This window comes from Harpia harpyja, chromosome 12, assembly GCF_026419915.1.
Source record: "Harpia harpyja isolate bHarHar1 chromosome 12, bHarHar1 primary haplotype, whole genome shotgun sequence".
NCBI lineage: Eukaryota > Metazoa > Chordata > Aves > Accipitriformes > Accipitridae > Harpia > Harpia harpyja.
The window spans coordinates 21,423,328-21,567,506 of NC_068951.1; the positions used below are offsets into that span (position 1 = coordinate 21,423,328).

Consider the following 144,179-nt stretch of genomic DNA (forward strand, 5'->3'; position numbering starts at 1 on the left):
GTGAGGAAATCACATTGCCTATCTCAAGTACTTTTATAACCTGCATTAAAGCACATCACATCCAAAAAAATCTCACAACATAAACCATCTTTACTCTGTGCGATATCCCAGTGGTAATTGAGGGAAGGTGTTTCTGTATCTGGAGGCCAATGCTACTTCCGCCATTTTTGCAGAAGGGAATCTACAGCACAGACTTGAATGACTTGTTCAAAGTCTCACAAGAAGTCTGGGGTGGAACATGGAACTGACTTGCCTGTTTAGCTACAGATATAAAGACGCCGTCATGCTCCCTCCTACCACATACCTTGCACACCAGTCCCCAGCAGCCAAGGTGAACTTGCCAACTTTATCTCGAGTTCTGGGAGAGGTTATGTCTCCCTCAACAAGACGACATACCAGAGGTGTTTGAGTACTCTGTCTCAGTGAAAAATGTAACATGTCCAGGAATGCTTACTTCTGCAAATTTTTTATGCTGTGAATCAGCTGAGGATGAAATTACTTTTTTCAGAGTTGTCACCTGCAAAGTAGTTTCTTTTTACCCTTCCTCTCATCTGCTTTAAAAATTAAAAAAAACTTAAAAAGAGGGACATAGCACACTTTAAATGCTACTACATTATAAATAAAAACCAAACCAAACCAAAAAAACCCCACAACAAACAGAGAAACCCCAAACCACAAACCATTTGTTACTTTTACAATATTCTAGAAGTAGAGGTCTTTTCAGACAGATTAGCCTGAAGGGTGAGGACAAGAGAATCAAACCACTACATAAAATGCTACGTGGCTCCAGATAGGTTTTTGACCTTTAAAAGAAACAACAAAACCCCAAAACAACAACAAAAAATAATAAATCACTCTCAACAAAGTAAAACCACCTTTAATTAAATTCCTACATAAAACAACATCTCTATGCAAAACAACTGTTTAGTCAAAAAGTAAATATATATGTTTAATTCTCTTTCAAATGTCAACAAGAATTGAGAGCTACCAGTGTTCCTTGGAGAACAAGCAGTAGTTAAAGTCTATCTTGCTGATGTTCAGAAACAGTATGTTACATCTTTTAACCAGCAGTTCCCTATTGCACGTAACAAATTTGCTCTCCATTTAAGCACCTAAAAGCCTGGTACCTCGCTAAATAAATTAAAACAAATCCAGTTTGTTCAAGCAACCATCTTCAACATATAAATCTTGGTAAAGCAACGTTACTGCAAGCTTTTAATAAATACAGAAAGAAAAGATTAATGACTTCTCACTGGTGTTTTATGGAATGATCTTTTCCCATAAACACTTGCTTTTCCAAACATTTGGGGTTTTTTGGTATGTGTGCTCTAAAAATCACTATGTGCAGTATATTTCATGAAAATTTTCCATACATAAGTCAGTACATTTGCATGGCACAACTAATCTGAGATACAAGTTTCAATGTAAGGCTGTAAGAAGCTTCTTGCTGAACCTGAAATAAATGTGCCTCTCTAAGAGTTGAAAACAAAGCCCCAGCGGCCGAATGGGAGACCATTACCCACCAGGGATTCTCAGACATGTTTGGAATTGGCCTAACTTTCCTCTTACTGAAGGGCTTCTGTTTTGAGTGTGTTATGTCAGAGGAACAAAATTGTGCAACTCTGAACATCGGGATGCTGCATGATTTTTAAAGGTCAGCCCACCCCCCACCCACCCCCAATATGTACTCTTCTTTCGGCAGCAGTACGAGACATTAAGCAGCTCCCTGTAGTACAATGATACTGTGGTTGCTATTTACAGTAGAAGTAATGCATCTGTGCCAGGAGGGCAGAGTTCATATGAAAAATATACACAATATGGTCATTTTTTGCCAGATTAGGATATAAAAAAAAAAAAATTACTCTTCAAGTCCCAACTTTAAACAGAGAACAGTTCTGTCAGAGGTCTTCAAACCTCCTATGTTAGAGCACATTACCCTAACGTATAAAAACAAATATTTACACCTCCATAAAGTACCAAAGAATTTTTAAAAATGCCTAGTAGCTCTCAGCGTGCAAAGTCAGCAGGAACTGATTATCCAGGATGTTCAATATTTGTAGAGACAGGCTTGGAATGAAGCATTCAGAAGCAGAGTGCAAAAGACTCAGGAATTTTTTCAGCCCATTTCTTTTTGTTGTTGTTTTCTTTCTTACTTAAAAGAAGTTTTGTTGGTCCATACTACAGATCCCCTTTAAAAACACTTATCAAGGTAACATTCAGCTTAGTGCAAATGCAAAACTTTTCTAGGATCTGTAATCTTTTCGAACAGTGTGAGCCATCCAGTTCACTTTGGTAGTCCAACTTTCCCGGAGTGCTTCATCAAACTTTTGCTTAAATTGTTTTAGTGCTTCTTCCTCACTCTTCCCTAAGGCAAGAGAGTCCTAAGATGATAGGAAAACAAGTACTGTTAGGAATTTTAAAAAACACAGTTAAGGCCTCTTCCACCTTTCAACACAAACCACATTCTGTTTTTTTCTGTTTTGACACTTTTTCACCTATTATTCATCGAGCAACACATCAGTGTTTTTTTCTGGGTTTAAAGATAAAACTAAAGATGAATTAAGCAAATAACTTTCACCTTTACAAGTCTATGCTTGTGCATGAGCCAAGATGTAAAACACCCCTGAAATGACTACATTTAAGATGCAGGGATGCTGAACTCACTATAGAATGGTTGAGAGGAATGTATATTCATAGTTTCCTTTGACTGCTAGGACTGACTAAGGACCTTGTTTTACAGAGCTGAAAAGGAAAGCTTTGAGAACTACGTGGAAATCTTGAGCGAAATGAAAAACCATTAAAATGTGTTCATCTTAGAATGAAAATTCACATACTGGCAAAATGCTAAGTCCTGCTGAGCTGTAAATCTCACTTTACCTTGAGATACTGGATGTCCTTGACAGAGGTTAGCTCTGGAAGCCCTGCAGTTAACATCAGTGCAAAGAGTGTAATAAATAGGTTTCCATGTTTTCGCAGAATCAAGTATGCTTCTTCACAACACTGGCGGAACCTTCATGTTCAACCACAAAGCACATGCAATGAAGACAATACACAAGAACTTACACAGTTGACAAATACATGCAATGATTTCCAAAACTTGTTATCTGGTCTAACACATATATCATAGGAACACAGTAACAGAAAAGACAGAGTTGTCTACAGAACCTGTGATGCATTCCCACAAAAATATCCCATGCCTCTCCAACAAGCCCTTAAAACATAGGTACAAAAGACCAAAAGCTTTAAAAAAAAAAACCACCGTTCTTCAGAAAGAGCTAAAAATGCCAGAGGTAATGCCAGTGTCCCATCTCCCTGAGAATTTGTTAGGTGAAACGCCCTGATGATCCTGTATAGCGGACCTACAGTGGAAAAAAAAAAAAGCTCTACAGCAGTCCCTACCAATCCAGCCCATCTCTGTAAGGTAATTCCTTCCTGAAAACCTGGTCAAAATTGAACCGACTGCCAGATCTGGCATAAAGACCCATCACGCAGACACTTGAGAACTTGCTCAATGTCCCTAAATGTGCACTGTCCAGTGTCTAACCTGTAAATTTCCACAGGAAGTGGGAAGAACCCTTCAGACTAAGATGACAAGTTATACTTCAAAGAAGAAATTCTCTTCTGAGGCATTTTTCAAGTGGAACTCTACTGCCATTTAAAGTACTCCATATTCCACAGCTCTGGCAACAGCACAGTCACCTAATAGCCTTTACTTCACGGTTTTAAAAATAGAGCTACAGGCTGATTTCTTTACTCTCCAGGAGAGACATGGGTCACTGGCAGTTGTTTTCCATTCTTCCTGGACACACCATTACAAATATATGTATAGCTTCTTCTACAAGACGTAGCTGTAAGATTTATCAAGCCATACCTAAGTACTTAATTTTGTATCCCTGTCAATTAATTCTTCCTGTGAAAACTGACAGCAAAGTGAGAGGAAAACATTCAGAATGCCCCTCCCGTCAATTGGTGAGAATGACACAGAAGGGAAAAGGAAAACTCTGACGCAACAGATAGGGTCACAGAGGGTAATTTTCACTTGTCACGTGCTTTCATATTCCATTGTAGCTCTCTAACCCAAGATGGGAAGGGGCATGCAAAAATGTTGGATTAAGAGCACATAGCTCTATATGCCTAAGCATCTAAGTAAGGCCAGGATTGATTAGTACACTGAATGTGCACTGATGGACAGAAAAGGCAGAAGGGAGCCTGTTCCTAAGTCCAGTGCTTCATCTCACTTCAACAATAGTCTGTGGAATCCCTCCCTAGTGCCCAGTGCTGCTGAAGGTAAAAAAAAAAAAAAAAAAAAAAAAAAATGGTGAGCCCAGAAGAATCTGCCATCTCCTGCTAGACGAGATAAAAAGAACTGTATCTTTCCACTGCAGAGCTGCAGTTTCTGATGTATTAAGTAATTTGTATATAGATTCTAGTTCAGGTAGAGAGGTAGATAATATTGTAAATGCATATTAGCACACTTCTGCACAAGTACAAATGAGCAAACCAAACCCAGATAGGTTCCTGGTGTGCTGGAAATTATCACCAGAGTTCATCTCAGTTACAAAAGTTAGAGAACACAATAATACTCACCGACCAAATTTTTCAGTGTTCCCTGTTTTTCCTTGTTGAATAACATGAATGAAATCATAGGTGAGTATGAAAGGTACCCGTTCCCTTTTAATTCCAAACTTGGACTTGAAGTTTCCAAGAATATGCCCAAAATCTATATGAAAGAGCTAAAAAAACAGAAGTGAAAATTAATTTCTCCAGTGAAATATTTCACTTTACTGGTATCTCTGCAGGATGCTGGTATCAAGAACAGTTAACTTATAATGCTACTCCCCACAGCCCATGGTTTCAACCCTTTGGGAGTATTTAAACATTTCAAGATTTACTTAAAGTCAGTGATAACATCCACACTCTTACGAGTGACCACTACTACAAATCAGTGTGCAAAAGATTATCTCAGGTTTAAGCTTCTGATGTCTGCCAATAGACATGTTGTTGGTAATATCAGATAGAAAAATGAGACTGATGGAGCCCATGAGGCTCAGCATCATCGTATCCAAGGGCTTCCTACATAAAGTCGGAAGCAAACCTAGTAGAACTTAAGTTAACCTCAAGGAACTTGTGACAGTTCTCTCATTTTAGAATCAAAGGTAAGGGCATTTCAGCTTTCTTCTAGTAGGTAAAAACTTAAAAGAATACTGCAAAAGTCTATAAAACTCTCACTTTTAGAACCCTTGCTAGTTTTATAGGCAGAATAATTTAAATAAATTCAGAGAAGTTAGAGTAGAAAGTAACAAATGGAAAAATAAGTTTCTAAGAGTTTACCTAGGTTCTAGGTTTTGAGACTTACAGTCACAGCATTATGCTGGTACTGAGTTCCATATTGAAAACTTCTGCAGAGGTGGGCTGTGGAGACTAACGTCAGGAAGACTACACTGCTCAAAACCGCAATTCATGTATTTTTAAGGATGGTCTTTTGCAAGATACTCTAAGGCTACTTTTATTCAATGAATCTGAACCATTAACAGGCCTTTTGGATGTTCTGAAAAAGTTCTATAGAACAGCCTCACTTCAATATAGAATTGCTTACTAAACAGGCATTGGTCAGTCCTTCCACTAGTCTTGCATTTCCTCTCTTTGAAGCTCTCTTCAATTCTCAGTAAACAAAGGTATCAGTCCTAATAATGTGTGGATTTAATTTTACTGAGACACTAAAGAAATTAAAAGTTCTCAAGATAATTCTTGCACAGAGATACTGTAGTTATTCTGCCTACAGAAGAGATTTTTACCTGACCATTTTTTCTGACCATGATATTGTCACTGTGTCTGTCACCAATCCCCAATACGTAAGTAGCTACACAGTAGCCAGCACAAGACAGAGTAAATTCTTCAATGGCTCGATCCAAGTCATCTCTGTAACCACAAAGACAAACAGTATTAGTGCATACTACTAGTAATTCACATCATGCCTTGACCTCAAAAAGGATTTTTGCTTGTTTAAACCAGAAGCCCACCAGGACTAACTAGACTTATTTGAGAGAAAATGCTGTAAAAAGTAACTATGAAGAATAGGAGAAAGGCAAATATTATGAAAGGCAACAGCATCAAGACTTGAGACCCATGTAGTTTTCTTGGGTTTGTTTGTTTTGCCAGATCCCGTATAACTTAACAACATGCAGTCAAAATGCTGCAAATGCCAGAATTCCAGCTGGATCGTTGTTTGAATTCTAAGGGCACCATGAATCTAAGTCAGAATTTGACATACTAGAAAACTAAGTAGTAACAAACTTGCCAGAAGAGCCACACATTCCTCAGTATTGAAATAGAAACTTACAGGAATTTTGTAGCTTACACTACAGATGAGAAAATAACTGTAGAAATTACCCTAAATTGTATTCCTTCAGCCAGTTTAAGAGAGCATCTTTGTTGAATGCAGCAGCAGCAGCAACATTGCTACTATTTAACTGAATGTCAGCAATGGTTTCTGAACTAGAAACAGCCTCTATAAGGCCAGAGTGATCTCCAGTTGCTAAACAGCCATATGGCAATATCCTGAAACAAAGCACAGATTCATGTTAAAGATAAAAATAGCAAGAATGTTTCTTTAGTGTATCAATATTGGGCTGAATACTCATGCTAACTTGAACATTAAACTCTCGGGAGGTTCACATACACATGCTGCTTGCAAAGTTAAAATACTAGCAATACATTTCAACCATTAATTTTTCCTATTACATGCATATATGTAAAAAAAGAAATTATAAGCAACCCTATTTTTTTCCTTTACTAGGGAACACAGTTACTTGTAATTTTATAGGAGAAACCACAGAGGGAGCCCTTTGTTTTCATTTGTTAATCTACTGGTTAAACAGACCGTAACTTACACTCATGTTCATTCTAGACTAAATTATTTGTGTAAATAGAAAGAAGGATCTTATCCTTTTCCCCCATTCTTCCTATTTCAACTTCAAATGCTATAAATCCTTTTAAATATAAACATAATATAATGTTTTCCAACTCTTACTAATTTTAAGCATAGAAACCTAATGAGAAAGAGGAATACAGCTTTTAACCCGCCTGATATATAAGAATATTCCTGTGCATTCATATACTATGCCTAGTAAAAATATCTACAACAATATAATTGCATTAAAATAAGACACAGTTACAGGTTTGAATCAAGGGGAGATATGTCTAAATAATAAGTGTATTTTTCCAAAACGTTTCCTCAGTCCAGATGCTTAAAACGGAATGGCAACTTAGATGGGAGCTCAATGTATGCAATGGAAACTGAAAGCGAACTCTTCAAAGGCATTGCATCACAAATTGAGGTGTCTACTCTCATGCTAGGCATCTCAGGTCAAGAATATTATCTCAATTCTTGTCGTGGATCCACATATAGAAGAATGGATGCCCATGCGAAGCTAACTGTAGTATACAAGCTATAGACTAGCACTCACTAACTTACAAAGCTGTATAAAAAATTGCAGGACATATTAAAATATTTGTGTCTGTGTATATATATATATATGCACACATATAAAGAAAAAGCACTGCTGGTGGAGTTGTCATCAGTACTTACATATAAAGCAGATATTAAGTCTGACTGCTACAAAGCAGAACCGCATCTCTTACCTGACAGAGCCTATTATCCCAATCCATAGAAGAAAGATAAATACAATTCCAGATGAAATTAATCAGAACTTTTTAGCATAATAGCTATTAGATAACTGAACAGTTCCTCTACCTGAGCGATAATACACAACTGAAGCAGCACAAGGAGTAATAACTATATAGTTGGGGATCCTTCTCTACTGGGAACAAAGCAAACTGAAAACCAGATTCAACAGTGTATTTAGAGAACACTCAACTTCAAAACAAAAAAAGAAGTGGTGCAGATTTGGAACCTTCTTCCCCTTTCTATTCTAATCCGTTTCCCAATTAAAAACCCCAAGTCTCTAGACCAGAAGGTTCTCATGATACAGAAAGGTATCTGTAATTACTGAACACCAGCATTCATGATACAAGGAAGCACTGCCCATCCTTATCATGACATGACAAATCTAAGCCAAATATTGCCAGGTTAAAGTGCATGCTGGCCTTCTTCCATTGCATTTCAACCCACCCCGCTCGCAGCTTAACTGGGCACATGTCCAACAACTTCCCCTTCAAAAGCAAGCAATGATGAAAGCCTTCAGCCCCTTGAGGACTGCGTGCTTACAACTGGAGGAAAAAACATCCTTGTCAGAGAGACAGTTTGACAGGAGTCAAGTTAGGGACAAATCCTCTGGGCCCTTTCCATCTCATCCTGGTCTTTCTGACTTCAACATCTGTCAGCAGGATATGCTCCCTGCTTTTTAATGCCAGTAAGGACCACAGACAGATCAATACAGCAATCCTGGGCAGGACAGAAAATTTTCTTCTTCACTCTATTTAATACTGTTCTTTATTTCAAGAGTTTAATTCTCCACAGCAGAATCTTTCCAAATACAATACCAAGTTCTGATAATTTATCAATACATTCTCTGTAACTTCAGGTCCAATGGTTTGAAAATAATGACATTCGTTAGACTTGTAACAAACACATTTTTCAATGTGTTTGTGAACTCTGATTTCATTCATACACATCCGCTTAACATCAGGCTTCACACGTGTTAAGGGAGATGAAAATGAAAACTCACTACAAATAGGCAGTGAAATGAAAAAGTAGTTTGGAGAACTCCCTCCATCTGTCCAAAAAGTAACCAAGTACTAAATACCTTTATGACCACTGACCACAACAAAGGTCACTCAACACAGATCAAACTCCTCAAACTTAGGATTTTCTGTTGCTCGGTTACTTTAACAATTTCTCCCTTAACACAATTTCAATGCTGTAATGTAGGTAAAGCAGCAGAAATACTTTTTGATGCAAGGATTATTCTCCTAAGAGATGCAACACTGCAGACCCCACAGCATGCCTGGGAAGACAGATGTTTTGCTCCTTTGCTGTGACATGTATTTGTAATATTTAAGCAGTCCTCATAGAAATAATAGAAAGTTATGTAATCTACTATGAATATGCCCACACACATGACTTCAGATGTAGAATTTTTTAAAGCAAAGTAACTTGAAGAGTTGTAACCCTTCAGGGGGTTGAACCTCTGAAAGTCTCATTTTGTCACTCTGCAGATGCAATCTCAATATAAATATTGTTTAGCTTAGCAAGTTTGTTCCATAATTGCCCATATTTAAAGTACAAGAAACAACTAGAGATAAACTACTAGAAGAACTGAGGAAGTTTGGCTGCACATACTTACTAATGTCCTAGGCCAACTATTTCCTGCTCAATTTTCAGGTAATAGTTTGTCTTAGAAATGAATAGGTTATGGGGATTAATTAAAGAATATGCTTTTTTGGTTTCCTCATTTCTCTCTGGTACTTGACTGACTGACGTCTAAAGGTAAACTGACTCTGAGCCAGACTCCTCTAAATGACAGAGCACCATTCTGATGGTCTTTGCTGTCTAATGTTTGGACTGTACTGAGAAGCAGATGCAATTCACATCTGAATTTGCATTCAGTTCTGCACTCTACAGTCCATCCAGTGGTAGTCCAGGATGAAGGACCTACTGGGGTACACTGTTGCATCCTCCTGCATATACATATTTCCTTTTCCGATACAAACCCATCTTGTTCTGGTATTTAGTTAGAACACACACACGGGAACCTAGAAAACAAAACACACCATGTGTGAAAGAGATTAGAAGAGAGAGGCAAACAGTGAGTGCTTCTGCTCTTACAGTGGTGAGACAAGTGAGAAGCCCTGCTTTTACTTGGAGTTATCAAACTTTCTGTAGTAGAAAAAAGTTGAAAAGTGCAAAATCCATTATGCATCCACAAAAGGAAAAAGGGAAGCAACAGCTTCAGGGAAACTAAAGCCTCAAAGGACAATACAGGGCAAGAAGAAAAGACTCCACCGATTGGTACGGATGTAGGAAGTTGTATTGTTCAGGAAAGCAGATCTATTTGATGCTTTTTTGCCTGACACCTTGCCTCTTACGCAAGCAAAAAGAAGCAAGCCAAGTCCCAACTCACGAACAAGGCAAGAGAACTCATTACCACTGGTGCTCATGCATAGATTTTGGAGTTGCCTCTTCTTGAAAGGCATGTAGACTGTAAACATGAAGATCACAAAGTCTTACCCTCTTAGCTGCATCCTCATGCTCTAGGCATTCAGAGTGCCGTTTTGTCCAATTCTCTTTTCAATTCAGGCCATTTCAGTGCCTTTTGTCAACTGCCTGGTTAATCTCTCTTTGATAGACATAGAATTGTAACCTTGCCTCAACCCCAGAATTTTATTTTATAATCATAACTATGAGAGGATGAATGGAAGGAAGATGCTCCCAGTTAAGTAAATAAATGGAACAGGCCAATTATAGAACTTCAATTCTCACTAGGAACTTCCCCTTTCTACTTTTTTTCTTCCGAGAGTTTTAAGTAAAATCTAAGACATCAGAGGCACTTTTTGGTCTTCCTTTGTTGAGTTTAAAAAAATGCCTTAGTCAGGAAAAGCATATTTGATGACTCCTAATCACTATTCCTGTTTGCTAGGCATGGTGTGTGGCCTAGGCTGCAGTGTGTGGCCTAGGCTGGAACCACAAACTAAGCTTCTGGGAAGGCAGCAACCGAAGAATGCCTCATCTGGGATTCCACAGCTGCCAGAGGTTGTCCTTGCCCCTAAATGCTGGATCAGCCTCCTCACAGTCTATTTATTATGACATAAATTATCTAAAGCTTCCTCAAATCGGTGTTCAACTTAACACACACTCAGCCACCTCACCGCAAACTTATACTTCCAGAAACAATTTATTATTCACAGTCCTACCTTATCCCATACTTCACTCAAAGGAACCTTTCCGTAAGCAGCATAAGTAACAAGTTTATGCAGGCTGATGTTATGTGCCTTATGAAGCTCCCACTATTTTGGTTGAACCACAAAAAATTTGAAATGAGCTTAAAGAATCTAAATGAAATATTTCAAGTAGTATTTAAATAAGTACTTCTAGGCTTTTAAACAACACTTTAGAATTAAACAAAAAGGATTATAGCTCTTTCACAGGCATACAAAATTGAATTTATGGCCTCCAATTGGTTTATAATAATGTGACACCCAGTATCTTCTTTAGAACTATTTTTCTAAAAAGAAATTAGAATTTGAGAATTATATTGGCTAAAACTGGTGCATAGATCTGACTGGAAAAGTTGCCCATGTACTAGAGGGCTGTATGACAACATTGAACAATGCCTGATACTGTTTCTCTCTGGAATACTCTAGTATTCCTACAAAGAAGTCATGCTTATCTTAGCAAGCATATGAAGGTAAGAAAGCTGCTTTGCAAGAGACTTTGGGATACAAAGATATTTCTGGTCTGAAAAATGTTTTCTGACATCCAAATAGTGTTCTATCAAGAAAAGAATGCAAAGTGGGACTTCAGAACGTACACTGAAGGTGTTCACAATGATTGTAAGTCTCAGTGTAAACAGTGATAAGAGGACTGCTCACAGCAGGAAGAAAAAGTGGCTACTACAAAAAATAGTTGAGTCCATTGCTACTTATACAACCAATTAAAAAGTGACTAGCTTACACAGAAGGAGGTATCGCCCTAGAGACTTGACTAATGAGCTAATAAATAAATGAAAACCCCACAACCCTCCTCATCATTCTGAAACAAGTTTTCCAAATGCTGGAAACTCCTGTACTCATGATACCTTGGAAAGGTTTATTACTTCATTTTGAGAGAAGTGGCTTTGCAGGAGCAGCAGAGCAAATGAGAAGATTCTTCTCAAACAGAGTATTTCTGCCCTAACAGAACACTGAAATTATGAGTTCTCATTTCTACTGTAAGTTTACAACCTCACAACAACTGCCCAAAGGAAGCAGAAATAGAAGCACTAGCATGAAATACAGGTGAGTTCAATACCATAAAAACCTCTTTAGTACTTTAGTACAAATGCACTAGGACATTATGCTTTTTCTCCACTGACTTTGTAATGGCTGAGTTAGAACTACTTCATTGAAATGGCATTGAAAAGTGAAATTTTAAGGAAGCTGCAACATTTTTTTTCCCCGATATAGTAGCGGTTCTAAACATATCACCTTTCCTGTCAACCTCATCATACTACAGAATCTTGTCTTACTCTTGAATGACTATCCACTATTTATCATGATTCAAAAATACAACTGAAAACGTGCAGTAACTGAGATTAGCAGGTGGTAAGCATAAAACAGATGGAAGTGCTTTTTCTTGCCTACATATTTAAATAATAAAAGTCTTTCACTGCAGGATACTGACATGGCTAAGAATATAAAAATTCCCATATAGAATATGGGAATCCCATAATCCACTTGTCATCAACCTCCAGGCAGATTATGTAGTTGTCCACCATCCAGAGTGTAACATCCTAACTCAAGAGGCAAGAATATTACGGGAGTCAGACTCAAAAGCCTTGCTAAAGTCAAGGTAAGGACATCCACTACTCTTTGTTTCCCTCAAAGACGACAATTGGATTAGTCAAGCATGGTTTACCCTTGGTAAATCTATAGTGACTGTTCCCAATCATCATCATTTTCTTTGTGCAGCAGCACTCCTAGAAGAGAAGGACAAGCAGCTAACTTCTCTCCCAAGACCCTCATCTTCATGAAGCCTGTTATGCAATTAATACAAGACAGACATTCCTCTGTTAAATTTTGTAGGAAATAGATTGCAAGTATAAATTTATTTGGACAGTAATACATTCATTTGTGGCCACTGCAGCACAAACCATACATGTCCTTAAATAAGACCAAGAGAAATAAGAAAATGTTAAAAAGAAGAGCCCGTATTTGTGCATTCCATAATTCTGGTAATTCTCAACCAGATAGTGAAATTCTATTACAAAGTATCTCAAGCCTCCTATTTCCCCTCCCCAAATTACCAGTATTTAAAGCTAACTAATTTCTAGAGAGTGTTTTGCCTATTAGTTCTACCTATTAGAGAATCTCGATAGTGTATTCCAGATGCAATCCTCAACAGCTAACTTTTGGCCAGCAGATCTGTGTTCTATGTTTGTACCTCACTTGCACATGTGTATTAGAACTTAAGAGTTGCAATTCCTATAATCACTAAGCCCCCATTTTTGCATATGCCTGGAAAATCAGTGGCCATTAAAAAGTAAGTCTGTTACATGAAGAGTTTATGTAACACCTCTGTTTGGAAAGGTCACAGACACAAACAAACAAAAAAAGGCACAAAACCTGCTTGCAGGACCCTTAACTCAAGGATTGTTTCCTGACCTCATACAATGCTTTTTATCGAGATGATTTTAAAGGATGAAAACAGTAAACTATATAAGAGAACAGCGGAATTTATCAGTATGGCAACTTAGATAAAGGACAAGAGATGCAGTGCACCAGGGAAAATATGCTGTTTGATAATTAAAAAAAAAAAATTAAAAAACCCCCAAAGTTTCACTTCTTCCATTATTTCTTTTCATGGCTAAATTCTTTTGTAATGTGGGCCATCTAGGGAGTGAAATGCAAAGAGAAGCCATCTAACTAATTAAGGCAACTGCTTTCTAGAGCCTGTTCATCTTGGCTGTGACAGTTGAAACCTTTGGGCATTGATATAGATATTTAGAAAGGGGACAGTAGGGAAGGTATTTAAAAAACAGGAAAGCTTTACTGCTAAAAGTGGACTCTCCATCCAAATAAAATAGCCCTCGAGAGATCCTTACCGGAGATCCAGACCAGCTTCTTTCCAAAGTATGTCCATCAAACGCAAAATCTGGAGCGTCAACATGTCCTGTCGGAGATCTATAACAAAATGTTCAAACTGCTCCTTCAATTTCTCAGTGTGTTGTAGACAAATTTTCTAATGTTTATAAGGCCTTCAGAAAAAGGCATCTAAAAATACTAAAATACTAAAAACACTAAAATCATCAAGCCTAAAGGTTAAAGTGGGACTAAACATAATTATATCATCATGACTGATAATGCCTATACTTTGAAACCCAGTCAGAAGAAGATGCTTGATTTCTTGACCGATGTTAGAGTAAACCATGTTTATATGATGGCAATATACAGCAACACAGCTTAAGTGCAAGTGTGGGAATGAAGAAGGAAAAATTTAAAATTTTTAGCATTGCTTACCATCACCATTTTTAAAGATGATCCCTACAAGATCTCCTCCAAACATTTTATTGTTGTATACTATCCATAGAGGCTTCATTTTAGAATCCATATATCTACACTTCTCAACACTAGAAGAAAATACAACAAAAGATTTAGTAAATAAGAGTAATTCAGACGAAAAGGTCTAAACATTGTTCAAAACACAACGGAACACACAGACTTCCAGTTTGGAAGTACTCAAATGTTCTCTGCTTTCATTCTGCTACTATGCTATGAGTGTTTACCAAGTTATGAACATATCTGTTATAGATGGAATGTATTAGATACTGTGATTGGCATACACAGATCTAATGCTTAAACACCTGCATTTTCAGAGAAAGTAGTTTTCTTTAAATCCTTTCCCATCAATTTTTAGACTTTATATTTAAGTGCTGTTAAAAGTTTTAATGGCTTTTGTGTTTATAGTTATAAACAGAAGCCAAGAATGCAGTCTAATTTGCTTTTAGGCTTATATTTAAATATATTTAGCTATGGTAATGCACTAACTAAAAGAGTATTAAGTTTCATGCTGGATCACAAAAGTCTTCTAACTTAACTGATACCTTAACCTTAGGAAGATTCCCAACAGACCTTCTCTCACTATAGAACATGTTCCCTATGACAGCATACCTCCTGAAAAATACAGCCAAAGGAAGTTAAAAGCACATATGCGTTTCTGCTTCACTGTTTCCATGCAAAAGCTACATTTTATTCACTCATTCTTAACTTACTGTAGTTCTGAAAGTATAACAGAAGGATTCAGAGGAGACTGGAGGTCAGAAAGTGCTTCTCTGTAAGCATTTTGTTTCAAGCATGTATGCATTGCATCTTTTCCTTTTGCTTTGCTTTGCTTCATGGCATTCAGCTTAATTAGACTATTTAAAGTCTTCATTTTATTAAGGGCTTCCACCTGAAAGAGATATTTTATCTTTAAAAGTTATTGCTCTGATTTTACACATAATACAATGCAAAAAACCATTTCAAAATGAAGTATTAAATAATTCTGTAACTTTTTAAAAATGGAAAGAATAGATGGCAATTAAGGTGGCATTCCTGAAAAAACATGAGAACAGCCTTTCCTAAGTCACTTGTGTCCCAGAAATCCCATTTTAGTAAATAACAAAGACACTGATGGGATGAAAGCTCCTAAGCTTCAAGTCACTTTTTAAAGCATGACTTAACATTTCCAAAAAAATGAATGAAGTATTTTAACATATGATATGTTTACACAAATTCCTTCTTCAAAATACAATTTTCGTCCACTAATTCAACAAAGCACATAACATAGATGCCTCTATCCATACTGAAGTCAACATAAATACTGAGTGCTTCATACCTCTAACAAAATCAACTATTACTTGAGATGAGCTATGGATACAGATACTTCACTGTATGCATTCAGTTATTTGCACACAATACGATATGGCCACATGACTACTTGCAGACAATTTTCACATACATAACTACACATACTTAACTTTTATAGAATAGAGTCTTAAGTGTTTGTTCATTAAAATTCTGCTGAAGTTAGGCATAAGGCAAATGCTCTAATCAGTTAAGGTGGTCCGAATCATAATATCTCATCTAAGCAATATTATTACCTTAAAAATGTGTAAAAATGCAAGGCAATTATTTGCAATCAATACAGGTGAGTTTAACCCTTTTTTCCCCTTCTTCTGCTTTGGAAAGTTTTCTACTGCTACGTAATTTCTAAGAAAACAAGTAAACTAGTGATGTAAATGTACATAACACTAACAGAGAAAAGCCCTTCAGTAACAAACCTAGATAGCACATACAACAAAGATAATTTCTACACTGCATCTACATCTAAGCAACTTGTTAGCCGAATATAAAATAGTCACTACAACAATCAGCTGTATTTGCACTAGCCACAGTCAACATGCTCGGTAATACACATATTCTCTAGCAAACAGCATCAATTTAATAACTACAAAAGTTGATTTCCATACAAGGAAGCTTCAGTCGAACTTACAAGGTGCTGAGTCAAAACTTACCACACTTCTACAGACAGACTGAACGCTGTCAGGCAGGATGCTGTGGAAATTGTATGCAGTTTGATTATAAAACTGAGGCAATGGAGACCTGCCAGGTCAGCCATCTGTCAAAACCAAAAGCGCTCTGCTTTTCCACTATTCTAGGAGCTGTACAAACATCAGTGACAAGGGAACAAAACAGAACCTGTGTTGTACAAACAGGAACTTTTTAAAGTATTTCTACTTTGAATTTCTTCCGTGTTTGCACAGTTGGGAATTTTTTTGCCCCTTCTTTGATTGCACTGACATTTGTTTCCTGTGAAGTGCACAAAAACTTTACTGACCTTAGGTCTATTGCTTAAAGCATTTCACCACCTAATGTTTTTATGATTTTGACAATACTAACAAGCACACATGTGTAAGAGATGGTCTTTTCAATGTCCTGTGAACTGCAGTAATAAAGAGCACAACAGTACATTCCTGTTCCATATGCCTCTCAAAGCATTGTTTCAATGTAGACAGTATCAAAACTGTCAGAAATAACACTCATCAGACAGGTATCTACGGAGTAAGTCTTCGTGGCCTGATACAGCAAACACATTAATTCCAGAGAGAGATGATTTTTCAAAGATTTTTATGGTCGCAATTTAAATTAACTTGCTAAAACTGCATTAGAGACTTCAAACATGATTTGTGAGTGTCTCTTAATAATCTGCTGACACACTTATTAGCGTATTTAAAAGCAAACCTCTCACACTTATTAGGGTATTTAAAAGCAAACATCTCTCCTTTTTTTTTTAAATCATACATCTATATTAACACTAAAATGAGTATTTGGTTTACTTCAACACCTCTATTTCCAGGAAATACTACATTATACTACAACTTCAGGGGGTTTTGCATCACCTTTTAACAAAAGCCAAAGCTGCAGGAAGTAGTCCTGGAGTCACCTAAAGTTTAGATAGAAAGGTAATAGTTTCTATTGAACAAGCTACCCTTACTGGGGAAAAAAGGTCACAGGTTTCAAGTGCACAGAAACCCTTCCTCACTTAATAATCCAGACAGCCTACTGTTCTATCCAGAACATATGCATACCGCTGAAAGTATCTCACCCATGTCAGAAGACTGTAAAAACAGCTCCTGACCTCTGAGTCCCCAGAGCACTAACTGCTTTCTGTGCCAGGGAGGTCTGCTCCATCATCCATCTATTTAGCCCTTTTATTTCTCTGTTTCATCCATGCTTCCTTCTCTTCCCTGCTCCCCAACAGATGGGCTTTGTCAAGGTAACCAATATGCCCCATAGGAGCAATGGAACAAGTATCTGAGTTACAAGCTAGGATAAGTCATGATTTAAAGGAGAAGGGAAGCCTATACCTGTTTAGCAAGCACTTTCATATGAGCAACACTTCCTCGGCAGTAAGCTTCAAGTATCAAACCGAACTGTACTGAAACGGCAGGTATGTGAACCTCTGACCTATAAGAAGAAAAGCTTCTCATCAGACCACAGCATTTACAGATTAGCATTCTTGAAGTCATTAAATGAAACAAAAAAACCAAACACCAAAACACCTCATGGTCATGTAGATAAAACAAAAAGCCAGATTTCTTAAGAAATAACAGAACACTTATGTGCTGAAGACTATGAGGACTGGCTGGTTTCAATGCATGCCACTTGTTTCAAGGTCTAGGACTGTTCTGGAGGCAGTAATGCCAAGAGGCAGCGATTGGATATTTGTTTTCAGGAACCCCTTTTATTCAAGAAAGTAGTACTGCTAAGTCATAGAAGACAATATTGACAATCAGGGCTGACGTTAAACCACGTGTTCTCAAACGTTTGTAAGGGAAAAGCCAAAATTTGCCTGAGGGGGAACACTTGGGAACAAACCACTGAACCTTATGCCAGAGCCAATTATCCTCCAAAACATTCTCATGCAGTACTTGCTCTTTTTATTTAGAAATATTAAAATAAACTGTACTTTGAAGACAGAATCAACCTATAACCCATTCTGCAAGGTTTCTGCCATTCACAGAACTGATCATCTAAAGTAGCAACGACTCATAGAACTGCTTTTATTTTCTGTTACTCTCAACAATAATATAAATTTTTCCCAACTGTGAGGTATAAATATTGTACTTTTACTGCACGCACAGCCAAAACAAACACTAAAGTTATATACAAACTTAACTTATCAGACAGAGCTGAATGCATTTTGGAATACTTTCGCCAAACAATAGATTACAAACCACTGTAATATATTTTTAATTACAGGCTTGCTCTGATCTATAAATGCCAAAGGTAAAGAAACATAAAAAGGACTTGTACGGGACTACAATAATGGCTCATTTAGAAAAATCCTCAAGAAATCATATTTGAAATTGCAATCAGGCTCAACAGTTTCAGAAAGACGCAAGGGAAAATCTCCTACCTTAGATGCCAAAACAACATCTGTCCTATTCTCCTATTAGCGAGTGCTCTCTCTAACAGAAATCTGGACAGCGCACAATCAAGAAAAGGTTCATATTTCAGGACTTGCACAAGTTGAAGAAGATACTGAGAGAGCTCTTCGTCACTAGAATGAGGTACATAAAAGCAGTTAGTAACAGAGTAACTAGATTAATGATATTCCAGAAATTCAGATGCATATGAGAAATCCTGCGATGACAGATTTGTTTCAATAGCAAGAGTGTCCCCCAATTTTTCAGTCACATGGAGAAGGACAACGATACACAGCTTAGTGCAACTGCCAGACCGATCAATTCATCAGTAAGTTATACCTTTAGCAGAACCTTAAGGCCCTCAACGTTGTAAGTAAAAAGCTGGTGCCCTGTCATGGGCTTTTACAAGATCAAGATCTCAGCCTCAGTGCTAGGTTAAGCATCTGGGACATTAGCTATTTCAAATTATTTCAGACTGGACATTGGCTCCCTCTGACCACTCAACCTCTGACTGAGGAGCTGGACCTTTGGAACCACATAAAGAACCACTGTAACCTAGCAGTTAGATGCAGTGGGCACAGACAAGAACTGAGAGTAATTGCGTATACCTATCAAAGTCACTCAGCTTACAAGGAAGGGGGAGGACAGTACTCATTCCACTGAAAGAAATTCAACTAACATGTCTTTAAAAGTTACTGTCAGTTCATAGGTGTTAGTTTATTAAGTTACACCTACAAAGTGATCCATTTAGCCAAAATGTTTGGGGTTTTGTTTGTTTGTTTGTTTTTAAATCATACCAACAACATGAAAGTTTCTAGAGGATAATTAAAAGTACATCATCTTTGAGAAACCAAACAGTGCCCAAATTACTCCTACTTCATAAGTACAAATTTAAGTATTTAGCCACAGTTCATAAACATACCTTTGAAAAGCCTCTATGTTAATTAACTACTGCAAGTAATATTCTGACATAATAAAAATAATTCCAATAATTTTCTGTAAAATCCTGTATTCCCCTCCCCCCAAAAACCCTCTCACACTTGACAATTATGTTAGTCTAGAACAAATGTGAACATTCCTTGACTTTTTACATTTGAGTTTCTTTTCTCTTACAAAGGCCCTGCAAAAGATATAAGGAAAAGAGTAGAAATTCTTCTGTCCATCACCTGAAGACTTCAGAGATGCAAATACTGAATTCTTTCATTCTCTCCATCTTACTCTGAAAAACTTCACTAACTTGGTAAAAACTTTCAATTATGCTGTGTTGTATTTATTTTCACCTTTAGGTTACAGTTTTTACCAGCTACCTTCATCAGACTTTTTAAAGAAGTTGAAAATGGATTTCTGACACTCAGCTGAACACGATCTTGCTTCAGAGCCAGAACTAAGAATACTGGAAATAATTCCAGATGTAACAATTCAGTATTATTAGTATAGCCCAGCAGCTAGATTGCTTGTTTGCATTTGAAAGAAGTCAAAACATTCTTTTTTTTTCTTACCCCAAAAGTCTAGCCTTGACCATTAAAAAATTAATCATTAAACCATTCACCACAGAGAATTTAGAATTCAAGGACAGGAAATATGCAGTAATGCTGCAAATGATAATGTTATACAAATCTTGCCCTAGGTTACAGTGAAGAGCAAAATTATATGCGATAAAGGAAGAACTGCAGGTATCAAAAGCTACTGTGAAGAACAAACCAACCAGTAATTCTCTGGGTTTTTATTATGTGCTGCAGCTTACATTTCTATTAAATGATACAGCGAATACCTAACACAGAGTGTGAGGTGGCTAGATGGCAGTTTTTATAGTATTCGACTATTGTAATATTTTGTCCCTTGTTATTAAAAAGTTCTCGCACTATCTTGCTTCCCCTTTGTCCAAGAAAGGGGTGAATACACAACTCTCTGGGACAAAGGTACATTGGTGTTCTCTTAGCAACATGGAAAATGATAGTCATGGAATACAAGATGTCAGAATAAGACGGTTTTATTTGGCTGCCAACGTGCTTATCTAGAAATTAGACCACTTAATTTAGCCATCTATTCATTGCAGGCAGTGTGTTTAAATCTTTCCTCTTTGGGTTCTTTTTTTCCTATAAACAAACAGAATACAGCTTTTCACCCCAGAAATCCTTGCATGCTGAAATAATACAATATACTCACCTCATTTGTTTTAAACAACCCACTGCATATTCTCTGACATACTGGTCTGGATAATTGAAATCCAACAATTCTAATGCTTCTCTAGGCAGCAGCTTGGGCCATATCTGAAGGAGAGCCTGAAGCTGTTTTAAAAAGAAGACTATTAGGTTACAGGTAAAGTAACTATTTTAAGAAAACAGATGGGTATAACTGCCTATAAAAGCATTCACACTAACAGAAGGAGCTTACAGGCTGCAGTGGGGGGGGGGGCAGGAAAGGAGAGAAATAATTCTGGGAAAATGGGCCCACTTCTGGTTAAGTTTCTTATCCTTTAAAATTATCTATATTATTTTTTTGGCAGCAGGTCTCATTTACACTTAGTCTGAAAAATCTGTTTCTTCACACATAGACACAATGCACAGTTGTTGTGGTTTAACCCCAGCCAGCAACTAAGCACCACGCAGCCGCTCACTCACTTCCCCCCACACCCAGTGGGATGGGGGAGAAAATTGGGGAAAAAAAAAGTAAAACTCATGGGTTGAAATATGAACACTTTAAAAGAACAGAAAAGAAGAAACTAATAATGATAGTAACACTAATAAAATTACAATAGTAACAATAAAAGGACTGGAATATGCAAGTGATGCACAATGCAATTGCTCACCACCTGCCAATCGATGACCAGTTAGTCCCCGAGCAGCAATCCCCCCGCCCCCACTCCCCCCAGTTTATATACCAGGCATGACATCACATGGTATGGAATATTCCTTTGGCCAGTTTGGGTCAGCTGCCCTGGCTGTGTCCCCTCCCAACTTCTTGTGCCCCTCCAGCCTTCTTGGTGGCTGGGCATGAGAAGCTGAAAAATCCTTGACTTCAGACTAAACGTTACTTAACAACTGAAAACACCAGTGTTACCAACATTCTTCTCATACCAAACTCAAAAACATAGCACTGTACCAGCTACTAGGAAGAAAATTTACTCTATCCCAGCTGAAACCAGGACAACAGTAAACAAAAATTAGGTAACCTCAGATTTGTAAGTTTTAGAAACAGTTTCAATAAAATTTAGATAATGTTTTGTAAATGCTTTCATAAATATAAACATTTTGGTAATGGTAAAGATTTTCCATTAAAAAAAAATTAAAGAAGGTTTTTGTTGATAGAGATCTTTACCAAAAATATTTATCCAGCTCAACTGATGGAGCCTTTTCCCACATGCACTGTGAACAGTAATGAGCTTAAATTGCAAAAAGGATGATTCAGGTTAGGTATTTTTAAAAATGCCCAATACTGAAGACAATGATGTGCTGGAAAAAATTACAGAAAACACTAGTGTATCATTTTGGACTACCAAGAACAACATCATCTAGAAGTCTCCTAAAATAAACTGGTTTATTGCATTTTAATGAAGCTACCCGCTGAGAGTATATTTTTAATAATATGTATATAGTTGTATGACTGTAACAGTACACTATTACTCAAAATAAATAAGGTTGAATGTGTAAATGCAGTGTATCAACAGCACAAGATTTTTCTTCTCCATATGAATGAGTCATAACTCATGATAAAAACACCCTTTCCTACAAATTAGATAATACAGGTATTTCATATTTAAATAGCAACTTATAAAATCTGAATTATTACGAAGATGTTATTTTCCTCCTGATTTAGTAATCCTTTTACACCAACAGTGAAAAAAATCTCTATTCCTACTATATGTCATAGTTCAACTAAACGCTTCCAGTTCAAGTATGACAAACACGTATAAGTTCATAGTCTCAGCCTGCATTTAACAGGCATGCTCATAACACTATTTAAACACCTACAGGGCCAGATTCTGAACTGGTTCATCCATGCAGTTTTGTGAAATTCGCAAGGCAAGAAATGGGGACAGATCAATCACAATGCAAAGCCAGTGGCCATGCTACAATTCCAAAAGTGGAAGAAAGAATCAATTAAACTATTTTCATGGGCAAATACTGGTATGAAACATGCAAGGTTCATAATGATATGAAGTAAAATTAAAGATGTGTTTAAATATAGATGTCAGTCCCACAGAAATAAACATGCAAAAATCTATTCAATCCACAGCCCAGTAAGGGTCAACGACACCAGTCCTTACGTCAAGAACTACAGCCATCAACACTTGCATATCATGGAATACTTGTATTGAAATTCTGAGACAAATACTAACACTGAGCAGATACTTACTACCATAAAACAGATGTTCAAAGTGCAAGCAGCAGCTATGCTTGTCAGACACACAGTAAGAAACTTCAGAACAAATGTATCAGAACTTCTAGACAACCTACTTTAGATCAGGTGCAGAACCAACAAAAATATAGAAACATTTTGTTAATAATGAATGATCAAAATGAATGGAGAACCTGAAATACAGTCTGAAAAGATGAGTCAAAGTGGCCTTACATGCCTCACATATCAGGCCATGAATTTTGAAAGTCATAGTCTACAGCATGTACATTAACCGAGAAGTTTATTTGAAGATACAGACCTCCTCAATTTGACTGCTGAAATTATTTCAGAGGTTATTACAATGAGAAAATGTTAAGTGATATGAGATTAGAGGAAGAAAGATCTAAATGACCTATGAAACAGCCAAGAAAATTCCCCAAACACCTACTGCTCTGTTCATGTTCTGCCTTGGAACTTCTATGAAGAGAGAAGTGCCATCCAACTAGCTCCACATCCAGGTACGTTGCACGCTTCTCAAAAGTGCAGGTGAAAGGATATCAGAAATACTTGTTGCATGTGGGCAAAAGAAACTTGCACCAAGAAATGCCCTCATCTGGTTTGGCAAGAGGGAGGTAACTCTGAAGAAGCTCCAAGTACATCTCATTTGTAAAGAAATTTTACATTTCAAAATATGTGTTTCAAGGTCTTAAAATTTCTCTGCAATATCAAACATGTTAAAATGCTGCACGCATGAAATACTGCATACTTCTCTCACATGGTTTAACAGCTCCTGACAAGTTGTGAAAAAACAAGGAGCTTTGTTGTTGAGGAATTCTCAACAATCTAAAGGTTTAGAGAAAACTCAAACATGGCCTTTATATATCAATATTTTTTCTATAAAGAAATAACCACAATTTCTTTCCTAACAAGACAAGTTTACTATAAGAGACAATACAATTAAGCACAGGCCAGTATTTTTATTCTGGTTATTTTGAGTATTTAATAAATTATCTGTCCTTTCCCTAGTTCTCATTAATGATGGTGTCACTTCACTGGAAGCGGGTGGATTTTTTTTTTTTTTCCTTAATAATGGCTAAATTTTGCTTCGAGAATAAATACTGCCTGTGAATTCTGCTAACAAGTTCTGCCACCCTACTATGCTGAGTAAGGAGGTTATGGCAACAGTGAGGGCAAACACTTTCAGAATTCCTTCAGTGCAACTGTTCTACTAAAATATTGCAATACAAGAGCTTGGGTGAAGTTTATATGGTAAGTAATACAAGAAAGTTGCAAAAATCCGTTGTATATAACTTTATGGACCACTGAACTAATAGATTAAAGATGGTCTACAATCAAGTATAATACTCCATTTCTGAAAAACCTTACTACTTATGAGCTGCATTAATAGCAAGAAGAATATATTTATTTAGTTCATTTTTCTTATAACAGCTGGTGTTTGGTTGTTTTGGGGGGGTTGGTTATTTTTTTTGGTTTTGTGTTTGTTTGGGTTTTTTAAACTTTTTACCTTAAGTGTTTACTGAAATACTTACAGCTAAAAATAGGCATTTAAAAAACTTCTAGTACCACAGCATGCATGTTGTAGCAGCACAAATATTGCAACATACAGCTAGTACTATATATATATATTTAATTTTAATGAGAGGTAAATTATAAGTCCTGCTAATTTTGGAACTCATAAAATTCATGAGGCTGTCTTGCCTTACCTGAAAAGGTAAGTCATTGGGAATACTTATATGTCTATGTATTACAGAAATACTTGGCATGTTTAAGGATAAGATATCATTTTGCAGATATAATATTGGTTTTGGCAGCAAGAATAGTCTAATATAAACCACACTATTGTCTATCCATAAGCAAACATAAATACTACATTCCTTCCAGAAAGTACACAGTAACAAGCAAGATGACTTGTATTTTCAGCCATCTGTTTAAATAAAATGCTTTATACATATTTTTTAATATTTCCAAATTTAAAGGACTTTGAGCTGTCAGCCAATATCCATACTCCAAATAGCAGAATTTTGAAAAGTTACCAAAGGCTGTATTTCAAAGGCCCGAGCAAGCAGTAAGAACACCTTTTCCTTCATATATTTTAACGAGTAAACAAATACCTGCTTATATTTGATAGAATCATAGAATGGTTTGGGTTGGAAGGGACCTTAAAAATCATCTAGTTCCAAGCCCCCTGTCATGGGCAGGGACACCTTCCACTAGACCAGGTGTCTCAAAGCCCCATCCAACCTGGCCTTGGACACTTCCAGGGATGGGGCATCCACAACCTCTCTGGGCAACCTGTTCCAGTGTCTCATCACCCTCACAGGGAAGAACTTCTTCCTTACATCTAATCTAAATCCACCCTCTTTCAGTTTAAAGCTATTACCCCTTGTCCTATCACTACATGCCCTTGTAAAAAGTCCATCTCCGGCTTTCTTGTAGGCCCCCTTTAAGTACTGGAAGGCTGCTATAATGTCTCCCCGGCGCCTTCTCTTCTCCAGGCTGAACAACCCCAACTCTCTCAGCCTATCCTCATAGTGGAGGTGCTCCAGCCCCCTGATCATCTCTGTGGCCCTCCTCTGGACTCGCTCCCACAGGTCCATGTCCTTCTTATGTTGGGGACCCTAGACCTGAACACAGTACTCCACGCGGGGTCTCAAGAGCAGAGTAGAGGTGGAGAATCACCTCCCTCAACCTGCTGGTCACACCACTTTTGATGCAGCCCAGGACATGGTTGGCTTTCTGGGCTGCAAGGGCACATTGCCAGGTTGAGCTCATCAACCAACACCCCCAAGTCCTTCCCCTCAGGGCTGCTCTCAATCCACTCATCACCCAGCCTGTATTTGTGCTTGGGATTGCCCCAGCCCATGTGCAAGACCTTGCAGTTGGCCTTGCTGAACTTCATGAGGTTCGCACAGGCTCACCTCTCAAACTTGTCAAGGTTGCTCTGGATGGCATCCCTTCTTTCCAGCATATCGACCGCACCACACAGCTTGGTGTTGTCAGCAAACTTGCCGAGGGTGCACTCAATCCCACTGTCCACGTCGCCAACAAAGACGTTAAACAGTGCCAGTCCCAATACTGATCCCTGAGGAACTCCACTCGTCATTGGTCTCAGACATCGAGCTGTTGACTGCAACTCTGAGTGCAGCCATCCAGCCAATTCCTTATCCACCCAGTGGTCCATCCATCAAATCCATGTCTCTGAATTTAGAGACAAGGAAGTTGTGCGGGACAGTGTCAAATGCTTTGCACAAGTCCAGGTAGATGACATCCGTTGCTCCTCCCTTACCCACCAACACCATAACCCTGTCGTAGAAGGCCACCAAATTTGTCAGGCATGATTTGCCCTTAGTGAAGCCATGTTGGCTGGCACCAATCACCTCCTCATTTTCCATGTACCCTAGCATAGTTTCCAGGGGGATCTGCTCCATGATCTTGCCGGGCACAGAGGTGAGGCTGACTGGCCTGTAGTTCCTGGGTCTTCCTTTTTTCCCTTTTTAAAAATGGGGCTTATGTTTCACCTTTTCCAGTCAGTAGGAACTTCCCCGGGCTGCCATGACTTCTCAAATATGATGGATAGTGGCTTAGCCACTTCATCCGCCAGTTCCCTCAGGACCCACAGATGCATCTCATCAGGTCCCATGGACTTGTGCACCTTCAGGTTCCTTAGATGGTCTCAAACCTGATCTTCTCCTACAGCGGGTGGTTCTTCATTCTCCCAGTCCCTGCCTTTGCCTTCTGTGACTTGGGCAGTGTGTGGCTGGAGTACTTGCCGGTGAAGACTGAGGTAAAAAACTTGAGTACCTCAGCCTTCTCCATGCCCTGGGTAATCAGGACTCGTTTCCTTCTGGAGAGGGCCTACATTTTCCCTCATCTTCCTTTTATCACCGATGTACCTATAGAAGCTTTTCTTGTTGCCCTTGACGTTCCTGGCCAGAATTAATTCTATCAGGGCTTTGGCTTTCCTAACCTGATCCCTGGCTGCTCAGACAATTTCTCTGTATTCCTCTCAGGCTACCTGTCCTTGCTTCTACCCTCTGTAGGCTTCCTTTTTGTGTCTGAGTTTGTCCAGGAGCTTCTTGTTCATCCACACAGGCCTCCTGGCATTTTTGCCTAACTTCCTCTTTGTTGGGATGCATCATTCCTGAGCTTGGAAGAGGTGATCCTTGACTATTAACCAGCTTTCTTGGGCCCCTCTTCCCTCCAGGGCTGTATCCCATGGTACTCTACCAATACAGTTTGTATTTCCAGATAACTTTTAATAATGAAAAATAAATTCAGAAGCACATAACAGAATTACTTAGGAACAAAGGATTCTTGCACATGAAAGAACACCAGTGAGCAAGGAATGTGCGGGTGCTACACTTTGTTAGTGTAGTGTTAATGGCACAAACAATGAGCTAGGATGAAATTCCATTTATTTTTATAAGTTCACAGAACATATACATCTAGCTGGTAGGAAGGATACAATAGAAAATAAACTCTATGCTGGAGGCGAACTAAGATTCTGACTGACTGGATAATCACAAAAATCACATGATGAATAGATAGAAGTTGAGTTTTCATGCAGTGGTTTCCTTTTCTTCCGAGAACACCTAGCTTGTAACAGGCAAAGGTCAGAATACTGAGCTAGAATAGAAATTTATACTATCAATCATAATCCTTCACAGCAAACGCTTTTTAGCTTAAAGTTTTTTAAAAATAAAACCAAAAATTTTAATTTAAAATTTAAAAAATGAGACTCGTGGAAAGACATATATATATTATCTCAGTGTAACAGTCTGCATGAAGTTGAGCATCATTTAAATGTGCAATTCCATCAGGATAAGCAGATGAACAAAACCTCTGGGTTTACCCCTTAGAGTGAGTACTGTGCTTGTTAACACTGGCCAGATTTTTATGGTTTTGCCCAACTTGCCCTGTACACACACAGACTAAAAAGTTTCAATACAAATCCAGGAATCTGTTATTTTATTACTTTTAAGTCAGTCTATCAAGCAGGAATGGTGCCACTATAAACTCAGATAATTTTTCCTATATCAAAGTTCCACCTATTCCCAAAAAGCATCACAGGAGTTAGATTCTGTTTTGGTAAATACAGAAAAAGGCAGGTACACCAACTTCTTTACAGTATAGTGGAATAACCTTGCACATCTATACAGCAAACAAATGATACAGTTTTACTGAAAATGTAATCTTGTAGCACAGCAGCAGTCTTCAAGTTCTGAATTACTTACAGTTACTTTAAAAGAGACCCTATTTGGTCAAACAGTCAAGATGATGAGAATGAAGTATTTTGTACCACTAGTGGGTATCATATCTCTTCAAACAATCATGTGTCTGCCTCAATGAAGTTTAATTACCCAGTCTGAGATGTGGATTTTTATAGTCTTTGAGCAGTTTAACAATTTTTATAAGAAGCTTTATTTCATATCTTGATTTACAAACTTAAAACTTCTTTAAGTTTAAAATGTATAAATAAATAATTGCTGTACTCTTCTCATCATTCAGAGGCCCTCTGAAATGCATTCTGGGTGGTTTTTTAAGATAATAAGTTCTTCCTTATGCGTCCAGGCCACAGAAGGTAAACAATGAACTTTGGTTTATACAATAGTACCATTTCAAAATGACTATACTTGGGAAAGAAAGCCTATTTACTCATGATTTGGCTCCAGGATTTTTCCCCACCATCATTGTCTTTTCCCTTACCTGAGCAACGTCTTCAAGTTTGTTCCATTTTAAAGAGAGCAGCAGTTTAGGCAATGATTGTGGAAAATTTTCACGACAGTCATATCGCAAAGTCCAAATAAGATCCATTTCATTTTCACAGAGTTGAGATAAAGGATCTCTTTCCATTATTTCTTTTAGCACAATATAAAACTTCTTACCACCTCGACCCTAGAAAATGAGAAATGTATAATGTTTTGATATATTCAGCAAGATTTTTATATTTTAGCTCAAATACTAGATACCCTACACCAAGAAGAACGTAAGATAAAACTCATGAAACACAGGAGAATGACTCCTATGACTTTCTTTCAGATTTCAGATTTCTTGAGCTATAAGAACTGTAAATAATAGATTAAAAATGCAGTGTACAAAAGTTTCTGAAAAAGTAACTAAACTTTAGAGCTAATGACACTAGATGGCAATATTTCTATTTTCCAACTCTAACATGGAGAACTTTCATTTAGGATGCATATACTTTCTCCTTTTGTTTTTCAAGTGAGCAAATTTAATAGAAATACGGGGGGGGGCTGTTAATTAAAAGCCAAAAAATACTTTTCCAACAATAAACAAAGGGAAGTACATTTGCCAAGTATACAAACACATTTTTTTGGCTTCTAATCCAGACATTTTCCTCCATTTTATATCTCTGAAACATTAACATTAGTACTGAATCTGTAAATCAGTTTGTATGAGTGAGTCTTCACACTGGCTCAGTTAATACCTTCTGTCCCAGCCATGCCCTTATGTAAACTACAAGGGCAGAAATTAAAGCAATGATACCAGCAACAATAGCATTCCAGAAATTAATGGGAGACAAAAGAAACTGCTGCTTCTGGATAAGGAGGTAGTAGTTGAAGGGGATAAATTAGTTTCAATACATATTTTGAAAAACAATATGGCAAGCTTTAAATACCAAAGTCAACTTTATCTTCACAAAGCTGAAGAAGTTTCTACATAATTTTAAGAGGCAGGCAAGATCTTTACATTAATAATAAAAAAAAACAATGAAAAGTTCAGAGGAAATGGTAGGCAAAATCAATTAGAATTCGTAGCAAAAATAAACAGCTCTCACCAAATAACATTCTGCACAGGTGGGGGGGGTGGTGGCGGGAGAAGAAGTATCTGCTGCACACAGAATTTAAGTTTAGCTCCTTCTAGAAATAAGTGCCTGAGCCTTGTATTGTGCTGAAATGTTTTAAGTAAACATTTGCATGTAAAAATACCACCTAAGCATAAATTCTTTAGGAGTGAATAGACTTTAAAAAGCTAGTTGAATTGCAATGCTTGTTTAGTAAAACTAAGTACATACTCTGTTTCTGTATCAAAATAAGGAAACAGTCTTGACAATATGGTGATTCTTGTATCTGAAAGTGTTAATCTTTCAAATTAAAAGTCACAATAATGCCAAGTTGGCATGCTGCTATTTAAGATTTCTAATTATTTGTACATTAAGTTGTTTGCACCCAAAGTTGCAGTGAGTTTTTACTCTTCCTGAGCACTTCAGGTACTTGGTATTGTAACTGACACATTTTTCAATTAACTGCTTTATTCTTATATAAAATGCAGTTGTAATTACTGTTGATCTGACTGTGCTTTCACCATCTTAAATTGCTATCTTCTGTATTTTTGTATATAATACAAAGAAAGTGCCTTCAGATTTTGGTGATCTTTTCAAAATTTGTCAAGTTAGAACTATCCAATTCCTCAAGAAGAGCATATATTCATTAAGAAACATCTTACAGATCAATGACCATTTTTGAGGGAGCTTATCTGGAAACATCTGACAATCAAGCAAATCATCAATACTTGATAAAACTGAGCAATTTTCTAGCAGTATTTTATGCAGCCTAGGAATGTTTTCCAGATCTACTGTAAATCTTAGCTGTGTTCCAAATCCACAGAGTGTGTAAAGCAATTGTGCTTTTTGACAAAAAACAGCCAAGAAGTCCAAAACATACTGGAAAAAGTAGATACATACCTGAATTTTAAGGCAGTTCAAAGTGAATTACATAAGAAAACAGAGCCAGCAGAACTGTTGTTACTTGAGCTGTTGACTTCGTTATTTCTACATTGATGTAGAAGTTAAAAACCAAAAACCCCAGAAAAATATTTTTAAAATAGTCTTTAGCAGATGCTTACCGCCATTGCAGCATTGTCACTGCTTCTTGCAATCTCAGCTGCCTTTTCAAGTATCTACAAAAAGATGTTTTTAAATACATTAGATTTAAAAACAAATCTGACTGCATTGAAAGAACAAATACTATAGAAATAAAGCAGATAAGGAAACACTGCTATCTTTTAGATAATTACAACACTATTATTTTATATGTGCAGTGGTATAACATGGACTTCTATGCTGTGTCCCTTTTCTAATCTGCAGCACTATGGAGATCAGGAATAGGAGTGTTTATGATTACCTCCATTTTCTTCTTCTTCACCACTCCTGGGCTAAATAGTCATCCCTATCACATCTTGTTTTCTGTTTCCATTTGCATTTCCTACTTATTTTTCAGTACAGCAAGCCAACTCAACTCTACATTATCCTTTTTTTTCTCATCTACTTCTGCTGTTTGAGGGTGCTTCTCCCATGAGTCATACCTGCTACCCACAGATCCACACTTCTAGCCCTCTATTTCAGTGTGAATCCACAAACTTAGTCCTTTCACCACCCTCTCAGATCGCCCATATGATCTCAATTAGCATTTCCAGTTACTTCTCTAAACCTAGGATCTTCTCTTCTGTAACGTCATGAACAACCAGCTTCCAACAAGAACTCTTTTAATGATAAAGTGAATATTCCACCAACAAGCTCTCAGCACCAGATACAGCAACCCTCAGGAAAAAGGACTGCTACTTCTGTTAACGGCAAGGGAACATTTCCCCAGCAGCTCAGCTCTGAGTTACTCTTGCTCTTTTTTTTTTTTGGCCTTCTGAACATTTTACTTAGTTTTTGAAGTTCATGTAATAAATCGTGATGGGTAGTTAAGTGTAGATGTAAATACAGTTCTTCAAACTATATTCTGCACACTACTGCAACCAAGATGTGTTAAAATGGTGACTGCCTAAGCTAATTAGACCGGCTGAACTGGTCAGGTGGGTATATCTACAGCTGTTCCTCAAAGCAGCAGCATCTGACAATTCATAAAATGAAGTATCAATTAAGAAAGAAGTCTAAGGAGCTAGACCATCTCCTTTTCCTCAGAGGTCTGCCTCTACCATCACCCAGGAATATAATACCACCCCCAGACACAGATTCAGCAAGACTTGTATTGTCTTTACTCAGGCAATATGCAAAACAAAAAAGACTACAATAATCAGAGCATAAATACTCAGCAGCTAAAATCCTTAAAAATGTATACTAACTCATTTTTTTTCTTTCTCTGTATGAAATGCTTATCAATATGATGTATTACACCTGCTACTTGGCTACAAAGCTTGTTTACGTACTATGCATGAAAACATGCATTAACAAAACTGCAGTGTCCTAATCCTATGCTTAATGCTTGCCTCCTTGTGCTTTTTAGAGTTACTGTTTGCAAATAAACTTTGAAAGTTTCTGCAAGTCCAGCTTTGTTCAACTGAACTATGAGCCCCTCAGTGTGCCAGCAGCACTGATCATTAACCAGCCCAATATATGGCTCCTGCATTAGACAACAATTTTCTTATCAATTGTCAAGGCACTTAGCTCACTCAGCCCCAAACAGCTGTTCACTGCAAGTAGACTGACACTATGATCGAAAAGATTCATCTATTTTTGCACATTATGTTTCTTAAAATAAAGATTTGGCATCCGATTCTCCATCTTCTTGGCAGAAACAAGCAACGACATGGGGAAAATGAGAATCAGCCATGTACCAAGCAAGTCTCATGTAGACAACAGATTCTCAGCTGATATAATTCACGCAGCTACAACATTACTCCTGATTCAACAGGACCTTTACCAAGGGAATCTTTCAGAGACTGGGTATCTTACTCTCTTTTCCAAGGGAGAAATTTCAATATACCCACAGAAATTGAATGAATTATCAAAGAGTTTAGAGCTCCATTTTCCCAGTGATACTGCAAAAATGTTTCTTAACTCTAGGGAACGGCAAAAGTTACTGGAAAAAAAAAAAAAAGAACTGCTAAAAAAAAAAAAAAAAAAGCAAGCACATTTTGTAGCATTTCCTCAAAGTTGAATGCTTTCAATGAATGTTTCATTACCAGCTCTGCAATCACTTTATAAAGACGCTCTGAGATTTTCCTCTATATGACACACAGGATTTCTCAGGTGCAGTTCAAGGGAGCAAAGCCACAAGATAAAAAAAGCCAGCAGCCAAACAAAAGTTACAAGGGATGGTGAAGACCATCAGACACTACCTTAATGGCAATACATCATGTGACTTAGTAAAATCTTTTGTCTGTATTCATCCCAGCATTTTAACATACTGAAAACTTGGTATTGCAGGTACAAATAAAAGGAACAGTAGAGCTAGAAAATACGCTATTACTTAAGAAACATACTTTTATGTAACATGTCTGTAATATGCAAATAAAAGCAGCTCTTTCTTTAGAAATTAAATACATATAGTGTAATGAGCAAAAAGTTAAAGCATTACATATAAAATAACAAAAAACATAAATATAAACAACAAAACTGAATAAAACATGTCCAGTATGAAGAGTAAACTGGTCAACCATCATTAAGAAGGCAATTAGTACTGTTTTAGCTCTTAAGGCATTTCCAATGCTGTTTTAATACAAGAATTAGTACTGCGCCGATGAGGGGGGAAAAAACCCAACCAACTAAACACCCCCCTTCCCCCCCAAACCAAAACAAAAACCCCTATCTTGTTATTTGATTTCATTTTGATGAACCTTAAACCCAAAATCTCTCTTTGGTCAAGCTGATAAAGCTTGGTGGTTTCTGTCTTTTTGTTCGTGCCCATCAAAGATGCAAAACCCTCAAAAAAAAAAAAAATGTTTTTTTTCTCTAAGTGGTTATTAACTTTCCCCGAAACAAAATTCAGACTAATTTATGTATGAGTTAAACCTTTGTTTTTTCAAGGCATCATTAGCTCTCTGTTTTAACCCTTATTTTATTACTTGTTTCCTGGTCTTAGCTTTATTTGCTCATTTGTGAACAACTCGCTACCTAGCATTCACACTACAGACATTACCACGTCTATTCCAAATATACATTTCCTTTCTAGACAGACATTCTTATTCATATCTGTAGAAAACTGCAGGGCAACTTAAGTGGATTTAGTTCAAGAGCAGATCTTGAGAAATCCCTTTTCATACAGTATTAAGAGTCTACTTATCCTTAAAAGGATTTAAGCTCATAGAAGAAATAAGTCTCCCAAAGAGTAGGTAACATACATTTGTACAAAGAAATAACAGATCTTTATAGATCACAGGCAAGCACAGTTTGATGGTTTCCAGAATGGCAGATAAGTTTAGCTTTCTATAAGATCATTGATATGGGAAACTGATTATGCTTCTGACCCTCCAGAGACGATGTACAGAGTATTTTTAAAAGTATACATCTTCAAAATACTATCTGAAGACCCTGAAGTCAGAGCACTAGCACCCTCATGCAGTGCAAGTTTAAAAAACCACAGTATGTTAACTAAAAGGCAGGAAGTGGGGAATTCAGTGGAAAAGGCAGTGTTGAAAGGAAAGAAGAAAAAGCTACTTACACATAAGCATTAATGACTGCTCTTTATGTCATACCTTACCTTATCAAAGGGAGGGTAATTAATAGGCTGTTTTGAATATTCTTGAAATTTAACGTGCAAAGCTGTTGCATTTTCAGTGTAAGGGTTAGTCTGGACGGTTCCCATTGGATTCAACATTTCTTCAAGTTCATCTGAAACATTAGACAGAGCAATTAATATTATAGGCCAGGCATGCATTAAAAGAAAAAAATCTGAAAGGGAAAGATGCAATAAGAAATTGCTTACTGTATACAATAGACAGAAGTATGTTTTGCTGCACAGCACTTTTACTACAATGCACTGCATTTCCAGCATAAACTACCCATACCCCCTACATTCACAAAAGTTGGATTACCACCCAATGAGAAACTGGTTTTCTCTTTCCAAAATAAACATAGCAGTCAAGGGAAGCTGAGATATCCCTATACTGAACCAAATCCCAGTAAGATCTGCAGCTTCTGTAAATCAGTATACACACTGCCTCTGTATCAAACAGTACAAAAAAAAAGAAGAGAGTTTTAAGCCAGATATCTTTCAGTACTACAGCCAAGTCGATACAGGGTTTCTTAGGATGGAATGAAGAGTGACATGGAGATTTCAGACACACTTACTAATCAATCTGAATGTCAGAAAAGGGAAACTTAAAATACTAATTCACATTTTTTGCTGATGCAAATATCGTCACATACAATATAGCTTATCTATTTAGTTTAGGATGCATAGCACAGGGAACCAAATGAAACCTAAACTGCATCTTAAAACCAGGTAAAACTAGATATAAACATGCATGTGTTTTTATGTGGTTTTCCTTCCATAACAGATAAAACTTTTAGAATACTATTTCCAAGCAGACTCTTGCCCTTCCTCTTTCCCGATACACAATACTTTCAGGAAAGGGATTAAGACAGTATATGTTTATCCACATAAAAAAATACAAGTAGTAAAGAGATTATGACAGGAGAATTGGACACACATACAGTAAATATTCTTCTATTTGATACTACTCTTCGTTAGTCTTATAAGTATTTAAAGTCCAAATTTTAAAAGTTAAACTTTACCAGGAAATGATGACCAGCTGTGCAGTACCAGTTCTCCATTCTTCAACTGTCCTTTATAATCAAATACCATGGTATTTACCCAGGCTACAGGATAATGCTGTAAAAGGAAAGAATTTTTACACGGAAACTAAGATGCCAGTGAACATTACTATGCAGCAAGGACTACAGTATAACTGAAATTGAGAGGGTGGTTTGTTTGGTTTTTTTTAAATGGTGATAACTTTCAGAAAAGCAATTAAACATATGCATAGTTTTCAGTATGAACTCCAGTACCACTGAGGACAATAAGACTTAATTTTAAGCATGCCACTCTGCCAGTGTAAAAATACATATTTCCCTGAATGTGAGCCCAGATGCTAATTTTTTCATCTTTTCCCAGTCACAACTCATCTAGAGTTCAGAAGAAAACTGACCTTTTAAAATATGATTCTTTAAACAGCCATTTGCCAACTGACTTACAACTAAAATTTTCATGCATTTTTCAGTGCCTGTGAAGTATGAAAAGGTTTTTTTGTACCAATATGTGCAATTCTTAATACATATGACCCTTTTAATTTTTTTTTTTTTTCATTTTGCATTCTTGAACACTAAAGTGAGGACAATGAAAGATTTCTGAATACTCATTTCAATATAATTCAGAAGAATTCAAGAAAAAGAAATTAAATAATTACCACTTTTCCTGCTTTCCTAATGGTTTGGTATTTGGAAGGATTCATTGCCTTGGTTGACTTCTTAGTTTTCATCTTATCCATCACAGCATAAACTGCAAAGCAGAGCCTTGCCATTCTTGGTAGATCACAGACATTTATTTCAAACTCTAGTACTTCATTCCAAATGTGGTCACTTCTCCCAGATATTTCTGTGCTTACAATAGTTTTACAAAGGAGCTCTGTACCATGGAAAAGACCAGCCCTAACATGAACCTGCAATAAAGAAATGAGAAATTTTAAGCTTGCCATAGAACCTACAGAATTCTGCATAGAACATTATACAGAACATACATATATGCATTTCATCAATATTTCTATCTTAAAAGAAACACTAATTTTGAGGTTTTAAAATGAACCAAACAATTCTTGAGAACAAATTCTTTTTACTTTGCTATTCATGTTCCTGGCCAAATCAAAATATATTTGTTTAAATAATGTTGGCTACCAATTTTGTTTAAATAATGTCGGCTACCAATTTTTTCAGTACTGAATTACTTATATTACCACATATAACTAATAATAACAAAAACTCATCTATACTAACAAATACAATATATGGATATACAAATGCTTCTAAGTTAACATACCTAACACAGAAGGAAATCGTAGGAAACAAACAACTAAGCAGAATGAAAAAGGTAAGTCTAGTTTTCTGAATACAGACTCAAATCTCCAGGTAGAACCAATTTGTGCCTCTAACTGAAAAAAGTTCTGGGTTTTTTCAGCTTAAGAAAAAATTCATTTTTTACTTAAACTGTTTATAAAAATGTACAGACGGAACACTGCTGACCCTGACATCAGAAATCACCTGTAATAGTAATAATAACAACATACATAATTCCCAGGAATTCTGTTTTGTCTTTAGCACCCAGAAACCAACAAAACTAGCTAGCCTGAACAATAAAAATAATAAACAGGAAAGGAGAAGGGCAAGAAGAGAAAGAAGCTGGAGGTACTGGCACTGAAATTAAACAAATTACAGGTCAATGCTAAGATGTGGCTCATTTCCGCATTTCTGTTCAGTAACGTGTGTACACAGAAAACACAGAAATGTTTCCAAGTATCCATAGTCTTGGACAGTTTCAACGAGAGTGACAAGGAGGTCTTTATTTTTGTTGTCTAAGCAAACAACAGAAAAAGAAATATGTCAACTTCTTTCAGGTGACCTTCTAAAACATCATTTTTAAAAAAAAAAAAATAGGAGGAGGGGGGAAAGCAGAGAAAGAGAGAACTACAAATGTAATCCTTCGGTCAACACTAAAAAGAAGTTCTCAGTGTTACGGTTAAATAAGTAAATGGTTAACTGATGTTTCAGGTTCCCTATGCTCGTCAATCTTCCCAACATTCCCTTTAAGCTATTATATTATTTCTGAGCACTGTAAGGGAAAGGCAGAGATGTTTAAAATTTTCTACAGGTTTTGGATAAAAAAGTAATTCACCTTTGAATTCCCAACTGACATAAATAAGATCTGTTCTGGGAGAGAGCCTATCTTCCCCTCCTTCAAAGAAACAACAGTGTGATCAACAGTGAAGCAGTCCCAATCTCGATATATCTTTTTTGGCTACACCAACTGCTGCTCGGTACCAAGTTCTCCATTCGTAAGCTAGCTCAGATAAACTAGTCATTAGCAAACTGTAATACAGTTTAAATGAAGTCATGCTGGAGAGCAAGTCCATCCTCAGCCCAGGATAATCCATGGAGAAGGCATTAGTAGCACCAACAGATGGTCGCCATTCTGATCATTCTGGACTTCTCCGAACAATTGCTACCACTGATCAAGAGACTGCTGTGACGGCATAGGCATTGGCAGAGGTGTTAGGTCCTGGAGAACACACTGTTATGGGTTGCACTCCTTCTTGACACAGGTGCCACAGGGACATCCATTATTAAACTGACTCGTTGACTTACATATCTACAATCCCAATTTCATTTCCAAGCTTACAATCAACCAGTGAAAGAAAAAGTTCAGTTTAGAAAACTACATTCACTTAAGTCCCAGTGATACTCATAAAAACCATTATTACCTATTTTTGGCATGCACAGCTTCACCACTGTGGACAACTGAGTTAAGAACAGCAACGTGAACAGCCATGAAATAGATCACATGAAAGTAATCTTACTTCAGGAAATCCAAATGTATACAGACTACATGTGTGTGTACACACCTATATGTAACAATATATGTATATACACACTTATACAATCAAAATTCTTGTTGATTACATTTACAGGGTTTTTTTTATTTCTCTGTAATTAAAGATACTCTTACATTCTTCAGAAAGGAAATACTGTGGCTGAAGTCAGAGAACTGATTAAAATCAGTTGGTTCATAACCTTCTTGAAACAATTCACCAGACAGTCCTTTATTAATTCATTTGGAGATTCACCGTACATTCAACTGAATTTATAATCAAGTTCCTTTGCTGATTTAAAGATATCTTATGGAAATATGGTTACATCTAGTGTATTATCTGCTTGTGCTTTAACACCAGCAACAGTAAATAATCTGCCTGTTTTGTTTGGTTTTTTTTAAACTAGGGGTTTAAATTCACATTTGTATAATTTTGAATATTGTTCTTTGACTTGCTGTCATCTGATATTATAACTTTATATACCATTACACTTCCCTGACTTTTCTTTTACTTTATTAATATAAAAAGCATAAGTGATCAAGTAAAATTTGATAGTAACAAAGCATTGTACTGTTGGAACACATTGCTATTTTGCTTGCCTTTTGGCTAGTTCTAATTCTATGATTTCCAAACCTGTTAACGTAAGGGATTGGATCCTGATTTTATTCTTTTCACTCTGATGCTCCCATTTTACTAATGAAACAGTATGTACTGATGGTGCAGCCAAGGAGCAAGACAAAAAGAAAAGCAATTTCAAATGTCATGTATTTGGAAAATTGGGTGTTATAGACAGCTGAATTAAGTCACTTGTGCTCTAGGTGAAAATACTCAATCCAGCTCACATTAGTGGAGTGCTATCCATCTGACAAATGTTTTGTTTCCCACTACAAACACTGCATTTATGAACCCTGTTGGTGGTTTCAGCAAAAATAGGTGAATATTGGCTTAATCCAAAGCACAATGAAACTAAAAGAACAATGTTAATGAATTAAACAGCCTTAGAATCAGGACTAGGAAACAAATACGTTCTTAACAGTGACAATTCCATAACAGTGTAGACATACAATGCAGGGAAACACGCACAAGCTTGCAAGGTTACTACATGCATTCTTGTTCTTGGGTAACTACAGGGCTTTAAAGTTTTCAAGACTGAAAAGCATTCAAAATACTAAATAATATTTAGATAGTGTCCACAGGCACCAATACCAAAGAACTGTCAATTTTTCCTGTTCTCTTCGAGCTTACAATCAACATGATTTTTTTCCTCTAAAACCAACTGAAATTAACCAAAACTCACTTTTTTTAAGTACGAAGAAAAAAAAAAAACCCACAAAAAACCAACTTAATAGCTATGTTGCTTCCGGAATCCACATTCTCTTTTCCCTTCCCCTTTCTTTTAAAAACTTTAAGAGTCTACAGTATGTAGAGTTAAGAAGATATTACAACTAGCTAAATAATAGTTTAGACAAAGAAAAGGGAAACATCTGTTTTTGCAGACATCCATTTCCACAGTCACAGTGTCTCAGGTAGTAAAACTGAAACTATGGCTCATTTAGCTATGTGGTAAAATGTAGTATTGCTAATATACAAGGAGGTTGTTAACAATAGTTTTGAAAGAAAAAAATTGCACTGAATATCCTGAATAAAGCATCAGAACAGCAAACTTCAATGGCTAATTGAATTTCTTCCTAATCTACACGACTGGCTATATAATTTATTGATTGCCAAACAAAATAAAGGAAATGAATGTTGTTCTACGTCACAGGCAAGTGTCTTGTAAGGTCTTAAAGTAGTTGTGCAATAAATTCCCATGTGTTAACAACTTGTGGTCTGTAAAACAGTCAGTAGCCCAGTCATGTACATTTTTATAGGAAGTGATACTACAGCTTTTTTTTGTGTTCAGCATGTTTATAAAATAAAAGACAGATTGTAGAGAGGCATGCAGTCCACACTTAGACACACATAGAATATATTCTGGACTACAAAAATACCTTACGTTCCGTTGAAAAATGTTTAATATTTAATCTACTTCTGTTTGTCAGACGTTTACGACAGTTTAGTTTGAATAAGCTTATTTCACACCAATATCAGTACTTTAGATACCACCTTAAAAAAGTCAAGTACCATATGAACATTTGTATCATACTGTCCATGGTTATTGATAATGTTCTAATGCATATATCCAACTTCAGACAATAAAGCGATACTTTAGCAATAAAGCAAGATTTTAATCAATAGTATCAATATAACTGGGAATAACTAAAAATGCTTACACTTTTGCTGAATTGAAATCTGTATGATTCTGAGTTCACTAAACATTGAAAAAAATCACTAAAATGATGACAGAATGTCTTCTGATACTGGGCTTAGTTACTTACTTTGGCATTTTCTTCTGTATTTAGTTTATTACCCTTTAACAGAATTATCTTGAAAGGGTTGGAAATATCCCACACACTCTGAGAAGGGAAACAAAGATAGAAGTTCACTCTTAATCAGTGTAACATATTGAGATCTATTTTATAAGCTAAGCATTTTAAGCAAGTCATAAATACAAACTAAAAAATATGCATTTTAAAAAATATAAATTTGAAATCTTAAAAAAATGAATTGCTAATCATAACTACAAAAGCATACAAGATACCCCAAAGGGAAAAAAAGTTAGAAAAAACACTCAGCTGAAAGGGGAGTGGGGGTGAGAAAATACATTGAAGTACTACTTGCTGACAATTCAGAATAACTGTTCAAATTTATTGTTCATTCTGAATATATAAAGAGTGGGGAATAGAGGAAAGTCTGTCCACATTTCTTAGAATGACAGTACATAAATTGTAACTGTGCTGTAAGGCCATAAGTTTAGCAATAAAGGAAGCACCATATTAAAAGTTAGACGTATATTATGGCAAAAGTTGCCATCATTGAATTTGCAACACCTTGCAAGATATCTGGGCTAATACAACTACTGCCCAAGCTAGTCGAGCCTACACCTTGCATTGAAGCTGGAGAATCCAGGTTCTCTGCAATAACTTCTCCAGTTGCTGGTAACAGATTATTACCCGCTCTTCTGGGCTGCAATTAAAAGTAGAATCAATAGCAATGGAAAGGAGACGGTGGGAGAAGGAGGATGGATGAGGTGAGGGAAGGTAAGAAGTTTCCAAAGAGCCTCAGAGTCTGCTATTTCTGACGTAAACCTTCTCACAAGCAACAGGAGGCTCCAAGTAGACCCAGGTGACCTACACTGGAAAACAGTAGTAGTAGCACAAATCCCAGGCATTGTAATTTATATGCCACAAGTCACTGTTCCTTTTGGGTATTAGATATTTTCCGTAACAACTTACAGTTGTTGTTCTTGTTTTTTTTGGTGGCAGAGGAAGAGGAAGGTTGGACGATTTTCGGTTTATAGCAGCTTCTATGGCAATCATCTCCTGCTCACACATTTTCTTTATGGTGCAACACTCAACTAGAGTCAGCTGAGGAAGAGTCCTGTTCATCACACAGTTGCGTATATACTAAAAGACCCCAGAAAACAGTTGTTATCAGCTAGCAGACTATTCTATGGCAACTTTCAAATTAAAGAAACAAATAATATATTACAAAGATACAAAGAAAATGGTGCACATGTATTTTACAGTTGGAGAGGGCTACAGACATGAGGAGAAAGTGTATTACTGTACTGCATAGCTGACCATCCAACGGCACGGGAAGCAAGGTCAAATTTTGGCCAAGGCACCAGAGAACTGCTACCGTATGTTCCAAAGAGCTTTATGTACCTGAAACTGAATTAATGGGTGATCACCAAAAACATATTCTAGCCTTCCACTAACTTGCAGCACATAGTCAGCAGGATCAACTTCCTCATCTTCTTTTCCATGGATAGTCAAACGTTTTCGGATTGCCAGCTCATTCAGCTTGATGGGATTCATGTTAGGAGACACCTGAAAACTAAATACGTCCTAACAAAACACAGAAAGGAATACTGAATGTCAGACTCATCAGTCAGATGTACAAGGCTTAAACTGTAACATACATAATAAAATAGATAGAAATACTTAACTGTTAAAACCAGTCTATTTTAACACAGTTAATGTCTACATCTTTAGTGCAATCAGAGCAACAGTCACCCTAAAAGCTGCAAAATGGTCAATTCCCAAACTTTTATAGTATCAGAAGCACTTTTAAGAATGCCAAACTTCATCTAATTGATTCAGCAGTGATTTAAAGACTTCTAGATCAGGATACTGATCTAGAAGCTTGTATTTTAGAATGTGAATGAGGGAGACAATAAATCATGCATACATTTCAAAGGTATTTAGCAGTACTAGATGTGTTAATTTTTCTTCTTTCTGACCACTAGCAAGTTATCCTCTTTCTAGGTACCACTGTACACAGAAGAAAAAGAAAGCTTCAAGTAATAAAGCAGAAGAAACTGTTAATGTGGTTTATGTACAAAACCACCACCTTATTTGGAGGAGTGCAGAAAAGATGGGTAGCAGCCCATAGCTGTAGCATTCTGAATACAACATGGAAGGACTCTGCATTTTAAAAGAAAATTTTTAATCAAACCTTTAGAGGCTATCTACATATTTCCAAAGTATCTCTAATTTTGATGTGTTCTAAAAAGGTAAATGTAAGAAGTTACTTTCTTTTTTAAATTTTAATGAAAGGTTTAAATTCATTTGAAGTTCGTAATGTAAAAGGTCTGCTGTGGAATCTTTCATCTCCCGTAATCTACCACATTATGCTCTGCGCAGGCTTTTTTGCAAAGGTTAATTCAGTAAGTTCTGGTTTTTTGTTTTGATTTTTTTTTTATTTACACCCACACACACACTCCTGAAGATGTAAGCACTCCAAAAGCAGTTATTTACAGATGAGAAGTGTTGTCTGGCTTACATTCTTTTGATTTGTGCTTTATTTGTATAGAAGTTTACTGGTAAGAAGCCAAGCTGCCCTAATGGAAAAAATCTAACTCTGTAAAGTCAGGCAAAATTAATTCTCTATTTTCTCAGTTTCTGCATGGTTCACAACAGCTTCCCCCTTTCAGAAAGCTGCCAAACTGTGAAGGCTTTCTTCTCGTGTCATAACTGGTAGTGGGTAGACAAGGAATGACACTTTTTCTTCCCAGGAAGCTGGCACTCTATGACGACTGCCTTACTTCCAAATTGTAGGTCTTTACACGTGTCACAGAAATGGGGATAAGTCTCTTGCTCCAGAGACAATTAGGTAGCTTTTACAGCTCGCCCACGCATTCTAGGCAAAAAGTATTTTAATATTCCTTTCTCTCAATCTTGCAGCGTTCCTACTGAAAGAACACAACAGTTCCCATACCTTCCTATGTAATTCTCCTGAGATGATTCTAGTACTCAGTGCAAGTAGTAAAGTCTGGAACAGAGTTTACTGCTCTAAAAAGCAGCTCACATTTGAACTGTTAATAGCTTTGAAGGTCAGAACTGGCAGCAGAAGCATTCAAAACATTTGAAATGTCAGCAAGCTAAGCTATTACAGTGGCAGGCAAATACATTCTGTACCAGTGTGAACTTCTGCATTGCTTTTGTAGTGTTATCGTATGTGTATATATATAATACTTTAATCAAATGCTGACAAACACACAGATATTCTCACTCCTGGACAACTACAAGTCCTCTACTAAGCCAAAGAGGAAAAAGGTTTTGTCATAAAAACACCAATGCATCCAACATCAGCTAGTGTTACTGGTGACCAAATTTAGTATTCACCCCTGCATTTTGTTTCCAGAGTCAGATATGATTTTACCATTTTGGATTTTTTTTATTTTTTAAGTTAAAAAAGATAGCATCAGAAATAATATAGGTTTGTAGATAAAATCAGCTGAATCGTTAGAAAATCAGTACCTAGGACCTGGGTCAAAATGGACACCAAATATAGCCCGATATATTTACACAGCTGTGAGATTTTATGGTTTCCAATGCTGATCCCTCACTGTTATCCAAAAGAACACAATGCAAAAATGAATAATTGGAATGCTGGACTCTAGTAGTATCACAGCAACTTGAACATCAAAAAACTGAGACTAAATTGTTTTAGGTGGAAACTAAACGGGTTTTTATTTTAAAAATAAGCTATGGATTTGTTAGCTGAAACAAAAAAGTAACTCTAAGTCTCAGCTAGTGTTTTGTTTGTCTATATGCATGTCTAGTGTAGGGAATACTAATTAGTCTTTTTTTTTTTTTTTAATGTATTGCTCAACCTAATTAGCAGATCAAGCCCAAAAATGTTCAACAACGAATCACACACAGAAGTGTGTTGAACATGGTACCTCCCAATTTACCAGCACCCTCAGCCTAAAATTGAACGCTAGTGAAGGAACACAGCAACAGTTGGCCAAAAAAAGTCCTGACAACATTGAATTATGTTTTACGTTTAAATGAACGTGAAATAATATAGAATATACAAGTTGTACATTTTGACTTTAGAAGTAGAACTGTAATTTGACTTTAGAAGTTCAGTTCACAACTGTAGGTTCTCATCCTCACATACTTTCAAGAGTCAAGGATCCTGGTGAAAGAATTTGCATTTTAAAGCAAACACCATAATGTTAGTATTCTACTTCATTTATATCCTTGATCAGTCACATGCTAATTCAGATCAGGATCAAGAACAGTACATGAAATGTGATGAACAGCCATTCCTACCTGGCAGTTATCAAAATGAACAGCCACTACAAGATTTCCACTATAGAGTTTATCTTGGAAGCTCTCTGGGATAACAGGTTCCTGTTCTGGTGGGTAAGTGTGCTTTAACCAGTCCATCCAGGAGAGACCCACAAGCGACTGAATCTTTTCCTCACTGATTCTCCGCATTTTAGCCCGGAAGTCATTCACTTCAGGATCTTGTAAGGCATCAAACTCATGGAGACCTGAAAGAATTCAAACAAGCTAAAGGATACATACCTGTACAAATACTGCCCATCTATTTACCATCCCACTCAAACCTTTGTTATCTTCAAGTTAATGTTACATAAGTAGTTTTCTTCAGACATCCCATCCAAAATGGGTGCTCAAAAGTGAGTTGGGTTCTACGTTGTCCTGTACATCAGTGGGCTTCCAAAGTTACTTGCACAATTCCCATGTAACCTTGCATGAAAGTTTAAACAGCAAGAACCAATGCCTCTTTTAGGTACTATTAAATGGAAAAGCCAATCTGACCCTGAGTTCAAGATAGTTTGGAAAGTTCCAACTCTCTCCTCACAAGAGCAAATGCAAAGAAAGCACAGCAAATACATCATAAAGACCCCAGAGGGGAAGAAGTGTCTGCAAACTATTTTTTTAATCCCACAGAAAAATAACAATCTTTTTTATTTTGTTTAAAAGTCAAAAAAGAAGGATAGTGGGACTGTAAATAGATAAATTTTTTCTTGAATTTTCCTTGTGATTAAAATCTTCTACTCCAGTCCAAATGACAGGACTGAAATTTCAACCAAACCTAGACCAGTAAAGTTCTTTTTCCAAAATATGTAGAGAAAATACACAGTGGAGAGTCCACACAGCTGTGATTCTTCGGTACTTCAGGAAGTACAGGGCCTGCAAGTGTGTGTTTCTTTCTCTTCTCCTGAACTTTGAAGGACATTGTCCAAATTACACAAAGCACTGAACACCTTTTGAGGACAAAACACTGAGTTTAGAAGCTTAGACAGGAACACATTTTTTCCACTACTAAGGTACAGAATAGGGGCTGCATAAGGAAGGATCTTGCACAGCTATAATAAGAAAAATATTCAATCAAAGAATGTGAATCTCTCAGAATCTGTCAGAATATGTCTGAATGGTTAAACTGGCTGTTTCCATTGTCAGTTTTAACAAATAGGCAGACAGTGTACTGCTGAAATCTAAACAAAACCTGCAGTCTTTATAAAAGAGCTAACAATGGTTCATTGTATTAAAACAAGAGGTATAACCTCACATGACCCTGTCAATCTTGATTGTATAACCAAGCAGAATAGATTTAAAAGCTGAAAATTCTGAAATAACATCAAGAACAAGTTACTGTGAAACCTTTAAAAATAGCTTTTCATTGTTTGCTGAAAATCAGCGCCACAATTGAGAGCAAAACCAAGAATCATATTGTTAACCAACTCGGAAACTACGTATAACAAAACCATAATAATTTCTAGTTCCTTCTGTGTATCCAGTTTGCTGTTAAGCTATTTATGATAACGCTTTTCAGGGATTATGTTTTCCTTCACTTAGTAATAATATTATAGATTTTTCCCTCATGTATTAAGATAAAATTTGCTCTTCATTGATGTAGTAATACAATACAGCGCTGAAATACAATACAGACAGTAGCTTTCAACAACTTTCAAATCTTTCATCTTGAGTATTTAAATTCTTTTAAACTACATCAGAATTAATTTGAAAAAGGGAAGTTCTGTCAGGGAAATATTTAAATTTTTAATTTTTTTCCACTGTTGCCTGCCCAATTAAGACCCTCATACAAAACAAAGTTTACCCTAATTTCTAAAAAAAAAAAAAAAAAAAAAAAGTAAATGTAACTACCTTTGCCTATAAGGACACCTATTTTGGAATCCAACTTTTCTCCTGGATCGCAATTCCTTGTCACTAGTTTAAGGACGGGAAGAAAGGGTCTAACATCACAAAGTCTCCGTGTTTCATCCTCTAATTCTTCATGTACAGCAGTCTGATTCACGCATGAGAACATGTAAGAGTCTATCTCCATGAGGAGATGAAAGAGTGGATAGGCATGTGCCTGCTTCCATAACAGCTGCAAAGAAAATAAATAAATAAATGAAACAAAACAAGAAAGCATGGGAATATCTTATGACACTGAAGGTAACATTAGTTTCCATTTATGTTCCCAAAAGAACATAAGTGTAACATGTTTGCTAACTTCATTCACTTTTATCCCTATATATCATTATATATTTACGTTGTCCTGTTTGTAGTCTCTATCTTGAGGTTATTTTTAAACAGCAACTTGCGTGCATAAATATCCTGGGGTAGAAAACACATACGGACAAGTACTATGAGGTGATGAGAGAAGGGCAGCACTAAACCTTCATCCTGACGCTTATCCTGGGATTGACCCAATATAGTCCTATATGCAGTAAAGTTGCACGACCACAGCTGTCACTACAGTAACAAAGCACTTACCGATTTTGGAGGCAGATGTTCTTGACACTGACCAGTAACCTGTCACTCTCTTCCATCCATTCCTATAGCTTCCTATCAAAATCCTTCTCCCTCAAGACACACCTATACTTTCTTCTTCCAGTAATTATTGTAATATACAGACAACAAGTTCCCACTATGGAACTAAATCCCGAATAAAGAATTCCCTGTTGTCTGGAGAAGCTTGAAGTAAATCTATTGGTAAATCACTGGCAGGCCATTAAGACATGCAAGTCCACAGAACACTAAATGCTTTACTGAACTGAATACATAAGTAGCAGATTACACCTTAAGTAACACTAATGCATCAAATACATAAAATGTATCAAATCCTTAGCAGAAATCAAAAATGGAAGTAAAAAGAGCTCTCCCAACCTAAACACTATTCAAATCTTTACCTGTGAGAATATTTTTGTCCTAATTCTAAAAGTTTACATTGTATGGATGTGTTTCTGAAACTTACTTTGAAACAGGATCAATAATGCAATGGCAAAAACCTCTTCTCAAAACAATTGAAGCTGAACTGAACTCTTTTTGCTGAACTGAACATACCTGCATATATTTCATAGATTTGTACAATGAATTCTGCCTTCCAGAAATGTATTCCAGTATATTTTGCCTAGCTGAGTGAGAGTTGAATCCAGTAACCACCTTTGGTGTAGAGCAAAAATTCCAATTTCAAAGGTATCAAAAGACTAAACCTATTATTGCCTCTGTGTTCTTCTCCAATAGCTAATTATAGTGATTAAAAATCTGTACCTTTTTTTTTTTTTTTCCCCCCCTCTTGAGTTGTTTAACTTCAATTTCCAGCTACTGGTACTTATTATACACCTTAATGATTTTAAAGTTTAGAAAGCCATGAAGTCCCTGAAACTGACTTCCACTGAAAGCAGCCATTTGCCATCACCCAAAGTACTGGCCTAGTAGAATTACAAAGTTTACAGAAAAAAAAAAAAAATCTTCAGCCCTCAAATAATTGGCTATTTTTCTTCTTTTATTTTAAACTTAAGTTTCACATACAAGATAAACTCCTTGTATTTGCTCTCAAGTCCTCTATTTATACATCCAAGGGTCCACAAATTAGGGCTTGACACAGCAACGTGGTGGGAGCAAAGCTACTAATCCAGTATGCCGTCAAAGCCTTCATTATTGTTTTCAAATGCAGCAATTTCCATGAAAGACCTCTGTAGGTATGATCAACATTACTTTGAAAAAGCAGCTAAATATCAACAGTACCTGTTTATAGCATGTTAAGTTTCAATGTGCCACAACCGCCAAGAAAACCAGACAGCTTAGTTCAAGTCCGTTATTGTTGTTACTTACGCACTTGTTTTTTAAATTCTTTATCAGTTGAAATCACTATCAGCTATTCCTTTCTCTTACCCAACTAACCTGTAGTTGCCCAGGTTACCCTTTTACTAAAACAACAATGACATTCTTCCAGTCAGAATTATTTCAAGTATTTGAATATAGCACAAAACTTGTTTCTTAGATCACTTCAATTTCTAGTGACACTCAAGTGGTCCACTGCATTAAAAAAAAATACTGCAGTATCAAGAAAGTTTCAAATTAAGAGTACAATAAATTATATGAAGCTACTACTGATACAAAGAAAGTAATTTCTATAAACAAGTGAATACTGTCAGACTGAACAGGAATGAAAATCAATGTACTTATTTACTAGGCAATGCAATGGAATGAGAAATCACACTACTTTGTTTTCTTTTAGACATTTATTATGCTTAAGGAGCAGATTACTTGGTGTTGTAATCCACCCACTACCGAATTCCACAGTAACTTGTCTAAATGCCCTTACATGGCCATTATCTGATGAAAAGTCAGTAGATTATTATTTCATTTCTGTGGTTATTTCCTTACATGCTCTCCTTCCTTTGATTTTAGTATTCCCTCACTTTTAAGTGATGCCCTAACAAGGCAGTTTTGCACAACCTTTAAGAAGTGGCATACATAGTTTTTAAAGCATCCATCTTTGGTGTCAATCAAAAGAAGCAGGAGCACAATCTGTGACTTCTATCTTAAAAATCAAACTAGACACCATGTCTCCTGTTTGCACACGAATCAGAGAAATGTTATATCAACACACAATGTATTACTGAAGTGTTAAAAAAAGGTTTAGATGTAGCAAAACAGCATTAATATAGAGCTATTAATCTTTGCTGAAGTGTAACCATCAGCAAGAACTCATTTCTACAAACCTTGCCATCTGTCCCAAAACACTGCAAACCCCCAGAGACATTAATCAATCTGCTATGCACGCACCTTCAATACATTATTTTATATGCCTACTCAAATTCATTACTTGATTTGCCAAAAAGCACACAAAAATCAGAAACAGCACTCATTCCAAATATAAGTTAACTTTTAAGTTAATTGACCATTTGGTATTACCTGTTTAATATGAGATATGGTGGCATCTCGAGGGACATCCAAGTTGATGTAGATTCCAGTGGGCAAGAGGAAGTCCACAGATATTGAGCCATCAGCACCAATCTGTGAATCCACTGCCCAGATGTCAAGGCTGTCTGTCACGGCAGGAGGCATTATGGAATCTCAATAATATCATAACCACATGGCCTTAGGGGGAAAAAAAAAAAATTAAAATTCAGTATACTTAACCTTCTATAATTAGACACACATTTTAAAGCCTTTGGAAAGTTTACATAAGCCTGCTTGTACAGCTCAGCTTGCAAGTCTGGGGTCTCAAATGCCAGTATAGCAAACACCTAAGCATAGTTTTACTCATTAATTCCATTTAGTATAATAAAAGCACTTGCCTGGTAAAACACTATTGTCAAGATGTTTATCATTAAGACAAAGTAGTAAGAGAAAAAACTAATTAATTAGAGGTTAGCTAAAACAAAGTTAGAAATTCATTTTATATTTTCTCTAAAACTATTGACCTGCATAAAATACAATCAAAGCAAACTTCTTGGACAAGGCATGGCAATATTTAATATGAAAACACGTGATCAATATCATAATTTTGTTTTTGCAAATTTCCTGTTAGTTGTCCACAAATGTGGTCAGAGAGATGTATTCATCTTGAAAGTCTATATTAATAGCAGGAAAATCATCTTCAGCTCTATTAGAAAGTGACATTTTCCTCTAAAGATATTTATTTCAATTTGTGTTCACCCTTAAAGATCATCTCCTATGAATTCAACCCACTGTGTAAACTACATCCAATGCAGGATAGGGGGAAACCCTTTGTGTGATCTACTTCAACTCCTACACTGGCTTCCTAATTACTTGTCCTTCATATTTCAAGACATTTTTAATTACTCTTAATGCTACCACTAGGTTTTCTGACTTTCCAAGTCTTATCTTTTGATTACCACTCTCCAAGGATGCACCTTCCCTTCAATCACTATTTACTTAAGTATTTACCTTCCTCTTCATCCAGACAATGCTCTTCAGCTGGACAAAGGGATGGGAATTGTTGTAAAACACTATTGTAAAGCACTTCTCCACTAAAGATAAGTTACCCCTACACCTTTCTAATTCTTGTTGGACATCAGGAGATGTGGGAAATCACCATTTGTAAAAAAATAAGCCAGAATGTGCAACTCCATTACTATTACAGCTTTCCACTACTTTTATCACTCCTTCCCTTCCCTTCCAGATCCCTTCCCTGCTCTGAAATCAGTCCTGTTCTGCTTAACTGAAGGTATTTTCCCCTATTACAGCACCAGCAGAAAAAGCAGGATTTAACTAATACACTGGGCTGCCGTTCTTTATACATCACAGAGCAGGTTCAAACAAGCTCATCGGCAAATGAAAGAAAACAAAAATTAGCACAACAGCCTTCTGAAATCCAGTCGCTGCTGCTAACTACATTGCTAAGAAGTCTGTTTGACACACAATATTCTCCCCTTTGTTAAGACACTAGGCAAAATCCATTATCAAAAGGTAATCCTTTCTACAGGTGCTAAGCATACAAAGGTATACCTAGATGCAGTACAATATTGCTTAAATTGGTCGTGCCATTGAATTACAGATAATTATCATGCTGTGCAAACTTTCCCAATGTGTATCCATTTATGAACGCAGCTTTTCAATCTCAAAGCACTTTATTACTGTTTTTCCCCAAAACAAACAACCAGGAAATCTTTTTAGAATGCATTATAGTTGAACCTGCCACAAAACTCCAGGACACCAACTACATCATAACAAAGGCATTTTGTTCCCCTCCCTCTCCAGCATATCTTTTTTTTCTTTATAAAACACTTAGTTTGGGAAAAGTCACACCACCAGCTACTAAATCCAAACTTTATGATATGCAGGAGCTAACGCTTCATTTATAGTGAGTTAAATTTGTTTGATACTCCTATTTCACAGAAATTCAATTCTAAAATTGGTAGGCTTTTAAATTAAACAATTCATTGTCATATGCATCATTACCCTTAACTGACAACAGAAATACAAAAGTGGTATTTCAGAAAGTCTTTTTGTAATCCCTTGCTCAATACAGACAGCTTGCAATGAAATAAATAAATAATCAAGCAAGCATAGGGGAAAGCTGAATGTGCCTATAATGGGTAATAGAATATGCCAGCAGCACAAAAATCAACCACTACAGAAGCATAACTTTTTACCGACAGATATTAATATTTTGTACATATTATAAAAGGCTATATTTCAGTGCTAATTTTACTGATCATCATTGTTAAACAAAGAGTACTATTTAAATCACCACTTTAAAATATTCACAGTCCATCTCTGCCTCATTCCTCAGTACTGGTTTCTACCCCTCCAGTTACCGTAAATACATAAAATTGCTCATCTCACATTTGGAAAAATTAAGGAGATTAAAATCTCCAGCAGAGAAAGAAGATCGGATAGAAAGAACTGAAATCTCTTAAAGCTTACCAGTCACCAGTGGAATAGCAAGTCCAAAACCCGCATGGAGCCCAGCTAAATACTCAAAGCAGCTATTTGGTACCACAGCTGCGCTACTATCAGCTTGCCAGTTCAAAGTTGCCCTAGATATGAGACAACACACTTAAGTCTCACCTCTAACTGCCATGTAAATACACTGAATAATGAGACCCAAGTCATTTCAAAACCTTTCCACTCAGCCTTAGCAAAGTTGTGAGGACCCATACAAGCATTACTGCTGCCAACGTATCTTGTTACCACACTAAATATGTGGATCACTTAGTATTTTGCTTGTACTAGACAAAAATATAGTAGAATTTTCATTAAAGGCAAATAAAAAAACCCTAACTTTCAGAAAGCATAAATATGTAAGGAAAATTATTTTTCCTCAGTAGAAGCAACAATTAGGGAGCTCCTATCATCGTCATTATCAAATAATAGTTTATCACCGTTACGCTGCACCAGACTGAATCAAAATGAAAAGAATTGGAGGTGGCAGTATTGACCTGGTGAAAATAACAAATCAGGTATGAAAATATTTTATCTTAATTACCAGATCTTTACAAATCCACCTCTTCACTCATCAATGGGTATAGAAAGCTTAGCACAGTGTGTGATCTCTTAAATTGTCTAAAGGAAAGAAATAGAATTTGACCCCATCATGCCACACAGATTACACTATTAGAACAATGCAGCATCTACCCAAGAAATCTAGAGAAAATGCATAGTTCCTCATTACCAATCAGTATACCTTAAACACGCTACTACTTAAATGGGGTATTATTTCTTTTCCTCCATCCAGCTACTTCTACCCATAACATCTTGGCTGCAATTTTATTGTAACTGACAACAGTAATCACAGAAAAATAATTTTAATTATCTAAAACTGAAGATTTTTCATACTTGGATGCACACGCAGTATATTTTCAGTTATTTTCTGTGGTTATCGTGGTAAAATAAAGTGGTATTGCCATTATAAAGCATTACTTTAACAGGTACAGCAGCAAGGAAAACAATCTGTTCTATGTAGTTATTTTGTTCATAATTTCTATTTCAATTCAGCATAGCATCTTTTCTATTTTCATCCTCTTTCGGCTATTTTTCCACAACATTTGCAATTGTTGAAATCACTTTAGTGCATCAACAAGAGTTGAAAATGTTCAAAGAAGCAAGACTTAAAAATGCAGTTACTTGAAAATGGTGTTACATACCCTATAACCTAGACACCACAATGCAGACAGTTAAAAAGTTTTTGTAAGATACTTGTTTATAATTACAGACTTTCAACACAGACATCAGAATCTTTTAAAATTCCATTTCCATTTTCAATTAAAAAAGAGAAGAGCAATCATCACACCAATCCGAGCATGCTAGGAAGCTATTCTGCTTTCAGGCACTTACTTAGTATTTCCTTCCTCAAGGAAACAGGTTAGTGTCTTTTTACAGTCAGCACCCAGTTTCTACCAGTAGCTGACATCACAGGTGTCAAGAGAGAACTAGTATTTATACTGAGAATAACACTGATTGCCAACATAAGACGGCTGTGAGAATGAGTCACAGGCCAAACTGTAAAATGCGTGGTGGCACTAGTGACTAACTAACAATATCACATCTAGTAACTGAAACAAAGGCAGAAAGCCATCTGGATTGGGAGCAATAACACCAGAGACATTTTAAACAACTTCCAGCTAAAGGAAAAAAAAACAATCAAAATAATAATAAAAAGCTATTTCAGGCTGTTAACGTCATAGCTATTCTTGCCTACTGTCACAGTAAAAACAACTTCACATACAAAAGAAGGAAGTAATTAAAACAGTACTTAATCTTGGCTACTCAAGTATCTAATCAATGATTATCTGGATTTAATAGTAGCAAAGCCCAACACTAAATGCTTTTCTAAGTCACAAGTATGTAGTGTTGGTAAACAGCATTCAAACCTTCCCACATAACATGTAAATTTTCTCTAAACTTTGACTTGGCATTTCAGATTCGTATAGATGTATATATACACACAGACACTTAATCTCAAAACCACTCGGTTTGTATTTTAATACACCAGCAGTTCTGAAAGAGCTTCTTAGACTAATGGAAAAAAGTGGAACACAGATTAGTAGAACATCTGCAGGAGAAAGAAAGAAAGAAAATTTAACACTCATCTTTGTATTTACTTATTTAATGTACACAAACAAGAAGCCCTACAACAAGATTTCTCAAACCAAGACCAAAACCTGCGATTTTTCTGTCTATAAATGTGTACGTCTGGTATGTGCACCAAGCATTAAGACTGAAGTGGAACAACTATCACTACAAGCTGACAGCATCTAGGTTGTAAGCCTCGACACTGTGCCATAATATGGTTTTCATAATACACTCCAAGTGAAGCTGTGTGATACAATGCCAGGCTCATTGATAGCTAGAGGCAAATGCCTACATCCTCCCTTCCACTCCCGCCGCTCTGGGCTGCCCAGTTCTGTCCCCCTGCCTTGCACCTGCTTCAGCACATGTCAAGTCTCCTCATGAACCATTTCAGCTTATCATCCGTGTGGAATCAATCAATTTTCTTTCACGTTATCTAGCTGAATCAAATCACAGAAGGATCTAAAGAGTGCCAGAGCCTCTGAAAGGAGAATAATGGAAGCAGGATCTTCTCTTTTCATCAGCAGCAAGCCTCCAGATTGTTTCATAGCGCTTCAGGTGACTATGGCCTCAAGATGGAGTTTTACAACTAGCTAAAACTGACAGAAGATCACACTGCCCTTTCTGTCAGGAAGATCAGAGCACTGATCCAACAGAGATTTTACATATTTCTCTTCTTTAAATTTAGTTTTCAGTCAAAACAGCTTTCTAAGCAGGCACACTGCATGAACACAGAAAGAAGGTGGTGGTAACACTTAGCTGGGAACAGGGCAGGACCATCCCTTCTGACAGCAGCCCAGATTTTTGAGCAACTTAAGCAACACATGAAATAACACTTTCATTTGCTTTCAAGAGGGAGAAAGAATTCCCAAATAAAAGACAATTAAAATTCTAAATGCCTAAATCAAAATGAGTACTTCACACTAACACAGTTCCAGCTAGGTAAAAGGGGAGCGAGGAATCCAGTGAACCATACAGTAAGTTACATAGATTTTCACCACTGTTTTCTATAAACATTCACTTGTCTTGACACTGCTTCACCAACTGGCCAAACTGTTTCACCACAGAAGCGATGTAAGCTATTTTTGTCTTCATTATGAACTCCTGCAGAGGGTGAGAATTTCCTCTGTGAAATCAACATGAGTTACATAATTTAATTTTCTGTCTTTCCTCTGTATTGTGACCTTGATCACAAGATAATCAGACATTTTAAGCAGGAGAGACCAGCCAACAGACCACAGTCCCTGAACAGCTATTGAGAATAGCTATGTGTCCCCAGATGCAGGGTTCTTCATTGTTGTTCTTGTTTTGTTGCAGGGTTTGTGTGTGTGTGTGTGTGTGTGTGTGTGTGTGTGTGGTGGTTTGTTTTGTTTTTTTTTTTTTAAAAGGACTTACCATCTCTAGGCAGACATAAAAATTTGCTCTAGTGCTAGCAGCCTTATTCCAGAAGCCAAAAGACCTTGTAGCTTCCCTCCCACTCCCAACAAAAGTATACCTCATCATCTAACCAAAGAGACCACTATAGCAAAGGAAAAAAGGAAAAAACAAACCACCAAAAAAAAGGGCTACCAGAGGCAGGCTGCTTCTTCATTGATTCCTAAAAGGGTTTCAGGAAAGATGGCTGTATTGGTTTTGTGTGGCAAGGTTTTGGTAGCAGGGGGGGTTACAGGGGTGGCTTCTGTAAGAAGCTGCTGGAAGCTTCCCCTGTGTTTGAGAAAAGCCTATACCAGCCGGCTCTAAGACGGACCCGCCGCCGGCCAAGGCCGAGCCAATCAGCGATAGTGGTAACACCTCTGTGATAACATTTTTAAGAAGGAAAAAAAAGTTGGGACGGCGGTATTCGGCAGCCGGAGAGAGGAGTGAGAACATGTAAGAGAAACAACCCTGCGGACACCAAGGTCAGTGAAGAAGGAGGGGGAGGAGATGCTCCAGGCGCCGGAGCAGAGATTCCCCTGCAGCCCGTGGGGAAGACCATGGTGAGGCAGGCTGTCCCCCTGCAGTCCATGGAGGTCCGTGGTGGAGCAGATCTCCACCTGCAGCCCGTGGAGGACCCCACGCCGGAGCAGGTGGGTTCCCGAAGGAGGCTGTGACCCCGTGGGAACCCTGCGCTGGAGCAGGCTCCTGGCAGGACCTGCGGATCTGTGGAGAGAGGAACCCACGGAGCAGGTTTTCTGGCAGGACTTGTGACCCCGTGGGGGGCCCACGCTGGAGCAGTCTGTGCCTGAAGGACTGCACACCGTGGGAAGGACCCATGTTGGAGAAGTTCGTGGAGGACTGTCTCCCGTGGGTGGGACCCCACGCTGGAGCAGGGGAAGAGTGTGATGAGTCCTGCCCCTGAGGAGGATGAAGCGGCAGAAAGTAACGTGTGATGAACTGACCGTAAACCCCATCCCCGTCCCCCTGTGCCGCTGGGGGGTTGGTAGAGAATCCGGGAGTGAAGTTGTGCCCGGGAAGAAGGGAGGGGTGGAGGGAAGGTGTTCTGAGATTTGGTTTTATTTCTCATTACCCTACTCCGGTTGATTTGTAATAAATCAAGTTAATTTTCCCCAAACTGAGTCTGTTTTGCCCGTGACGGTAATTGGTGAGTGATCTCTCCTATCCTTATCTCGACCCACAAGCTCTTTGTTATATTTTCTCTCCCCTGTCCAGCTGAGAAGGAGGGGGAGTGATAGAACGGCTCTGGTGGCCACCTGGCATCCAGCCAGGGTTAACCCATCACAATGGCAGTCAAAAGCAAGCTACACATGTTTTTCCATGAATTGCAGCCCACTCAATTTTTTTTCCCCTAACCAAAACATGGAACTAGAACCTTAAGTGCCTAGGTTATATAGTGCAGGTACAAAAGCAGTCTATAAAAACAACGTAGGCAACACTTCCAGCAAGTGTCAGTCACCAGCAGAACTGCTGGAACCTTACACGATATGAATTAACAAAACCCAGGCATTAAAAACATCCCCAAGACTTACAAGGCTTATCTTTTAAAGTAAAGGATCAGTAGGGTTTCAGAAGCTGTGGTTACAAGTTGAGGTTGTGTTCCCTTACTAAGTCACCTACTCAGAAGCTAATCTCATTTTGCTGAGAAGGCAGGCAAGACCAGTTTGCGGCAAACTCAATTCCATTGTGACTCCTTCAGGACAAGACAGCACTGAGAGCCCAGGACCACCCAGCTGCAAAGGCTTCACACCACTGCTGTAGGAGTTGGTGAACTCCATTTTACCTGTGTCGAGTAGTTAACTTACTCCTGTAAAGGAATTAAATCCAGGAGGTGCAAATATCTGACATAACACAGTGCCAACCAAGAAGATATGAAGTACAAAGCGAAGTGTGGAAGAGATTTCATAAGGTTAACCTGAAATTAAGAGCTGAACAAGAGCATGCTCAAAGAGAGCGAGCCTGTCTGGAGGCCCTGCAAAAAATTAAGACAGGGAGTAACAATGCAATAAACTTTCCTTTGAAAATAATTTATCATATCAGCAAAAGACTTAGACATTAAAAAGTATTCACAAATCCACCTGGATTGTTAACACCCAACGTTAATCTGTATCAGGTAAGTTCTTCTACAACCAACATTTTGAAAAATGCAACAATTACGAAATTTCACACCGAGTTAGAAATTCTCCTTTACTTGTGAACTCATCACAAATCTCCTAACACTCATCCTTTGAGGTGTATTTTTCTGTCATTAAAAGAACACCAATGTAAAATCCAATGCAACATTCCATCTGTTATCCTGAAGCATAATCAAAAAGAATACTAACACAAGACAAGTAAAAGAAGCTGCAAGGAAACTGGTAAATATAAACACCCACATAACACAGTGTTAGAGGAAAATTCTGATGCCCTGTTATCTCTCATAGCATTTATTCTCCTGAGCTGCCTCACAGCACCAAGAAAATCTAGTCTTCAGACAATTCTTTAGAAAATATATTGTACATCTGAAATGGTATCACCTATACCTGAAACGTGGTCACAGTTCTCTCAGGATGAAATAAGTACGCTATCCCAAATAGACAGCAAAAAGTTGGGGGAGGGGGAGAAGAAATCCCTTGGGTATGAAAAACTCTGTTTCCTTACGAAGTTTCTTTTACACCACCTCTTTCAAACAAGGGTGCATTTTAAGGGCACATAACTATCTACAGCTCTTCAGGTTAAATACAAACCTGGAATTATTTTTCTTTTCACTAAAAACATGAATATTTACATAAAAGACAAATATTAGAAACTAGCTTGTTTAGATCATGCAAAAACTAAGAGCACTCTGCTTATCCAGATTTTTGTTTTATATAATAAGTTATTACAAATGTTAAGCACCACATTCAAGATGATCATCACTGTGATCAATACAGCTTTTTATCTACTGCTTGCTCTGTCATGTGGCAGTCAAGGGGCTCAAAAAAAAAAAAAAAAAAAAAAAAGTCTTGCCACAGTGAACGCAGTTCAAAAGGGCCACCCTATCCAGACACACAAGAACAGTGCTTAAACAATATCTTACTGTCCAGAACAGACTAGATGACAATCTGACCACAGTAATTTTCTAGGGAACAGCAGCAGCCTATCACGTAGTCTAAGTAGGAGAAACACTAAGCACTTACACAATATAATCATTGTAATCATTTTTCTAACTACATAAACATCTAGTACTATAAAAAGATGAGCAAGCTATAAAGGATATATTTGAGAACAAATAAGGGAAAAGAATCTAGCAGCAAAGATGGAAAAGGACTCAGAATATGCAGGAAGGTTTATGTCCTATGAAACTTTGGAGGCATTTAAAAAAAAAAACAAATGAAAAATTCCTCCTTCTCTCTATTTGAAAGAAGTCTGATTTCTTCTGAAGACTCTGAAGTCAAATATATACATTAGATCAGTGTGCCCGTTCATGGCTCTGTAGAACTACATCCTCTTCTATTCCTAAAATTGTAAGAAATTCACAGCTGCTGCCACAGCCTATGAGCTTAGAGGTTCCAAGATGACTGATCTGCCGTCAATACACTGGCAGCAGTTCCAATGTGTTGCATGGGACTCCCATTTTACTGACTTCCACTGCATTTATACTGACTTACATAACAGGATCACTTCAGACACTAGCTTGACTCATAAGTCACTTTGTTCCCTGCATGCAGTTTCACCTTATGTGTAGCTCACTTTGAGGGCAGTCTACAGTCAGAAGCAGCGCTGTTATGCTTTTCTGCCCTTTCTTGGCTGTCCTCCACCTCCCTAGCCACTACAACAGAAAAACAATACAAACAAACATTAGAAGTTTTCCATCAACTCGGGGAATGACCTGCCTCACCCTGTGACAAGCAGGCACCATACCTGAAGCAAGGGAGGGATGAGAACACCATCCTTACCCTCCAGCAGTATAGTCACAGGGATGAAATTAGGCATAACGTGGAATTGCAACCTAGGATTTGTTTAAACGTTTAATGTGACAAAAGAAAGCACCTATGCTAAGCAACCCAGGTACTACTAAGAACTGTATTTTCTGTTCACTAGACCTCACAGTTCACACAGGATCAATACTGACCCTCTTTTGAAGATGGGATCTAATGCACTGACAATTAAAGTTTATTCTATATGTTATTTCATACCATGCCACTGAAATTCCTATTTTGCCCTAAAGAGTAAATCCACTCAAGGTCCTGGCCTTCTACAGCTGCATAGGCGAATTTCAGTCTGAACTGCTTACAAATTTAAAAAGTAAATACAAACAACTTGATTATAAATACAAATGCCTAAATCAGCAAAGCTAAGATTTTTCCACTGCAGGAATGTCATGGTTATCTATCCAAAATAGCAAAGATTTTAAGAATTCAAGAGATCTACAGTGTAGCCTGAGAAGTTATTTTTAAAGATCATGTGGTACTATAAATATTTCCCAGCAGTTTAGTTCAACTGCCACATGAGTTGGCCCTATGGAACAGAAAATTAAGTGTCCATTTAGTCAGGATTCCTCCAGAAATCAGAATAAAAATATCACCATTTAGTTTTCTAAAAATATCTATGTATAGAAAACATGAAAGGCCTTATTTAAACGTCATTCCCTCAGAGTGCTCAGACTGGTACCAAAAGTGGTCTCTCAGCTATTCAAGCCTAGATTCTCTCATTCTCCTCATGAAATATAGCTAATTTTCCAAAAACAAAGAGAATTTAATTAGTTTCTTTCCATGGTACCTGATTATTTTGCCTGTTCATCTACTGTAGCTTTATTCCTCTGCTGTACCCATAGCATTACGCACTAAGTTTTAAAAACTGAAGCCAGGATTTTAAAACCACAATGAATGGAGTTTCTACTTTGAAATTAATACCTCCCAATAAAAGTGGCCCAGTTTTCAAGAAATGCTGAGCACCTGAATTTGCAATTGACTTCAACAGGGCTTAGAGATATGAAGAAAATGCAACATGTTAGCTGGTTTCAAATTAAATTTAATTCCATTTTAAGCCACTAGATTTGAACAGATGGTTAGATTAGATTAGATCACCTCTGGTCATCCCTTCTTGTGGAAATTATTCTCTGATTCAATGAAAGTGTAATTTTAAAACTAGCTACAAAGGAGATTACTGTTTTCAGAAAATTTTTCCTGCAAAACAAGTCTACAGGTAGAGAACAACACTATGAAAATGGTGTTCCAGACTCAGAAGACTTACCAGAACTGGTTTGAACAATGAGGATAAAAGGAAATGCTTACTCCTCATTACTTTATACTCAGGCAAGTAAACACAGTTCCTGCTCCCTCCAAAGATTATTCATGATGAACCAAACAAATGAATAAAACTTAAGTCCCAAGCTTCTGACAGACTTCAGACAATTCACAGGCAGCACATTGTTCATAACAAACACAAAGTACAAAAGTAACATAACAGCTTCTCACAGCTAATTCATGACTATCCTTTGCTCTATCTTGAAATCACTATATAGATACATTAAAATATATATATAAAAATAAGGACTTTCAGGCCATCTTTTTATATTGTACGGTTAAAGTAAGTTGCAGGGAGAGTAAAAACTCCTTTCACATTTAAATGCTACTGTCTGAAATTACCTATAGAAGCATTTGATCACTGGATCACACTGAAGCTGCAGCCACTGTAAGAAAACATCTCTTTTCAGCTCACTGGAATCCAGTTCTGCATGGTCATTATGGGAGGGAATATAAAGAAATGGAAGAAAACAGCAGATTAGAAAAACACTGTCACATAAGTAACAGTTCATCTGACACCTTGACCAACAGAGTCAAGGAGACAAGGAGGAGAAAAGCTCAAATGAAGCAAAAAGCCCCATCAAATAATTCAGTATTCTATGTCAACTGGGCTGTGAGAACATATCTGGTACATTCACCTTTAAGAAAATTTGTAAACAGCTCTCTTAATACTTTGTTAAGTTTTAAATAGCAGCAGGCAAGAGTGGGACCTGACATGAAGACCAATGCATTCTGTATAGCATGCTCCAGGATAGTAAGATGAGACTAAAGATTTGGGAGAAGATTAGACCTGGTTAGTTCACAACCTAGATAATTTGCTTTTGATAATCCAGATCACTGTAGATATTTTATGTACTAGGGGAAGTTTAGCATGAAATGTTAGGATATGTTGAGTTCTAATATTAGAAAAAGATTCTACTGAACATTTAAATGATGGGATGCTCACATGAATATTTTAAACAAAAAAATCAAGCTTAACAGAAAAGGTGAATGGAGCTGGTACAAGGGAAGAAAGAGGACTGGACAGTCAGACTGAAGGAGAAAGGAGAAGAAAATGCTGAACCTTAACCCAGAATAAAGATGTCATTTTAACACAGGTGAGTCAGTTTCCTACAAAGCTGCATAAATGCTTGTGCCAGCAAAGTGAAGATGTAAACAGAAGCGAGATGAGTGGTGGAGGAAAAGTGACAGTTTCATCCAGCCCCAGGGCTGGCTTGCCACTTTCCACTTCTTAAGCTCATTTTAAAAAACGCAGTTAAAACTACAGCCTAAAGGTCTGGCTTTATAACAGCCCAACCTATTATTCAAAAGACTATGTAATGTGTCAGTTATAAATCTGAAAAGATGCATTAATAATCTGGAGTTGTGCTTTTACTGATTTATTGTACTAAGTAAACTGTAGGGTCCCTGTCCCCCCGTTGCTATACAAGAATTGTACAAGAATTCTTAATAGTCTAACAAAAAAACTAGGAAGTATTAAATCAGTATAGCGTTAGTTCTGCTCTCCAGTATTTTCTTGCCTGTTCCACCACTCAGAGTAATTACTTGTTCCACTGTAAACATGGAGAAAAGGAGTAGTAAACATTCCACTTACAAGATGTTTAAATACATAAATACTTAATTTCCTCTCCTTTTGAATTGTACAAATGGACCTAGACCATCAAATTTCACCAGCAGTCAACTGTTTCCTTCAGCTATTAAAATGTTACATCTCTACATTATGAGCTAGACGACTTTCTACTATAAAAATTGTTAAGACCAGCAATTGAGGTTTTCCTATATATAGATACCTCTTCACACAGGGACTAAAAGATTCACTTCTCAATTATTTCTGATATTCCAATCAAAACCTCTAGGAAAAAAGGTTATTCTCCAGTAGATTGTATGCATCTAGAAAGAAAGGTAAAAAAGTGAAATAATTAAAAACAGGAAAATTACTTAGGAATGAAATTTTCTCCTAAAAGGAGGGCACACAGACCAAAACACAGAGCTATCGCATAAGTAGACTATGCTTAAGTCTCATATACAGAGATGCCATGGATACTAAAAGTTAGGAAAATGCCCTTTAAGAAAAAAAAAAAAAAAAAATTTTACATGCTTCATCAGAGTAGACATTCTTCCCGACTGGGTCAGTTTCTTACATAGAGTAATCTGGTCTGGATTTTTGTAGTTAGTTTTCTTCTAACACCAGCTTGTCACCCACTACACAGATTCAGCAGTGGCAGTTCACAGCCCTTTGTTATATGAACAGGATTGTTCAATGCCGAACAAGTATTGAAGGAAATCCAACAATTGAAGCCTAATGCAAATATTTAAATCTATTTTATGCATCTTTTTCATAACACTTATTTATAAGGACAACTTGAAATATAATGCCGTTTGGTAGAAAAGAACAATCCTAAAAATCGCATGCAATCAATACTTTTGTAATGGTAATAAAGCCCAAACTAGCCCTAGCCATTCATCATAAGGACCAAAAATAATTAAGATTATCGAAGAATCACAGACTAATTTAGGTTGGAAGGGACCTCTGGGAGTCATCTGGTCCCAAGATTAGTTTCACCACTGAACTTAAAGCATGCTGCTTAGGAGTTCGCACAGTTAATTTTGAAAGTCTCCACGGATGGAGGCTCCACAGCCTCCATGAACAACCCGCTCCAGTGCTTAACCACCCTCACAGTGAGATTTTTTTCCTTACGTTCAATTGGAATTTCTTTTGTTGCAAGTTGTGCGTTCTGCCCCTCGCATTCTGTCTTTCTCTCCACCTCTCAGACACCTGGCCACATCATCTCTATAATTCTCCTTCAGGCAGTGGAAAACTCTAGTAAAGATCTTTCTCTCCTTGTCTTCTCCAAACAAAGGTCACACACACACCCCACCTCAAATGTCACATGCTGCAGCACCCTAATCACCTCAGCAGCAGCCCTCCGCTGGACTCTCTCCAGTTTGTGAGCATCTCTCTTGCTCTTGAGGGCCCAGAACTGGAGACTGTGTTCTGGGTGCAGCTTCAGAGGTGCTGAGTGGAGGGGAATAACCGTTTCCCTTGACCGGCTGGGCTACACACTCCTGCTGAGGCAGCCCGGTGTGTGGTTAGTCTTGACCACCGCGAGGGCGCATTGCTGACTCACACTCAACCTACCGACTCCCAGAAAAGTTGCTGCTACCTTCAGAGGCTTTAGTAGCTGCCTTTAGCACTCAGTCCCGGGCCCAACTGGGGCGTGGGGTTACTTTTCCACAGCTGTGAGATTCAGCATCTACTTTTAAGACTTCACGAGAACTTCACTTGGCTTTTCACCTGTGACTATAGACACTACACAGACTTTATTTTTGTGTTTTTAGTACTTTCATGAAGGATTCCAATTGCAAAATACTTTGTGATGATTGAAATCTATACGAGTATACATGAATGTCCAAATCAAAACAAACCAAAAAAAGGTTCAAAAATATTTCCCCAAAAAGGACAAATTAGAATTGATTTTAGGTTATAACATCTGAATCCTCTAAGTCCCTTAAAAAACAAAAGGGGGGCAGGGCAGTAAACACAAATTTACTGGCTGCTAAACACATGAGCAAGTTTTGTGCCTGGCATAAGCCTGTAAACAATGATTTAAAATTACTAAAGCTGTCTCCAGTGGACAGTTCTCATTTCACTTGTTTGGAGAGCTCAGTTTCAATTTTATTGCCCATCTGTTTCCGTAACTTGATTACCAGAGTCAAGAACTAATTTGTCAAAGTAAGTGTGTAAGCAGCAAATAGGTATTATTTTATTTGGACATTGTGACAGGTGCCTGTATTTCTACTGTCTAGTAAGTCAGTAAAAGACAAATAACTTTATACAACACAGTTTCTGAAAATATCAGAGGTCAGAATTCAAGTATCAGGTGCTACAAGAACCTTTTGCAAGTATGTTTATGGGCCACTTGACATATGGCCTAGATCAGGAACTGATACAAATTTACACGTGTTGACTTAAAATTGTAGCATTTGCTTCAAGTATTTACAGAAAGGGAACTAACAGGCACATCAACCTCTTTAAATCCATGTTTAATTGAAATGTTACAATTTATTTCCTGCCTTTATAAAAAAAAAAGTTATCAATCCAAATGTGTTATTCCACAAGCTAAAAACACTGTAGAAAAAATACCAAGTAGGAAAAGTTTAGCTTGTCTGACTAGGTTTCACAGATGTTTTTCTACCCAAATTATGACACCATGTACACATCCCTTTTTAAAGAAGAAGCTAAGAAGAGTCATTTCCTCTTGGCAATAAAGCAATACGCCAAAACATACTCGTTGTAGACTAAAACCATTTTCCACCCCCTTTCAGTGGCCAGATATTTTTCATTCCTAACTATGCATTCAACTGTATTTCCAATGACTCCTGCAGAATTACATTCACATATCACACAGCATGAGTAAAATCTGCATCAGACAGAAAATGATGCAGATTTTTCCCAGTTTCTAACCTCTATAAGAATATGTGTAAACATCTTACAATACAATGCAAACAAGGTGACAGAAAAATGATTACATTTCCCATCTCAAGCAAGTGAAGCACACAGAAATTAAGAATTATACTGTATCAGTATATAAACATTTAGGTATCTAGTACCAAAAGGTATAATCCACAGTCCCCAAGTTAGGTAGCTAAACTCCTTATATCACAAATGAAACACACACATCTCAGCCTAGAATTCACAAAAGCTAGAAGTTAACTAGAAACAGTGAAGAGAAGACGTATCTGAGATCCATAAATTGAAGACTTATGCTAGTTTGATGGATGATGAAACTGCAATACGAGACAAATATTAAAATACTGACAACAAAAATATCAAAGTCACACAAAAAGTGCCAGGAGTGAAAAGTTACAGCCAAAAAACCAATTATATTTTCAAATTCCCTGGAAGATACAGGCAGGGCTTTAACTTTTGCTAGCAAATCAGGGCTTATATGTAATTACATCTATACTAGGCCCCTTCCTGCTCAAAACCATGCCCAGAATACATAGGAGCCAAGAGAAAAATCTGAAGCCTATCTAAATGTCATAAGATACAAAACTGCTTCCAAGATGCGAGATGCTTCAGTAAAGAGTCCAAAAGATTGTCCATTACCAGCTGATCAACTGAAATGAGTATGGAGTCACTGATTTTTTTTTTTTAAAGCAACTATAATGAAGTTAAATACAATAATAGCGCAATAACCATACTACTGACTTTGCAAGCAAAAAAAAGAAAAAACCCACCTCTAATACTTACTCCAGAGAACCTGTTCCTGTTTCAGTCTGACTGTGTAGTGAAGACACTTTTATTAAACATCATGTTCTTACTATTACCCTTTTTTTCTCAGAAGGTTCCACAAGATGACTTAAATGTGACCTAAAAAAGCAAAACACAACATAATGTAATTAACCAAATGAGAAAATCAGCAATTTATAGTTGGTTTAATAGCTCCATAAACTTTTTGTGCAGAAATATCTAATTAACCACACATTTTCATTCTCTTTGAATACTACAGTACCATATTCACATTACATAATCTAACTGTTAAATTAGTATCAAATCCTCAAACGCTCAGTTACAAGAAAGAAAAAAAGGAAAGGAAAAAATATGTAGAAGATGCCATTTATTCTAACAATATAGGTATCATAATCATGAATTACATAGTCAAAAACATTTTTTAGCTGCTACAAATATTTTTAAATTTTTGTACACTCAATTTGGATCATATCAACAGACGTCCATTGCAATTAAAGACCAAAGAAAGGGAAATAGAGTTGCCTTCACTCTCCTAACCACATCTTCTCTTTTACGCTTGGCTGAAAGCTAGGGTTTTTTTGTTTTTTTCTTTAAAAAAGACTGTAATGTCATCTGTAGTTCTATTGTGGAGAATTTGAGTTGACACTAGTGATCCCGTCTTCCTATTCATATTTCAACTTGTGAAACAGCAGGAGAAAGGTTCAGTATGTCTCTTCTTATCAACATCCTGTAGATGTACAGAACAAAATACCTCCACAGAGCCAAGACATCTCCATTTAGCTCTACCTTGCAAACCAGGGTCTCAGCAAAGTGAAATAAACAAAAAATATTTAAAACCCCCTTGAGAACAAAGCAGTGCTATCAGTTTGCACTGATATTATCTACATGTTTGTAGGCCAAGCCACAAAACACGAGGCATGTAACTACACTCCTCCTCCCATAAACAATTCTTTTTTCTAAACCACACAAAGTAGTCCACACTGTGCTTGTAGGAACTCAACACAGTACAGTGATCAGGGATGAGGGCTGTCATTCCCTCTGTCCCACGCAGAGCAGAACCTCTATAGGGATCAGCATGTAGAGCACCGTGAAACAACTTAGATTTCTTCATTGGCTTCGAGAGAAAAATAGTTGCTGCCCCATCTGCTTAAGTTTGAAAAAATTAAGTTACTGCTCGATGCACAATCTTTTGAAAACAACCTTGTGGTGCATAAAGGTATGAACTAGTCCAGAAACTTCTCACAATTAAAACCTAGGAGCCTACAGCAGGCAACAGCCAAAAAGGAAGACTAGAGAAAAACAAAGGCAGCCTTAACATGATTTAGAAGTTGCAAGGACGAAGGAACAGTGTGAACCCTTATAACCAATGCTAAAGTACCAGTTTGGCACTAATGTTTTACAGCCATGTCAATGTTTGTGTTTACAGAGTCAGAAAAAACAGAATCAATAGCTAGTGGCCAGAAGGCAAGAGCTTGCGAGGGGGTGTGAAATTCATCATACTATAGATACAAGATAAACAGTCATTATTTCCAGAACTTCCACCTGAGGAAGCAATCTTTCATGATCCCCGGCCCCTCAAAGGGGGGACACAGTGTATGTCTGAAGTACCATACCCTGGGGCAGAAGCAGGATGTTATTTTAACTAAAAATTAGATATCCCAGCCTTCTAGAGGTCTCTGGCTAACTAGTCACGTGATGACAAATCAGATGGTGGGAGCCTAACACGCCATTCTAAATTCATGGGAAAACTATCAACACAGCAAAGAATGCTGTTTTGAAATTGCATATATGCCACTCTGGTATATACAACATAAATTTAACCCTAACAACAACCGCTTCCATAGAGGTTGGCAAACCACAGAGAAGCCTCCCAAATGCAACGTGGGAATCACAGGCAAAATGCACAATACTAGTATTCTAGTACCAGCACTGATACACTGGAAAAAACTGTGACCTTATTCCTTCCCTATACCATACTATCTACCCATTTTATTAAGTTCATAAATGGGAACAATGTGTAACACAGACGCGTTGTCAGTTTTCTTGACTAAAAGTGCATTTAAAAAAAGGAAAACCAAACAAGTCTGGCACTAAAAAAAAATGAAATGAGCTTTGTGAAATAACTCAAGTACAAGAAGAGAAAGCAGGCAGTCATATTAGCGCAGCAATTTTTGCTCTGAGCTGCCTTCTGTCTCATTCTTTCCTTTCTCTTCACACCACATAGTGCAAACTGTGACCTGGAATGGGAGACAGCTGCTTGGCTCCTATCATGCTTCAAATCATTCCCATCTTAGAGTCAACCTCCTGCACTGTACTCATCTCTAAGACATTGGTGAGGCAGGGAGAGCTAATGCTCCTCATGCCTTACTCAGAATTTGGCGAGAAATAAACACATAGTAGCACAGTAGTCAATGCACTGGCATCCGATCTGAGGGTTAGGCACATGCATAAAGCCCAGAAAATATCTAGGGTCCATAAATTGTACACATTTTACAAGCCAGTACATTGTGAATAGCTCCTGTCATAGTTTATCAGTTCCTGTGTTCTCCACAGTCTCTTGCTTGCTAGATTTCTGCACGCTTCCCTACAGCTCTCTGTCCTTTTCCCCCCTCTATTCTCACAGTAGTTTGCATCTCCACTGCAATTCAGACATGACATTGACAATAGGCTTCCTCCTGGTCCTCTGCAAGCAACCCTACACTGAGGATAGCTAGGGGAATGGCTAGCCCTCCAGTCCTTAAAACACTTCTGATGCATACAAACCACCCACTACTATATTCAAGCATTAGAAACAAATCTTTCATTACACGATGACAGTGTGCAGCTTTATTTTTCTAGCTAACCAACCTTTCTGTTTTTCAGAACAGCCGAACAGAGGTTACAAGAGATGGTTATCAGCGTAACTGCAGATCACATCATGGTCAACCCTTCATATGCCAGTACACTTTCTACCTTCAAAGCCTTAGAGGAAAATTTTTCAAAGGCTGATGACTATTTTGACTAACAGACCAAGGTACAAACTCTGTGGGGCTTTTCACTACTATAAACAGCTAGTGAGAACTCCAAACTACATAAGAAACATGCAAGCATAATTTCTGGGAACAGAGTAAAGACCAGAAAGACTTGAAGCAACTGCCTCAAGCAGTGAACACAAACTGGACTCTGATGAGCACACACCTTTTCCCCACTGCATCTCTCTGGGGAATGTGGGAAAAAATAAAACTGTCACCTGGACATTACCAGCAGGGCCTCCTTCATGGGGGTCTGTTGACTGTGCGCTCAGCCAAAACCACAACACAAAACCACCTTGGGCATTTTGCCCTTGGGTCCACGCTCATACCACTTCCATGGAAAGTACCACCAGGGACCTAACAGAGATCCTATTCCATTTCAGCTTGCAGCTCCTGCATGAGAAGTTGTATTTTGTAAAATAATCATTTTTGAGAACCCTTTTGTCACACCTTTATTATATAGATACTGTTTTTATGCAAATTGTAACTGTTTTAGAAAAATCATTAACAACCTTATGAAATAATTCAGGAATCAAAATTGTGTGGTGGCAATCAAAATGCCTGTGACAATACAGTAAAACTTTCTACAGTTCTATAGCTACCCTCTATACTTCTTTATGTCCACAGAAACACGAATATATGAAAAAAAATTGTACCACAAGGGAAGAAAGGGGGAAAATGTACAAGAAATTTTTGCCTAAAACTCCTGTGTGGCATCTAATGTAAAACAGAAACAATTATAAGCCAGGGAAGTAGGCCACTCAGAAAGAAAAAGAAATTTAAAAAAAGAAAAGAGAAAAATTCATTCATAAGCAATACAAGATGCCACACAAATTACTGGGCTAATTGTGGCCCTATGGTCTTCCACTCTATAACAATTTCTAGACCCATCATATAGGCTCCTCTGTGAATTCTGCCAGAGCACACAAAGAAACCGTTTGTTAGAGAGGATACTCCGGGTTTGCTTTAGGATAAGGAACTCTGCGTGGGTTGAATGATATGATATAGCAGTTTCTTGAGTATCTTCCTCTCCGCAAATAAATCTTCTACTCTGGAAGGATGCACCAAGAAAGTCATCAGGAGCAGCGCTGAGAGCACTAGCAGATGTTTTGGACAGCGACACATAGAGAAACGTACAGCTAGAGTATTTTATAGCTTTTGGTTCACATCTTCAGCTACCTCACAGCTGTCTCGTGCATTTCATGCTCTCAGTAGCACTGAAGATTGGACACATGAATGTCAAGCTGGATTAGCTCCTGTAGCGTCCACTCAGCAATGAAGAAACTCACCATTTCACCGAGTCTGAGACAAGAGGATTAACCATCAGTAAATACACCAAGTATCTTCAAATGAAAAAAATTCTGAGAAATATAAAGCAACATTCTTTTCCCTCCTTCCTCAGTCCTAAATTTCAACAATAATAGGCACAAAATTCTTCAAGAACTTTCACTATCAGTAATTAAGCCATTATAACCCAAGTTCAGGAATTAAAATAGTGAGAAAAAGAAGAACTTGCAGAAGTGCACATTTGGCTAAATCACAGCAACTTCTGACTTCCACATACTGCACATCTTAGTGCAAATGTTGAAAATGCAAGTTAAAGTCTCAATCTGAAAAAATTATTTCCTATATATTGCATGGTGTTCTGTGCAGACTGATCCAAACAGTAAAACTGTACATAAACACCATCCTAATTATGCAGTACCCATACTCTCTTCAATGGCAGAGACCAGTTTTGACCTTTTAAAGGTGGCACTTATTTCTGCACTAACATCAAGAGACAAAATATTTTATTGATAATGGACAGCGTGCTGCTATACACACAGCAGTGTTCTTCCTGTGTTCTACTTTCACAGGTGGTGGTGGTTGGTCAAAAAACAATAATATCCTTTTTAAAAAAAAAAAAAGCCTCAACCTTTTCTGAAACCTGTCACTTTAAAATGCAGAACACAATTGCTCTATGAAACCCATCCATCTCGTACGAAATCTTTTTAACCAAAACAAAACAGGCATATAGCTACAAGCTCGCATCACATAAAAATACCCACAGAAAATAAAAACAAAAAAAATAAGCAGAGAGAGAAACTGCAGAATACCAAGCTCTAAGCCAAATGAGTTGCAAAAAGAGATCTATGTCAGAACTACAAGTCAGTTCACAGCTTTTCCTTTTCCTTAAGAGGGACAAAACAAAGACCACAAAGCATTTTCATGAATAACTAAAAGATGTGGGGTCAGTGTTATTCTTTAAGTTAAATGGATAACAGTTAGAAACATGACTTGAAGCTAAATTCAGTCACATGTCTTCATTAAGAAGAACTCAACATCATAATTACATTTATTCAGTGGGTGATTCAGAGCAGGAGCTCTGTACTCAACTGCTATGAATCACCCTCTAACGTAGCCATGTTCACTCTACCCAGAGAGCCAGCCTCACTAAACTATGGCTCACTTCTCTCAAATCCCCTTCAGTGTCCAACAGGCTTGTTTAAAAGAAATTTATACTCACACAAGCACATACTAATATGCTTTACAATACATCAGATTTTTTTTTTTACTTGGTGTACACACCCTACTGAATTCCTTTCAGTTTAGAACTGTAAGACAATACTAAAAAGATCTTGCAAGTTTTCATCAACTCTTTATTTTGAAAATACTGATTTCTAACAGGGTGTCAGTTACTGACATTTGAATTTAATTTCAGGGGGGTGGGGGGGAAGGGCAGGCCAGGAATCCCTCTTTCACAGTGATATATCCTGATGGTGCTCAGAGTTAAGTTACCCAGTAATCTTCCTACTCACTGTAGTTTAGAACTCAATACGATTGAAGTTGTGAGGCAAATGACAATCTTTTGTCCTTACAATAAAGTCAGCAAGAGAGCAACAGACTTAGGGTTCTTACTGGCACTGGAAAATGAAGGACCTTCCACTAAAGGAGCAAAGAACAGATACTTCCAGATGGCAAGGCATCACCTGCACAATTTAGGATCAACAAACAAAAATCTAACCAAAAATAATTTATTTTTATTTTCCCAGAATGCTTCAACCGTTTTTCTTCTGCTCTGCCACCTTCAAAAGAAATGCCTCTGGGCAAAGCAGAAGGGGAACACATCACTGTTAATGAAGCTTAACAAAAAAAGACTCCAGTAGATGGCAAATTTTTCCTCTCTCATTCTGTTAGGCAACCAATCATTCTCTGATTTGAGAGCAGTGTGCTGAAATCAAGATTAGCAAAGTCTCTGTATATGGGAGACCCTGCAAATATGCTCAGTATTAGAGAGGGCTGGCTGCCAGTGCTGATAACTTACAACGACAAATGCAGAATACCAAAACATCCTAGGGGAGATTCGGGGCTGGAGAATGTACTAGATCTGAGGGTACTCTATAATTGAAAAAGCACAAAGTTCTAGGCTGCACGTGACCATTTTATAAAAACAGCAGTGTTTTTATGATTTCAGATGACTCACAAACAAGTGCTTAGATTTGCTTTATATTGATTCATAAACATGCAGTCAAATGAGTAACACTTTTCAGCTCATTTCCAGTTCCGGGCACAAGTGATTACCCAACTGGTTCAGTAGCTCCAAAGCTGGTGACAGACTCATCTGTGTGAAGATGTAAGTTCTACTACCACCTCCTCCCAGAGCCCATATATCACTTACACCTCCAGGCCAGTGCTGCAGCTTTTCTAAATCTGATTCACTAAATCTGGCTTACAGAAGCGAAGAATTAGAAGCTGTGGTCACAGAGCAGTACTCCTCTTCCAAGAAATCCATACCTGTATGCGCGCACACACACAGAGTGTGAAGCTCAAAGGCTTGAGGCTGAGCAGTAGTTTAGGCAGGTGCAAACAAATCCACCAGCCTGCACAAGCCCTTGTGACATCTACAGAGATGTTTGCAAGAGTTAATGAACTGCTAATCAACTGGTCTGCAATCACTGCACACCCTCAGCAGTCATACTGCTACAATTCATCTTTCTGAAAACTAAAACAGATCGCAAGCAATAATAAAAAAAACTGATTCTGCATGGATTTTCATTACATCTAAAGAAGTATTTGAAAACAGAAGTCTCAGGGAGGGGAGCCTTAATTGCCAGCAGCACAGCAATTCCTATACCTGTGAGATGTCAGTGAGGCACTGGTTCTTTTGGTCCTGTATCGCACCATAATTATGCCCCATAGCTTTAAAAGTAGGTTTTAAAACAAAAGTTAATTATTGGGCATAACACAGAACACAAGGACTTGTTGAGGAACAAAATTACCTCTATAACATCATTTTTTGATAAAGAAATCTTATATTCATTTAATGAGCTCAAGGCCATATTCAGACATTCTAAAGTTTATTAAGTCCTTCTCCACGATTTCCCTCTGATTGGCTTACACTCTGAAAGACTTAAGTTGCATAGCTCTTGCTGACTAGGCATTTCCTCAGAATTCAGGATATCTGGATATGGCCCTTATTGTTGATGCCTTTTCTACTCAACTAGTGTGTCACAGATGTAAAAACACTGCAAAAACCCTTACTGGTTCCACCCAAAACTTACTAAATGAATATTTACTTACATTTTAGACAGAGAAATAAACCAGTGAGTCTTCATCTTGGCTCTGCAAAGATCTTATCACAATTATTTAGTTACTTGAAACATTATTAATAGGACTACTCGTGATTTGTTTCTTATGATCTCTTCTGTGCAGTCTGTTTTCTTCACTACTTTCACATGCTGATGTTTCACTTCCCATTTACATTCTGTTAAATGCCTAATATGGTGAAACTAAGCAAATTTACTTCTATTTAGTTCCCAAATTCTGCTTTTTGTTTATGCAATGTATGTATGCATATTTAATTGTATATAAATGGCAACACGTTAGTAGAGTTATATAGCAAGACTAAGCAATTAATTTTTCAGTAACTAATTGTTATGAGCCATTTTGTGAAGCTACTTCCCACTCTGCTCCAGATAGCAGTTTAAAGGCTCTGTTCTTTACGATTAAAACAAACTGCAAACTGTGGATTGCAAAAGATTATGAATGAACACAGTAGTGTCTAGCTATGTATACTTCAAAGACATGCTGCTGCGGTCCAACTTGCTGTTTGATTCCAAATATTACCCATAATAAATATCAACAGTATTTCACCACTAACATCATGTATATAGTAAATACTATCTGAAACCAAAAGCAATCATTAAGAATATTTCTTGTGCTGAAGAAGGAAAAATTCAAGCATCTAATAAATACAGTTTACCTTCAGCTATATCCAACACTCAAAAGGAAATCTATTAAGCTATTGTAGGTAATGAAACACTGCATTTTAATTTGGTCTTGCTCCCTACTCCCCCCTCTTTCAGGTAGTGAGATTTCTATTGCCTCATATTCCAGTGCTGAAAACTCGGGGTGTTATCAAAGGACTTGCAATTTATATGCCAGAAAGTGCAAATTCAGATTCTTGGTGTGTGTATGGAAACCCCCCAAGAACCTCAACTGTGTTACAAAACTGAAAGGGAGAGCATCACTAGGGGAACGTGGAAGCAAGATGAGCAGAGTTTGAAGAAAGCAAGGACAGCCACCCTCCTGCTCCTATTAGCTGCTCAACAGCAAACCTGATATGCATTTAAATGGGTAGGGAAAAACAGGCAAAACTGAACAGAAAACTAATAGCAAGCCTGAATAAAAGTTGGGGCTTTTGGTTTAATTCTTACACTTCCTCTGAAACATTGAAATGACAGAAGCTTTACGATATCCCTACTCCTTCTAGCCCTTACATATGAATTTAAGATTGGCAGTACAACGGCAATCAGTGCACAGTTTACAATACAGAATGTATCTGGGAGTGATTTTGAGACCAAATTTTCTAATATAAAATTAAACAATCACATGCCCAGGTTCTAATATAATCCTTTGCATTATTACCTATAGCAAGATTATTTTATCCCTTTTGTTAACTATTTTTGCTTTAATATAATAAAAGCTGCAATGCAATAAATATTGACAGACTGTCTTCCCTTAATGCCTCTTTACCTAAAAGTTCTATAACCTTCTCAATCATCTGGTATATCCATTATTTAACAAGAAAAAAATGTGTGGCTATCAAAGATTCTGTCTTCCCAGAGCTGATAAACAATTCCTAGTATCACCAACAATTTTGATTTTTTTTAAAAACACAAAATTCCCCTCCATATTAATAAACTGAATCGTGTTTCTTTACGAAAGTTAATACGTATCAAAACCAGGAAGAATAACTCAACAAGTATAAAGCTACCAGACTCTGTTCATGGAAGTTTGGGTGGGTTTTGGGTGGCTATTTTGAGGTTGGTTTTTTTTGGTTTCCCCCCCCCCCAAAAAAAGTAAAAATATCAAGCGTAATTTCAACATGACAACTCATAATAGTACATAATTTAAGAACCCTAAATTTGCACTCCCAGGCTAGAAGCAGGGGACTGCTTGGGTTAAAAAAAAAAATAACAAAAAACCAAAAAACCAAACCCACACACCACATCAAAAAGCCGAAATGACCTTCCTCTCATCAAATCAACAGTTCAAATCTGGATTTGGATCCAAAAGTCAGATTTGACTAGTATTTATATGTTTTACACTGCTTTTAGATGTATCACTGAAAACTATAGAAACACTTGATGTAAAAAAAAAACCAAATAAACAAACAAAACCCAACCTAAAAACCTTTATTTTCATCAGCTGCAATGCTCAGCATAGTAACAGACTATACAGCATTTTTCAGCTTCCTTCATTAATGTACTGAAACCTTTTCATTAAAGAACAATCTTTTCTACAGGCTTATTTCTGACAGAAGTAAAAGCTTTTTGTGGCATCAGGGAACACTGCAGTGAGAAATTTACTTCTATATTCTGAGAAGGAACAGAGCTATAGTCGTACTAGAGCTGTAACTTGCTCCAAGTACCCTTTTCAGTACATTGCCATGTGTATTCCCCTCAGTGAATTTTGCAAAAAGAGTAGCAACAGTTATGACCCTGTGTGACAGCAGCACTGGCAGAGCACAGAAATACTTGGGGAATAAGCTTCCTTCATAAAGCAAGCAACCTGCTTGGCAGATCTCTAACGCAGGTGAACAACTTCTTACCCTTAGTATCACAGATGCTATGGTGAATGTAACTGCTCTAACCAGATTAAGAATAATTCTATATTCAATATGATCAAATTGCAAAGCAATTCCTGACACTGAGATGAACTATGAACAGCAAGATAGAAAGAATAAAATACAACCCTCTTAACCTTCTGTGTAACGTCTCTAAAACTGCAAGACTAAAGAGGAACCTGACAAAGGCTGGACTGAAAAGGATATGTTCCCTGACACTTTCACAGGCAAGATGTGGAAGGACTGAGAAGAGGAGGCAGCAGATGCATTCTGGAGAATGTATTTATCCTCCCGCTACCACTGAATTACGAGATCAATATTTACATCAGTTTCTGGCAACACGCACCTAAAAGCTCGCTCTCTGATAAATGAGAACGAGCTCCTCCTCCTTCCAGAGCAAATGACTAGAGAGACTTACTTTCTTTTGACAACCACTTTGACTACGTGAGAACAACTTTCTGTTCCAGAGCATGCTGCTCCACCTCCAAACAACAGTAGTAGTACTAGTAGTAGTATACAAGGTATATAAGCCTGGGCCTGTAGAAGAGCACTTGAACAGCAGCATTTGTAGTTAAGAAAGCAATTCTTAAAATATGCCATAAAATCAGAAATCAAAGAAGTGACTCTTGCAAATGAAAGCAAAGGCTTTTCAGTTTTCACACAAATAATAATGGTTTGACCGTGATAAAAATTTCTCACTACCACACTTGACAGCAAGAGTGATGAGTGATTTACCAAGGGTACAAGTCTCGAGGAAAGACTTGAAAAATATTTGCCGTAACTCCTTTCAAATTCCCTCCCATGATAAGTCAGAAAGAAAACAAAGCCCCTCTGTAATCCTATTTGACTTTTCACAAGTAAATCACAGGGGAAAAAAAAAAAGTACATCACAGAAAAACAGAAAACTAAAAAACACTTACACCATTTCATTTGCCACCACACCCCCAAAAAATCTTTCTTCAGGTTAGTCACCAAAATGTAGAAGCTTGAGCTGAAAGTTTCAGGAATGCTGCCGTTTCCAAATACTCATTCTTATATAAGGAGTTTAACCAACCACACTGCCTGTTTTTCAAGAAAACCGCCATTACATAGGTAGAAACCCTTTATTACTCCCCAAATAGAGTTAAAAAACACAGTAAAAGTAGCATGCTACTTTCCTGGTCAACAAGCATCAATTAAATTAACAATGAAGAAGCAACTGTTGGCATCAAGGGGGTGGAAAATTTTCATAATAATTGGTATATATTAGGTCTGGCTCTTTTGAGCTTTATCAGTATAGTGCGCACAGCCTGCATCTCATTCTCATGAGCCAATAACTCCAGAAGATCAGTCTTAAGCAGTGATCTACCAGTATTTTAAAAATCAGCAACCAGTGACAGGAAGACAAAAGGAGATACCAAATGCTGAAGGCCTCTTTCAACCCTGTAGTTGCACGCAATAAAAGTTGACAAGTTATCAAAGTACAAATAAATCTGAAAATACAGCAACATGATTTGTGAAAATCACATTAAAAACAAAGTAACTTGAGGACACTAAAATGATCAGCTGCAGTGATAGATTAAGACAAGAATTGCTCTGCCTTCTCATAAAATCTACTTAGAAGTTAACTGGAACAGGAATATTAACTCAGAGAAAACACCTATAAATAGAAGGTGGTTAATCATTCAAATATCTATTCCCATGACAATACACTAAAGATTCTAACTTTTCAATCTTTTAATATGATGCTTTAAAAGTACTTTAGCTGCTGCACTACAGTCTGCTTCTACCTACTTTTTATGAATAATTTTTTTTTTTTAATACAATAAAGGAGATTTTCTTTCAACAAAAGCATTTTCAGATACTAGACAAAGTGAGGTTGTGCATCAGCTGGGATGATTAAAGGTGGCCACTTAAATGAGGCCACTTAAAAATACATTTACCTCTTCTCCATCCTAATATAAAGCACATAAAACCTATTTGCTATTCATTTCAACTACCGTAGCTGCTACAAAGTATTTTTCAATTAAGTATTTGCATATATCCTAAAGTAGCATCTCACATACTTTAAGGTCCATGACAGTTGACATTATGTATGTTCAAGGACATAAACACATGAAAAGTTTACTAAGCAAAGACACCAAAGAAAGAAAAAGTAACCACCTCATCCCCAATGCACAGATGAAAACATACCATGATAACCAAACTTTAAGCTCAAACAGCAGCCGTGTGACACACTTGAAAACGGAATCTAATTATTACAAAACCTTAGCCAGTGCTTTACCCAAAGTATTTCTCACTCAAACAAATTAATGTTGAAGCTTTCAGGTTAAACAAAATAAAGGAAAAAATACAGAGAGAGAAGTTCTTTATTTAAAAAGTGGACATAGATAGGGACTCTTCTCATTTTGTGGTGAATAGCAAATCAAAGTGGGTTGTAATCCAGTGTATTTGCAGTGACAGAAATTATGAAAGCACCCAATATGCGCATTCAATTTCAAAAAATACAGACCTGCTGCAAATCTTGATGAAACTACTACAAATGCAGATGAAAAATTACGATGAGAAGACTTGATTGTGGTCTTAACATTACTTCTAACTTTTTAAGTTACGTCCTCACATTCTTGCAAATCTTGTTTTCACTGAAGAATTCACAGTTCCTATTAAATAACCTTTTGTTTTTATGCAGTACTTTTCTGCTATTCTTAATCACTGTAGCTCTTCATACACAAGATTTATTTACAGCACCCAAAAGAAGTAGACAGACTGACATATAAAAATAAACAATTTTTATGTACTTGGGTTAGCTGAACTCTAAGAACTTAGGCAGAATCACACTGAGCATTAAAAAAATGGTACCTTAACACTTAAAGCAACAATTCAGTAAAGAAAAATGCTTTTATTATTACTCAGGTAAAACATAAAGTTAGATCATTATGTTGAACTCACTAAAATTTTCAACATAGCTAGAGATCACCTAATTCAAGTGTAAATATACATTTTTAATAAAAAATTATGACTTCCTTATATCACTACCACTAGTAGTAGACATATAACAGTACTTCCAAAGTGTTGGGGAAATAAAACTGGCCTAGGATGAAGACTCACCATATTCCATACAGTTTAATGCACATCTTACTAGTGGTATCTCTTTATCTTTAAATAACATTTCAAATTTTGCAATAGCTGATACATAGTGTGCAATAGTTTGTAATCATAATAAAGTTAGTATTTAAAAAAAGTCAGTTATGTAGATGGATGCAGATTATCAGTATATTAGAAAGTATTTTTTTATTTTTAATAAAATATAAAAGGACTACTGTCAAAAGCATTGTGTCTGTCTTATGTGGATATTAAAAAGAAGCTGAACAATATCACCCTGCTGAGAACAGATCATCAGTCCCTCCTCATTTTTATTAACAACAGAAAATCTTTTTTTGCTAGCAAGAGTTTTGTGCCAAAAATTAACATACCATTTGCTGCTGACAATCTGCCAGACTAATAATGCTTTTCTTCACACAAGAGGTTTCAGAAACTACTACTCACTTTCCAGTCAGCATTTATCACAGATTCCCAAATGCAGTCCTCCCACGAAAAGAAAAACAAGACAGCTCTTCTCCACACACAGACACACACCTCTTCACACTTAAATTATTACTACGAGTAAACAATTTAAAATACTTCAGCAGACGCAGACAAGCGTTCTTCACTTCCTGATGTTATGGCTCAATCCTAATGTCATGGTGCACATAAGACTCCCATGAAACTTCCATTCAAACCTGGCATAAGAAAACTGAAAGAATAAAATCATAGAATCTTTCAGGTTGGAAAAGACCCTTAAGATCATCAAGTCCAACCATAAACCTAACACTGCCAAATCCACCACTAAACCGTGTCCCTAAACATCACGTCTACAGGACTTACATTCTACTGTGTCTCATTGACATTCGACCATTTCATATGCCTATATGGACTGCAGACACATATATGCACCATCTCTGTTTTACTGCTGTCTGTATACCAAGTACTAACTCTTCTTCACCTAGAGGATCCCTGGTTACAACTCGGACAACCCTCCTTAAATATCTTCACTGGCATCTTGAATTGCATCCTTAGCAGGGCATATACATAACTATATAGTAAATTCCGAGGTCCTCCTCTGTATCAGCTGAAACAAAAGGAAGACACTCGGCATTAAAGGCTAGAAATACAAATACTCCAAGCCCACATGATTTTCAGAACGCCACACACAACGGAGAATCCCAAAGGCCTTGCCTCCCTTAGCAGCAACCATTTAAGTCCAAAAGGGATCTGGGGGAAAAAAAAAAAAAAAAAAAGAAAGAAAGAAAAGAAACCAGCAACATCCCAACACCAGCAGAGAACAAACAATATTGCCAGCCACCTTCAAGCATTGAAACATATAGGATCCAAAAGCAGGCCTCTCGGTATCACGATTTCTACCACACCAACCCCCACGTCTCCCTGGTACACCTCTAGTCCCAGACTGCTGAGCCCTTACTATAGCAGTCCGCTCGTTTCCTAGCCTGGACCTCATCTGTGACTACTGGTTTCCTCCCCTCCCACAGCTGTCAAGAGAGTCCTATCTTCTGCAGATTTCGTTTTACAGAATATCATACTTTGTAAAGCATAAATTTCTAAAACACATCCTCAGGACAGGACCTCACAGGGCACTGTAAGGAACACTAGCCTATGCCTCCAAGAACCAGCAGTCTAGAAAGACAAGACGCTTAACAGAGTGAACACTCGCCCATGGTTAACACACAGGTTCTTAATTTCTTTGGGGGTTGGGAGGGAAATAATATGGGATCGGGGGAGAAGGAATAAGCCAAGAGTAGTAAATTTAATAACAGACTACAAGAAGAAGAAGAAAGAAAGAAAAAAAAAGTAAAAAACCAGAAATACTGAAAGGTGGATGAAGTGAAAAAAAGTACAGGCGTAACGACCAAAGTGCTTTTCAAAACCAGAGGAAGGAATTTGAAGCATGAAGTCAATCAGGAAGGGGATACAGTGCCCAATAAAATTTTAAAATAACATTTTATGTGCTTCTTTCTGCCACATCAACTTTGCACTTAGCTTTGAGTTTCTACTGACAACATTTACCTTTGTTTACCTGGTTCTCCTCTGTGCGTATGTGTGTCTGTACCCGTGTGTGTATATACAAATCACAGGCTAACTCACGGCCTTCTGGAGAACACAACGCTAAATAGCAGTATGCACATCACCGACAGAAAACCATCATACTGCAGTACTTGAAAGCAGTCTTATTTGGGGTTATTTGTAGTGACACAAATGTAATCCATTTTTAAAATCAGGTATGTTTTATATTCTTCTGTTATTAACATTCTATACTCATGAACATCAAATTGTTAACTGAAAATAACATAGCACATTTCAAAATACCACCTTTCATTCTTAGAAAACATAATGACGCAACAGTATCAAAATCCATCTCTCAAGCACCTTATTTACAAAAGATAAAAAAGGCATTGCTTAACAGATAGCTACCACAAGAACTTCAAGCACTACAAATGTTACGAGTAATTCTATTTTCTAGAGTTTTTTTACAATATTCTCCAAACCCTCTACCTACTCTGATTTTTAAACTGCTTCTAGTACACTGTAGCTGTGTACAAGTGTACCTTCCACATTAATTCTGTCACAAAACCACTTGACAACAGGACTGTGAGCCTCTTAAGATGTCAGGTCAACCCTACAGAACACCGGCTATTGCGCATTCCACACAAAAGCTTTCATAAACAACTGACTATTCTTATGCTTATTTTTTAAATATTTCATTGCTTTATTAAAGATACCTTCTGTGCATTCAGACAACGAAGGACTTTCAGAAACACTGAAAATTAGCAAATGCTTCATAACAATACTGTATCATAAAACCAAAGCCACACTAAGATTGTTATTCTTATTAACTGACAACACAAGCCACAAACACTCCCATGACTTCCACAGAATTATTTATCTACCTCTACTATCCAAACAAGCTATTGCACACATGCTGCCAGCTGATGCAAACTCAAAAGTGATGTCATCTAAATAATCTTTGAATCCTCGCACAGTCTTTTTTTTAATCCAGTGGATATGTGGTGCCTGGGGGCAAGGGGAGGACAGGAATGACCCAAAGCAAAAGCAAACAGTGCAAGCTCCTAAATGACTCCACATCACTTAAAAACGTTCATCGGTTCCAAATTAATGCATGAACAAAAGCTTCTGCTTTCTGCTACAAGAAATCCAGGAACAAAAGCCTCAGAAGAACATTGTGAAAAGAAGTTTAGACTCTTCAGTCAAAACCTTTGGTAGTCCCCGAAAGTGAACTTCAAAACATAGTAATGAGAATACACTGATTACTTGGGTCTCATTAAAAGAAATTAGAAATCACCAGGTTGTCACCTCCTCCCCTCTTACAAGTAAACTCATGCAAAGAAGAAAGATATCATCACATACAGGCACAAAAACCCACAACGCAGATTTTTTTTTTTTTTTTTTTTTTCCATTACAGGTCATACCTTTCCCATTCAGTCATCACAGTTTCTGGAGCGGGGAAAGTGTATTTACACAGCTATTTCATGTGCAATATTCACAATCCCTCATGATCTCTTAGAAGCACTTCATTTTTAGAGGCAGATCTATCCCATCAGGTCAACTCCCTCCACCCCTGCCTCAAGGAACTATACCTCATTTGTTCAAATTTTCTGTTAAAAAAAAAAAGTAAGTAAAAAAAACTGGGGATCATTTATCAACATGGGAAGTAAAACTGTTCAGCATCACAGCAACACGTAGTTAAGTTACACAAGCATAAAACTAGACACTGATATTTCTGATGGAGTTTCTTTAAGACATTTTGATGCAGAATGCACAAAGCTATTCTAAAAATCAGAATAACTATTGCAAACAATAGCAAGATATTCTGGAAACAGAAGAGCACCCTTTACAATTCAGTTTCGTAGTGAAAAGTTAATGCAACACTACTTATCAAAAATACGTAAGTTTGACAATTTTGAAAGACACAAAAGTAAGCTATGAGTAGTAATTTTATATTAAGTATATTTTGCATCAAAATTATAGTATTCATAATTCTTATGGTCTTTTTAAAGTAAATACAAAAAATATTTCTACATATGTAGATTTAGTTCCAAAGACAGAAAATTACTCCTGAGTTCAATTAATTTACAATTTTATGTCAAGAAGTATCTAAGGTAAGAAATTGAGAAATGGAAGTTCTCACAGCTGCTCGCCCCCCCTTTTTCTTTTTTTCCCCTTTTAATGCAACTGGAAAATATCTGGGACATTTTCCCCCCCCCATGATCAACAGCCAAAGCTATGAAGTGGAAGCAGCAAAGATGGTACCTGAGGACAGTCTAGGTCCTCTATTTGCATACAACCAAATTTATGAAATGCCGTATTCTGTAGCACGCTAGCAATTAAACTTTGGCTACCTAAAACTGCCAAAACCAAACCAAACAAACAATGTGGATGCCCCCCCAAATTATCAGTGGGAGACAGTATAATTGCTCCAACCCTACTTCTCAAAGGAAGCTTTTTCTGACACATCAGTGTCACTATTTGTTTCTCTAGTCTTCTGAAGCCAGTACGTAAATTCAATTATTTTGGTAGCTACATATCCACAAGCATTTGCACATAAGGGCCTCACTCTGCAACTCTAATATATGTACATGGAACTACATTCCTGAATTTATTTCCACCAAAGGTTGAGATATAAAGATTTACCCATGTAAATTTGACAGATTGTAAAACAGATTGGTCAATGTTGCACATAAACTAACTGGTACTTCAGGCATTACACAAATACATGTAACTTTAACCTTGCAGAATCTCTGATCTGTTTTTTCACAGAACCACCACTTTGTTACCTGCTGTTAATTCTGGACTATAAGTACACACCTTACCAACCCAAAGCAAAACCACCTGCTTACAAGTTACTACTCTTATTTCTAAAAATTAATTTTAAAAAGCTGTTAAATTTCTAATGCAAGATGATTTTTGGCATGAGATCTGATTTATTTACCGAAAAAGAACACACTGAAACTTTCACATGGTGAGTAATTGTGAGGACTAACAGCACTGACACAAAACACGGTGTCACTCAGACACTGATTTTTTTTAGCTGTCTGCAATTCGAGTCCTCATATTCTGAGGCAAATGAACTGAGATTTGCGATGTAGTACCTAACACCATGTGTGTCAATGCTCCAAGGGTATCAGTTTGAGTACAAACACACATTTACTAAAAAAACCCAAACAAGCAAGCTTTTCTGCATAACTGTGTACATGATGCTTATTTCAGACTTTTCTCTCCTGGACTGCTTTCACAGAAACTTGCAGTTGTGAAAAAGGGTAAACTTTGTAACTTGACACTCTGCTGCTACCAAGTGTGGCAAGTCACAAAGCCCACCTCAAACCGAAGCAGCCCCACGGACTTTGCATAAAATACAGTGCCACATTCCACAGCCCAACAACCCACATATTTATTTTCAGGCAAGTTAACTGGTAGCAACTTCTAGAGAACCAAGAGGAAAGCTTCCATGTGTATCTTTAGATCTATGAAAACGCACTTAAGCTCCTTGAACTCTGTGCCTCTAGTCACTGAGACACAATACCAGCTTTTGAGCTAAACAGCCAGAACACCAGCATGCATTTCCACCCAACTTCTAAATAATAACAGTTAGTATTTTTCCTGCACCCTCCTCATATATATAGCATTCTCACAGCTTGTATTTTTATTGGATTTTGTTTTTAAACCTCACATTTGCAAAATAGAGCATATTGCAGACTTATGCAAACTTCAAAAAACAAGTGTGCAACATTTCACAAGCCTATTGACTCGACTTCCAAGAAAGGGAAAGAAGTAGCAAAGTACTGAAATCCGGGAGAAGAGGCAGGATACATTCTCTCTTTATTATATCACAAGAATCAAAGATAATTTTTTTTTTTAAGAAGGCTTTCCTACACTAGAATTTGGAGCTCTGCCAAAAGTCTATAGACAATCGGAGAACTAGCAAATTTGTGACATCAGATATTCCAAGGAAGTGAAACCTGACTTAACGGAAATGATTTTTATTTAGGAAAAACAGACACTTAAATAGACATTTAAAAAAAAAAAATTTAAGACCAGGTATGGAGGAAGTTCCTCTGTAAAAAAATTTTTAAAAAGCATTTAATTACAGGCTGGAACCCCACCCAAACATGTTTCCAAGTCAATCTGCAACAGAACATTCTTGATATTACCAATATCTTGAACATTCTTTTAAAAAAGGCCAAAAGAACAGTGCCCATAGAATTTTTGTTCAATAATCCTTTTCTTTCTCTCACTCTTCTGAAAAGCACTGCTTGCTGGCATGAAATTTCCGAAGCCTGGAAAATCATCATCAGTCTGAACTGAAGCTTCTAGATCAAAGTTTCCAAGTGAAATGGTGATTGATTCCCCAGCCATCTTAATGCATTCCACTAGACTTTGCCACCCTTTGACAAGTATATGGATATTCGATATTTCTTTATCTGCAATTTTCCTAAAAGCAAGTGTATTATAAAGTTTCGTTTCACCTTTTAATTCATCTTTGAAGACCTACAGTTGCGGGAGTCTCTAGGTAATACTGCAAACCACAGGCCGATGAAATTTCTATGACATCCTTCACGTATTCATGTAACTTTGAACCCTAAACTATGGTCCTGAAAAGAAAAACAATGTGTTACTGGGGTTTCTAGTAATGCCCAGTTTCAAGAACTTCCTAAGCCTGAATAAAGTTCAGTATCGACAGTATAACAGCAGCGTTGACTTGGAAAGTACGTAACATTTACTTCAGCTGCAGTTGTCAATTCCAAATGAACAAAACTCATCGACGTATCTGGTGTCAAGAAAAGCCTGTAAATGCAGAAAGTTCTGGCAAAAAAAAAAACCCTAAGCTTTCTTGATTTTGGAAGGTATCCAGCATCAGTCTGTAAGCACACATGCGTTGGAGCTAGACAAACCAGCGATTCTGGCATGAAAGGTTTCCATTTGCCTTTCAGGAACTCTTTGGGACTAATGAAGATTTATTCCCTCCTTACAGAAAAACAGGTCCTCATCTGTGGAAGAGTTTAGCTATCTGTTAAGAAAGCATACGACGACAGCACACTGCCAAAGCGATCATCCTGCCTGCTACCCACTCTGGGCTGCACAGAGAATGAGCATCTGACTGGAAATGCATTTCATAAACGCTGCTTTTCCATACAAATTCCTGTGGTTCAGAAGGAAAACTGTGCTCAGAAACTTAGCTGAAAACAGCCAGGAACATCGAATAATCTAAACGTCACTTAAAAATCACATAGCAATCACTAAGAGTTCCCAGCTAGAGAAAGAAAACAATATGTAAAAAAAAAAAAAAGCCACTAGGCTTAAAGCAAAGACCCAGCTCGTCCGGCGAAACCTCACAGAGGAAAAGGCGCTGAACACCCAGGGACCCCAAGCCTCTTCCAAGCGCCGCTCTGAGCCCCCGAGGCTGGGGAGGGGCCGCACAGGCTCCGCCGCCTGCCACCCCGCTGCCCAGCGGCCCCGCGGCACGAGGGAGGCCCGCACCGGAGCTGTAACGAGGGGACGCCGCCCGCGCCCGACCTGCGGGAGCCGAGAGGCCGCGCCGGAGCCCGAGCAAGCGCGGCGGCGCAGCAAGCCCCGGGCCGGTTGCACAACGACCCGCCGTCTCGAGGGCGCAGGATGCGCGCGAGCCACTTGTTGCGGCGGCCGTTACCGCCGCACGCTCTTGCGCAACGCCGGCTCGCGGCACGGCAGCGCACAAAGGCTCCCGCCCGCTCCACCGAGACGGCCGGAGACCGGCGCCGGGCCGCCGCCGCCGCCCGCCCCGGGCCCCTCGCCGCTGACGAACGGCCGCAGCCCGCCGAAACCTTCCGCCGCGCCGGGGAGAGGGCAGAGCCTCCCGCTCGGTTGAGCAACTACCGTGTCGCAACGAGCGGCGGCCGAGAAGTGCCCTCTTCCTGTGGAGCTCGGCACCGCGGGGCGGGGAGGGACCGAAACAAGCCGGCGGTGGCGGCCGAAAGGAAGCCTCCCCGCACCCCCCCCCCCCCCCACCGCCACGCAGACCTGCCCGCCCGCCGGTGCCCCGCCGGCCCGGTCCGTCCCGTCCCGCCGCGTCCCGTTCCCCTCAGAGGGCGGCGCGCACCCCGCGGCACAGCCGGCCCGGGCCGCCCAAAACTCCCGGGCCGCCCGCCCGCCCGCGCACACCCACCTGCCCGGGCAGCAGCAGCCGCCGCCGGCTCCTGCGCCGCCCCCCAGCCAGCGCGGCAGCGCTGGCACTAGCGGGGAGGCTGCTCCCTCACGCCGCCACCGGCAACGGCCGCGCCGCGCGCTGCTCCGTCCTCCGCTGGCACGGAGGGGGTGCCGGGCGTTACCTAGGCAATAGCTTCGCCCTCGGGTCCCGCCCCGCCCCCTTTGGCGCGGGCCGCCAACCCGGCCGCAGCTTTCAGTATCAACCCGCGGGCGGCGGCCAATCGCGCGGCGGGTCCCCGCCCCTTCTGGGCGCTCCGGGCCCATTTTCCCGTGAGGGCCGGAGTTGGCCGCGGGGCGGCGGCGAGGCGACCCCGCGGCCCTGCCCCGGGCAGCGGCTGGGACCAGCCGCCGCGCCTCGCCTCGCCTCTGGTCGGCGCCGGCCGGTGCAGCGGGGCTGGTGGCTGGTGGCGAGGGGAGCCGCCTGCCCGCCGCGGGCCACGCCGGACGGGTGTCCCGTCCCGTCGCGGGCCGGGCCGGGCCGGGCCGGGGCTCAGCTGCGAGGCCCGGGCCGCGGAGCCCCTCGCGAAAACCCCGTTTAGCGAGCTACGGCAGGGCTCACCAGCCTCCGCTGCCTCCCAGCCCCGCTTGTTTAGGACTAGTTCCGTTTCCCCCCACTTGTTTGGCACTCCCCGAGCGCGTTTCTCGTTCGCAGTCGCGAGCACCGCAGGCGCTCCGGGAAGCTGCGGCTGCGGCTGCTGCTGCGCACGGCGTACCCAGACCCGAACACCTCTTCCCGCGGCCAGGCTTAGAAGTTAGGGCCGTGTTTCAGACGGGTGAACGAGGCAGTCGTCTGTGTTCACACGGACAAGGGTTCATCAAAGAGCAGCCTTCCTCAAGTGGCTTTTGGAAATCGGCAGGGAAGACCTCATTATAGCAGCTTATTGCCTTGCCAATGATTTCCGTGATACATCCTCATTTTAAGAGTCTCGGCGCTAAGCTGTCAGGAATAATTGCACTGAAACTAGTACGTATAAAAGATAGGTGGTTTTCTAAGGCTTAAAAGAAGCAGTCAAAGAAAAGCAAGGTAGAATGTAACCAGTACTGAATCAACTTACTTCTGCGTGCAGCTAGCCCCATCCCCACCCACTGAAATCAGCAGTAACATTCCTACTGCCTTTAATGAAAATAGGGCAAGACATAGCAGATTCTTGTCCGCATTCAAAGAGTATGATCACATTATGCATATTTTAACATCCCTATGCTAATAATCATGCTGTATTATTAGTCTTGTCTATTTTCCTCTGTTCATTTTTCCAGTTATTCCAGTTTTGAAAACAGAAAGATGGATGGATTTACTTCCTCATCAACTTCACTTACCAATTCTCAAGGCACTAAAAATTCATTAAATTTGGATTAGAAAACATCTAGGGGATGTTTAGTTGTTTGTTCCAAACAAACAAACCAACCACAATATGGATTGACTGGAAATTTATGGGAAGGACAATGATCGCCCCGCTTATTTCAGCAAATGGGATTTTTGCAGGAACAGTGAGCATGCAATGCAACATCAAGGCAAATCTCAGTGGAAGGGCAGAAGCTAATGAGAAATCTCGCCTACCACGTGTCAGTCGCCTTCACAGCCCGTCTGCCGTGTGTATCAATGAATAGTTCCCCTTCCTGCTTTTAACCAGTTCTTTTAAGGCCGCTCAGTACTACAGGCATTGTTTCTGAACGTCATGCTGCTTCTTCATACCGCAGGAATGTGGTAACTTCACTTGACTTCCCTTCTTCCTGAAAAAAAAAAAAGCCAATAGATTTCAAATGAAAGTAACTGGTTTATCAGGCAAGTGTACAGATCGTACAAAGACAGTAACATCTCTATGGATCGTGTCCTATATAATGTTTAGTTCAGCCCACTGAGCCACTTGTCTTTTTTTGTTTAAAGTTTACATTGCTACTGAAATATATTTCTGAAAAGTGAAGTATTAATGAAATCCAGTAGTGCAAAAAGCCCCTTTTCAAACCATTCTAATATTTGTGGTTTTGACATTAAATATTCCAGAGAGTCTTGGCCTTGATATTCAAACCTTGGCTCGCTACTTGGCCTCACTGATGACAAGCGGTTTTGTGCCTGGAAAGGCTAGACAATGTTTTTTAGAAAAGAGCTATTTCTTCTGGATCTTGCAACATTAGGTGGTTGTTCTGCAGGATCCAGTGCAGTCTTTGTAAAGCAAAGTCAACTATGATGCGAGTGATTTACTAGACTGAGCAGAGGGCTACAATCCAGAAACTTCAAGATCTGTTTACTGCGCTGCCATCTTTCCAATTGAATAATGATGCCTTGAAGTGTCTGTCATGCATAAAGCCCCAAGCACTTAAAAATTGTCTTGTATAGGCAATTTCTGCTATATCTATGAATAGACTTCAATGAAATCTGCCCACACAAGAGTTTTTCTGTAGGGTTATAATTCCTGACTTCAAATTTCCTTTCCCTTTTGAGTTTTAATGCCTCCAAATACAACATCAGTATTTAGCAGTGGGAGTAAAGAGATCTCAATCAGTAGTTACCAACGTATTTCAGATTATAGTTGATCAACTTGCACAATATTCATGTTCTTGTCACACATGGAGTTGTTATGGACAGCGTGTGCAATATGGATAAGGCACTTGTCTTGAAACGTCTTAAAGAAACGTTTTTATACCCTATGCAGCAGTGAAAAAAAAAAGGACTTTAAATATAATTTTAATTTTCAATTTCTTTATCTTTAGATTCTGTTCCCAACCCTCTTCACAAAACAACAAATGTTCTATTATCCCCCCCCCCCCAGGCTATTGTTACATGTGTTCTCAGTATAACAAAAGGGTTTTGTCTAAAAAGGCTGTATCTGACTCATGTCTTTGCATGTGAAACAGCTGTACACCTAGTGCACATTCTTGGTCACTTGAAAATGTGTCATTTTCAGCATTCTGGGTTTACATTATTTTAGCCCTGTGTCACTGCAGTGATCAGAAGAAAGGAACTAATGCACAAGTTTTCTGCATATCTGCAGACATCACAGAACTGTGGCAGCAGACCCAGACAGACGGAGAAAGAAAATGCAAGTGGAAATGCCACATGAAGGATGTTTGGCCTAAAGTAGAAAAAGCTGGTCTGAAAGAAATTCAAGTTAGTAAATCTAAAGGACAAAGATCCAGAACACAGCTGAATACTGGGCAGGAGATGCTTAGAAATTGTTTATTACAAAACTTAAATGCTCATAGCAACTTGCTAGTGTCTGATACTGTGATACAATGGCAACATCTACAAGCCAAATCAGCTTTGGGTAGTTAATGCACAGGAATGTTTCATGGTGAATATAGAGTAACATGAGAATCTCTCACGGAGTAATTATTTTCTTAAAATAAAAAGTTATATTCAAAACTGTGTGAGCAATGGTAGAGAGAATAATGGTCACTCTGCACTGCATGGTCATTCCTTTGTCAGCATGCTGCCTACTGTCATCCAAATAAAAGGCTTTAGAACATCTCGTGTATGAAAAAATAACATGACAGTCTCCTAAGCAGTCACTAGAGGAAAGCCAGTTTGGATTATAACATTCAAAAAATAGCTTATCTGGAATTAACAAAACTTTCATCTTCCATTTTAAGTCCCTCCTTCATCTATACTAGAAAAAAAAATGTCCCCTGTTGTCTAAGGTAGTAGGTTGTTAGCTTTTGGGGGACAGAATCTCTCATTAGTCACTGAAATTTAAGAGGTGTTAATAAGCAAGCCGATAATTTTGGCGTGACTATTTCAAGCCATGTATTTAGCAAAAAATAAAATCACAAGAATCAGGTTTAACTGTCAGAGCCTGTATTTAATCTCCTAAAAAGGAAATACTGAGAGATTCCCAAGGAATTTCATATGTTAAAAGTATGTTTACTAAGTCTATACATGATTTCATGCACTAGGTTAAAGTACTACAACACATAAATGATACGATAGAGAAGATATGGTATGCAGATAGCATGATCCTGTAACAGTCTCAGCTGATAAATAAAAGCTGGCCAGCTGGACTGGGCCTTCCCCATCTCTGCAGATGTTAGACCAATCTGTGAAACCAAAGCTGCCCATTGCTATTAGGGCCTCTCAGGGTGCACTGATAAAGTGCTAATGGCACGGTGAAAAACTCAACGTAACATGCTAGCTCAATTTTGTAAGTATAACATTCCCTCAAAGGTGTTCTGTACAGTACGTTGGTCTCTTTCCTGTGCTTGTATCAGTGTGCATGTCTATAATAAGCTTCTCTTTGTTTCTCAAACTGACTCCGGTGAAGGGGGAGGCAGCAGCAAATAATGGACTGAGTGACTGCAAATGCAGATGTCAGACAAAACAGATGCTGAATTTGGCTAATGAAGCTACAGCCTGCAGCAAGAGCAAGCACCTTTTAACAGTGCTTTGCTAAACCAAGTTATTTAACATGTGTAAAATTCAGTGCAAAAGTTCTCTGTAGAACTTATAGCATACATACGGGAGCCAGAGAGAGCCAGAGCCAAACTGCTCTGTTACCTACAGCAGCACCTCAGCCAGCCAGCAGCACTGATACCCAAATATTCAGCATCCTGGCACTTCATTGTTCTGTTCCCCCTACTGAATTTGGTGCCTGAGGCCTCTCATTTTAAAATTTTAAGCCTAACTTAAATGATGTAAAGCCATTTGAAATAGAGGGCCTCCTCCTCAACCTCCCTGACCTCTGTAACACACCAGAAGTACCAGCATGACACCTGATTCATCCGTCAGGGCAGACAGAGCCCTGCTGTGAATGAGTGGGGTCAGCTCCTTCCCCTTTTCCCCGCTCAGGCAAGCTCCGTGAGCTGGCATGCAGCAGCAGGTCCAAGCTAGAGAGAGGCCTTAACCCACCAAAGCTCTCCTGGAGCACTGGCTTTGCTTGTGATCCCACACAGCCCAACTGCTTCTCTCAGGCTCCCTAAATCTGGGCCATGGACTTGGGGAATTGGAAAGGAGAGTCCCTCTGTACTGAGGCTGCAAGTGTGCCAGTAAGAGTTGGGAGCTGAACCCTCCTACCCTACCCTGTAAACCCACACCTAGAAGGCACATCGTCATATTGCTTCCAAATCACGGAAACTCCGTGATCAGGAGCTCTTAGGCAGATACTTTTAAATAGTGACATTCTTGATCAATTTATGCCAGTTCTATTGTAATAAAGCAGCATTTTTTTTATATCACTTATCTGTAGAGAAACTGACTGAAAGTACTTAGTTGTCACTAATTTTATACTATAGCAAATGTACACGTAGTTGCTTATTTTCTGCACCTGCTCACGACAAACAGAGGTTTCTGGGTATGGCCACACTTTACAAGACAGCTTGTTCATGAGGTATATGGACATCCATTTTATATCAGCCAGTGAAGATCAAAAAATTGCTCAGAATTAGGAAGAGTAAGGTCTTTACAAAGATCAACAGCATCGTGAAGTGGCCATCTGACTTTGTTGCTATGTTCTCTCTTTATATATAAATATATCTACATAGTTTTTCATTTTTCCAGTTTCCTAACAGATTTTGCAAAAATAGTTCCATTCATCAATACAAAATAACTTCTTTTATCAAGAGCATCTTGAATAGCTAGTATCTAATAGAACCAGGACTTCTGTCCACATGTAACCTCACACACCACACAGGCAAGTCTCCTACCCGCTATTATCTCCTCTGCCCACTTCATGGGCTTGACCTCATACCCAGTATTAACATATTTTTGTAATAAAAAGCAGCACTTGGAATGTTAGAATTGCCAGTTTTTAGATGAGGCACTGAGTTCCCTTGTGTTATTTCTGCTGACTTTTCTAATCAAATATAAAGATCCCATGACACATTTTGACAAAAAGTAGGGCACAGCCAGCTTATTTATTCTTTTACTAAAAATAGACTTCAATGTCCAGCAGGTTGTAATGTGTTAGATAGCACTTCAAGTGTAATAGCTGCTGTACCTGCCTCGATACAGCTATATTACCAGTTCATCTTTGCAATATGCTAATTATGAAAGTCAAACATTAGGCTTCACAATTACTTTAGTAGTTCTATTTTGCTAAAATGCTTACTAGGATTAGACTGTCCAGCAATTGAAAAGGCAATAAAATACCTTCTCATCCTTACAGGAGGAGTTTCTGACACCCTTCCAAGCACAGCACAGCATGATTTACATCTCTAGGGTTAATGGTATATTGCTATTCTCAGCCAGAGGCAAAGACTAGGAAAAGATTCATTACGGGAACTGGAACATAAATGGTTTAAAGAAACCCATATCTCTCCCACCTTCTTTACGTATTTATTTTCTAGCTGGTCTTTTTGTTAAGGCTATTCTGGTAACAGAACAGATGTAACAACTGTGAAAATGAATAAGGATCACAAATACTATTGAGTCTATCACACTTTCTAATGACTATGGATATGAAATATGCTGTATTATTTTTGAATGTGGCCTTGCAGAAGAGTTTCAACTGATGTTTTGTCAAGTTTGCTTAGGAGAAGCTCATTGTCCAGTCACAACGGTGTAAGTCAGGGTTAGCAAGACTTCATTTTGTGTAGAACTGCCATAAGACAGAAAACACAAGAGTCTTTAGCCCCTAAATTACACCAATGTAGTTACCCTTTGAGTCAAATATATTTACTGACCTGCAGTACACAGTGAATGTCACTTCTGAATTTGGTCATATGCCATTTGAGAACCACGAAAGACTTGCTCAAAACCAAATCTTTCTTTATCTTGCACAAGTTATATGCCATGTGCAAACCAAAGAAAGAGATAAAAGCAAGTGTGATATATTAGTGCTACCATAAAACACAGGTACTGCATTAACATTTCACTAGCCCATGGAAAAACATGATCACTTCAACCTCCTTGATTATTACACACTACTAGAAAGCTAGTACATCTGTATCTATCTATACCTACATATCAGGGCAAAATGAAAAAGTTTATGTGAAATTTTAAAAATCAGTAAGCACTAGAAAAATAACAAATACTACATGCAACATCATTTCTCTACAAATATAAGTTCTTAGCTACAAATGGATTATTACTTTGAATCCCTATTTAAAATCTCAGATTTGAACTTCTTCCCTCTGGTGAATGTTACAATTTTAATACTACTTATGAGTTTCTATTTTTAAAAGGACTATCAAAAATATATATATCTAGCAGATAGGCACTCACAAGGCATTTATAGATTTCTTATTAAGGATGTTTCAAGTGTCTAGAAACCTCTCTAATACTAATTCATGAGCATCTACTCATATCAATGTTTATTTTGCTATAAAACTGTTCTTCTACGCTAAGATCAGTGCAAACAGAGTCACAAGACACACTGAAATCAGTAAGAAGCAAGCATATTCAGTGCTCTGCTGGAACAAACAGGAACACTTTCATCTCACAGTTCTATTAATCTAACTTCCCGTGATCAGGAGCCATGAGTCCCACCCTCAGAAAAACCAGCACTCTGACACATTTCAGAACAGCACCCACAAAGTGTTATTAACAGGCACTGCACAACCAACGCAGGAGAGATTCTGGGAATACTCCTAAAATGCCAGTACATGTTTTGAAGCAATACTCTGCACAACCTTTTGTTGCTAGACAATCCAGTCATCCCAAATCAGGAAGAGTCATGTTATTTCTAGGAATTACATTTTAGACAGTTTCTTCGAGCTACATATGCATCATCTTTATTTTCAGTCCTCAATAGCTAACATTACTAAATCTGGCTAGATGCCATCAAAAAAAAAAAAAAAAGACTCTGTGGCATAAGAGGAAAAGTGTATTATTATTACTTTCAAAACTAACAAATTAAGCCTGCCTTACTATTTTGGAAACTCCAGGCTTTGTGCTAAATGGCTTTTTACAACAATGTTTCCAGGTATTGATTAACCAAATCAAAATATCTGTGTGTTTCCCCCACTCTGGCAATCTATCACAACAAGTCTGAAAGCTTCATTTATATGACTCATACGCCTTTAGATTAAGCAACTATGCAAATGATGCCAAGTCTCTATTTATCACAGCTTTGTCAGCAAAACAAATCATTCAGCAGGTGAATCATGAAATTACTGTCTGTGTGGATGCTACGTAAACACAGAGGGAAGCAGAGAGATGCCAGCTTAAAACTTCACGCTTCCCAATCTATTTCTCCTTCCCATCTCCTTCGCTGTATCACCATGACATTGCTAATATGAGCAGACAAACTCTTCTTGCCTTTTTCCCAACATGCAGCCCATTTGGCTGCAGTTCAGAAAGTCCTTTAGACACATCAGGAAAACTGACGCACATGTTTAAGCGGTTTGCTCAGGAGAGAGCGCTTGCTGCGTACGCCTTTTGAGAGGGAAAGCGGGGTTTCATTTCCAGTATGAGAAGCGCATCCATGTAAATGGCTCCACCACTTCCTGCTTGGAAGGGGCTCATGGGGGCTTTTGTTGCAATTCTGCTCTACAGTGAAGAAAGACTGACAGGGTGTCACTGCTCGGAGAAGGACTAGCCATCTGGACAAGGTTAGGTCACCTTTACAAGAGAACACATTCCAGCAGTTCATAAAAATGTGGCTGAAGAGCATTTTTTTTATTCCCGGAACACACCTCATTGCCAAAGAAGGTAGCTATGCTCAGGAAAATATTCCATGGGGAGCAAACAAATTCTTCTGCAAAGCCATTCCTCCCTGCTCCACCCCAGCTGACATTACACAAGTTGAATTATGCATGTCAAGGTATTAAGTAACATGTAAACACTTCCAGTAAACGTTTCTGCTGCAGGCCTTGGCTTAACTGGTGTTGCTTCCCTCTGTGATAATGGAAAAACAACTTCCTCAGTTCTTCTGCACCTAAAGCTTAATATTAATGAAGCATTTCCTACCAATCACTGACTGGAATCTTCCTCCTCCCCTGCCTCCCAATATAGATTTTAAAACCCCTGAAAACTTACCTAATGAAGCCTTACTCAGAGATGTCCTTCTCTGAACGTCTCTGATTGGCCTTATAGCCTATGCAATGGGGTAACTTGATGTCCCAACAATATTAGTTCTGGTAATACATTTAAGGACAAATGACAAATTCCAAACAGAAACAAGTTGGGTCCTTCTTATATCACCAAGGATGTTCTATATGAACTCCTGGCTTCCCATCATGAATTGTCCAACAATATTTCCCCCCTTCCCAATTTTGAAATTATGTATTTTCACATATTTTTTCCCAAGGGTGTGAGAGCACAGTGTTGGGAAGCCACAGTCCTTTTTCAGTCTGGTAGAGGAAATCCCCTTGGAATTTAGTATTGCTTTAGGCATGCACACTGTTTGCACAGCATATGCCAGTAATTCCTTTTCCTTCACTGTCTGTGATACTCCACAACAGGGGCAAATGCAGTTCTGAGCCAACTAACCAAAAGGGGACATGCTTAAAAGCTAAAACATCACTGGGATGAAGATGGGCTCTCGAATCACCTCCACGAGACTGAGAACCATTAGTCCCAAAGGAGGACTGCCCAAGGAAATTTCTGGGATTTTCCACTGGAATTTGTACTTTCCCAAAGGGTTTTCTGTATGATAGACTGACCTAGGGTCAAGTATCTGAGGAACTCCCAGGAAACAATACCAAATTCCACTCTGAAAAGTGCTTGGGCAAAAACTTTGAACAGAGCTGTTAAGTAGTAAGGTAAAGTCATGCATTTTCTGTAAATTTTCCCAAGTATAAATTACTTCTTTTAATGCCTGTTAGCTGCACGGGGCTGAGAGTTGTGGGACAAGTTGGATTGTTCTCCTTTGCATAACTGAATCGTTTTCCTGGCAATTAAACTTGCAGCCCAGCTGAGGACATGACACCAGCAGCGCTAAACATTACTTAGAAACAAGGGTCTCACTGATCCTGGGGGAAAAAAAAAAAAAAAAAAAAAAAAAAAAATCTTTCTCAGTACACAAAGATGCTTGGAAAGAAAAAGCTCAACTGATCTTCCAAGCTGAACATACGGCAAACTAACACTGGGTTTTCATGTGGTTTTGATAGGAGTTCATAAGCAATGGTGCACATGGAGTCTTCTGGCATAACAAGACATAAGAACATCCAAAGAACAGGAGATTAATAACCTGTTTTGATGTTTAATGATCGTTTGGTTCCAACACAACTTTTTGGAAGACTGTCTTAAAGTGAAATCAGTTTCCCTGGGCTTCATTATTGATCTGCAACAAGACTGCTCCCAGAGACAAACTGCAACTAGTAAGAAACGTGCTCCTGTTTGGGCAATATATGGAAAGCAGAAATACCAGAGAACAACCTCCTCCAAGCCCTCTCTTTCCCCCTGCTTACAGCAGCAGCCTGTTTTGCCTCATCTCCCACATTTGGATAAGTAGTAATGGGTTAGCGGTAGTGAGTATCACAGCTCCCAACCCCAAGGCCACCAGCTCTTAGTAGGCTTCCCACCTCTGTATGATAACTGCAGCACCGGTATCACTGACTGTTCAAAGAAAATAAAGCGTAGGGAAACAGAAATTGGGGCCACCATGGCAAAATCAGATCACAATAACATGAAAACTATCGTGCACACCTCAGTAACTGATGTGGGCCTATTTTTATGTCTGGGCTGATCAGGACAGGCACAAAGCAAAAACCATGCCAGAATGAGCCTATCCTGCTCAGAAAACTGTTTCCAGCAGTGCAGCAATGAGTTAATGATTGCATTACAGCTATCACAGGAATGCCAGTGCTCAGTAAAGAGTGTTTTGAAGAAAGGTTTTTGAATGCTACTTCCCTGCTGCTTTTAGTTCCCCCCTCAGAAGAGGAACTATTAGAAAGACCAAACCATCCGCAAACACCTTTGGAGATAGCTTTGGCTAGCCACTGCTGCTTTCCTAAGAAAGAGTAACTCACTGCATTCTTTGTTCTTCTTTATACTGTGAAATAGCCTTTTTTTTGTGTGTGTGTGTGTGTGTGAAAGACTAATAAAACTACTGATTTCCAGACTTCCAAGAACATTACTGCCAGGGCTAAGTGGACTCTCAGAAAGTCTAGTGCCTTCTAGACTATTCAGGAAATTATATTCAACTGAAAAGCTGATTATTTTTCAGTCAGGGCACTGAGGGCACCAAAGCTCAGGTATAAACTCCCTATACAGGGAGAAATGTGATGACAGCAAAAAAAATGCATTTGCACTCTCCTTTTCCCTCTCCACCCACCACCATCAGCAAACAAGAAGCATGAGCCCCAGCTCTTGCCCAAAGACATCTCTACAGGGCCCCAGGGAAGAGGCAGGTGTCTGCTACAGCCTCGGCACCAGCAGGAGGATGCGTTAGTGCAGACAGAGAGAAGAGGGGCTTTCCTGAGGGGGCTTATAGGTGTGTACATTGCACACACGTACAGATGTATGCAATCCACACCTCCCTGCAACTTCACAGCAATGTGACCTTCCATCTTTGAATACATGCAAGAAATGACAGACCTCTTCTGCCTGACATCCACCATAATCTTTTTATAAAGCAGTGTCTGGCAGGACCACAGCAGCCCCTGTGCAGCCTCAGAGCCTCCTAGCCCTCTTTGCACGAGTCCTGTACACCACATCCCACCAGGGAGCTGGGAGCAGACTCATTATCCGGCAGATAACGATGACTCCAGAAGGCCAAGACTGGGTGGTAATGAGAGGCCATACACATTTGCCATATGGAAATGTTTACATACGTGTCTACCCATAGATCTGTATCCTTACTACTGTACGCTAACTCACAGAGCTTCGAGCAGAGGACTTTGGCAAGCCTATTTCAGCTGCACTGATCCATATCTTAAACTACAGCGAGCTGCTAAAGCAAAGCAGTGATGTAATGCCGTTAAACAAGAGCACACTGCCTTTAACTATCCCACACAAATCCAACAGCATTTCTAATGCCACCATACAACTGGTACAAACACAGAATCATTTAAACTGAAACTTCAAACACATCCTTACCTTGTCATTAAACTATATTTAAAATTTCTTTTGCCAAGCACAACTTCCAGGTAGGGTCAATCAATTGTAGTGTGGACTAGAGGGGTGTTTCACAACAGCAAAGTATCAAGTATCAGCTCTCATCCACCTTAAAAATGCCATCTTTATTCTCAAGCACCATAAACAACAAATGGATCCAATACCTAGAATGGCCACAATATAAAAAAAGAAATCTTCTCCACACTGTAGTGAAAAAAAAGTCTCTATTTGTGAAATACCACCTGTAAACTTAAAAACCACCCTATGCCAATTCCTTCATAAAACATATCCAAAATAACCTATTAAAACACTATAATTTAACATTAATGCTTTCCTTTAATAATTTAACTTAAAAATGTGTACCTAACCTTTAAATCTTGACTCTAATGCTAAATATTCCTTTGAGAAAAAGTCTTGAGTAAAGTATTAGAGAGATGCATACCTTATCTCTTCTAATCTTTGTCACATCTCAAACTACCATTTTTTCACAGATATATGTTAAAAAGAAACACACATAAATATGGAAAATGAGGTCCCGTTACAGGATGTCAGGTCTTCTATCAAAGAATATGCCATTACACTTTGTGGCTTAATCATTTTACACTAACCTAAGAATTGATGATGCTCAGCTAAATTATCATTTACCATAAACATACCTTGAAAAACTGAGCAAGATTTTCTTTTGTTATTTTCTCTCCTTCCCCTACACTGCCAGCTGAGGGAATAGAAATGCAGTTCCATAGTGGCTTGGCCATATGAACTCTATTAAAAACCTGATTATTTCAAGTTGTTAAAGATCAGGTGATAACCTCCCTCAAAAGATGAAAAAATATGAACAGACCCTAATTAGTATCTGATAAAGAAGTTGGGCTGTTGCACTGTGTAACCCCTGAATTAGAATAATAATGCAGGGAGACTCAACAAAAGATGCTTTGTGTTTCTCATTACAGCAACTCCTCCAGGGGCCTGCCCCTTCCAGCACTGTAAGCATGCTGAATACTGTAAAAGCGAAATACTGTTCTTCCACGCCCTGCTAAGATATACCTGAAAGGTGCTTTTCTAGTGTAGTTTAAAAGGACAAACCAGTCCCATGCTAAACATCTTACCTGAAACAAAGCATTTTGAAATAAATCCTTCTGGGCAAACTCTGAATAATCACACCTCCACTAAGATAACTCTTAACATAACATTCAAGCACACATATTCAGAGAGCACATGCAAATTCTCCTGCATACTAGGTGCACCTGTGGCGTTGCCTGCAGACTATCAGAAACCTCTGCTATCGTAAGGTTGCTCCTCCCAGTCTTTACACTAAAAATGAGTTCTCTCTTCTACCTGCATTTCATACTGATGGGAATATGATGTTGTAGCTGATACACATGAGCGATTCACTCAGTAGCAAACAACTAATCTGCATATTAGCCAAGTGCTTTGCGCTTAGCAAATGATGGCACACAAATGCATTAGGATTATATTTAAGGCTACTAAAGTCAGAAGACTGCAAATGAATGCCTGTATATCAAGTTTATTGCCAGTTCTGCATTACTGCAGTTGCTTCATTCAAGTTGTTTGACAGATACTGAGATACCGAGTATCTTAATTAGCAATCTGCCTTTTTAATGCACAGAAAATCACAATTTGTTTCGCACTCTGGGTCTGTAGCGATTGATTCCACATACCCACACATGTAACCTTACACACGCGAGCAATCCTGCTGAGTTCAACCGTCTTTCCAAATCAGTCTGCACTCAGTGCATGTCAGGTTCTGTACATTTTGCCCTTTTCCAATTCATCCCATCTGTTTATAGCCTTTCCATCCAGTTGACTATGATTTTCCAAGGTTTCAAATTCACCTTCTTCCCTTCAGTTTTTCCTATCTGATGTACATTGTAATGATATTAAGGGGAGATTTATTAAAGAAATAGCTTAACTCAATTTCTTTCCACAGTGTTTCTCCAAACTGGCCGGCTGAGTGTGACTTTTTCAAAGGTATTTGGCAGAGGCCTGTCATTTGTCAAGTTATTTTTCCTATTTTTGTCAGTGTGAGTTTTAAAATCAGTATCAAATGATTTTTGTTACATCAGATCAAAAAAATGCTCTCTAGCTGAGCTGACATCTTTTAGTCTAACTCCTTAAAACTGTATGAGACAATGAAGTACAAGGTGGAAAAAACACACAAAAGTCTGGTTTGTGGCCAAAATTCCACCTAGACATAGAGCAGGAGGGGGAGAAATATTACATTTCTTGAACAGTATTTTTTAAGTGTTTGTTAAGAATTATTTTCTTTCTTAATCCCAAATCAACAGCAGTCTCAAATCAACAATGCTAGATCTGGGCTTGATGAGATTTATTGAAAATAAAATGGGACAACATCTCATTCAGCTGCCCTGCCATCTCCAATAAGTTACGTGTCCATGGCATATGCAGACTAAGCTGCTTGTTTCTTACAGCTTTTATTAGTCACTGATTCGTGTGTTGGTTCCAGGTGCTAGGGTGGAATCAGGAGACCAGTTCAAATATCTTCTTAGAGTTGCTGCTAAATTGTAACTATTTTAAAAGATTGAATATGGCAGGTCAGAGAGGGGAATAGTTTTATTCATGGAAAATCTTACTAGCCTTCAAAGCAAGTCATACGAGTGATATATGAATACATGTATTTTTATAGCTTGTGCCTAAATTAGGAACAAGATGAAAAATATCCATGTCCCTCATGAACTCCTTCTCTTCTCTCCACATTCTTCTATTCATTTTGGATGATACACTGGCCCCTTTACTTTTTTTCCTCCTCTTATCCCTTCTTGTCCCTTGTCTCTCCACTCTTCCCATCCTACTGCATCTTGACTTCATGTTCACTTGTAACCACATGTTGGATTCAGAGATGCAATGCACCAAGTTCTGGCATTTTGGAGATCTCGCAATTCCCAGCTATGAAAAGACCTTCCCATCTTGCCTCCCCCAAACAAGCCATTAATGAAAAGCACAGGAGGAAAAAAACCCAAAACAAACAGCAAAACCTAAGACTGCTTAAAACTATGGTGTTATCTGTCCTGAGTGTTCCCAGTTTAAAGCAAAGTGATCAAACTACACTGGCAGAAGCCAGTAAGAGATACAGCTTAAACTGCCTAGGATTATTTTTAATATTTTAGTTCTAGGAAGTACGCAGAAACCGTAACTACACAACCGTGCCAGAAATCCCAAGGGATGGGGCTGCCTTCTCAGGGCGCATCTGAACTCATCAGCCTTGCTGCAGGTTCTGGTTCAGTTACTTTATCTTAACCAACCTGCCTATGCCTCCCCGTAACTGCCTCAAAGAACTGTAGTAACAGAATATTCACTAATGGGAGTTACACTTGCTTGTATTTTAGAGGTGAACAGGAAAATCCCGTGTGTGCCATGTGCTTCTGTTACTACAGTGTGGTTTCACAATCTGTAGAGCTTCAGAGCGAGAAAGTACTTCTGGTCTGCAGCCTGAGCGCTGGCTGGCCACAGCACCTCTGCCACCAACCACTGCCTGAGAAGCTGAGCATCTCTGTGAAGCTCAGGCTAGCAAAGGCAGACAACTGAGCTTCAGGCAGAACCGTGTAGAAAAAATCTTCCTGGCTTCACTTATCACGATGACATGTTTCAGAAAACAAGCCCAGCATATGTCCCTGCTGCTTCAATTTGCGGGCGGGGCATCTCATCCATCTGCTAGGTCCTGTTTTGGATCAGAAGGCCTTGGAGCTGCCTTCTTTATATGTTACGCCTTCACCCCGCCATGAAAGGCAGACAGTCTTACAGGATCACAGGCACTACCAGCTCCTTCAGCTTCCTCAGACATTGGTACAGCAAGGCTAAACTGTATTGCGGTTCTGACAGTGCATCTCTAGGGGACAAGGACAGGCGGTGCATGTGCACCCAAATGTCAATATTCAAACCAAATGGTACCACGCATCCGATGACACCCAACAAAATGAGTACAAAGCCAGAATCTAGCTCTCCTAAGCAAGCTATGTTCAAATATACTTCATAACAAGATAAGAAATGCGCCAATTTAATGCAGTAGACATGGATGAGAAAAATTGTCAGAGGCAAAATTCATTACGAAAAAGGCCATTTCCTCACACTCTGACTTTTGGAACTAACTTTTTGGCGCTAACTGGGTGAGGCAGAAGCACTAGCCATTCAACCAGCTGAACAGAGGTGAAAGAAAAAAGAAAAGGAAAAAAAAAAAGAAAGAAAATGAGTGAAAACTCTTTCCACATGAATACGTAGGGCCATCCAAACCAGGCAGCCATAGTAGAAACCACTTTTGCACACTTGCTGAATTAAAGTTTTGAAGTCAACCAGGGCAGTCATTTTCTGAGATGCAGTAAAATACAGATAGCGACTTTTGACTTGGAAAGAAGAGATAATGAGAGCAAGAGGCAAACTTCTAGCTCCATGAAAAACTCTGGCTTCAAGGACAACAACCTCTAAAAGTGGTAAAGGAAGCCACAGCAGCTACTCAGATTTACATCCATGTAACAGAACAGAATTGAAACCAGACAGTTAGGTATCTCTAAATGGTACCAACTGCTTTATTGGTAGGTATGAACAGGTTTACAGCCTCAGAAGATTGCAATCTCCCTTGCCATACAGGAAAGGAAAAACATTTCTTTTAGAGGAACTCAAGAGTTACTCAACTCTAATTAATCTTCTAAGACAGGAAATCCCTACCAACACAGGTGGAGCTATAATACGCTGGCTGTGCAGCTGGGGAACATGAAAAATGGGATTTCCGTGTTCCCATCTCGCTTACCAAAACCAGAATGCAAATCCTCTAAGTAAAACATGCAGCTGAAAAATCTGAAAAAAAGCAGGCAAGTAAAAAAATCGAAAGGAAGACTATAAAAGTCATTTAGGTTATTCTTAAGAAAGTTCCCTACAGTATTAACTAAGGTTTGAGCCCTTCTGAGGAAGCTACCATCACTTTGAGAGCTTAGTCATAGGGCAAAGGAAATTAATCTGAATGTGTATTTTATTAAACAAAATTGAGAGGACACTTTGCTGACTTCTGATGTCACCTGTACTCCTGAAGGAGCCCTGTAATGTGTACTGACAATAACAGCTTCTCTTGGCCATCTTTGTTCTCTGTAATTGGTATTTTTAAATATAGTTTACACCACTACTCGCTGGACCATGTCACAAAAGATGAATGGCAGGATAGAAATTTCTTTGCCATTGAAATGTTACTTGAGTTAAAAATCAAGACAAGAATAGACATTCCTTTTTCATATTTACTTGTCTGCAGCATTTTGATTGTGGAGGCGTGTAGAAAAGAGGGATATAAGCAATTATTTACACTGCTACACATTTCTGTCTGTCTAATTGGAAGCAAAAAGACTTAGGGACATGTGGAAATGACGCATGTCATCACTGCTTGTACAGTATGCCCTGCACTCTGTGCTCTGAGCGCTAAGGCTGCATTTAAGTTCAGCTTAGGGTAAACAACGTTTTTCATGACCGCTTATGTCAAGCTCCACAAAGCCATCTGTATCCTAAGAACAACAGAGGGCACATTTCAGTGGAACTAAAAAAAAATCGTGTCTACAATGAAAACAACTAACACAAATAGCAGCACCAAAGCTCTGTTTAGACTAGGGAAAGTTCAGTAAGTCACTGATAAAAGGGATGTAATGGGATAGGGATACTGAAAGGTATGTTTTCATCAGAATAGTGCTCTCATTGTAAAACAACCTGAGTACTTCTAACCATATGAAGTGACCCTCATTCATCTGATGCCCCAGAACAAGCAAGTAACTAAAACAAGAACAGATTAATTTCCTTTAACTACAGATATACCAACACCACACCTGCTCACTGAGGGAAAAGATAAAGGTGTTTACTATTAATAAAAATAACACGCGGGGCAGGCATGACTATTTTTTTTTTCTTTCCTACAGATACACACAAGTAGGTCTGTATTTAGACTATTAGAAGGCTAACTTTTCTCACACATACACTTCAGTCAATATAATAGATAGGTATTCACATTATTATGTTACTTTCTCATGAATTTATGTTTTATCGCTCCATTTTCAAAAGCCATTGAACCCACGGGACACCGTAGTAGTCAATACAGCGTGGTACCGCACAGCAAACGCACACTTGGAAATTACCTGAATACATGCAATGGAGGCAGTAAAATGAGTAACATTACATCGCTGGTCTTTCATTTCAACCTGGATACTAGTTCCAGCAAGAAACTAATATATAGTCACCAAAACAAATGTCCATCAAAGCCACAAAAGCAATTTAATGCTTACACTTACGCTGACAGTACTATGTCAGAGCTGTGAGTAAGCTGACAAAGGAGGCTGTAGGTAGATCAGAAGTGCAAGCTGGTCCAAAATCAAAATCAAAATGTACATATCCTGTTCGCCAACATTAAGTCCATTCTCAGTCTGGCCTCTGTGATTCAGGCTGCTGCACTCAATATTGAAAGTAAATATATAGGAACAATTGAAAACAATTTTCCTTCTGGCCATATTGGTGAGCGAAGGTGTTTAATTGAAGGAGAAGACAAAAATTATCCTGTAATTTAACAGACCTGTTCTTCCTCTTAAAATGGATTGGTAAGACACAGAATTTAATGTAAGGTAACTTTGCAATGTCATGGTGTTTTATCATGACATGATAATGTCATGATGTTTTGCTTTCTACAAGACGAAATGAAAGCCCTGGTTTTGGTCGCTACATTAAGTAAGGGGGGAAACTGTATTTTAAATAAAAAGCTATCCTAAATTCCTACCAAATTACAAGGTTTAGGTCAGCTCTAAAAGGAGTTTGTGTCAGCTGGAAGAGGGCATCCATGTGAAAGATTAATAATAATGAAAACCAACCTCTTTAAAAAGTCGAAGTAATGCTTGTTGAATTTATCATCACCTGCAAGACTGGTTATGTTAATAATCCTTCACATTATGCCAAGGAGACTGAAAATAATTAATAGTTCACAAACAGCCTTCCCACAGAAGCTTCAGTGCCAATGTTGTTTTGACTGATTACAATTAATAAAAAATATAATCCCAACTATCCAGGCCTTGAACACTAATTCCTTATATCTGAGAAACTTCCATGAAAAATAATAATAAATGTATCTCTCTCAGCATTACCCTGTCAAGGGTAATTGATTTCCTGGATCACAGTGTCACTGGGGAATTCTGGTCTCACTGTTCACAACTCTTTACTATAAAGTCCATTCTCTTCATGAAATGGAGAAGCTGATTCAATGTATACACCCAGGGGTTCCACCACTGAGCTCTGCTGAGCCACCACAAATGCTCAGGAGTCGGAGGGTGAGAATCAGGGTACTGTGTTGCCTTCAAAAAAAAGAGCTTAGCTGATTGTGATATTTAGGGGGTGCTCATTAAATCCTGAAGGCTATCCATCTCACCGCGCAAGCTCTTTCCTCCTCTTTGAAATAGCTGTGAAACAATGGTCAATTGGTAACGTGTCTCAAGCCAGCAATAAAGAATGTCTGCAAGGACACAGGTCTGTGAGAGAGGATGAAGAGGAAGAGAAGGAAATGGAGAATAAAGCAAAAGATGGATGTAAGGAAGGTCAGAAGGTTGTTTATACATTTACAGTATCTCTAAAATAAAGTCACACCCCAGAGAGATGCAGGTGGCAAACTGATCTCATTAGAAAAGCCACAGTGGTTTAGAGACAAGGTTCATTTTCCCCAAAGATCCTGTTTCCAGCACTGCTCATACTCAGATGTTGCAGAGGAAGGTTCTCAGTCACACTGTTTGTCAGAGTTCAATGTGATTCCTACAGCACAGGCCAGTAAAGTTTTGCTAAAATTCACCACTAAGAGAAATATTACACAAGGCAGAAAATAAAATCCACTATTCAGAACATGACATCCACGGTCATAAAGTTTAGAACCTGCTCATGACATTTGTTCCTCAAAACAGCACTTGGTACAGCACACAGCATCCCCACAGAACTCCCAGGTCCTAAAATCTTCCATATATGCCTCAAAAAGCACAGAAAATAAACCTGACTACTCACTGCTCTGTTAGCCTAGGAACTAGGCAACTAGTGTACAAACAGTACAAAATCCACCCAAGGCATGAAAGGGACTAGTATTACCACATACACCATTGCAGGCTTTTGGAGCAAAGTGTAAAGATTTATACAGGCCACCTAGTCTTAGGAAAGAAAGTGCCACACCAGGATGACGTGGCAGTCAGCATTTCACTCACGGATGCTGCCGAGGTGAGAAATGGACAAGATCGACTGCATTCATTTCTCACCCCTCTGTTAAGATTGTATCTTAATAACTGCTGCCCAAGGCTGCTCAAAAAACTCCCTTCACAATGTTTTTCTACCGAAAATTGTGGCTTTCTCCAGGGAAAAAAAAAAAACAAGCTTTCCACTAAAAGCAGTCACTCTGTCTAGTATTTTATTTCTAAAAACATTAAGATCTACTGCTTTTTGGTTTTCAACAAAAACTTGGTTTTGAAGCAGTGCCTCATTGGAGCTGTGGTTCAGTCCCCCTGGACGCACCTGCCAGAGCACATCTCCCATGAGACAGTGTGACATCACCCAAAGGGGAGATGATGACACAGCTGGGGAGATACAGTCCAGCCAGGGAAGCCAGCCTGCAGCTGAGTCAAAGCTGTCAATCAAAAGTATTCAAAACTTAAAAAAAAATATACTGCAAGTGTTGGCAAAAGTAATATGCTTCGCTTTAAAATTTTCTGCAAAATAATATGTTTGGTGATCAGGTCTGTTCCGCACCATTTCTGGGGACCCTTGAAGCTGCCACTGCCAAAGATGAGCCAATTACGCCAGGACACAGAAGGCCCCAACAATAGGAGCCATAGCCCGGCACGCACTGCCAGACTCTTCCCATGCTTGGGAATTGCAAGTAGTTAGCTGTTCCTCCTCCACTTCTTCCCCTCCTGAAGTACCTGTCCACTCCTATTGCCAAAAGGCACTAAGCTCACCAGGGAATGTTGTGCATCACCCTGACAACCTCAAAGATTAACTCACTGATCTTTGTGTTTAGTGTACAAAAACTATTAGTGAAACACTGCATTCAAATGTTTAATATAGATTCTGATCCAAGGGCACTGGAGAGCCCATAGTGGCTCAGTAGTTGCCTGAGCTCTCTTACAGCATGCCATGTCTGTAAGAAGTAAACCCAAGTGCCCATATGCATATACGATCCAGGCTCCGCCCTTATCAAACCCTCCCAGTCTGCTCATGCTTTTAACAGGTCATTGACTCAAGTAACCTCCCCCACTTTACAATTGCCAGTAAAATACAGTAGCCTGAAACTGAAAATACCTCTGATTTACCCAGAATCCAATCTGAGGGACAAACTCGCTGTTAATTCTGAGCCCAGCTCATAGGGTGAGACACTGATTGTCTCAGCGTGCCAAGTGAGCAGCTTAATTGGAATAGAAAAACAGGGTGATTAATCACAGCTAAGGAAAACACCTTCCTACAGAAGACAGGCAACATTAATGCTTTACATCATTAAAAAAATTTGAGGTTACTGTTCAGGACAGCGCACGTGGAAAACATTCAAGGAAAAAAAGATGAAATGTTGTTTAATCGGTGAATTCTTCCCATTAACACCCTAAACGGTTTGACGCATGCTGGCAGGCAGGAGGTGTTAGCCTCAGACGTGCTGCCAGCCACATTTCCCCAATCCCGGCAGCTGCCAGACTTTCCTGAGGTTTGAAAGTTTCCCTACTGGAGGCCCTGTTCCCATTGCTTTCTGGTCAATCAGCCTCTGTAGCCACGCCTCCTTGGCGGTTTTGGTTCTTTTTTCTTTTCTTTTCTTTTCTTTTTCTCCTGCTTGCTTAGTGATGCAGCAGCACCTGATCTTTTTCAACCTCAACGCCTCTTCTCATCCCCTGCCCCCCGCAAATGGGAAGAGACCCCACAAGCACCTCCGGGGTAGGGGGGTTTCACCTCCTGGGGACGCACCACCGCCAAGGCCGGGAAGCCGCTCAACCAGCATCCACTAAAGCGGGACAGGGGAGCTTCTCACAAAATGAAAAAGCCCCAGGCGCCAGCGAGAGGGAGGGGACCGCACCGGAGTCCACCCAGCCAGGAGCCGGCTGTCAGCAAGCCAGAGCCGGCAGGAGCTCGGCTCTCCCGCCGCAGAAGCCGACACCCGGCCGGGCGCTGCCGCGGCAGAAGACCCGGCTGTCCCGGTCTCTCAGCCCGGGCTCTTCCTCGGCGCCGGCCCAGCCGTCCTCTGCCAGAGAGTCCTCAGCGGCAAAGTCCAAGCCGTCTCCCGCCCTGGCCGCGGACAGAACCCAGCCGGGAAGCGAAGCCGCCCGCCGCGCCCCGCCGCTCGCAGCCCGGCTGGCTCCGGAACGGGCGAGCCCCCCCGGGCCTCTCAGTCCTGGGAGGGGGGCGGGGGGGAAGAGTAAAAAATGAAATAAAGAAGAAACAAGACCCGCTGTCCTACCCGGCTGTGCTGGCGGGGACCCCGTCTCTCCAGGCTCGTACCGACTGGGCGTCCCCGGCACAGGCTGCCCGGCAGCCCGCCCCACCTCGGGGCCGACCGGCCGCCTCCGCCTCCTCTTCCTCCTCCTCGGCCCGGCCCCGGAGCAAAGGCACGTTTAGACCAAAAGGTTACTTGACACGGGGTATCCCGGGCTGCGGCGGGGCTACCGACACCCTGCTCCCCCCAAGGGCTTCGGGCCAGTTCGTTTTTTTTTTCCCAGGCATTTGCACTTTTCTGAAGCACCGCTGCCTGCCTAGAGCGCCCCAGGCCAAAAGGGAGCCCAGGAGAGGCCTGCCAGCGTGCCATCGCCATACGCAGCCTTGCTGGTGCCTCAGAAGGGCAAGTTACCTTCGCCCCGGGGCAGGAGCGCAGGCCAGCCCCCAAAGTTTACAAGCGTGATTTCTTCAGCCGTGGCTTTGCACTTGCCCGTGAACCACTGAGTCACGCTAAATGCTACCCAGCTACTCCTCGTTCTCTCCCCCTTTATCTCCTTCCCTCAGGAAAGGTGATTATTGCCATAAAATCTGATGGTTCATTGCATGCCAGCCTCCAATTCCCCCGCAGGAACTGGCGGGAAAGGACCAGGTAATACGTGACACCGATGGGGGATGCAGGGCCCAGGTCTGCCACGGGCAACCGAGGGCACTGCATCCTTGCCATCTCACACCTCCTCCTCCCAGCCAGGTCTCATGGTGGTGCATCTAGCCGTCCATCCATGGTGCCTGCCTTCCTCACAAACATCATGCATGCCACAGGTCCTTCTGTGGTGTTAGGCACCACAGAAACTCATGCAGAAGCCCCTTGTCAGCCCCTCAGGCTGACACATGCCATCCCACAGGCACACCCCTGCAAGACCAGGGGATACGCTGGCTTGCCTGAGCCAGCACAGCACTGCTGCACATTTTTCAGGCACCAGCAGAAACCAGCTGCCCACAGCTGATACGGACACCTTGCTAACCTCCAGCCGTCAAAACACCTTCACTCAAAGCACTCTCCTCTGCACTACAGTAGCATCTTGTGCCAGCCTTCACCAGCAACACAGCCACCGGGTTTTGGGCCACCACTTGGGAGATGGTGTTTTAATAAGTCAAAACCTGTGACTTCAGGTGTAATGTTCACAGATGTGCAAATCCAGTCATCACATCTGGCAACATGTCAGGTGGTAGAGCACAAAGCTCTGCTGCTGTGGGCTGCAGGTTGTATTTGGTGGGAAGGCCAGGGGGTGTCTGCTAGGAGACAAGAGGCAACTGTTAGAGCTAAAAAGAGGACAGTAAGCAGTTCCCACAGAAGGGGTGGCCTCAATTACTGCGACCAAAGGCAAACGCGGCTTCTAAGAAAAGCCTGAATCAAAAAAATGCCCTAGCAGGAGGCCTGGAACATCCCACAGGGCAAGTTGAACTCATATTCCTGTTGTATTGACTGTCATAAGCAGCAAGAATGGTGTTCTTCAGCAGAGGAACCCGAGTCAATAGTCTCTTATAAATTTTAGTACTTGCAGAAAGGTTTAATGAGAATTTTCAAACCTACAAATTTGCAATATACACTAAAAATGCGGCAACATTATCTTTTTGAAGCCTGACATTCTTTTAATGCTTGGTATGGGCAATAGGTTGGAATGAACAATAGCAACTCCAAACCCTCTCCTACAGCTGTGCTGGTGACAAATAGGGCTCTGAGAAGGGCAGGAAAGCCAATGTCACAGAACAAAGGAACCCAAAACAGCCTCCACCTGGAGCTTCCTTTTCCAGGCTCCTCTGGAGCCTGTGCTCATGGGTTTGCTTTGTGGATCCCCAGTGCCAGAGCTCTTCCCTCCCCCTGTCCCCTGGAATGAGCAAAGCCCTCCCGCCCCACCGACAGAGAACAAAATTCAGCTAGCAGTAGCTTCCTTGCCATTTCTTGCAGGGTGTTGGCTCCCCCTCCCCTTGAACAAACATCTCTGCCTACCAGTCACCAATACTGTAACATTACCCGCACATAGGGAGAAGTGCTTTTGGGCACTCTGTACATGCAGCTTCCACCCAGAGTCACTGAGAGAGTAAAGCCAGAGTTCAGTCAAAATTTCATCTGGCATAAGCCCACACCACAAGAAGACACCACCTTCCCTTGCCCACTCGTGGTGCTCTCTGCATTGCCCCCACCTTTCCACTGTTGCAAGCTTCTTTCCCACTAGACAAATGGGATGAGTGAACTAATGCAGACTAAAACAGAGTTTTTTGCTTTTTTTCCCAATATAGTTGTGACTTCTCCTTAACAACTGCCTTCTTAAAGGAAAAAGAATATATCCTGTTGGTTTCTTTCAGCATGGAAGAGCCAGTACTCACTTCTGTACCTGGAAGTGCTCATTTAATAATCTAAATTCAGGCACCTATCCTAACATCTATATAAATCAACAGCGAATGTGATGAAAACCCTATAAGCACCTAAGAAGTAACAACTAGGAGAAATAGTTTCAGTCAGGACCTTATGAAGTGTTTTCCACCAGTGAGTCTCAGAGACTGCTGGTGCTTTTGAGTTTGTATGTGTATCAGAATTGACAGATTTTGAGTTAGGTATAGCTCTCCATGACTGACTTTTGACATAATTTTACCAGCAGCTTTTATCTCTAGGTTAAACCACGCTTTGAAAGGACTCTACTTCCTTTCGACACCCCAGTATGATCACCTATGCCAAGGGAGCTAATGTGTCAACTTAAAAGTCCCAGAGAACAATCAGCAGCAAAGGCACTGCTGGCTCTAATTCTTCACTGAGTGTCCCTAAGCCAGCTCCTTAACCCAAACTTCCTATTTCCTCCCACGGAGCATGGCTAATACTTCTTCTACCCTCCATCAGCCATCCCTGCAGATTACAGTCTCCAAGTAAGGTTGTTCCCCATGCACTGAACACAGCTGTGGCACCTAAGCACTGCCTGAAAGGGTAAAAGTAAGTACTAAGGTACTGCAGAGACAACTCTGACTTGCTCAGTTTCTTGCCCGTGCTCTGAACAAATCTTATTTTGAACCTTCACTACCATAGCTGGATTTTTTAGCCTGCAGACAGTTTGTCTGCCTGGCCTAACTTACATACTCCTGACCACAGTTTCATCTCACCTAGTCGTCACTTATCAGCGTATTTAGCATTCTTCAGATCCTGACAATCCATGCCTCCCTCTCACCACTTCCCACCATCTTTGTATTCTTGTCATTATCTAGCATTGCCTTTTATTCTTCTTGCCTTTTCTTTTTACTGTCATCTCTCATTACACACCTTGAGAAGGGTGAGTTTCCTGGAAGAAGGCTTACAGAAAAAGATCTTGCCTCACTGTCTGAGCAAGTAAGGGAGCCAGGAGCTATTTACATGTTTTCTGACAAGCAGTGAGAAACTCCTGATGGTCCTGTAAAGTCTGCAAGGAATTGGCTTTGTGTTGTTCCATATTTCTTGCTTGTCTATGCTTGCCCAATTCTAATCAACTAACAGTATTAAACATACTTTTATGTATTGTTATAACATTATGTGGAGAAAAAAGCAGTATCTTAGTCTTGAATTTAGCCATTAAAGAGATGATATTGCCAATACTTAGCATTTAAAAATCATGCAAATTAATTTTAAAGTATGACTTTTTCATATTAATTATTGGTTAATTTCTACCTGAACTGCTAGGTTACAGCTGCATCTCATTTCTAATTTTTTTCATGCAATCATTAGGGTAAAAGTTACATTGTATAACATATAATTAATTTAAATTCTTTACTTTTTTTGTAAGGACTACAGTTGGGGTTTTGGTGGGGTTTTTTGTTTGTGTGTTGTGTTTTGTTTTAAAGGTTGACATTTTCTTTTATTAACATAACTTTAAAGATCTGGAATCTTACAAGAAAACCCAAAACCAGAACCCCTCCCCTCACACACACAGACACACACACAGCAGAAGATGTGCTAAGACTAGTGTCTGACAATACCACTGAGAGCTCTTACTGCCCTGGCACGGGGTAACTGTGAATGGGGAATGGGGGTGCTCAGCATTTTGCTTACACTGTGGGAAGAGGAGAAGGCAGCCAAAACCAACTGTTCACATAAAGCAGCAGCACAGCAGCAATCCCCAGGTAATGTGCAGCCCTGTAGGAAGCATTAAGAGTAAACCATGAGCCGATCCAGGCCAAGCAAAGGGAAGGAGGCGGCAGGCTGAGAGGCAGAGCTGCCCACTGCTCCCCAGGGCCTGCTCAGTTTGCAGTCTTCTGGTAGTCACAAGTCCTGGGTAGGGAAATGCAGGGGAAAACTGGCATGTTACTCCCAAACATTTCCTTTTCAGTAAGCGATCTTTTCATATTATGAATGCAGCAGATTTCGAATGTTTCTTGATCTATAGCTGAGAAGTGAAGTATGAAAGTAAGATTAGGCTGTGAGATGACAGGCTACTAGTGGAGAACCATTTACTGTCAGCAATGTGCATAACTGCTTCTGAAAACACAGCTGAAACTCTCTTGGAGGCAGATCCTGAGATTTTAACTGTTTTTACTCGGACCATATTCAAATCAGCCTGTGCTGACAGCAAACAAAACGAAAACTAAGCCAAACCACAGTCTCAGGAGAAGATGCAAGCAGCTGTGAGAAGAGAGCACACTAACTGCCTTGGCGGAGGCGGCCGGCTGCTTTCAGGGACCAGGTTATTGCTCTGCTGGGAACTCTCTTGTTCCCACTAATTTCATTCTTTAATTTTTCATTAGATACTCGACCTGTTATGACTTTCAAAGTGCATAATTCAAAGTTTCATCTTACTAACAGCACTTATCGAGCCCTAGCACTTAGTAAATACCTCTAACACACCTGCTTTGAACCTCACTTTCGATTACAGTATAAAAACTACCAATTTGGTCAACTAAAGTTGGTTGGTCACCTGTCAGTCCTCGACAGTCTCACTCATCCCGTCTCTGACATTCACCTGGTACAGCACCCGTTGCAAGAAAATTAAAGGAATATCTATTAATTTTTGGTTCTTTTAATCATTAAAATAAAATCCTGCCATGGACACATTTCCTGAATTTTGAAAAGGCTTATCTAGGTGCAGTTTGGGCACAACACTGACTTTAAAGCACTACAGATATGCCATTTGCACAAAGAACATCCACACGGGGAGCAATCAGTTGGCAAGCTTCCTGCCAAGGAGCAAATTCCACCATCTTGACCCAGATGAGCCTGACACTAATACAGTACCTTGAAGATGGTAAAGTAGAGGCCAAAACCACTCAACTCCACACATCCATCTGCGCCCATGTCCAAACATTCAGTCCAAATGCTTAAATGTGAAAATTCTTCTTAACTTGGTTTTTGAACAATTGTACTCATTCATATTCTGGTAAGCTGCTGATGGAAACGATGCAAGTTCTGTGCAGTTCTGTGTGTGATACTTTATTCAGCTAAAGATTACTGAGCTGTTCCTTCATCTTGCTGTGCCTGACTCAAGTAGTGCTGGAAAGGGAATACAGAACTCCACAGAACAGGGCAAGGGGGCTGAGAAAGTGGTGGGGCATCCTCTGCTACAGGTGCAGGAGATGAAGGAATAAATGAGGGAGAACGAGGTGCTGACAGAGAGACATCGGGGATGGGTAAGGTTGCCAAAAGTGTTTCTGGGTGCTGGCGCTGCTGGAAGGTGGGTCCTTGCTTGCTGCCTATGCAAAAGGCAAGGGCTGACTGAAGGAAGCCCCAGAAGTTGGCTTTAATCCCCAGCATCAATCACTCCAGCTGCTCCCTGTGAAGAGTATCTGGGGCGAGAGCCCCAAAGGCTAGGGTAGCCCAGCTGCCCACTCGGGGACCCTGGGGGACTGGCAGCAGGACTGACAGATGCATGAAAGGTGCATCAACTGTGTGGCTCCTGGCAGGTTGGAAGTGCTGAGGAAAGTAACATTTCAGTGCACTACGTACTGCACAAGCGTATGGTAAATAATCACCCCTGGCTGAGCGGAAGCATTGCACTCACAGCCCCGTTGACAGCCTTGACCTTGAAATGGTCCTGAAAGCAGGGCTGCAGAGGAACGAAGCAGCAGAACATTTGCAAGTAGCTGCATTCAAGCGGAAAGACAACCCTCCAGCACGTCTGACACGGGATCGCCTACCGCTGCACGATGCTGCCGTGCCACGCAGCCAAGCGCAGTACCTCTGGGAGGGCAGCTCACACGGGGCTGTCTAGCACAACAGCTCACCTTTCCACGACCCGAGGCTCAGCCAAGCAGCACCGTGAATTTGAAAACACACTGCACTTGCATTGTAGAAAGAGCTAGCCGGCTTATTTACCTGTGAGCTTTCTGTGCGCAGCGCCCAGACCGTTCCACGATCGGCATTTTTTTGATGCAAAACGGCATTCATACCGACAGATGCTAACAAGATGTTTCCCTGTGAAAAAGCAAGGATGCTTGTGGGGTTTACTTAAGACAGTCATTGTCTGCAAAGTCGCTGTAATGCTTTCTAGAGTCCCTGGGATATTTTTATACTTGTTCATTATAAGGTCTACCAACTGCTACAGAATAGCAAGGGCTGTAATAACAGCATTGCACATTAAGGATGGCTTTAATTACCTATACAATGTGTATGCAAATGCCAGATAGCATCTTCTGCATGAAAGGCAGGGTTGGTTGGTTTGCTTCTTATCCTCACAGTACGGAATCTTACTGCTTCTTATGATGCAATATTCATTCGGTTAGACTTAATTTAATTACTTCAGTTGGTAATTAAATTAATATTTCTTAAATGAAAAAAAAAAAAGAACAGTATCATCATGAAGTATTTCTATCATGGTGGCTCCTAAATCAGGACTAGATCCCTATTGTTCAAGAGACTGTGGAAAAAAAAAAATACACAAGAAAAACAGGGCCAGACAATCCCATCTGCCTTATAATGCGAGGAAGCCACTGCTGAATGGCAGGTGCCTGGCATGTCTGGAAATGGAGTACAGGTACCTGTCTGGCACCAAAAGCAAAATTTTTCTCAATCATGTATTAGTTTGAATACCTTGGCCTGAGCATCATGCCTAACATTACACCATAAATCACTAAAGCTAAAGAAAAGCTGTGAAACAAAAGCTGCTATTTCAGTCTGTTTGGTTAAACCCTCAAGCACCAGAGAGTAAGTTCATAGTGACCATACTCCGATGTAACCTAAGTCACCAAGAGGTAAAGCAGCTTGACCAAGGTAGTGGCTAACTAGGTGGTTTGCCCTTAACTGTACTGCTGTCATAACTGTGATAAGTAGTTGGGCTCCTGTTTGAGTAGGAGTAAACAGATCGGGCCCTTGCTGAGCCACTGGCACAGTCAGAAGAGCTCCAACATCCTGCCACTGACAGTGATGCTTAAGGTACAGTACACAAGGGAATGGGAGTCTTTGACTTTTCTGCAGGAGCAGCTTCCCCTAACGTGGTCTGGCCAATGAGGCTTGACTGTGGTTTGAGGCAAAAAGCAAGCATTAACTCCAGATTAACACAGCAGTCATGGAATAAAACTGTTTGCTTGGTTATGACTATTCCAGAATATCACGTGTAAGGTACAATGTTATATGCACACTGAAGAAACAGAACCAACCCCACAGATTGCCAGGACAAAAGTTACCAACACAACTTCAGCTTAGTCCTTTACCTCCACACACTGTGCGGCACAGTCTTGATTCCTTGTTTCTCCTGCATGTATTTATCAGTGAAGCTCAAGCCCAGACTCTCCCTTGCAGCTCTCAGGAAGAGATTGCTCCCAGACACTGTCTTCCAGCTGAACAACAAGGGAAACATTCAGTGTGGGCTAGGAGAATACATACCCGACAGTGAGTTACACAAGCATTTGTGAGACAGCACTGGAATGTCAGCAAACAGGATCTTTGGGTCTAGCCCTAGCTCTGGAGGCAGAGAGCAGCCCAAGTCATCATAAACAAGAGGCCCAAACACACCAGCAGGTAGATTTGTTTTGAAAGGTGATACGGCAAAGCAGATGAACCTCGCTGCTTTATAAGCCATGGCTCTAATCCCAACTCTGTACACAGCCCACTTGTTGGCAGTTTATCTGCAAAATAGGTGAATGACCATCGCCTCCCTACAGGAAGGATAACTGGCTTTTAGGAGTGTATATGCTAACAGCAGCAGTGGAGCATGTGGGATTAGACATCATGGACTTCTGGGCAGCGGTAAACAGCATTATGAATGTATCTTCTCCCCCTGCACTCACTCTTCCTTTGTCATTCTGTGGGCTGGCAGGAGACCTGCCAAATGTGTCAGAGCCACATGAAATGCATGCCACTTGTGAGCCCTGACCCTGTGGCCCCTAGGCTGACGGTCAAGTCTAAGACACAGACCAGCCCAAAAGGAAAGGATGAAGGTCCTACCCAGACCATAAAGGACTGCAGGACCGGTCTCAGTGTGTTTCTTTATTCTGTGATTTTAAGTTGGAAAAAAAATCCTGTAATAACAACACAGCTTTTGAATTCTCTGCTATATAGCAATTCTCTTATATCTGTGCACTGCATGTGCTTGTTGATGTCAACGCCCTGTAACCGAGAGCCACTGCCATCTATCACGCACAAGTCCTCTTTATGTTGCATAACAAATTACCTTTGTTGCCTAACAGAATGGCACAGTAGATTTTGTTGTTGCCTCGTGTAAACTTCAGTCTTGCGAATTCCATTTTGCACTGACGCATTGCTTCTGCCTGACAAGTGCTTTATTTCTGTTGTTAAGCAGCGAGCTTCATGATACACAGGCAGCCACCGATCCTGAAAAACAAGTTTAGAAATACATAAATACGCCACCATTATGTCTGCAAAACAATTGGCCACGTGGATCCCGATTGCTGCCGTAACACTGGGCTTACAGGCTGCAGCTACACATCCTGGGAGGCAGCACCGCTGCATATTCATTGCTTGTGGTCATCTGATGTTTTCAGTTACAAGAAAAAACAGTAGCATAAAAAAACAAAGAAAATGGCAGAACAGCAAAGGAATTTTAAACCAACAAAGAATTCGTGTTGTTAGCATTTTAATGTTATACTATTGCCTTTTTAATGGATTTATGCAACTGCATTATATTATCCCTTGTTTTCAGTGTTTAATTACTGTTTTTAACTGAATAGTATTAGTTACAATGCTCATCTATTGAAGAACAGTGTGAAAAATGTTAACAAATCCATCCATATGATTACAAAATGTTAAACCTCACTAGACACTTCTTCTGAGTCTTCTTTATATATGTTCAGCACATACTTCAGGGGAAGGAAAACATTTATTGCCAGGCTTCAAACAATGTTTCCTTTCTTAAAAGGTTTTTGTTGGCAGCTTTTTCTATTGGCATATGACCAATACTCTGTATAAGTGGAAAAATAGTGGTGATATCTACAGGCCAGATTTTGCCACTTCTTATAATGAGTAATGCTATCTTATTTTCATATGTGCTGGCCATACCCTCTACTCGGAGCACAACTGGAAGCTCACTGATAGCTGCTCCCTACTTTCTCTGGACAAAATCCAAAGAGGAAGAAAACCCAGTCATTACATAAGCAAACTTCAGTAAAGACTGAGAGTTGGCCTGTTGGGATAACCTTAAATAAGGGTAACAAAATCTGGATGCCAGCTTATTTGAAAGATGCACATATTTTGACATCCCCTCCTACTTCGTCGAGAAACATACATTTCAATCTCCAATATGCAGTCATCTCCGACACACTCTCCAAATTGTTCAGTTGAATCTGCTTTTTCATCAGTGCTCCTATCTGTCCTAATGAGTATCATTTCCACTGCTCACCCCACCTCATACATGGCCAAGCAACAGTCATCAAATAAATCATTGGAGACATTGTTGGACAATGGGTGAATGAGTTACTGCTGAGGGATTGGGTTTTGTCTCTATTTGCTGGCTGTAGTTAGAAACACTTCAAGCCAAATTTCAATTACAGGGGATAAAATAAAGGCTAGCCCAGTTTAGGCATTTTAAGAGATAATTGTACTTAAGTAATAAGGCATGGCTGTTTTCAGACATTGCTGCTCACAGTTAATGGTGCTAATACAAAATCTACCTGGGTATTACTGCAAACAGCTTCAGAAAGCCTTCATGGGAACACGCAGCTATGGTTAAAGAAGACAACAAGGTGTCTGGATGCTTGAGGTACGGGACAGTGAAAAAAATAAAATATCTTTGTAGGTACCTGAGATATGTGAGCACTGTACAGCTGTAATTATGTGGAATTGTACAGCTACTCTTTCAGCTTCTGGAAAAAAATCATGAGCAGTGCTAAGTGTTACTAGGAAGGAAGGGAGATTATAGCCCTGCCTGCTTCAGGGTAAAACACCAGCCCTCAAGCTGTTGGCTAATTCATCTTCACAAAGGTGCTGATGATACATGGCCTGGGAAAATTCAAGTGAAGATTGAAGGACCAGGACTTTTCAGGACAGAGAAGAAGTGAGTAAGAGAAGACTTGATATAAGCACACCCTGGAATGAACAGGATCAATACAGGAGGTAGGAGCTTGGCCCTTTCCTGTCTTGATGTTTGAACACAGGGATATGCAAGGAAATGAAAAGGGTGGAAAACTGAAATCTGAGGAAAGGAAATACTTTTTCACACAGAAATTTAAGGGTGAGTCTAGAGAGAGTCTGGAAATTAATGGGAGTGGATAGTAACCCAAGTCCTTTTTATGCTTAAACAATGTGTGTTAGTGTCAAAACATGTTAAGTCCCTGTTGTCAGCTCTGAGCTGACTGGTTACCCCCTTTTAATAATACAAGAACAAGACAACTTCAATACAGCTTGAAAGGTGACATTTTAAGTTATAAAATCCCTTTCCATACAGCACATAATTAACCTATGGAACTCATTCCCACAAGATTTAAATCGAGCTGAGACTCCTCTGTATCCAGAAGGATTGGACGTGTTATAAACTGGCCCGATTCCACTTGGGGCAAGGGTAGTAAACATCCAATTAGGTATTTGTAAATGATCCTTTTAAATCCCACTGGAGAACATGCCAGAAGGCCTAAGCACCTCAGCAATGGGCAAACACAGCATGACATACCCCAGAGGCAGTAGTTCAGAAGTGACGTATCTTAACACTTGATTTCTCTTCCACAAAAGACGTAGCTGAAATTTCAGCTCCATTGCAGTTGGCAGGAATGCCCTCAGGACTTCACCTGCACCTTTGACTGGTGCGTATGCACAAAGCGCAACACAGTAACGCACAGTAATTCAATACTTGCCTATTACTGAGACTTTCTTACACCTGCTGACCTCATGAAGGGTCAGGATTCAGAGTATTTTTCTTGTCCAGCAGCTCCAAGTAGAGTCAGGGCGTCTCTATATGAGACACTTTACAAACACACTTTAAGTCTAAAATCCTGCATATATACATATTTATTATTTTGTTAGCGGGGATATCAGCAAAGCCATCATTTCACCTGGCTCCCGCAGCGGGAGGAGGCAGGGGAGGGATGGGTGCGGGACACGGACACGCGGCGCGGGGGGCTCCCCGCCTTCGCCGGGACGCCCGACGGGCGGCCGCCGGCAGCCGGTACGAACGGACCGGGCTCCTCCGGGCGCCTCCCCAGCCCGGGGCCGGCGGCGCGGCGGGGCGGGGCGGGGCGGGGCGGGGGCGGCCGGACGTGGCGCCCCGGGCCCGCCCTCGGGGAGGCCCCGCCGCGCCCCATGGCGCCACCTGGCGGACGGGAGCGGCAGCTCCGCGCCCCCTTGAACCGGTGGTGGCTGGCACCGCCCTGCTGGGTCGCAGGAAGACGTCTGACGCCAGCCTTGTCCTGTGTAGCGAACAGTGACGTCACCGCCCCGGCGGCGCGTTCAGTTACACAGGACTAACATTCGCTGGTTTCAGGGGAACTTTCTCTGAGGTCCTTTGACACAAAGGGTCACTGTTCCATAAGCAGAACAGTCTGGATAACTGAGGGTATGGAGCTTTTTAGTCCTCTGCTCAGCCAGCACACAGAAGTCTTAACACGGAATCGCTTAGGTAGTGAAACAAAATATGCCAAACCAGCCTAAATGGCAAAACAACAGCGGAGCATCACGGAAAGCACGCTCAGCCCAAGACAGATACTCAACCTGGAAGCAGAATGTTTTTTCAGAGGAGCCTTAGGCAAATATTCATTAGCACAGAGAAGACGACTGTGGAAGATTCTCCTTTACTAACAGAAATACAGACATGGTAAAGTAATGCCCGAGAGGGCCAAGCCGTGGCTGCGTCCAACAGCTCAACACCCTGGGATGAAGGCTCCCGCACAGCTGACTGCAGCAGAGCTAAAGACAAGTAGTTTCGTTCTTTCGCTAGGTCCCACTATCACAGCCGCCTGCCTATGTGCCTTCAAATGAACATCTGTAATACTCAAATGATCCAAACGCAGAGACACAGCAGGATGCAGCAGCTGGGTGACCAGTCTCTGGTGAGCAGTCAATAACAGCCCAAGGCTCTGCTTTCTGGCTAACTGGCCCTTGTCTAACATTCAAGCTGCAAACCAGTGCTCAGTGCTACATCTCTAGGTCTACTGAGAGAGGAACTCCTCAAGTCTGGGGTAAAAAACAAGTTTCTGTTACCATAAAACAAGGTGTATCTACCCATCCATTCCTTAAAAAGAGAGACCTATTAAATGTTCTTACAATATCCGGGCTCCAGCAACGTCCAAAGTCTTTCCCTCTGTGTCTATGTTTTCACCCACTTGTGCTACAGCCTTTCCTGGCACAATCTCCTTTCAACTGCCTTTAAGACAACACTCCAGGTGGGGAGGCCAGGCTGGCTGCAGTCCCTCTGCACCAGTTTGCCTCTGTAGCTCAGTGGGAGGGGAGGGTGAAGGGGATGGGACTGGACTTCAGGAGGGAAGGGGCACATCCTCCTCTAACTTGGCCATGGGGCAAGGTAGCCTGAGAAATGGCTGAACCCCTGGGAGCTGTGGACTTGTCTAGGATGCTCAGTTCAGCTTCTCCCATCAAAGGGAAAAGTCTAAGGGCCTTCTGGAAGGAGAGAAAGCAGTATGCCCTTGCACCTCCTTGGAACCCTATTAACTGTAAAGGCAGCCTTAGCAGCCTCTGCTGGAAACAAAGAACATTACCAGCAAAGTACAGGTGACTGAAGAAGCAGCAAAGGAGACCTGAAAGCTAATGTTGCTCTTAAAAAAGACAAAGCGAAGTCCAGGCAGGAGCAGAGAAAGGAACTGAGAAAGGAAAGGCAACATTCAAACAAGCTAATTGAGGAGAAGTACTGGAAAACAGGGGAAGACAGACAGGAATTCTACCATTTTTGCCTCTGCAATTCATCTCCACCTTCTAAGATACACTGACCCTCCCTGCACAAATCTACCAGGAAGGAGTTTCTGCCCCTTATGCAGAAGGGTTCCTTCACCTCCAGACAGAACCCACTTTCTCTTCACAAGGATGGGGGAGCTAAACATTAGGCCCATCTCCCAAGGCCTCTCTTCAATGTCAAAACGCAGCCAAGGCTGCTGGTTCCTCACCACTCTAGCAACACGCATGTCCCCGTCAGGTCTTCGAGGCAGGTCCATAGTGACAAGGCAGGTCTGAGGCCATGCTGTGACATCAGTCTGTGGGTTGGGGTCCAGATCAACAGGGTTCATGGCCAGACACAGGTGTGACCATGGCTGGAGACCAGCACTCCTGTCATGTAGCTCAGGTCAAGACTGAAGGCTCCAGGATGAGCTGAAGGAGGCTCCTGGGCCATGGGCAGGGGTGTGGGTGGAGGCCCCAGGTGAGGCTCTTCAGGCTAATGAGGGCCTCAGTGACCTCAGGGCCCTGACACAAGAGAGTGGCTTTGCTGACTACAGGCTTGGCGTGACTGGAGACACGTCATTAATAGGCAAGAAGGGATCTAACAGAAAACGGTTGCTGGAAGCATGGGGAGAGATCGTGCTGATGCACAGTACCATGGCTGCAGTGAGACAGTGCTGTATTGCGGCCCCACCAGGTCTCAGCAGTAAAAGCCCGGCTTCCCTAAAAATAGCACTTGCAATGGCAACGGCTCCCTTCTGAAGTGACTAGACAGAGGGCCATCACCGATATCCTAGGAGACAAGACGAAGGAACAACATATTTTGAGAGTAATTGCAAAAATCAAACACAGTATTTTGGTGTTTTACAGTGGTATCTGTGATCCCACAATTAAGCAGGGTTTGGAGAAGCAGCTACAAGTTTCAACAGTTTTCAGATCCATTTCAAAACCGATATATGCTCTGTCTCCCTGCATTAGCTGCCTTAAGTTTCAAGACAGTTCAAGCTTCACTGTGCTGGATTTCCTCAGCCTCAGCCCCTCTGGAAAACATTCCATGTGCACATTGCATCTCTCCAGATTTTATTCTCATTCCAAATCTGCAAGTACAAATACAGCAACATTCCACTCTCCTAATGCACACTTACAAGATGTGCTGAAATGTCAGATGCTAAACGGTACAAAAAAGCACTTTACCATGTTCCTGTTGATGTGCAATATAACAGAGAAGGCAGAATTTGCTTTAATATCTGTTGATTTATTAGATCTGAATCACCTCCTTCTTTGATCCGGCAGCAGTAGAGCTATTAATGCTGCAACAGCTTCTTCAGAGCTTGCAACAGCGCACTGGTAAATACATACCTTGAGAACAATCTCATTCCTGCAGGATTTTGAACGTGACTCTCTATCCAAACCAGACCTGCCAGAGCAGAGGGATCATAAGAAGGTGAACCCAGCAGAGAGGAGCGGACAAGCAGGTAATACCCCTGCTGTCGGGAGGAAGCAGGGGTGAGGCTAGAAAGCTTCCTACCACTGTAGCCATTGTCTCACTGCTTCCTCTGCTGCACAGCTAGGGAAACCATCAATGACGCAGCTGGTGGGATTGAACTAACTCAGCAGCAGTTGCAAGGCTCTGCCAACCTGATTGGAATCAGTTCTTGACAAATAGCATTGCTGAGTCATTCAAATGAAAGCGATGCAGGGTCATTCCCCATGGTTGGTATTGTTTTTCATGCTGGTAAAAACAGCCAGTTGGCAATATTCCTTCTGCACATTTGTATTACCCATAAAACCCAACTCAGCCAAAAATTTTGAGATAACAAGATTTTCTTCCTCCTTCTGGATGGGAAACAGAATACTTTGACATACTAAGAGTCTTCAAAATGAAAAAATGAAGTTTTTTGTTCTAATAAATTTGCATTTTCTCAGGGAGTGGAGGGCCAGGGAATCACTTTGTAAAAATTTCCCAATCAGCTTGAATAATAAGGATATGACCTTGAAGAAGTCAACTGTGACATGAACATTTTCTCATAACAGAAGATACAATCACTACCTTACTGTGGGTCTTAAGCAATGTGACTGGTATGTTGAACACTGTCCAAAGGAGAAAATGTGTGTTCAAATGACAGCATCTTGTCCAAAACCAAAACTCAGTGTAAAGGCAGCTCAGGTGGGAGCTCACGTGTCCTTGCACCATCTCTGGTCCTGACCTGCTGCAAGGTTTCTAAGAAGACAGCTGGAGCTTTCTGCCAATAAGGGACATGGCCTACCTCCTCATAGAGGACATTTAAGAAGGGGAATAGCTGTCATGGGCTCTTGCATTGTTAACACAGCTTGCTGATGTGTTGGCTTTTGCAAGGATGTCAACGTCCTCCAAATTGGCCCGTTGTTCCCTTCCCTTCCAAGGGCATGGGCACAAATATGCTCTGAACATCGATCGGTCAGCTACAGCAGCTGTCAAAACCCTTAGGTGGAAAAAATTGTGAGGACAAATTTGTTTGGAATCAAATTAGAACTTCACTGTGGGATAAGCACCAGGTTAAGCTGAACCACCTCAGGAGCATCCTTTAAACAAGCAGTCCTCAGTTCTCCTTCTCTGCTGGCAGGAAGCCTCTTGACTTCAGCATATCACTTTACTCAAATACTCTCACATTTTCCTAATGTTGAAATTATAAACTGGCAGAGCAGCTAAATATAGGAAGAAAATAAACTAACTCTAAGAGAAAGAAAAGCTTATTTTGTGTCTCTTCTGATTTTATTTGTAATATTTCTTTCCTTTTTCTAGAGTTCCTTGCTGACCTGGAAAAAAGTTCCCTGTTGCCAAAACTGTATTTAATCTGATGTTTCTTTCTATATATTTGTTATATATTCTTTCCTTTTTTTAGTCAACGTTCCTCTGTAAATGCAAGTTCTCCACTCCGTCCTAGCCAAAATATATGCTATATTAGTGGGAACTAACCTCTTTGGTACTCAAGGAGTGAGTCCCAAGGGATTTTTCTTCAGCAGAACGTCTGTAATACTACGAGCCCTAACAAATACTCCAATTCATGTCTCTCATATTTTGCGTACAAAATTTAAACTTCTCGCAGCTGCATTTCTGGCTGTGATCTCCGTGGAGATGTCACTGACAATTTCCCTCCCAACAAAGGGAAATGTGGGACATAAGCTGGGATTTGCACAGCTCCTAGAGCACACTCCTGCTGCAGCCAAGCAGCCCCTTCTGCTGCCTGGAGTGCAGCATCTCACCCGTCACACTGCAGTGCTGCCAAGCGGAAGGTGCGGTGGCTGATATTGCTCCAAACAACCGCTTTATCTCTGTGGGTTTGGGATCAAACCATCCATCTGGAGCATAAACCAGTGGTGACCTGAAATTGGAGTATAGCACAAACGGTCCTGAAACATTTTTCTCCACCTGTGTTAAGTCCAGCTAACTTTTGCCATCTTCTGGAGGAAGGGAATAAAATTACGATGCTCAATTATATTTGTGCTTCACCAAACTCAAAGCGTTAAACAATCTATTGCAACCCCTTTCACCAGTCATGCTGAGACAGATATTGCAGGTATCCCCAAGAAAGCTCATACTGTGATGATGTTACACCCGCTTCTGTTACTCACCTGAGGCTCTAAACTGAGGATATGACTCATTTTCTGCATTACGCAGTAATGACCACAATGCTGTGCTTCATTTAGCTGTTTGCTGATTATTTGCTATTCTTACAAAGATCACTAAGTTTGTAGACTTTGGGGGGGGCTTTTTAACCATTTCATCCCCAATTCTCCAATGATGTTTTGATTCTGCCTCAGACTCTAAAAGCAGCTTTTATCTGGTTGGTTTTTTTCATTTTGTCTCCTTTTTTTCTCTCCTTTTATTAAAACATGGGGAAATTTTTTACACCACCCATCCCTTTAACCACCTCAGAAGTTCTAACTTCCACCTTTTTACTATATGTAGTGATAACAACCCTGATCTCCACCGCCTTGAGGATGCCTAGCCCTTGACCCAACTGGGTTTCTAGGTCATTATAATGCCCAAAGGCAGGTCAGGGATGAGGATGAGGTAAAGGAATACCCAAGACATGGACAAGGTAGGGGACTCTAAAGAGGCCAAGAGTTGGAAAGCAACAACTGGGGAGGTACTATGGACTAGAAGAGGTCAGACTTGAGTGGACACTAAAAATGACACCTCTGGAAAAGGCAGGATATGGTATTTCTTTCTCCTTAGGAAGCCCAAGTATGCAATGCTGAACTCAATATGAATTTGCTACTGACTTCACACTGGCAGACTACAAGCCATTTTCATCACCATCTTCATCAGAAATGCTCCCAAGGTACGCAGGGCACATTTGGCGTTTCCTGACAAGTTTTTCAGCATTGCAGCCTGCTGAAAAGAACTGCTCGGTACCAGAGCAGTGGTGCATTTCCCCTCAACTGAAATAAAATCTCTTTTGCAGGAGACCTGTGCTTGCCCGTAAATAGTGAACTCACTTCCTTCTGTTTTGTTTATAGCCATATGGGAGGTTTTTCCTCTTCCATTCCCTTTTCCAAAAGCAATGAGACAATAAGACATTGTTAAGTGTTAAACATCCATGTTTCTGTTTCTTGTCTTCATAACAGGACTATTAGAATGATGAGAAATGAAACAGGGAAATGATGAGGAAGAATGGCAAAATTTAACACAGATTTTTATCCGAAACAGCAGAAAAGACATTCAGAAATGGTCCAGCAATGGCTGGAAGCCATTTTTTTCAGAAAAAATACAGATTAACTGTGTAATGTTTAATGAACCTGTGAACCATGCTTAAACTAGAAACCTTTGTACCCTAGAAAAGGTGATTTGAACAATGCCAGGTGTAACAGGACATAGGAATGAAGCACACAGGTCACTAACAAAATGCAGAGATGCCATTTCTAACAGCACTGGGAAATAAAGTATCCGTCACTGAACTACAAATGTACCAAAAGGTGTCCTCCCTGGAGGGACAAGGGATAATCGCAATCACGGGAGGACCTGAGGATACCTTCGGAGAAGAGGAAGCTCTCCACAGTGTATGGAAGAAGACTAAAGGAGTCTGACCCTCCTCACACCCTGGGGAGAACCTCTAAGGCAAAATAAAATGGAGCTGGAATGGCTCACACAAAACTAGGAATCAGTGCAAGCCCAGGAGCCAGCTGTATGGGTACACTCACCCGTGTAGACATCTAGCAACAAATCAATCACTGTGCAAGGTGAGGAAATTTTCCACTATCTTCAATATCCTGGGTGTGGTGGGTGTGACAGTTTGACCTCAAGCAAGAGAAGAACACAGGCAGGGACCGTGGGCAGCTTTGAAAGGAATCTTGTGATCAGCTAAGAAGTTCCAGAAAACGTGTATTTGGTTTAATGAGAAGAGTCAGCCCAGCACATGGACAGGTAGATGGCAGGGAGGCTTGGCAGCACACCTGCTCCAGCAGTCATCAGAAATTCCTTGGGATGCTCAGCTGTCTAGGGAAATGTGTGCCACACCAATCTGCCCAAGCCAGAAACCTCACCTGTTGCTCCCGTCTCCCTGAGACAGCCTTCCTAAAGCCAGATGGATGATCATATCCAATCCATTTTTGCTTGCCGAGAGTGTTAGTCCTCATACAATAACAGCACAGGCTACTCGGCATGAGTGTAAATACTCTTAGTCGATGATATGTAGCTGATGGTCCCAATAGTACCCAAGCCAAAGGTAGAAGATTATGTTAAAATAAGAAAGGGCCTGTTTTAAAGGAGGCAGATAGATTCTGATCAATATTTAGCATTGTTAAACTATCAAATAGATAGCTAGATTAAAATATCTCTCAATTACTTTTTTAGCCAAAAAAAGTTTGAAAAGTTATGCCATTTTACTAGCAGCTTGCATGTAGAGGGACAGACAAGGCAAAAACAATAAAAAAGAAAAAAACCAACTAATTCAGCAATAAAACATTTGATGTGATTTGGATCAGCCAGTGTGAAATGAAAATGTTGCCATGAATATCAACATAAGGAAACAGTGATTGCAAACAACAGTGATATCTCAGCGGACAGCCCTGAGGTCATATCAGGTTGTCATGTCACCGGGGGCTGCAGAACAGGGGAGCCAGGAACACCATTTCCAGCTCTGAGAAAGCAGGACAGAAACAAGCAGCAAACCGAAACAGAAAGCCCTGGTTCACAGTGCGGCACGCAGGAATGGCATTAATGCTGGTGGACACATGGCAGTGTGGGGAAAACTGTGATTCTGGGGAATAATGCGAGATCCCCAGAAAGACTGCAATTTCTATGTAATTTTATTTCTATAATTACATGCATGTATATATAACCATCAAAGAAAGACCCTCCCACATACTTTCAATACAAAAGTAGTAGCCTTTAGGTCTGCTCCAGGTTTTGTTCTCCTGAAGTGAAAGCTGCCAGATTACAAAATAAAACATCATTATTTTTCTTGCTGCTCTCCTTCTCTTTCCTGTCTCATAGCCTTCCTTCATTTTTTTCTCTCTCCTTTTTTTTCACTTCTTGCTTTCCCCCCCTTCTATTCCTGGCTCTCCCTAACCCCCCTTATTAGCATTTCATTTCTCCATACATTCTTGCTCCTTTCCTGCTGCTTCTGCTCTTCTCTCTCGTTCCCAGTCACTCATTTCTTTCATGTTGAATTAACTCTACCCCTGGTCTATGCATCCTGACAATCTATCTGTTTTTAATTGTTGCACTAAACTTAGCTAGACATTTCAGAGAGCCATGTACATTTAAACTGAGGACCTTTTCAAAGTCTTCATAATTCAACTTGATTCCATGTATTTGATACAAGAGCCATCTGTTTTTGTGGATCACGTATTGTTTCGCACATGTGAATACTTACAGAACAGACGTGTATTTGGGTATCAATTGCTTTTGCTTTCTGAGCTGTCAATTAATTTTGTGCTATGTAGTAGCATTGATACTTTGAAACATGCAGAGATTTTCTCCATACTTCCAAAAATACTCTGTAAATGTAATGAATGATGGCTCACAATGCTCAGCGGGCTTTGCTCGGCATCCTTTCACAGGTGAAAAACAAGCACTTACAGGCAACTCCCCGTCCAGGGCTAACAGGGTGGTAGAGTTTGAGCAGCATCAAGACCTCTTTCCTTCTCCATCACCATCAGCCTTTTTAATGGCTCTTCACAGATGCTGCCAGTATTTCTAAGGTTTATTGATTCATCCCCAAAAACTCCCTAGAAATGATCAATTAATCTATTGCATCCTCAGAGCAGATCTAGTAGCCTTTACTCAGAAAAAACTTTCCTGCATCACACCCTGGTGCTAAGTCTACAAAGAAGGGGAGAGAAGAGGGAGAAAATCATAATGGATTCTGGCAAAGGCATGCAAGAAGCAACAGTTTCTTTTTGGCAGTTAAAGCATTAAACCAAACGTTCAAATCCTACCTTAGGTGTGGGTGTCCTGGCACATCTTTGTATCAAATGTGTGCATCTCCAGGGAAAAGTGGACAGAGACTAGCACTGATCTAAATGGAGGGGAAAAGTTCTCACACTGATTCAATTAGAGTAGTATATGTTGTAATATAGCTTCAAGGGATAACCGAAACTTTTGGAGAGTGCTTCTTTTTTTTTTCTTTCCCTTTTTTTTTTCCTTTGGCTGCTGCCACATGGAGTTCATTTCACATTTCAACTATAATGTAAGTGATACAGAAAAACAGTTTTCACGTTGTGTCAGATCCACTGGTGCCGAATCCACGGGCACCCTCCTTCAAGTAGTCTGAGAATACAGCTGTGCATAGAGCTTTATCTTTTCTACCCTGCTCCTGCCCCACCTGGCTTTCAAGTGGATGAGCTTTATTTCCAACTGCTAGCCAGAAAATACTAAGTCACCACCAGAAAACGATCCATCTCACTCAGTTCTCTGGGAAAAAGTACAAAAGTTAAATTATGACAGTTGTTCTGTACTACAGTGATGTGAAGCACAGGATAAAGAAAAAAGTACTATTAACCAAATATGTCAACAGAAGTTTAAATCCACACCTAATATGATGGGGCCACACTGACTTTGTTATTACTGTGCTGATTTACCCCAGTGAAGCATCAGTCCTGGCAAGTTCTCCATGAGCAAGGTGCCCTTCCATCTGAGGTAGCCAATACTCTGAAAACATCACAGAAATATTTTGACTGGGGGGTCTCGGGAGCTGGGGCTGCTTTGTATACTGTGGTATTGCAGCACTGCCCCAATCTTGCTTGAACAGTAAATAAATATAACAATAGCTATAAAGATAAACCGCAAAGAAGAAATTCCCACTCCTGAAATTCCCAATGCGAGGCGAGCACCTTCCTCTCAGAAACAGCCAGCACCCCGTCTTCCCACTGCGCTGGCTCAAGCTGTGGGTGCACAATGAGTCTACAGTTCAGCTCTGCTCTACTCTTTGTCACTAAGAAGGTGAAAGACCTAAAGAAAAAACAGCCCTGGAAAATTAGGCATATACGGTTTTTCACTGTGGAGAGCTCCTCTGGGTCAGTCCTTCCCATTGCAAAATGACATCCTACCACCAGTGCTTTGATGTTGACATCGCAACACTGAAAGGGAAGGTGGCTTCACTCGCATCAAGCCTGGGCAGCAGAGGACTCAGGGGGTTCAGTTGCAGTCTACGTTTCTGTGTCGGCGATGGAAGCAACGATACCACAGGTCATCCTCCAGGATGACCACTGAGGCACAAGGATAGGAGTCAACTTTGTGATCCTCCTCGGCTAGTTCAGACAAGGGGAACGCGGGGAATCCCTGGCAGTCACGCTGCCACTGCACAAATCCGCCTGCCCAGCCCCAGCACAGAACTGAAACAGGGAAGGTCCACTGCCAGGCCTCAGCGAGGGAACTCACCTCAGCACAGATAAAACCAGGACTTCCTTCTTACTTCAGTATAAATTATTTCACTGTGCCTTGTGTTTCTCTAGAACCCACTGCACTTGATTCTCTTTATCAAATTCTGTTTCTCCTAATACTTTATAAATATCCAGTTCTTTTTCAAATAAAAGGCAATAACTGATCATATAAAGAATATTAGAATTTGTGTAGGATCTAATAAACTGTGAGCACCTTAAACTCTGCTACACTAGGAACTACAGCACTTGGTGATTTTGTGGCATAAATTACAAACTGCTGGTATAAGCTAGCAGCTATCCTGTACCTGTGCATTAACAAATGCGAGTAGCGTATGGAAAGGGATATTTCCTTAATCTACATCCTTTTTTTTCTTTCTCATTTCACATTTTGCAATCACAAACGTGCTCATTTGCTCAAGATCAATGGACCGCACAGTGATTTTTTGGGTCTAAGGAATATAAGATGAAGGCTTATCACCAAAAATTTCAGCACATGTGTACAAAACCATTTGCTATAGCTATAAGGTCTCAGTTGCCAAAGGAGGATTTTTTTTATAAACGTGTATTGTATCCTGCACGTATTTACAAGAAAATTTGGCTACGAAGATTACTTGACACCATCTAACTCTCCTACCAAGCGCTGCTCTCCACACCACTTGACTAGTATCTGTACAGGGCTACACTCCCAAACACAAGGACTCAGAATGACTTGTTACGTAAAGGGGATTTTCCTTAAAGGGGAGATTAGTGGTTAAAAATATGGAACAACAGAGCAACGGTAAAAGCCTGCTGTCAGGATGGAATGCTACAGCCCCTACAATATCAGAGAGCGAGAGAGAGCAGCAATAGCGGTAAGAGCAGCAGCAAAGAGAAAAGAAGAATCGGCGAGGGAAATGGAGAAGGCAAAAGGAGAAATGTGCCGCTGCGTATTTCTATCCCAGGAATTCCCCCCATTTCAAGACCGAATGAAGAACGTTCTGCAGGCTGGGAAACACCTCCCGCCCACCATGACTTTTCTGGGTATTTTCTGGCAACGGGACCATCCTGAGAGCATCCGGGCCGCGGCCGGCGGCAGGCAGCAAACCGGTTGCTCTTCGGCAGTCGGAAGCCTGGAGCCCCTTCCGCCCCGGCAGGGCCCTCCGCAGCGCGGGATGCCGGCGAGGCTGCCTCGTTCCCCGCCCGGGGCGGCGGCGGCGGGGAGTGGCGCGGCGCGGAGCGGTGCGGGTCCGGCAGGGGGCAGCGGCGGGCCGGGCCGCCGGAGTCGCTGCGAGAGCTCGGGGAGGGAGGTAAAGGAGTAAGGGCTTCCCGCATCGGGCCAACTGTAACTACTTAGGATGTATTCCCGCTTTAAACTCCAGAACGTGTAATGTGCAACATCAGAAAGGCACACTGGTGAACTCTCCGCCTCTAATAGGAAACAGTTGAGAGTTCTACCAAATCTGTCACTTTTTAAATGAAAACATGAAAAAGGGCTAAGATAAAACAAAACAACAAAAAAAGAGTTGGAATAATGCGCTTTGATTCAGATACTGAAAAATTTTCCTCAAGGAATGGAAAAACTGATGGGAAAAAAAAAAAAGGCAAACCAAAATCTTATGGTGCTTGTAGCAGCCTGGGCAGACATTCCTCCCTATAATCCCCCCGCTCCCTTCCCGCTCCGGGAAGGGAAAAAAAGAAAAAAAAAAAAAAATCCCTTCTGTGATGGCTCGTAGAGATTTTGGGACCTTAGAATGTTTAAACAAGTGGTTCCCATTTCTATTCCAGGGCAACCGGTGACTGTCCCAGACAACACTTGGCTGCTCTGGGCTGAACTGAACGGTAGTTTATCAAAAAAGGCAAACCAAGAGGCTTCCAAAGCGAGCTCACTGATTTGGGGAAAGAGCAGAACCTACAGCAGCCAGGGCGGGAGACTGCTCTACAGGAGATGTGATCAATGATGTGTATTTTAAAAGACCTTCCAAATTACCCTGATAACTTTCAAAATCTCCTGTTTCTTTTTTGAAAACGTTCCCGTGTCTCGGAGGCACCACAGGAACCAACAAGGCAACCCGCAAGGCCAGGGGACAGAGAAGCTGCCCCTGCCCCTGCCCGCCTCGCCTCCCCGCCGCCAGCCCGGCCTGGCGGCCGCTGCCTCAGCGCCCCTCCCGCCGCGCACTGGGGACATGAGAGCGTTGCCGTGGCAATCCGTGAGGACATGAATTAAGGTGCCTCGGGGATCCATCTCCCACTGGTATTAGTGGGGATCCCGGCGGCCCTTCCCAGTCGGTGTGTATCCCTCCTGCCTCGTTTGGGGACGCTTTTGAAGGCAGAAGGGGCTGGCCGCACGCTCCGCGGCAGCGCGCCCACCTCGCAGCCTGAAAAACCTTGTTGAAAACGAATCAAGGGAGAACTCCCGCTGCCGAAACCTCAGCCTCCTGAAACCTGCCTCTCCCCGAAACCCTTCCCAGCTTCACCCCGCGCCCGGGGGGGGGTCTTTTATTAGCCAGGCAGCCAGCGGCGGCGAACGTTTGCCCGGGCGCTCCTGCTTCACAGGCGCTCCGTTGTCTGGGCTGTGCGAGCCGTTATCGGCGCCGCTCCTTGCTCTCTGTGGAGGCTGAAAACTCTCCCCAGCGAAGGGCTCGGCGGGCGGCAGAGAAGGCTGGCTGCCGGGCAGCCTTTGTACTGCAATAATTATTTGTACCTGAGCGCGGGGAGCGTTTAGGAGTCATGTACCAGATGCCACAGACGCTGATAAGCACCGAGCGATATCGCCTCCTAAAGAAAGGAGCAGAGGAAACTCAGCACATCGTCAACAACATGTGCCTGATATTTTTTTTTCTGAACATCTTGTTAAAAGCAACACCTGAAAAAAGATGAGTAGCGAGTGACTTCTTGTTTCTTCCCCCTTTTGATAAATGAGGACGTTACGCCTCGCGTTGTGCTCAGCTTCGCCCTATCCTTTATTGATTGTTTGGGTTTCCACAGAACAGAACGATAGTAATAAAAAGAATCACAGTTATCGCCGGGAAAAAAAAAAACGGGGAAACAGGCGCCGTATCTCAAACAAGAGGTCACTAACTCTTCTTTGCGGCGGAGTCGGCAGCGTGCCCCTAAAGCCCGCATCTTTGCACGCACCGCTTGCCCGAAGAAGTGGAAGCTGCCCCGCCAGCCTAGAAATCACGACCCTTTCCCCCTCCCTCGTCCAGAGCCCGTTTACCGCAGCCTCACGGTTTTTTCAGACACTCCCGCCCCAGCCGAGTGCCAGAGTTCTCACCAGGTGTTAGTGAAATACCCTCCCGGGCCAGCCCGCGGGTCGGTGCGGTTTGCGCCGCTTCCGTGCCGGCATTCACACCGTGCCGGCATTCACACCGTGCCGCTCAATTTAATCGAAAATAGCCACTGTAAACGAGAAATGTGACATTTCGTCCCGTTACTTCGTTATCGCTCCGAATTAGCTACTCATGTAGTGTGTGGGGGGGAATCCCGTTGGAGAGAGAGAGAAAGAAATTAAACGAAGGTAGGTGACCAATTCAACTGCCAGCAAAACTGTGGCATTTACAGGGACCTGCTGGGAAGTCAGGAGCCTCCGCCGATGTCAGGAGGAGGCTCCTCTCCCGAGCAGGCTGCGGAGCCAGCTGGGTGCCCGCGCCCGCCTGCGCCCTCCGGGGAAACCGATCTCGGGACCCTCGGGACTTCAGGGCAGGGTGTACTCCCTCCCAAAGGCAGAGCAGGGAGAGCCAGTGCTTCACTTTTAAGATCTCACCTGACGAGATCTCTCAAAGTATTTGCTCGCTGTGCAACCTGAGGGAGAGCAAGACTCCCCTCCCCTGCGCAGTGCGTTCGTGGTCTGTGTTCCTCCCCGGGAGACCGGGCAGGTCCCCGCAGCGGGGAGCGGGCGGGCTCCCGCGGGGCGCAGCCCGGCCTCGGTGCCTGCCGCCCGGCTCCGTGTGCTGAGGCGGGAAGAAGCACGAGGTTTTGTCGAAAGCCGTACTGTGCTTCAGGCGACATGCAGCTGCTTTTGCACTAATTCCCACCAGCTCACCAAAGCCTGCAGCTGCTTGTTTGGCTAATAAAACCCCGTGCGGTTTCTAAACTTATAGCAAGAAAAAGGAAAAAGATGTCCATCCAAGTAAACTATAAGTGAAAACTCATTGATTACCTCCGCCTTCCTGTCTCTGATTTGATTAATCATTTGCCATCACGCTTTCCGAGTCACTTCTGTGTTGGTTTCCCCCTGCCTGAATCCTGCAAGACTTTTCCAGAAGGGCGGCTGGGATGTTGAGACCAACATACTGTAAACAACCACAAGAAGCAGAGCTAATGTTTTCAATACAGCTCAAGGACTAAAATAAACTCATTGGATTAGGGCAGCCTGAGCGATTGTTTTGGTGAGCGCTTCCCAGGCCCGCTGCTGAGCACATCCCCGAGGGCTACCTGGGGCGGGCGGCGGGGCCGCGGCGGCCCCGGGCGGCAGAGCGGGCGGGCGGGCGGGCGCCGAGCCCCGCCGGGAGGAGCACCCCCGCCCCCGCCCCCGCCGCCTCCCCTGCGCGGGGCCACATCCCTGCTGCGGGGCAGATGTTACACCGCCGCAGAGCAGAGCCGTGCCAAGCCGCGGAGATGCCCCGCAGACCCCGGGACGGGCTTCTGGGGGGGTTGCGCGTAGGTGGATGGAGAAGGCGAGGGGAACGGCAGCCCCGGGAGCCCCCCCCGCCTGAAGCCCCGCCTCCATCCCCCGCTCCCGGCCGCCGAGGCGGTCCCAGGGCTGCAGGCACCGCTGGCGGGGCGCAGGGCTGCGCCCGGGGCTCTGCCGTGCGTCTCGGGGCTCTCCAGTCTGGTTATCCCGGCCCCGTCCGCCACTACAGTGTCGGGCTTTTTAGTCCTCGCAGTATTTTTTTTTTTCACCGTCTTCTATTGCCTAAAGCACCACGCCGGCTGCCCGCGCCCGGCTCCCTGCGATTGAGGCTGGCCGGCCTTTCCTGCGAGCGGGCAGGACCGGACCCCGGAGGGCGGGCCGAGCCCCAGCAGGGGGGCGAAGGAGGGGTCCCCGGACCCTGCCCGCCGCCCGCCCCGTCGAGCCGCCCGCCGGCAACGCAGGGCGCGCGGCTCGGCCCGGTACGCGCCGGGCGGGCTTGGACGGGCCCCAGGCGCAGGGGAGGCGACGAGCCGGGGCCACCGGGGCTCGCAGCGCTCCCGACCGCCGGGGCACGGCGGCCGGGCAGCCGGGGAGAGCGGCCGGGAGCCGCGTCCGCCACACACGCAGAGCGGAGATTTTTTAAGTAACAAATGTACTTTTTTATTTTTGAAACAAAAATATCGTTTTCGGCTTAACAATAGCCGGATCTCGCTGAATGAAGCCTTTGCATATTTTCCTGTTTTAATTGGTTGTATAATAAACAGTCCTGACCCCGCACTCTCTTTTCAATGAGTTCAGGGTGAAACGCGGACCATGGGACTGGAAATGACTTTTTCACCACTTAAAACACGGACAAGAATACCAGGAATCAGGCGGTATTAAACAGCCGCACCGGCCGGGGCGGGAGGGGGGCGCAAGGTGAGAGCTGTGTCTGTGTCCCCTCCCGAAGCACGGCTCTGCGCTGCCCGCAGCCACCGGCACCGTCGTCCACCCGCCCCGGGCACGACGAAAGGAGCCGGGTCGCGACCGCTCCCCTGGGGTCCCTCAGACGCAGCGGCCGCAGGCAGAGAGCACCCGTGCCGTGCCGTGCCGTGCCGTGCCGGCGGGGAGCGCTCCCGGCGCCGAGGGCTCTGCCGCCGTCCGAGCCCGGCCAGGGCTCCAAGGCTGCGCGAAGGACCGGAGAGGAAGAAAAACCTACGGCCGCAAAACAGGCCCCCGGGCCCGGCACTGCCCCGGGGACTGGAGCAGCCGGGGGGCGATGGGAGCCCGCTCAGCCCCGGGGAGCGAACCCATCCCTTCCCCCGAGTGGCACGGGCAGCGCGCTCCCGCTCCGGCAGTGGCCGAGGCGGACTGCTTCCACGCCCGCTCCGTGCAGGGAGAAAACAGCCCTCGCTCTTCTGCTTTCATCTCTCGCCAGCGTTGCATAAACCCGGGGCCGCTCCGGCAGGGCAGCGGCGGCAGCTCAGCCGGGCCAGCGGCCCCGAGCCCGCCTGCTCCGGCTGCGGCCCCCGGAGCAGCCCCGCGGCGGGCGGCGGCCCCGAGGCCGACGGGAGGCTCCATGCCGCGGTGCTGGCCCGGGGAGCGCGTCCCGCTCCGCGGAGCGTTCCTCCCGCCGTCATTTTTATAACGGGGAAAGGCCTTACACAACGCGCAAACCCAGGTCTTGCCAAGAGACCGGCGCTCGGCCGCTTGCTCTCGTAAGGGCCCGACGGGGCTGGGTGGCGGCGCGGCCCGGGGGCAGGTGGGAGCGGCGGGCGGAGCTGGCGCGGCGGCCCGGGGCGAGGGCACGCCGAGCCGCCGTGGGCACCCCCTGGCCCGCGCCGTTCGTGCCCACGGGGCTGCCCGCACGTCGGGTCGCTACAGACCCCCTTCTCCCGCCCAGCCGCTGCCGGCCCAAGTGCCACCGTCCCAGGATGCGGGCCCGATCCGGCGCTGCAGCAAGGCTGCCCAGTGGCCTGGGCTGGGGGGCGCGGGGCGGCGAGTCTCTCACGGGACGCTCAGTCCCCGCGTGCCGACGCCTGGGTGTTCGTTAGCGCACAGCGAGGTCCCGGGCGGCTCCCCGCGGGCCGGTGCCCGCTGCCCGGGAGAGCACCAGCGAGCAGGGATGTGATGGCCGCCCCCTTCCCCAGGCCGGCGGGACCTGAACGGGAGGCCCGGCCGCTCCCGACAGCGGCACAGGCCGCGCTGCTGCCGGCAGGACGGGCCCTGCCCCACGCCGCCTTGCCCCACGCCGGCCGGGCTCCCGCTCCGATTTCCCGTCCCGTCCGCGGAGGGCCGAGGGCAGAGCGAGGAGGCGCTGCCGGGGGCACGGCCGGGCTGGAGGCAGCCCGGGGCCCCGCCAGTCCCGTCCCGCCGGGCCCGGGCGGGGGAGCGGTCCGCACCGGGGCTGCCGGGGCGGTCCTGAGGGCAGGGTGGAGAGAGGGGGTTGCAGCCATGCCCAGGACACGGTGGCTGTTTAATAAACCAGGCGCGTTTACATTCGGTCCAGCCTCTGTTTATAAAAATACAGAAAACGATCGTGAAAACATCCTACAGGCGAGACGGCGGCACCGGCTGACTTGGGGACGCGCTGCTGCCGGGGAGCGGCGCGGGGGGCTGGGGGCGAAGGCGAGCAGAGCCCCCGCCGGGCACCGGGAGCCCAGCAGACGGACAGGCCCCCGGCCTGGCACGACGAGGGGCCTCTCCCGGCCCTGCCCGCCCACATGTCCCCCCTGGCAGGCCCAGCCGCAGCAGAGAGCTCCCGGTGGGCGAAGGCTGGCCGGGGACCCCGAGGGCACCTTTGCCTGCTTCCCTGCTTTGCCTGCACACTCCCGCACCGCGCGCTCTTGGGGAGGGGGACCCTCGTCCAGCGATTGCCCGTGACCAAAGGGCAGTCAAACGCGCTGCTCCCTGCCTCTCCGTATTGCCACAGCCGGGTGCTGGTCACGCACGGCGAGCCCCTGCGAGCCCCCTGCGGCACCGCCGCCTAGAGACCCCGCGGGAATCGGAGCAGCCCCGGGGGCCGCACAGCCCTGCCCGGTCCCGGGCTTGCTGCCACCTCCCCCTGCACATAGGCACAGCCAGGTATCGCTTCACCCGAAACCGGCGAGGCCCCAGCCGCTCCCGGGCCTTTGCCAAGGGCGCTGCAGCCCGGCCGAGCGATGGCACTGCCAGGGAAGGGGCCCGGGGGGACGCCGGCGGGGCTGTGCGGGGCCCGGGGCGGCGCTCCCCCCCCCCCCTTCGCCCCGTGCCCACCGCCGGCGGCGGGAGGGTTTTCCCTTGCGAGCTCACCACGGCCCCGACGTACCACTGAGGAAACAAGCGGGACTAGCAGCACCTGTAGAATAAGCGGCAAGCAGCTAAGGCCTTGAGCTCTCCGGTGCAAGGCGGCAATCCACAGGCGACCACCGGGCTGTCAGGGCCGGTCGCCGCTCTCGCCCTGCACTCCTTAGGGCGTGTGAGCAGTGCCCCCTCTCCCCTCCGCCACCAGCTCCCACCTGAGGGCCCGGGCAGGTCAGAGACCCCGAGCGAGCGCCCCGCTCCCGGCAGCGGCCGGCAGAGCCACGGGTCCCCGACGCTGCCCGCCGCCCTGCTCCGGCCTTTCGCCTCCCGTTACATCGGTGTTCGTGTACGGGCTGGGCTCGCTCCTTCCCTCCCGGCCCCCGGGCAGCAGGTCGGCCTCGCAGCGGCCTGGGCACCGGCGCTGCGCAGCGACCCCACTTGCCGCAGCCCCGCGCCTCTGCCCGCCCAGGAGAGGAGCCCCTCGGCCGCCCCACTGCCCTCCCGTTCGGGCCAGGGCCTGGGGACCGGGGGCAGACCAGGGCCTCCAGCCTGTAGCGAGGCCGGCCTGGCCCGGCGGGTGGCCCCGCAGCCCTCCTCCCGTGGCCGTGGCCGCTGAGCAGCACCGCGGCAGAGAGACGACCGGTCCCCGCGTCCCCCCCCCCCCCGATTTCTGCGACCGAGTTGGAGGCTGCCGCTTCCTTCCGTGCAGGGAGCCTGCAGAAGGCCCGGGCGGAGAGGCAGAGCGGCAGGCAGCCGGGCAAAGGCCTGTCTGCACCCAGCGCCTGCGGGTCACGTCTCCCGTGGGCCCCGGCGCAGGCCCCCCCGGCAGCGGGAGGGGAGTGCTCGCCCCCGGCACCGGGTTTCGCCCCTGGCACCCCCTCTCCGGCGGAGGGAGCGCAACCCGGAACGAGCGGAACACCCGCATCCCCGAACGAGCGGAACACCCGCATCCCCGCTCCCGCCCGCCGAACAGCAGGCCTGGCCCAGGCTGGCGTCCAAGGGGACCCGCTGCGCTCCGCGCCGGCACCGGGCGGGGGCCACCCCGCTCGCCCCGCCGCCCCCTCCCTTCCCGAGCCCCCAGGCGCCCGCGCAGGGGCCGCTGCCCGCGACCGCGGGCAGGCTTCGAAGCGAGGCCCAGGCCTCGGGAGCGCCGCTGCCGGAGCCACGGGCCCGGCGAGGAAAGCGAGATCCGCCAGCGGCTCCCCGCGCCGGCACCGGCCGGGGCCCAGATGGGGCTCGGGCTCCGCCGCAGCGCGGCCGGGCCGGGCCTGGGGCGACGCGGGGCTACTCCGCGGTCGCCCAGCGCCGCCGCCCCGAGCGTCCGGGGAAGAAACGAAAGCGGAGCCGGGGTCTGTGGCGGGCACAGCCTGCAGCACTGTCCGGAGGGCTCTGCCTCCCGGCGCCCCGGGAGGGCCGGACACACGGGCGAGGTGCTGCCGGCTGCCCGCGCCCCGGAGCGGAGCAGAGGCGCCCCCAGCCCCGCCCGCGCCGTTCGCCCGCGGAGCCAACGAAACGGTTCCCGCACCTCCTCGGCGGCCGCCGAGAGGGCACCGGGCCGCCGGTCGGCTCGGCCCCGCCGGCGTGCCGCCCGCCACGGCGCTGAACGAAGCCGATAGACCGCCCGAGCACAGCCCGCGTATTGCCCGCAGCGGAGCCGGCGTGCGCGGCAGCGGAGAGCGCTGCGAGCCCGCTGCCGGGACCCGGGGCCCGGAGCGGTGCCCGTCGCCGGGAGCCGGCCGGGCGGCGCGGAGCGGCCCCGGCACACGGCGCCCGCCCGCTTCTACGCTGCCGCTTCCCGATCCCGAGCACGGAGGAGCGGAGCGAAACAAAACGAGATGAAGAGAAGGAAAGGCATTTTATTGGAGACTTTACAATGCTAGAAAGTACAATGAAAGTGCTAGTTCACTCTAGGAAAGTTGGTCCCAAAATGGTACTATGCCACAGCATCTATCAGCTTACATAAACACTTACAAAATCGCTATGAACTGGCCCCTGTATGATAAACGCTATTTTTTTTCCACATTAATCTATGTAAAATTGAAGGATCAAAACGTTTTAAGAAAAAGGGCAAGCATTCAAAAGCAGAACCTACCGGAAAATCCATTTTGGGCCAGGTTTGGGGTCAAAAAACCCTAAGATAGTTTAAACTTTCATTATTAATAATAATATGCACACGGAAAAATATTCCAATTTACAGGAAACCGTCTTTTTTTTTATAACATCAAAATATTTTTTTAGACCTGTATAAAATTACTTTTAAGACCTCAGAGGACATCGTCTCCTTTAAAAAATATATTTACCGCTGCCGAAACGTTTCACGAGTGACCCTGGCGGATTTTGTTTGTTGGTTTCTAATAACCAGCAATATCGCACATCTGCTGTTACAGCAGTCCCCACGTAAGTACTATTTTGACGAAAACCCACAGCTCGGAAGAAGCGCAGTGCTTTGCAGACCGAGGAAGAAGAAGGGGGAGATGAAGAGGAGGAGGAGGATGAGCACCGCAGGCACACGGCAGTGTCTAGGCCCCGCCAGCCCCGCACCGCCACGCGTGGAAATGCCGCCGTTATTTACAAGCTCTGCTTTACTCTCCCCAAGGCTGAGCCCGAAAAGATTACGGCCGAATTATAAAGAAGCAGAACTTTGAGGGCTAAACAGCCTATTTTTAACTACTTGCTCCCGCCGCCCCCAAACCCCTCACAAACAAACACACACACACAGGGGCAGAGAAGCGAACGGTAAATCCGAGCTCGCCCAGAGGCAGCCGGCCCGGCCGCCGCTCCGCCCGGCGCAGCCCCGCCGGGGGAGCTCCCACCCTCCCACCGCCCGCTCCTCATCGGAGGACGGCTCCTACACTTCCACTACCCGCGGAGCAGGGCTGCTCTTTCCCACCGCGACAGTTTGGGCACAGAGAGAAGGCGAAGGAGGAGGAGCAGGAGGACAGACACGAGAGCGCAGGAGAACGCGGCGGGATCGGAGAGGGGCAGCGGGGCCGGGACGAGGGCATTTCTGTGGCGGCGGCCGGCCGGAACCTCCCTAGATATCTATGCGGGAGTGCAGGGCGCTGTGTTTGCTCTCGTGCTCCCAGTAGGAACAGTGCATCATGGACAGCTCGGCGGGCTGGCGGGCGCAGGCAAACTGGAGGCCGGCTCCGTTCGCCGCCGGGGCCGCGGACGGCGCGGGGCTGGCCGGGCTGAGCTGCTGGGGGTGGTGGGCGTGCGGGTGGTGGTGGTGGCCCATGCCGTTGTAGGAGTTCACCATGCTGGGCAGCGCCATGCTCTGCACCCGCGAGTAGGGGCTGTAGGATGCCGGGCCCGAGAGTCCTTTCACATTGACGGGGCTGACGTTCCCGCCAGACATCTGGCAGGAGGCGTAGGGCATGGGCGCGGGGGGCTGCGCCAGCGGCCACGAGTTGTTCATGAAGGTGGACTGCAAGTACTTGGGCGGGGAGAGGTAGCCGTAGCTGTCGGGGCCGAAGAGGGTCTTGCCTGGCTGGAAATGGGCCGGGGGCGGCCGGAAGGGCCGCTTCATCCTTCGCCTCCTGCGGTAGTTGCCCTTCTCGAACATGTCCTCGCAGGCGGGGTCCAGGGTCCAGTAGTTGCCCTTGCGCTCGCCGCCGCCCTCCCGGGGCACCTTGATGAAGCACTCGTTGAGGCTGAGGTTGTGGCGGATGCTGTTCTGCCAGCCCTTCTTGTTCTTCTCGTAGAAAGGGAACTTGCTGATGATGTACTGGTAGATCCCGGACAGCGTGAGCCTCTTCTCCGCACTCTCTCGGATGGCCATGGCGATCAGGGCCACGTAGGAGTAGGGGGGCTTCTGCGAGGGGTCCGGCTTCTCGGGGCCCTTGTCGGCGCCCAACTCCTCCTTGCCCCGCTCCGGCTCCTTGCTGCCGCCGGTGTCATGAGCCAGGAGCGCCGCCGTGTCCTCCTC

The 144,179-nt window shown here is 41.6% G+C and overlaps 2 protein-coding genes across 9 annotated transcripts in view; both read right to left on the reverse strand.

Annotated features, from left to right (window-relative positions):
* Window positions 1-857: 857 nt before the first annotated feature.
* Window positions 858-119,010, reverse strand: PIK3CB (phosphatidylinositol-4,5-bisphosphate 3-kinase catalytic subunit beta). Of its 8 annotated transcripts, none has more exons than XM_052803543.1 (25): window positions 118,853-119,010; window positions 89,433-89,605; window positions 66,464-66,583; window positions 49,883-50,068; window positions 46,841-47,066; window positions 44,978-45,201; window positions 42,080-42,262; window positions 41,648-41,818; window positions 40,691-40,768; window positions 36,141-36,392; window positions 35,470-35,566; window positions 34,433-34,563; window positions 30,852-30,905; window positions 28,692-28,880; window positions 20,793-20,914; window positions 18,617-18,760; window positions 17,565-17,664; window positions 14,928-15,106; window positions 14,176-14,285; window positions 13,761-13,839; window positions 6,391-6,558; window positions 5,796-5,919; window positions 4,588-4,733; window positions 2,878-3,010; window positions 858-2,381 (listed from the first exon to the last, which is right to left on the reverse strand). In XM_052803543.1, the coding sequence occupies exons 4-25, from the start codon at window positions 50,033-50,035 to the stop codon at window positions 2,244-2,246; spliced, it is 3,201 nt and encodes a 1,066-aa protein (XP_052659503.1). In that variant the 5' UTR covers window positions 50,036-50,068; window positions 66,464-66,583; window positions 89,433-89,605; window positions 118,853-119,010; the 3' UTR covers window positions 858-2,243. The 8 variants fall into 8 exon arrangements, with proteins under 8 accessions (XP_052659503.1, XP_052659504.1, XP_052659502.1 ...); XM_052803544.1 differs by lacking the exon at window positions 118,853-119,010 and adding an exon at window positions 116,560-116,636; XM_052803542.1 differs by lacking the exon at window positions 118,853-119,010 and adding an exon at window positions 110,260-110,347.
* A 23,077-nt stretch (window positions 119,011-142,087) lies between these two features.
* FOXL2 (forkhead box L2) overlaps window positions 142,088-144,179 on the reverse strand; it is a 2,322-nt gene continuing 230 nt past the window's right edge. The window contains exon 1 of the mRNA XM_052803822.1: window positions 142,088-144,179. This exon is cut by the window's right edge and continues 230 nt beyond it. Coding sequence (XP_052659782.1) covers window positions 143,286-144,179 — 894 coding nt within the window. The 3' untranslated portion in view covers window positions 142,088-143,285.

Excerpts from the sequence above, each read along its gene's own strand:
- PIK3CB (XM_052803543.1), bottom strand. The coding sequence starts at position 50,035 with ATGCCTCCTGCCGTGACAGACAGCCTTGACATCTGGGCAGTGGATTCA. Across the intron at positions 40,769-41,647 it reads AAAAAACAAGAACAACAACT|AGTGTGTGGGATATTTCCAA; the intron begins GTAAGTTGTTAC and ends TTCCCTTCTCAG. Across the intron at positions 34,564-35,469 it reads CAGCTGGTCATCATTTCCTG|ATGAACTTGAAGAAATGTTG; the intron begins GTAAAGTTTAAC and ends CTAATGTTTCAG.